This window comes from Hydra vulgaris, chromosome 07, assembly GCF_038396675.1.
Source record: "Hydra vulgaris chromosome 07, alternate assembly HydraT2T_AEP".
NCBI lineage: Eukaryota > Metazoa > Cnidaria > Hydrozoa > Anthoathecata > Hydridae > Hydra > Hydra vulgaris.
In genome coordinates this window covers 29,923,570-30,060,000 of record NC_088926.1, presented here as the reverse complement: position 1 = coordinate 30,060,000, position 136,431 = coordinate 29,923,570, and the positions used below count along the sequence as shown (strand labels likewise).

At 27.5% G+C, this 136,431-nt stretch overlaps 1 protein-coding gene across 1 annotated transcript; it reads right to left on the bottom strand.

Annotated features, from left to right (window-relative positions):
- Window positions 1–14,980: 14,980 nt before the first annotated feature.
- Window positions 14,981–80,287, bottom strand: LOC136082684 (fibulin-1-like). Its single transcript, XM_065802102.1, has 4 exons — window positions 80,216–80,287; window positions 40,021–40,075; window positions 33,760–33,888; window positions 14,981–15,144 (listed from the first exon to the last, which is right to left on the bottom strand). Exons 1-4 carry the CDS (start codon window positions 80,231–80,233, stop codon window positions 14,981–14,983), a joined length of 366 nt encoding a protein of 121 aa, XP_065658174.1. The 5' UTR covers window positions 80,234–80,287.
- Window positions 80,288–136,431: the final 56,144 nt, after the last annotated feature.

The window sequence follows — 136,431 nt, the reverse complement described above, 5'->3', positions numbered from 1 at the left end:
ACGATAAAAAAAAATATATATATATATACAATACTGCTCAAAAATTTAGCACACATTAGATTTAAGCTGCTTTTTTTCTTTAAAAATGAAATAAAAGTAAAAAATAAGAAACTCATGGTTTTTTAAAAAACGGAATATTTATTTGACTTTTTTAATTTATTAAGAGAAAAACAATTAAAAAAACAAATGTCTGCCACTAAATATCTTTAATTATAGTTAGTATATAAAAAAAAAGTTAAAAAAAAGCTGCTCATAAGTTTAGCACTCATGGATTTAAGTTTGCTTTAATAGCAAGATCAATTAGGGATATGTCCACCTTTGTTCTTTATGCATAGTTCACATCTTGTTTTAATTGAATCAAAAAGTTTTCGGCAATAATCAGTTGATAAGCTGTCGAACGACTCTTTTAAACTTTCCCTAAGATGTTCAGCTGATGTTATGGGAGCTTTAGTGAGTTCGCGGTCCAGTACAGTTCATATATTTTCAATTGAATTAAGGTCAGGTGATCTAGTTGGCCGCTGAAGTACCTTAATGTTGTTTTCTTGAAACCAAATAGTCACCGTTTGCGCCTTGTGACAAGGAGCGTTGTCTTGTTGAAACTGCCACTCCGACTCATTGCTAAAAAAAGATGTCTCTAGTCGGGATTAAATGATTTTCAAGTGTTTCTATATATTTATGTTGATCCATACGACCATCGTATAAGTAGCAGAGACCTGGGCCGTCATCAGTGATGCAACCCCATATGTCTACAGAACCTCCACCACTTTGTAGTCGCGGCACAATGAAGCGACTACAAAACTTCTCATTATATTGTTTTCGGATAATCACTCCGTTCATCAACTTCTCATTATATTGTTTTCGGATAATCACAAAATTTGCTACGTTTTAACCGATCAATTGGTTTAAGCAGTGGTTTTTAGCAGCGACGTAGCAACAAAGTTTTCGATCAATCAATCTTCTATTTACAGTTTGTCTTGAGATATGATTTTTTAGAGCCAAATTTACTTCTTGTGCAATCTCTTTCGCTGAGTATTTAGGGTTTTTTCTTGCAATTCTATAGATACTATTATCATCGGTGATAATAGATCGGATTTTTCTGCAGTAGTGCCAGTTTTTTCAAATTTTTGAATTGTTTTGAGTACGCATGAACGAGATACAGACTTAAGAGTTCGAGCAATTTCAGAACTGTTGAAACCACCAAGTTGTAGTCCTACAATACGCTGTTTTGTTTCAGAGCTAATTGATTTTTTTCCCATCTTATTGGTCAAATTATAGACAAAATTTAAACGAAAAATACCAAGTTTATTTCAAATGAGATAATACATACTATGTATATCTTAGAACCTTTTTTTCAGTTAAAATGTAAAAATGGATAGTTAAATTTACTTTTTAGTAAAAATTTGACGTCAAAAAGTGAAGAGCGGCAGTTAAAAGACAATAGAAGTGCAAGTGTGCTAAACTTATGAGCAGCTTTTTTACACCGCTTTAATTAGCGGTCTCTGTTTAACTTAAAAATAGATGGTTAAATTAACGTAATTTATTTTTCTTTCTTTTTTTCTATATAAGATATATTTTAATTAACCGTAAAAAAAAAAAACTAAAATGGCACAAGAAGTTTACCGCCTAAAAATTCAATTAAATGAAGAAAAATGAAACTTAAATCTTATGTGTGCTAAATTTTTGAGCAGCATTGTATTTATATATATATATATATATATATATATATATATATATATATATATATATATATATATATATATATATATATATATATATATATTTATATGTATAAGAAGTTTACCGCCTAAAAATTCAATTAAAAGAAGAAAAATGAAACTTAAATCTTATGTGTGCTAAATTTTTGAGCAGAATTGTATTTATATATATATATATATATATATATATATATATATATATATATATATATATATATATATATATTCTTATATATATATATATTCTTATATATATATATATATATTCTTATATATATATATATATATATATATATATATATAATATATATATATATATATATATATATAATATATATATAAATTTTGCTGTTATTAATTTAGCGTTTGTCAAACCAAATGGATTTAATAATCTATTTTGGTTGGTTTAGTTGTGGCTACTCATTTTAGATGTTGAAATGCTGTTTTTATTAAGGCGTAATGAGTGTCACAAGAAATAAAATTCACATATTTATTTTACTTAACAGTCTGTCAATAAATGAAAAGAAGACAGTTACTTGTATACTATATACGAAAGTAGACGATTTTATTAAAGAACAAGATTTGGAGTTTCAAAGCAAAAAGTTTGGGAGTCAATATCGTTTATTCATTTTTATTATGGTCATAGATGGATTCAAAGTAAACTAATCGGTGCAAAGTTTATTAGAAAGAATCCAACTTGGCTTGAAAATGATTTTAGTACCACATTAATGAAGGTTAGTAAAAATAAACAACTCAGCAGACCTAAATTATCATTTCAAAAATCGTCATCGAAAACAAAAAAAAGAAAAGTTGCAACTTTGTCAGTTGCAAATTCTTGTAAGTTATTGTTTGCTTAGCTTTTACTACTTGAAGCATACATGGTCAAAGATTTTTGGTGATTGTGAATGCATGGTAACAGTATGAACATACAAATTTTAAGAACTCTGTAGACGCTCGTAAAATCTGCTAATTAGAAAACTAAATAATGAAGCTAGAATATTTTTTTTTTTTACAGGAGAACAAGTTTATCTTGCAACGTGTAATAGCATGTGTAACTAGTTAATCATATTAAAGTTAAATTAGTTTTTCTATTCACGAGCAAGGATCTCCTAATAAAATACGTACTAAAACTCATGTACATAGCGCAAGTAAATCATATGCAACTATTAAAAGTTAGTTGTTGCTAAGCAAAATTAGGTATCCAAAGCAACTAAATAAAAAATATAACCACTTATTTAAAAAGCGCGACCTCATATTGGTATTTATTTAAAATATGGTAAACATTGCACTCGTAAAAATATCTGCAAATACCAAAACTAGATTTTCGCTATCCGAAATTTAGTATCCATAGCAACAAATTAAAAATGTAACACCTTCAAAGGAAGCTCAGACATCATATTATTACTCATCCTAATTTTAGTCAATATAGCCCTAATATAAACTTTTTATGAATTTTGTCCAGTAAAAGTGAATTCTGGGCCACTGTGGACTGGTTGCTTGGAAGTCCTTTCTTGAAGTTGAATTTGCGCTTTGTGGCATGTTTTCTAGCATAATTAAGGAACTGCTATTTTCCAAAACCTACCCCTAACTTTGCTCTATTGCTGGCATAATTGATAAGCTTTTCTTCCAGAGCAAAAGGTAGGGTGGGTTTTCTTCCAGGCTTAGCTCCAATAACAACATTTCCAGAGAGTCTGTCTCTCAGTTATGTACGTGGCATATTGTGCAGCTTTGCTGCTTTACGCACTAAAAACTATGGCTCCGATCTGGCATGCTTAACTGCACTCATCATATTTTCTTTAATCCACTTCAGGAATTTGACTTGTTTCTTAACAGTGACTGATTGATCAATAAAATGATTTGAACCATTGTCACGAGTTAAAGAAACATTAATTGTTCCTAGCAGTTTCATTTGACAAATGTCAAGAGTACTACTACCAGATGTTGAAGGATTTATATTATCATGAAGATGGTTGAATTATAACGTGTTGTAGCCTCTGTTACAGAAACAATCTTTCAACCAACATCCGGTGAAATCTTGGTGATCTACACCCTTACCTATTGTTTTAAACATGTTTTTTTTCAATACAATACCTATATAAATTAAATTTTAGTTTAAATGTCATATTAATTTGATAAAGTGGTCAAAATTTACAAGAACTATAAACATTAACACGTGGTGAAAACCATATATATGTTAGTATTTATAACCTAATCCCAATACTCTACGCAGGGTCATAGTACTGTAATTAGCAATTTATTTTTATCCTTAATTAGTTTACTTAATAACAATACACAGAGGAAGCATATTGTTATCATCATTTATGGATATCATCAATTTTTGTCAAAGTAATTATCAAGAAAATTGAATTTTATCCATTTTTTGTTTTTTATACTTTTTTTCATAATTTTATTTAACTTATTTCTATCTCTCTATGTACTGCAAAAATTTTACTAGTCCATCTTTCTTTCCTTATTTTTTGCCATAAAGTAAATTTAAACTATAATTGTTTAAAACTTAAACATTGGCAAATCTCGAAATGAAATTATTGGACTAGTAATGTTATTCTTTTTACCGATTCAATTTAGGGTTCAATTTTACGCAAATGCCAAGTATGTTGATTTAAGGGTAATTATTTTATAAAATAATTTCCTCAATAATATATACAACAAAAATACATATAAAATATACTTCTTTGTAAGCATTATGTTTCTAATATGAATCCTTACTAAATTTTATGATTTTGAATTTCAATTATTTTTTAAATATGTCATCCCAATTTAATCAAAAAATAATGAAGGTACGGCTAAACGTATTTTTGTTAAAATTTCTGGTAGCGTAAGTCCTAATTTAACATGCTGCATCTATTCTTGCCCACCTTGGTGAGATGAAATGCATTGGGCGACAATAATGTTATTTTGTGGATGAGATTGAGTTAACTTTGTAGGTTGAGCAGAAAACAATTTTATACATATTCTACCATTTCAAACAATTGTAAATGTTATTAATATCAGAGATTAAACAGTTGAAAACAAAATTAAATTATAATCTGAAATGCGCAATAAAAAATTAACTGAGTAGAGTTGCATTTGCTGGTTTGATTTTGGCAAATTAAGTAGCAAAGATATTACCTAAAACCAACAAATTTTCTTTGAGAGACACTTCTTTATTTACGATACTTTTGAGGTCAAAGTTGTTTTGATGTTAAAAAGGCTGGTTCGCTGCTCTAAATGAACGTCTTTTTGATGGTTCAGCATACGAGTTAACTGAGAAATAAGCAATTAAAGATGGTGGGCGAAATTAACGGATGAACGAAAGTTTGAAGTTAGCCTAATTTTAATGTCATTGTCAAAAAACAGGCTTTAAATATCGACGACCTATAAATATCGATTTGTTGAAAATGAGCTTTTGAATTAATTCTAACCATAGTACAAAATTTATATCAGCATATTATATCCTATTATTTAAATTATGATAAAGCGGGTGTTAGAATATGCACATTTGACCGCAACTCAAGCTAGAATTAAATAGTTTTATGCGTATTTTGTAAAAAACTTTAGTTTGAATTTATAAATTGAAATTTTTTTATTAAAAAAGCTTATATTGTTACATGGCATTAGATTGAAAATTTTTGCTAACTGACCCAGATAAATAAAGTTTAAAAAAAAAACAGTTCCCACCCCCTCTTTTTATTGAACATTTCCCCCCCCCCTCCCTTTAATTAACCTTAAGCAAAATTCCTCCCTTACCTTTTATTTCCCCCGCCCTCCTGTATTAAGGACTCGAGAGAACAACCAATAAAATGAAGAAGCCACCTAATTTTTGGATTTATTAAGGATGTGCTCATCAGGTTTATTTCTAGATTATCCAAATTGTCAAAAAATGTTTGTGTATTATTGTCATCCAACCAAATCTCTTGATAGCTTCGCAAAATAATATAGTTTGTCTTTAGCCATGACTTAAACCCAGGCCAAAAAAAACTTAAAATCTTTACAAACATTAAATAATCCCAATAAAAAAGTGAAGCTCTGAAGGTGGGTTCTAGGTTCAACTAAGGTTTTTAGAGGCTCATGAAGGTGTAGAGTTCTTGGAGAAATACAACTTTTGAACTCTTTTTTTTGCTTATATTTGCAACTATCAGCAACTTGTTTTTTGCGGCTAGATTCTATGGAACCAAACGTTCTTTTCACACCGCCTTCAATTAAGCATTCTTTTATTAAGTTAAACCCCTCATTTTTAGTCACTGGATAGAGCAAAAAAGAATAAGAAATCGTCAGTTCTTAAATACATTTAGAAGAAGTCATTTTACTTATGGGTAGACTTTGTATTGTTTTGTAATAGGTGTTAAATATGTAAAAAACAGCCATACTGAGATAGTGGCTCAACTATAGCTGAGATAGCGTTACAATTAGATTTAAAAACATAAGTTGTAATTCGTGCGAATGGTTTGATTTTAATAGTTCCTTCTATTCCTTTATATGAATTTTTTGCATAGTTAAGTTTTTTGTTGAAGAAGTAATTGAAGAATGGCATTTTAAAGTTCTTAATAAGTTGCTGATTTTGTTCCTGTTTATGTTAATTTTATTGAATTGTTAATATTTTGCGTTATGATTTTTGAACTTTATGTACTTTTTTTGAGCACGTTTTTAATTGTATTTAACTTCAGAACTTCATTAAATCTAAACCTAAGAATACTAGGTTTAGATTTATGTTTAAATTGAATATCTGGTCATGACGAATTAGAGTTATGTTACATGATTTAAAGATTTGAACCTTTAAAGTTTATAGATTCATTGATATTATCACAATTTTTAAAATGAAACTCTCAGTTAATGTTTAAAATATCTAAAAAATTTCAATATCACTGAAATTCTTTAAAGATCGTTTAGTAGTTATGAATTTATCCATTTAATAGGAGTACTGAGAATTCAAACTGTGTAATGTAATTTGAAACTGAAATTGCAAGTTTTTTGGAAAATCAATTAGGAGATTCTTAGTTGATGAAATTATAAAAGTCCGATAATGTTTCAAATAAAATATTCTTAATTATGCAGTCACTATTTTCAGCCATAAGGTCTTTTACACAGAAGTTATACAAAAATTTGTTAATTAAGTTGCATTTAGCATGTACCCAAAAAGAACTACATAACAACATAAAATGTCTCTTTGATTATAAACTTAACTGCAGAAATTGCAATAGTACATAAAAATATAAGTTATAAATTCAAGATATAAAACAATAATTTATAAAAATAAAGGAAAATCAATAACAAATAAATGCATAAAATTAAATTATAATAATATATAAATTGTATAGTATTATAAATATATGTAAATATATATAAAAATTATAAGAAAAAGTTTATCCATAGGCCTGGTGAATAAAAAAGAGCAGTTGCTTTTACTCAGTAATTGGTTTGCTCTACGGATAATTTTTTAACATGATTTTTATAATATTTAAAAACAACAAGTTTTTTGATTATTTTTAAAATCTGTTTATATACGATAGTCGCAATATAATTACCTTTTACAGTGGCGATATATATTTTTTCGAAACATTTCACTGTCGACTAAACTTGAACTCGGTTGAACACGGTCGGTTATACTTTGCTGAATTAACACAATGTTTCCCGCTTCCTAGCGTCAAAGTTTAATTATATACACGATTATAAATCAAAGGAGCTAGTGAAAAAAGCTACTTATCTTAAATTACTTTTTTCATTAATTGCTTACTTATGTTTAATAGTGTTATTATTTGTGTTTATATCACTGGCGTTTACTTAATAAAAGTTTTAAAATAATGTCAAAAACGTCATAAAGCATAAGAATATAGCTGGAATGCATTGATTGTAGCTGTGTTTTTAATAACAACTTCAAATTAAAACATCAACGTGTAGTTCATAATTGAAAACAAATAAAGACGAAACATTTTGGAGCCCCAAGAAATCCGTTTGATGTTGTCAAAAAGTTGAGAGCTCCAACAACCAGCTTTATAAGTATCTGTTTTTTTTTTTCTTAATTTGCACGGTACTGTATAAATAAATACTGTATAAATCTTGGTGTTAGATCTAAATTGCTCACTCTAAGACCATTTATTAAAAAAGGTCTTAGAGTGAGCAATTTAATATTAATATATGACATTAATAAAATACTATATATTACATTAATATTTTAATATTTACATGTATGACAATATCTTAGTATTTTCCTGATTTTTATTTTGTTGATATCAATGCTCTATTACCAACATCAATAAAATAGAAACAAAGCCAATCTTTAGGTCTCTGAGCTATATAAAATATTTAATAATTTTTAAATAACATCAGTAGTTTATACTTTTTATCGTCAAATCACTACTATAATTAGCAGTTATATTATGCAGAACCATCGAATAACAGAGATCTATGTTTTCTCGAGATAACCATATACTTAGGTTATATATTATTTTACAGGAGTCACTTGCAGAAACCAATCTTTTATTGAACTCTGAAACGGAAGTAACATGTTCAAATATAAATGATGTAGCTCAAAACTATACAAGTAAATTTTTACGAGTCTAGATGATAAAAGGTTGATTTTAAATGAGTTTTGATTGTTTTGATGTTCATTTTCTAGATTTGTTAACTTTATCATTTATCTTTAGTAATGCAGAATTTAAAACCAAAAAATCCAATTGGTTTTAAACTTTTGTGGAAAAAATTAATTAATCAACAAATTGCATTAAACAAAATAGATCGAGAAAAGTTAAAAGGTATTTTTCATTTGTTGAATAATTATTGACATATTATTTTTATTATCTAGTTATAGAGATATTCAGTTGTGTTCGAAGAATGCAAAAAATGGTTTGACTGTTTGTATAGTTTTAAACTTTTATTTGTATATTATTAAACTTTCATTTTTAATTTCTAGTTGAAGTTAAAAAAAGAAGCTAACTAGTTAATGAAAAACAAATTATTGATGATGCGGAGACAAAAAAACATCTATGGATATCTTTTATTGGACAATTACAAGCCATAAGTCAAGTGTTTGAGCAATGTAATGAAATTTTAAACATATTTAAGAATTCAAAGTTTCCAAACCCTGTACTCTTTTTGATCAATAGTATAGACTACATATCAAGTATTAGAAATGGTATTTGTAGTTACATAAGTTACGCCACAAAAGCATAAGATGACTTTATGATTGGAAATGAACATGGCAACATTAGTGCAAAAGATAGTTTTGTGGAACATGATCCAGGTAAACGTATTTACAATTTAACAATATTACAACGGCGATTTTTAATATCATTAGGACCCCATCAACCTAAATTGGCCAGATATCCTAAAGACAACGACATTCTATTAAATAAATAACAACACTTTACTCCTATATGGTTTAATGAATTTCCTATGCTGGAGTAAAGCATTATAGCTGATTCTGTATTTTGTTTTGTCTGTTCATTATTTTCTCATATAAATGAAAACAATGCTTGGATTAATAGTGGTGTAAGGCAATGGCAGAAAATGAAAAGCAGAGAAAAATTAAAAAAGGGAAAATTGAGTCAACATTTTTCATCTACATCTCTTAAAAGAGCTATGTTAGATTATTGTGAATTTACTAGCCAATCAAGTGGTGTTGATTATATTTTTAATAAGTCTGCTTGAGAACTGGCAATACGTGAAAACTATGAACAAGAGTTTAATAGAAAAGCAGTCAGAATTTTGATTGATGTGGCCCGCACTTTAGGAAGACTGGGGTTGGCTTTTTGCAGCCACAAAGAAAAAGAAAATGAGTCTCAAGATGGCAACTTTTATCAAATAGTTCTTTTACTTTCTAGACACAATGCAATCATAAAAAGATGGTGATAAAAATATGCGTACTCACCATGTTACATATCTTGGATGTCAATCCCAAAATGAATTTATAAATCTTCTTGCTGCAGAAACTTGAAAAACTATTATTCAAGAACTTTCCAAATTAAAACTATTTTCTGTTATGGCTGATACCACACCAGATAAATCTAACAAAGATCAACTGGCTGTATGTATAAGATATGTTGATTCAAACGACAAAGCTAATGAGCGATTGCTTGATGTTGTTGAATCAACGACAAAAACTGGATGTGAAGTTGCTGAATATATTTATGGCTGTCTGATGAGACATAAAATCAACATATGATAATATAGCGTTTCAATCGTATGATTTTGCTAGCAGTATGAGCGGACATATTAAAGGAGCTCAGCATTGCTTTACTGAATTTGTCGGCCACGCTGTTCCATATATACCATGTCAAGCACATCGATTAAATACCTTTCTTGAGCATAGTTGTGATGCTACTCCTGTAATTGGAGAATTTATAAATGTACTTAAAAATATTTATGTACTTTTTCATCAAGTACAAAAAGGTTTAAAGATTTAACAGACCGTATGATAGAAATTGAAGAAAGGTTACAGCTAAGAAATCTATCCAAAACAAGATGGACTGCTCGAGCAAAAAGTATAAAATCTGTGTGAACATCGCTAAATCTAATTGTTGATACATTAAAAGACATAACAACTTCAGATAAATTTAACAGTTAAACAAAAACTAAAGCTCTAGGATTAAAAAAAAAGTTATTAAGTTTTAATTTCATTGTATTGTTAATGTTCATGAAAAACATCATGTACAAAGTTAACTATTTAACCAAACATTTAGAAACAAAAGAATTGAATATATATGTTGAATAAAAGAATTGTGATGCAATAGTACTAATAAAAAGTACTGTTTCTTCCTTAACAAATATAAGATCAGATTCTGATAATATGAATAACTTAATTGAAAGCTCAATAAAAACTGCTCTATTGTATGGAGTTGATCTAGATGTAGATTATAAACGATATCACAGAGTTAGAAGCATGCCAAAAAAATTGATGATAATTCTGATAATTCTGCAAACATTGATTTGTTAACATTTTATCAAAAACAATTTAATCAAGTCTTTAAAAACTCTTTTAAGTTTGTCAAATCAAAATCTTAAAGTCTTTATTGAGAAAATCAAGCCGATTTTTAGTATCTTACATTTTCCGCCAAAGTTTACAGCTACTTCACCAGAATATTTAGAAAAATCATTTTCACTTTTTCCTCCTAAGAGTCAAGCTGGCTATTTATTAGACTTTTATGCAGTTGCAGCTGAATGGGAGATATTATGTCATCAATGTGCAAGTTTAGCAACAATAATGGAAGTAATTAAGAAATCTCACGAGTTGAAGAATTTTTTTACCTTGGGCAAATCAGTTATGTCGCCTAGCTTTAATAGCTCCAATATCTACAGCATCAAATGAAAGTACGTTTAGCAAATTAAAGTTGCTTAAAAATAGTTTGCGCTCTACTATGAATAGTGAAAGATTAAGTTCACTAATGATGTTAAGTTGTGAAAAAGATATTACTGACAAAATTGGTATTGATTGTGTTGTTAAGAAATGGTCTTCGGCTAAGCAAAGAAGAATAAAAGTTTGAAAAAATCAAACTCTAGATCTTTAATTTTTTGTATTATTATATGAATATTATAATGTAATTTTAATTTTTTTTCGAAAAAATCTTTTAAACATTATTAGGTACCCTAAGAATATTTAAATAACTGTCAACCTAAATTTAGCCTGGTAAGTTAACTTTTTTTTAAAAACTAAATTTTTTGCACTTAACCCAAACCGGTTACTCGACGAGTGTACATTTTGCTGCGAAATTCAAATTTTAAAATATTTAGTCGACTAGAAAGGTTCGCTAGTGAGATTTTATCCGCCTATTGTCTTAATGTGTCATTCCAAAAATATGTGCTTACTAATAATGGATACAGAGAAAAAACAAATTCTCAAAATGTCACGTGACGGATTTTTGAGTCACAGAACACAAAAATATTGAGTAAAAGCAATTGTTTTTTTTGTTCATCCAACCTAATGGTAAACAATATAATACCAGATAAAATATGTATAATAAACAAATAATAAAAAAAATACAACATCTAAAAAAATATTGAACGGAAAAATATTTACAATGTTAACAAAAAAGTAAGAGAAAGTTAGTAAAATAAAATAAGAAAAAAAAAAAAATTTAATAAAGTTTTTAACTTTTTAAAACTTAATAATAATAATAATAATAATAATAATAATAATAATAATAATAATAATAATAACAATAATAATAATAATAACAATAATAATAATAATAATAATAATAATAATAATAATAACAATAATAACAAAAATAGTAATAATAAAATAATAATAATAACACAAGCTGTCAAGACCCGCACGGGTCACGGTAAGTCTGCTCCACACGCGGCATTTCTAAACTTGTTCTTAATTTGGCTCCTTTACTTTAATGAATTTTATTTAACAAAAAAAACTTAATCGATTAAAGCATTATTAATCGATAATTTTTATTAAATAATTTTTTTATCCCTCTCATTTAAATTTATTTAAAAAAGCATCAGAGAACACAGAAAACGGGTCACGGATCCTAGTTATGTCAAATAAGTTAGCTCATTCGGTTTAAAAATTTTTTCAGAAACTTTTCTGTAAAGAACTCTAAACAAAAGTTAGGAAGAGTTCAAGAGTTGTGAAGGTTAAAAGTTAAGAAGTGAAGGTTAAAAGTTAAAAAGTGAAGGTTAAAAGTAAAGAAGAGAAAGTTAAAAGTTAAGAAGTGAAGGTTAAAAGTTAAGAAGTAAAGGGTAAAAGTTAAGAAGTGAGGGTTAAAAGTTAAGAAGTGAAGGTTAAAAGCTAAGAAGTGAAGTGTAAAAGTTAAGAAGTGAAGGTTAAAAGTTAAGAAGTGAAGGTTAAAATTTAAGAAATGAAGATTAAAAGTTAAGAAGACTTAAAGCATTCAAGAAGAGAAACAAGAATTCTGTAAAGAACTCTTAACAAACTCTTTCAAATGGTTTTAGATACTGATTTTGGCAATTAAACTATTATTATATATGTTGCTTGTGCCAAAATTAGATACTTAATGCAAATGGAAATCATCTAAATTGTAATCTATTGAAATGATAAAGGTATAAGCAATTTTTATTTACTTATAAAAATATAACGGAAACATACAAAAACAAACCAAAAATGGTCAATATATCTCTACAATTAATAATTCCAAAGAGAAAAAATATAAAAATTTAGGGGAGAAACAAAGAACATATTTTTCTTTAAATAAAACAAAAACTTTTTTGTTAAAAAAAAAATTGCAAATAAGTATATTTAATAGCTAATTTATATCAATTATTATAAATTATAATTAATATCAATTAAGAGCATCGCGAAGCTTAACTATCATTCTATAGGCTAACAATTTTTTTTTAAAGCAAACTTAAAAAATCAAACTTTGTAATACTTAATAAACTGAAACTATAATAAAATATTTGTAAAAAAATTATAAGTTTAAGGTTTTTTTGATCTTGAGTGAGCTATGCAATAATTTAAAAACTTTGATAAAATTGTCCATAATTTTACATAACACACAAAACAACATCACGTCATAAAATAATCAATACGAAGTCCTTAGCAGCTATGTTACGTAAAACACGTTTTAATGAAATTCGAGTTGTTCCGCCAAATTATTATTGTCACTTTACAAGAATAGCCTGCGTCAACTAGAACTTAGTTTAAATAACATAAAATTTAGTTTTTATTCTTAAATGGTTATTTATTTCTGTTTTTGATATATCTATTGTTAAAATATTGTAAGAACTCTTCTGTTTAAAGTACTTTTTAAAACAGAATCAAACCTAACGGGTGAGGCGGAAGTTATCGGACAAATCCTAATTTCATTATTTGAGCATAATAATTAGTTTTTGTGGTTTTATGCGTAGGCATAAACGTTCTATAAAATATAAACTTTATTAATTGAAACACAATTATTTAAAATGAGGTTAAATGCAGCTGAACGAGAATCTTTTCGAAAGGGACTAAAAATATTTTTGGTAAATAAACCTTATTCGTAAATCATTTTGAAAAGGAAGGATTTGCTCGAAGTACAATATATGATAACCTAAAAAGACTTGAAACTGTTCAATCGTTTTCTGATAGAAAGCACCCTGGTCGTCCAACATCCTGGACTAGAGAAAAGAAAGCTGAATTAACGAGAATTGTCAACAATCGAAAAGGAGTCAGTCAGAGAAAAATAGGTATTAAATTCGGTGTAAATCAATCGACAATTGGTCGTCAGTTAAAAAAAATGAATATTAATTATGGAAAACGTGAAAAGACTCCAAAATACACTATAGAACAACAAATAAAGGCAAAGAAAAGAAGCAGGAAACTAGTTAACCAACTCTATAACACAAAATCGCTTCGCAAAAATACTTTTGTTTTGCAGGGGACAACATGCCTGGAAATTCTGGATACTACACAAACAACAAAAAGACATGCCCAGAAAGTGTTCGTTTTATAGGAAAAGAGAAATTTCCAAAACAATTATTAATGTGGATAGCCATATCTGACCGTGATATGTCCGAGCCATTGTTTCGCACTTCCAAGGCTGTAGCGATCAATTCATCAATCTATATTAATGAATGTTTAGAAAAACGACTTCTTCCATTTATTCACAAGTATTATGGAGACTTTAACTATTTATTTTGGCCAGATTTAGCAAGTTCTCATTATTCTAAAGATTCTCTAAATTGGATGGAACAATATGTCTATTACGTTGACAAAGAATCCAATCCCCCAAATGTGCCTCAAGCACGACCAATTGAAAATTTTTGGGGACATTTGGCATAGAAGGTTTACGAGGGAGATTGGCAAGCTTCAACAGAGCAAGTTTTGATTGATCGCATTAAACTAAAACTACAAGAAATTGATTTAAAATTTTTACAGTCGCATATGATAGGCGTCAGAGCAAAATTGAGATCAATTGTAGATGGTGGTGTTTTTTCATATAAAAAATAATATATCTTTATTAAAAGATAAATGCTTTATTTAAAAAAAATATAATAGTAGTTTGTTTTTTTAATTATAAATAAGTTATTGACGTTTTAATTTGTCCGATAACTTCCGCATCACCCGTTATTGATTTTAATTCATCAACTTACAGAAAAATTGTTTACAAAACTACAACAATTTTATCAGTTTATCGTTTTCGTTAAACATATTTTTTTTAAAGATTAGTGTATAAAATGTTGTGTATTGTATCATTATAGTAATATAATAAAAAATAACTTTTTAAAAAAATTGTTTTTTTATAAATTATTGTATTAAAATAGTATATAAAAATTATCAATTCAAAAAGATGTTAATTTTTATATATTACTGTAGTATTGTATTAAGTTAATAATTGAATAAAAAATAACTTACGAACACAGCTTGCGTTATCACCACCCATCGTGAAACCTATATTACATAAGCATATATAACTTCCTGGAGTATTTTTGCAATATAAAAACTCCCCACATGGATTTCTTTCATTTATCTTGCATTCATTTATATCTAAAATATTTTAAAAAAGTTCCAAATTATGAAACTATATTATAAGACTTAAGGCCTTAAGGCTTAGGGCTCAAACGCCAGTGTGTAATTGATTAAAAAAAATATATTACTCAAAAATTTCAATGTTGAAATATTTGAGTAATATTTTTTATCTTGCTACTTCTTTATTAAAGTTCTCTCCTTTACTTTCTTAGTTCTAAAATTAAATAATTGCTGTTAGTTCAGATCAATTTTAAAAATTTGAAACTTTCACGACAAAGCATAACATTTGTTAATAATTAATTTGAGCCTAAAATTAAAAAATTAGTTTCTTGGTCATATTTAACGGAGCTCTTGTAAAAAATTTTGTTTTCAGTGATAAAGAAAATAACTTACCCAATCACACAAATGTTTATCTAAAAGGTATCCTAGAAAACTTTCTATAGCGGAATTTTAGTGGTCAAATATAGGCATTTTGAGCGGATTGCTGTAGTTTTGCTCATCGTTTACTTAGTGGACAACTAGTGCACAGTGGCCAAAATTCACTTTTACTGGTCAAAATTCATATCTAATTAAATATTAGGGCTACATTGACTAAAATTAGGATGAGAAACAATATGTCTGCACATCTTATGAAGGTGTTATTTATTTAATTCGTTGCTATGGATACTAAATTTCGGATAGCAAAAATCTAGTTTTGGTATTTGCAGATATTTTTACAAGTTTACCAAATTTTACAAGTACCAATTTGAGATCGCGCTTTTTGAAACGGTGAATGTATTTTTTATTTAGTTGCTATGGATACCTAATTTTGCTTAGCAGCAACTAGCATTATTAGTTGCATAAGTTTTATAAATTGTTTTAAATTGTTGCATAAGTTTTGAAAATGACTCTCAAACTTTTCGCTTTGAAACTCCAAATCTTGTACTTTAATAAAGCCGTATACAAGTATACTCTAATCTTTTTTATTTATTGGCAGACTGTTGAGTTAAATAAATAAGTTTTTTTTCTTGTGACCTTCATTAGGCCTAAATAAAAACAGCATTTCAACATCTAAAATGAGTCGCCACAACAAAACCAACCAAAATACATTATTAAACCCATTTGGTTTGACAAACGCTAAATTAATAATAACAAAATTTAAAATAGGGTACATATATATATATATATATATATATATATATATATATATATATATATATATATATATATATATATATATATATATATATATATATATATATATATATACATAATTGTTCAGAAATACGTTTAGTATTAGTAAGACCGTATTATATGTTTTCCAAGTTTTTTATAATTTTGTGCAATTAAAGGGAAACCAAAGTGGGGCCTAGTGGCATCCATATTTATGAAATTATTAAAGCAAACATATATAAGCTTTAAAGTATCTGAGTATAAAAGTAAGATGTAGCAATAGAAAAAATATTTTGTCAATTAAAAGCTAAAGTTAGACATTAAATTATAACATATTAAGCATAATTAAAATTGCTATAAGTATGTTACTTACTAATTTTAGTATAACATTTTTTAAAATCTAGGTAATATATAGAGTTATAATATAATATTTTAAAAAGCGAAATATTTTATGTAAATGTTATTTCCATCGTATTTTTAAACAAAAATTTTCTCTTTACAACTTTTTTTTTCCAATTTACATTCGCATATACTTTTACCACAGTATTAGTATATTCATTAAAACTTTAAATGTATAGAAACGTTTTTAAATTGTTTTATAATATCTTTATAATGGGTTGGAACCATTTAGTCACTGGCCCACTGTGTAGTGGCAGCCGCCAAAAGTGGCTAACCGATGATTAGCTTCTATTAAATAGTAGGAAAAAATAATTTAGCTCTCAGCTGAACTTACGTAAGAATCATAATGTAATTATAATCCGATATTGGCAAACAATAAATAACTAAAAAAGTTAAATCATACTTTTCAATACAAACTCAAAATGAAAATTTATTTTGTCGGACAAAAAGAGATATTTACCCACAACTAAAAACTTTCGAATGTTTTTTTTTCATTTTTAATTGTATATCTAATTTTTTATATAAAGAACAGTTGAGTAAAGTTTTGAGATTCATTAAGTTTGGTAGATTATATAGAGACCCATCAAAAAACTCAAAATAGAATTGTTTTAAAAATTTTGACAAACAAAACTCAATTTCATTATAAGCGTTCTTTTGACTAAACGATAAATTAAGATTTATTGCAAAAAAAGTAGGTTTCCTTAACTATTAAATTGTAAAAATGTAAAAATAAGCATTAAAATAAACTTTATCTGATTATGGTACAGATCTATTTAAACTATTCAACCTTGAATTTATTTGTTTGTTAAAACTTTGGACTAAAATTCTTATATTAGTTGACAGAAAATATTATTCAAAGCCAAAACATTATTGAACTTGCTTATAAAAGTTGGTTTAAATAAAACGAATGAGTTTATCTCTCAGCACCCAGTAACTTAGAAAAAAATAATTGTAAAAAATTTAGCATTCAAATTAACAGAAAAAAATTATAAGCAAATGATGCTTTATAAGATTGATGAGGATTTTAATCGCACCAAAACAAGACGTTTTTATGTAATGCAACTATTTAACAACACTATCGCAAAAATGCAATGGCAACTGTTATTTTTTTGATTTTTTCATTGAGTTTGGTAATTTGGTATGCTATATTGAATGATGTAAATATCATAAGCAAGATTTTTCAATATTCCAATTTGGATATCACCATAGCAAGTACACATTTAAAAGGACTTTTAGAACTTTTTGAAAAACACCGTGAAACGGGATTCAACTTTTTCCGCTCTTTTGAAATTGCTGAAGAAGTACAAGTGATGCCTGAATTTAAGATTCAAAGAACTGTAAGAAATTTTTCATCGAGTGAAGAATATTTTAGAATTGAAGACTTTTTTGTCGTTGTTGATAATGCGATTAATTCATTCACGAGAAGATTTAAACCTTATAAAGAACATGAAATATTGTATGGTTTTTTATATAGTTTGGATAACATTAAAAACATGAGTGAAGATGAACTTCAAAAAGATTGTAAAGGTTTATATATGACAATGCAAAATGATGTCGTCGAGTTTTGCCTTTCAACTTTAGAATATTACAAATACTGCTATATTTGTTAAAAAGTAATCTATTTGAGCTATATCCAAATTTCGTTACTGCTCCTAAAGTTATAGTAACTTTACCAATTACATTCGCTTCAGCAGAGAGATCTTTTTCAAGAAGAAAGTTAATAAAAACTTATTTGAGTTCTACCATAAGCCATAAGATTTACTTCATTAGCAATTTTGTCTATAGAATCAGAAAAAGCCAAAAAACTAAGTTACGATAGTATCATCTCCGAATTGGCAATAATGCACGCAAGGAGATAAATTTGGAATTCTTTGTGTTAAATATACCTATATTTTTTCAATATAATTCTATTTTTGTTATTTGATTTATTAAAGAAGACTTTGATAACTGAAATGTTAGTTTATTTATTTATAATATTTTTAGTGACTTAAAATTATACTATTTTTAGTACTATTTTTGTTCAACGTGTACTAAAATATAGTCCACATACAACTAATATGTGTAAAAATTCATATATGTGTTCATATTTGTAAAACAAATAATCATTTTTATTTTAAAAGTGTTTATCAGATTGATTTAAAAACTATTTTTAAAGATAATCTTCACATTTTGATTGAATGCTATTTCAATGCTATCTCTTGAATTAGAGAAAACTGTCTCATTACAGAGGGTAGCTGTTTCAAGTTTTACTTATTGTTCTACTGTTTGGTATGACTGACAAATTTTTCAAAAGTAACGCTTAGTCGCGAAACTGATTCGTACTTTGACCAAATCTCAATATCCGTGACTCAACAAAAAAGGTTTTACGTAGAGCATAATTTTTTTTTTAGACAATAATGTTGGCGTAGTTAGTAGGAACAAAAATATTTAGTCCTAATTAACTTTCTTTATAAGACAAATCTTCCTGTTTTTATAACTATTATAGTCGTTCTCTAATATAAAGTTTTTTATTGGTTTTAATAATTTTAGCAAAACGTCCTGCAGGAATTTTACCACTTCAAGTACATGTTCTAGTCTTGTTCTATTTGTTAAGTATTTAATTTCAATTATCTAGAATCATACAAGGACACAAAATACGAGGACTAGCATAGCCAGATAATAAACCAAATTATTTTATGAAGACTGGACTTTTAATTTTCAATGACGATTTTATTTTAGTCAGACGATACATTATTAAGTCAGTTTCTTTTATTCTAACTAACATTTAAAAGGATAATGGTTTGTATAAACAAAACAAATAATTAGCCTAAGCATTTTTTACAAAAAATAAATTATTTGGTTGAGCAATTTTACTCCTCACCACTGCTCATATAAAAGTAATATAAAGAATAGAACATACTTACAATATTGGTTTCTCTTTTGAAAATCTCTGTTGGGTTTTCAATGCTCAAATACAGTCGTAGGTATATAATTTTAGTATAGATACAAAACAAACCCGAAGCTTCTGTATAAATACCTAAACAGCCAACAACTAATCAAAGAATCAATCAGAGCATTAAAAACAGCTATTGGTGATCTAACTCAAGAACCTAGAGAGATAGCTAATCTACTCAATAAATGTTTCCAAGATGTTTTTGTAATTGAAGAAGAAGGGGAACTTCCACATCTCACAGTTGAATTTAACGAGAATCATTCAAAGTTTGTTGATCTAGATCCAAATGATATCAGCTAAGAAATGATATTAGATAAACTTAAAAATCTTAATCAAAATAAAGCATGTGGTCCTGATAACATACATCCATTTCTTCTAAAAAACTGTGCAGAAGCATTTGCTATTCCTCTAACATTTATTATTAGGGCATCTTTAACTAATAGTCAGCTTCCAGTTTAATTAAAATCAGCGTAACACCTCTATTCAAAAAAGGTGATAAGACTCTTACCAGCAACTATCGTCCAGTTTCATTGACTTCTATTCCATGTAAAACTATGGAAAGTATAATTAGAGCTAAAATGGAAGAGTACCTGTATAAAAATAATCTACTAGCAAAAGCGCAACATGGTTTCGTTAGAAACAAATCATGTACCACCAACCTTTTAGAAAGCATTGACTACATTTCATCAAGCTTAGATGTTAGTATTCCAGTTGATGTAATTTTGTTAGATTTTGCTAAAGCCTTTGACACCGTTCCACACAAAAGACTGTTAGTCAAATTAAGAGTGTAATATTAATTCTATGTTTGTTTTTCTCACACGCTTTGTAAATGTCTTTACTCAATATATATACATTTGCAAATACCCCCGAGGGTATAATAAACATTATAATTGTTATATACAATGTAATAAATGACACATCCACAACGTTCCTTCTGTCGCAACACAACGATAGTTTATATATAATACAGTTATTTACACTAATTACAACACCCCTTGATCTCTAGATCACAAAGTCCGCATACTTATTCGGAAACCTCCGCACTCGCGTCGATCTTCGGAAATTTAGGTTATCTGCGATGGGTTCTTCCGATTCTCTGATAGACAAGTCAGCTACAATGGGAGCAGGACGGACGTCCGACATGTGTCTCGGCAATCCATTGATTTCTACCGAAACTCCTCGTCCTTCATCTGAGACTCTTTCGCTGTTCCATTCGCTCGTGCATTTTGAGTCAGGTGGTTTTACAAATACTTCTTGTCCTTGTGTATAGTTGTGGAGAACTTCCACGTTAGTTTTGGCAGAATTTGTGTGTGGTTTCCACTCGTAGAAAAATATAGCTTTGTAGGGGAGCGATGTTTCCTCGCCATTTTTTCTGGGAGCTATGATATACCAATATACCATTTTTAACGGGTCTTTGCTACTTCTGGCTGCCATGCGCTTGATTGTGCGATGATGACGTTCAACAAATCCATTTCCAGATGGCCTGTAAGCGCAACGAAACAAGATGGACACTCCCCAATCTGCGCATAATTCACCAACAAGTTTTGAGCGAAAATACTTGCTGTTGTCAAGTAGAACTTGCCACGGAGGTCCTCTTTCTCGGAATATTTCTTCTAAATGGAAGCACACTGTTGTTTCTTTCTCGTTCTGTAGCCTCCTCCAAATTGCAAACTTGCTCCTTTTTCCACAGTCAATAATAGACAAATAAATCTCTGATTTGTAGTGGGTTATGTCAATAGCAAAAAGATGCCAACTCTTTCCAACTTCAAGATTTCCTTCTTCCCTTCTAATCGGCGCAGGATCCACCGATAAACATCTTTTGCAACTTTTCACGACTGATTCAACGTCTTTTCTGCAAACTTTCTCCTTTGGATATGTCTGTTTCATCAAATAAAGTGTTCGGTTGACTCCAAAGTGATGAAGATTATGAAACGACTTCACATCAGGCGGTACAATGTTTGCTGTCATTGCAGAATGGTTTGAATGCAGCCAGTTCTGTGGTACCCTCGTAAGAGCATCGGCTTCGTTTTCTGCTGACTTTATCAGGAAAAGTTTTAATTTTATATTGCACTCCTTCACAAGGTCTTCAATTAACGATAACCGGCGACGGGCAAGTGGTTCTCCAAGACCGTGTACTCGAACGGGTTTGTCACCAATAATTAAGGAGCTCAACCAACCGACAACAGTAGCCGAATCACATTTTATGTTAATACATTCGAATCCCCATTTTGTTGCTAGATTAATTCCTTTTATCACGGCTTCTAACTCTGCAAGATTAATGTGAGCCGTATCACCTTGTTTCCTCAGCCACGAACAGCCTTCTACTATTTCCCCAGCCACTTCCAAAACTATGCCAACAGCTAAATTGCTTGCATCGCACCACATTGTTGATTCAGAAATGTTTTTGACGTTCCATGACCCATGAACGGGATCTTCCTTTGTAAGTCTTTCATTCAAACTGCTTACTAATTTAACAACTCGTTCTTTCACCAAAGAGTCCCATCCACAACTACTCGAAACTCTTTTTAGATAGCTGCACGAAGGGCGCAGCCAATTTGCTATTGGAAAATGTCCGGTCAGCTGTCCGCAACAAGAAAAGATTTGCCGATGTGTCATTTTTCCTTCCGGAACTTTGGGTATGTTGTCACGTTTCCAACGGAATTGGTTGCATTGTTTGTACACTCGCAATCCAAGCACACGACCACCGACAAGTTTTTCTGGCAACTTAGAATCCAAGCCATATTTTTTCAAGAGTTCTTGAACTCTGCAACTTGACACTATATTATTATTGACAATGATATCATCAATAAATGAATCCGTCCCAGACTCGACAAATTTATCTAAGGATAATACCTTTTTTAAGATTTTAATCATTATTCTGGGCTTCACATTTAAACCAAAACCCAATCTTGTTAGACAGTAACGCTGCCTTTCATATTCCACAACTTGATATTTCCGTAATGCTTCGTCGACACGAATTTGCAGGTACGCTTTTTTTAAGTCGATTATCTCAAGATTTTCACCCAACTTTCTCCAGTTGCGAAGTTTGGTACTGCAAACATCGCCATCTGCAGTATGACTGGATACAAATTGATTCAACTCCCGGTAGTCCATCACCGGACGTATTTTTAACTTATTTCGTTGAGTTACTGCCATCAATGGAATGATGCCATTACATCTCCTTTCAAATGGTTTCTGCCATCCCTGTGCTATCCATTCACTTATTTCCATCGCGTACTCACTTTTAACGTCCTCAGAGATATGATAGTTTGAAATTTTGTTAGTTAAAGTTGGTGGTTCCATCAGCCATTTCCAAGTCACGCTCTAACTGCCATTTTTGAATTCTGCTACGAAGTCCTTATCAATCAGGTTTAGAATAGTAGACGAGGATACTTCACTCGTTTTTTCTTGAGAAACAGCAGTAGCATCGATAGTAAGTTGATCCACATTGAAGTTTTTGGTTTCGCCGTCTCTCCCGACTTGGACACCTCCAAGCAGTCGTATTGCGTCCATACCAAGTAGCATTTGATATTCTGGAACAATGTCTGCCACCAGGCATTCCAAATCGATGGTGGTATCATTTATAGAAAGATTAACAACAATCTGGTGTTTTATTTCAATTGAGTTTCCATTCATCATAACAACCTTTTCTCTTGCGAGTTTGACATTTTTTGCGTTTACAATTTCCCGACATAAAATGGATTTGGAGCATCCAGTATCCAACAATGCTTTTATTTTTCTTCCATTAACATATACGCAGAGAGTTGGCGGTTTTAAATATTGTGGGAAGCCGCTCGCACAAAAACGAGTGGCTTCCCTTCCATGTTTTTTGAGTTCGTACACTTTTTATAGCAATGCAGGGCCAGGTGATTGTCCATTCCACACACAAAGCACCTCTTCTTGTCAATTTCTTCGCTACAATTTTGACTTATATTTCCATCCTCGCCGCAACGGTACCAAGTTATGGTCTTTTTTCCGCGTCCTTGAGGAACCTACCTTGGACTGATGGCGACAGGATTCACGCAACTAACAAAACATGATTCTTTACGACGTAAAATTACCAAACTTCTTGATTTTTCAGCGATCTGGTACAGCGACATTGTTGATATTGAGCATGTGGTTTGCAGCTGTTTTCTTGCTTCGTCAGGTAACCCGAAAATGAATGCGCACCTTATCCACTCTTCGCTTACGTGAGATGATATTAGCTTGCTCAGCCTCGTTAATTCTGCGAGATATACGTCAACAGGCTCTTTCTCTTTAAGACGGCGATTTTCGAATTCTTCGTATGCTGTTAGCGAAGAAGCAGAGAAGGCAGTAGTCAGTGAATTTTTCACTTCTTTGTGGTCTTTTTTTTTTTCATCACTAAGACCTTGATAAACGGCAAACGCTCCGCCAGAGAGAAATAAGGGAAGCACCACATGCAACTCGTCAACTTTTTGAAGTTTTGCAACCAGTTCCAATTTCTGTATACATTCTGAAAATTCACCCGAACCATCTTATTGCGATACCAAATCTGCAAACTTTATCGCAATACTCATTGCCGAAATAGATTGTAATATTAATTCTATATTTGTTTTTCTCACACGCTTTGTAAATATCTTTACTCAATATATATACATTTGCAAATACCTCCGAGGGTATAATAAACATTATAAACGTTATATACAATGTAATAAATGACACACCCACAACGTTCCTTCTGTCGCAAAACAACAATAGTTTATATATAATACAGTTATTTACACTAATTACAAAAAGCATATGCTTTGATGGTCTGATACTTAAATGGATCAAAGCCTTTTTAGAAAACAGAAGACAAAGAGTTGTTCAAGGTGAAATCATTTCTGACTGGGTTAATATTTTCAGCGGTGTACCGTCAGGGTCTGTAATTGCAGCACTTTTATTTGCTTTATACATTAGCGATCTTCCTAAAAAATTACATAGTGTAACCAAACTATATGCCGATGATACAAAAATGCTTTCTCAATTATCTTCAGAACAATGCGCTACTAATCTTCAAAATGATCTAGATATTGTCTACAAATGGTCTCAAACTTGACTTCTTTTATTTAACATATCAAAATGTGTAGTTAAGCATTATGGTCATAATAACAAAAAATATTTATTTAATTTAAACAGTATTCAACTGAAATAGTCAGATACAGAAAGAGATCTTGGAGTGCTTTTTAATGCAAATTTAAAATGGAAAAATCAAGTGATTAATGCTTCTAACAAAGCAAATCAAATGCTTGGTCGTATCAAATAGTCATTTGCCTGTTTCGATTATAAATTACTTCGTTTGGTTTATATTACTTATATTCGCCCATTACTAGAGTTTGCAGTTCCGGTATGGTCTCCATATTATAAATCTGATTGTGACTATATTGAAAAAATCCAGCACAAAGCTACTAAACTAGTATCATCAATCAGAAATCTTTCATATATAAAAAGACTTGAAAAATTAAACCTAACTACTCTAGTGGAAAGTAGACAAAGAGAAGATCTAATACAAATGTATAAAATTATGAATAATATTGACAAATTAGAAAAAGACAATCGTTTTTCAATAGTTAATAATCATACGAGAGGTCACTGCTTTAAATATTTCAAGGAAATGACAAAACATAAGCACAGAGAAAACTTCTTTTTTAATCGAGTAGCGAATGTATGGAACTCTCTGCCAGAAGAAGTTATTAAATCGCCTTCAGTCAACAGCTTTAAAGCAGCAATTGATTGCTGGATGAGCAGCAATCGATCAATTCGGCTGTCAAAGTGTGTCTGATAACCCACTCACAGGCTCTGCCAGTTACAGCGTTTTCTACTAACTAACTAACTATTTATACATATATATATATATATATATATTTATATATATATATATATATATATATATATATATATACTAATATTGTTATTGTTATATAACTTTAATTGTTATGTATGTTATTCAAGATAATGATATTGTAATTGTATATTTTATGACAATAAAAGATGTATGGTCTAATACTAAGAAAAAGCATTCTAAAAGATTAACATCTATATATATATATATATATATATATATATATATATATATATATATATATATATATATATATATATATATATATGTATATATATATATATATATATATATATATATATATATATATATATATATATATATATTTAGATTCAACAGATAGAATTGCTAACCTATTAAGACATCCACACCTCTCATTCCCTGCCTCAAACAAGAATTGAGCCTTTTTAATATTAAAAAAGTTCTCTCGGGTGAACAATTGGACGTTGAGCAGCATATATGTATCCTTAATGATTTATCTACTTATAGTAAATATAGCATTAAGAATAGTTATATTGCTTTTGATCATTTTACAAATATCTACTTCAGTTTTAGGCCTTATGTTTTTAATAAGGTCATTAAATAACTTCTAAATTGTATATACACTGGTTAGCAAATAAAGTCGAAAAATTATTTTTTATTATTTGCAAAGAAAAGTAAAATAGCACTATTTTTATCTTTCTAGTTTAGAATCTATTATATCAATAATTGCATTACATGTCTTTTTCCTTAAAGATTCTTGAATTTTAAAATTTATTTCTCCTTCTCTTTTTTCATTTGCAGTTAATTTTCTTTTTCTTTTGCGTATTTTTTGATGTGTTTTGTGTCCCAATTTATTAATTGCTCTCTCTCTCTTTATAGATATCAAACATACAAATCAGATCTAATACAAATCGAATTAATGATTTGTATAAACTCACAACTGTTTCTAAATCATTCTCAACTGACTGCAATTGTTGGCTATTTTTGTTGAATTTTTCTAGTATATCACCTCTTAATATGGCCATTATAATCGTTTCAAGATTTGTCCATTAGCTACTGATCATAACTTTTTCATTTCAATTTTTTCCTTAACTAATTTTTGCATCAGATCTAGCTGACCACCTGGTATCCTATATCTTTTAAGTGATACATTTTCTGTTTATGTTAAACTGTTCTGAAGTGTTTTTTATCCGAAATAAAGGCACTGAAAAAGTTATAGATTTTTTGAAGCCAAATAAAAATTTCTGAAACATTTCTACAACAGTCCACAGCGTATCCACCAACAAGATTTAAAGTGTGCCAAGCAAATGTAGCTAAAGGATTAACTTCTTTAATGCGAGCTTGAAGTCTTTTGTACCAACCAGACATGTTAGACGCATTGTAATCGTAACCACGACTATTGTTTATACCAAATCCATGCAATTCTAAAACTGAAAGTATAGCATCTGCTAATTCTTCAGATTTATGACCAGAGTTGGGTATAAACCTTTAAAATTCTTCTACCGGACAGCCATTCTTTTGAACATACCGAACAATGAACACAGTAAATCTGCACGGCTAATACCTGAAGTTGAATCAATACTAATGGAAAAATATTTAGCTTTTTTAATTTTTTTTACTATTTGTTGTATAAAAAATTTGCCATTATACTTATGACCTTGATATATATAACGAAAGAGTGGTTTGATCATCTAAAAAAGAAAAGGACCCTCAAAAAAGGATCAAACTGAGCAACGTGACTTTTTTTACCAATACGAAGTTTTCACAAGAATAGTTCGCACATAGTTATTTATAATTTCCAAGTGGACTTATATCGCCTTTTGAATGATACTTTCTTTTCCCAACCATACACAGTTTTGATTTTTATAAAGATGAATTTCCAATGGAAATACTCTTGTTTAAAAAAATATGGGTCCGTATACTTGTTGAAAGAAAAGCAATTTACTTGTTGTATACTTGTTGGAAGTATAGTTGTTGGAAGAAAATAATTGAACTTTTTGCCTCAAAAAACTTGGATATATATAGTAACTCTTTCAGTCAATCTATGATTTGGACAAAATAATAATATAAAAATTTTTGTGGAAATAATATGAAATTACTATTTAACGACTATGATTTTACAATTCTAATGGCTAGCGCCCTCTCAAAACTTGACGCCTGTGGCTATTTCCCCCTCCGGCCTCGCGTAAAAAGGTCTTTGTATATGTGTATATATATATATATATATATATATATATATATATATATATATATATATATATATATATATATACATATATATATATATATATATATATATATATATATATATATATATATATATATATATATATATGTATTAATATATATATATATATACATATATACATATATATATATATATATATATATATATATATCAGTACTTTTAAAAACTTGAAAAATAAGGGTCACTTAGTTGCCCACAATATATTGTGACTCTATATGCTTTTTAAATTTGGTTCAATATTTAATCATGCTTTAAATTTATTTTAATAATTTTTAAAACTATTTAAATAGATCTTTCCGAAACTAATAACAAGTATTTTAAGTTAAATTTTTGTTATGGACGTTTTTAAGTTTGTTTACTTTTTGGCAATTAAATTAAAAAAGCAAAGTTTCTTTACATTGTTTTTAAATTTAATTATTTATTTTTGATTTTCTACAACATGCACTATGATTGACAGACAATTTTGTGAAAAATATTATTTCTTTAGATACTATTGCTGATGACAAAATTGGTTATGATGCAAGCAACATTGAGGGTGCCATTAGCAATATATTAAAACGGGCCAATAAATAATGCCTTTGCTAGATTGTATTTTATATATTAATTTTGTCAAATATGCTACTCTTTTTATTTTTTTGTAATAATTTGTCTCAATACTGGGATTTAATTTTTTATGCAATAGCTTTATTATTATTTTAATGAGAGTTGCCACACGTGTAGAACCCCTAATCACGTGTATTAAAAATTTAGGCCTTGTGGGAAAAAAAAAGATTTCATTTCTTATATCAAGACTCCATTTTTTATTGTTGTTAGAAATGGAGTCAGCAAGAGAATAATTTGAACAAAATTTGGAGATCCAATTGCGTCTATTGTTGACCTCCAAACAGACTGTTTTGGAAGTCCTTGGACGTACTTTAGAGGTCCGAAATGGACGGACGAAAGTTGTTTCATTTGGTAAGTCTAACGAACATCCATTTTGGACGTTTGAACAAATCTTTTCATACGTCCTTTGACGTACTATGGACGTCCGTGTGACCGGTTGGCAGTTTTATACAACTTTAACTCTCTTTGCAAAGAGTTTTCTATAAATTCATTTTCATTAACATCCAGGCAAAGTATTCATAGTTAATGATAATATAATTTTCTTGTATAACACTTTGTAACAATTTTTTAAGTAGGAGTTATTCTATTTGAAAAAAAAAAATTAGCTATTTTTATTAACTATCATAATTTATTATCAAAGGGTTCTGGTTGGAAACTCACTATCCAATCCAACCAGCACCCTTTGTAGAGTTCCATAAGGTAGCGTTTTGGGTCCTACGTTATTCTTGTTTTATATTGATGATCTACGATAGTAAAAGGTCTTAATTGCTCTCTAATGTTATATGCTGACGATATCAAGCTATATAGTTCATTTAAAGATCCCAATCAGAGTCACGATCTTGCTGTTACCATTTATAAAGTTTATCTCTGGTCAAAAAAGTATTAGTTAAAAGTAGCCAATAATAAGTTTTTTACTCATAGAATAGCTCCAACTTCATTTTGTAAAGATATAAATTACAACTATCAATTAGGAGATCATAATTCAACTTGATCTACAAACCCAAAAGATCTTGAAGTGACCATGAATTATTACTTAAATTATAATAGTCATATTTTTAATATCGTCAGCGCATCACACATTCGAGGGTTTTTAATTCTTAAGTGTTTTGAAAGTCCTAATCCACGTGTTATCGTTGAATCCTACACTACCTACGTAAGACTAATCTTAGAATATTTCTCTGCGGATTGGTCGCCAAACCGCACTAACAAGAACAAAGCATTGAAAGACGTTTTATTAAGAGAATCGCTAACCTAAAAATTTTTTTATATTTTAATAGACTTAGAGTGCGTGGTTTGGAACTACAAGAAATTCGTCGCCTTAAGCAAAACATGATTACCTGTTACAAAATTTTAAACAATTTATTTTGCCTTGATAAATCAAGTTTCATTTTAATTAAAAACTATATTTACACTCGAGGTCACAAATTCGAATTACGCAAACTAATGTGTAAACTCAATGTCTGTAAAAACTCTTTTTTACTCAGGGTTGTTAATATTTTGAATAACCCACCGCCTGACGCCGTTAATGCCAAAAATATCAAGAGCTTCAAAATTAAAATTAACTCTATCGACTTTGAAAATACAACTCCAGCCAACTAGTTTTATAACTGTGGTCTTATAAATAGTTGTAGAATATATATATATATTTATATATATATATATATATATATATATATATATATATATATATATATATATATATATATATAAATTAGTAAAAGCACTTATCTAATTTTTACTTTTACATAGTTTTCAAATCATCGACCATTTTGGAAAGTCTGTTCCAAACGTTGTAAAAATCTTCTTACTTCAATTTTCTGAAATGTTTAAAATCCAAACTCAGTTTTTGAAATTTGACGCGTAAGAATGGGAAAGTCAATCTGGCTATCTGCCAGCCACTAAATTTATTTGAAACGTCAACGTTTTCATGTTTGAAATATCTTTATTTGTATTTTATTCATTGCTACCTAAATTATGCACAAGTTGCTTGGTATAGCACTACGCAGTGGGCCAGAATTTTTTTTCCGTGGCACAAAGTCAAATCTTATAAACTTACTTATTAGTTTATTATTGAAACATAGGTGCTTTACTCTACTCAAAAATGTATCCGTTTAGTTACTAGAGATGAAGGCAAGCTTGCTAGAACCATTCGTAATGGCTTTAAAATTGTCAAATTTTCCCAAATTTTTTTTTCAAAAGTACTTATCCTCAAAATCTACATAACTTTTTCCAATTATAAAAGCATTGGACTATTTCTATTTTAAATAAACATATTAACTTAGTGCTTATAAAAAGTATATGTTTTAGTTATATATTTGTATTTAAATTATTCATAATATGTCTTAGAATTGTTGGTATTTTAAAGGTGTTTTTTTAAACTTCCTTATCTTCCTTTTTCTAAATGCCACTCGAAGGATGTTTAATTTTCTGATTTTTGCATTTACTAAACGGCAGTTATTGTTCAAAAAAAACCCAGCTGCAACCATGTATTCTTTATGATATATTTTAAAATAAATAAACTGCTTAGCAAACAAAAGCATGCTAATATATGTAAGAATAATTGGAAATGTAGATTGCTTCTCGCACACTAAATTTCTATTATTAAGTTTAATATTTTAAACGTACTTCAAATTAACCTTTATCATATTGTTGTTCTTATATATTCAAAGTTGATAAAAAAGCGGCACCCATCATACTTTATTTTAATTTTCGGAAAAAGAAATCATCTATACCCAACAAGTTTTTTTAGTAAACAACTGCAATTAACCTAAAATCTGCTATTCTGCTACCAAGTTTTCAATTGCAAATAGAGTTCCTAAACTAAGAAGCACGCTTTTGAATATTGAGTTAAAAACTATTTCAACATTTAATCAATTTAAAAATAGATTTAAGCAATAACTTTTAGTAAATGACAAATAATTATATTTCTTCTAAAGGTTTAATTAGGAGTAATCACGTATTTTTGTATTCAATTTATTTGTATATTTATCTCAATATACTCAACTTTTTTAAAAAGTTAAAACAAATTTAAACAAATTAAAACAAATCTTTTGTTCAATTATTTTAAAAATTTAAATATGAAAAAGTATAAAAATAAAAAAAAGAATTAAAATTTTATATTTGTATTTGTATATACTTTTGGATATTTTACACTGTTATACAGCGTATTATGTCATGCAATTTAACAAAGTTACGATGTTTTTGTTATTTTATGATTTAAATTTTTTTTGAAGGGGCTTGGCAATAAGACCAAATTTGTCTTTTTCTTGCCCCAGCTATGTGTTTATATATTTTTATTTTTATAACTTTTTTTTTTCCTTTATTGACAAAATGCATAATAATAATAGTTACAATAATAATAGTATTAATAATAATAATAACCGGCATTCTAACCATAAGCGAATAACAGAAACAGTATGCATTGCAGATGGTCAAGCAGCACCAACTCAAACATCCAAGTGGTTTGAAAAAGAGTTTACTATTTCTGAACAGTTTTTCATAATGCATGAAAAACACTGTTTTTTAATACTTTATCTATATTGTTTCATACAGATAGTAAATAAATTTCACCGTTTCATTTTCTATATTTTTTATAAAACAGTTTCATTTATAGTATATAAAAACTAGCTTGTAAAATTATTGAAAAAATTTTAATTTCCATATAGCATGCGCCACGGCTAAAAAATATTTAGTCAGTCTAAAAAGAGTTCCCTAAGGGTTTCTTATCGAAGTCAACGGATAACAAGCGATAAAATTTTAAGTATTTTAAATGTATTTTAGAGGACCATTTTAATATATATATAGTTTATTAAATTTTATGGCAAAATAGACTGTTTTTGTTTTAAAAAGCTCTTTCGATAATTTGTTTTGTTGGAGTATTTTAAAATAAATAATATATTAGTAATATTTTTAAAAACACCTTTCCGACAAAAACTAAAATCATATTTTCCCAATGTAAGTGCCTTAAAGTACGTCAAAATACTCGCAAAATTAATTCTTCATAAATCGATTTCCAAATTTTCCAGATAATCCTTAATCGTATGGAAGAATGAAGACCAAAAATAAAGCTTTCTGCACGTGAAGAACATTAATAGTTCATCCTGTAAGAAATTCAATGAAGAGTATAAGACTCTCCAAAGATGAGTTGAACCTTAAAGTTTTGGTGGTGACATTACATAATACTCTGAAAACACATTAATTTATTCTGGTAAGACCTGCAGAAGATCCCGTTTAATTTTCCACTTAAAACTTTGGTGAATGCAGCATAAAAGTTTGAGGAGCCTAATAATTTGACAGCTATATAATTGTAAAATTGTCTCTGTGTAAATACATATATATATATATATATATATATATATATATATATATATATATATATATATATATATATATATATATATATATATGTATTTACACAGAGACGATTTTACAATTATATAGCTGTCAAATTATTAGGCTCCTCAAACTTTTATGCTGCATTCACCAAAGTTTTAAGTGGAAAATTAAAGGGGATCTTCTGCAGGTCTTACCAGAATAAATTAATGTGTTTTCAGAGTATTATGTAATGTCACCGCCAAAACTTTAAGGTTCAACTCTTCTTTGGAGAGTCTTATACTTCTCATTGAATTTCTTGTAAATAAAAATACATATATAAATGTAAATACACACACACATATACATATATATATATATATATATATATATATATATATATATATATATATATATATATATATATATATATATATATGTAAAAAAAAAATTAAAATACACACACATATATAAATATATTTCTATATATATATATATAAATATATATATATATATATATATATATTTATATATGTAAAAAAAAATTAAAATACACACACATATATATATATATTTCTATATATATATATATATATATATATATATATATATATATATATATATATATATATATATATATATATATACATATATATATATATTTATATATACATGAATATATATATATATATATATATATATATATATATAAATATATATATATATATATATATATATATATATAAATATATATATATATATATATAAATATATATATATATATATATAAATATATACATATATATATATATATATATAATATATATATATATATATATATATATATATATATATATATATATATATATATATATATATATATATATATTCATACAGAGGCAATTTTACTTAGAAAATAATAGGGGAGAGGGGTAAATCCAATCCAATCAAAATTAGTATCAACTGGTTCTCGAAGAAAAAAAAATCCTTAAAACTAAATTTCACCCCGCTAAACTGTATCAAATACCTGACAGGCTGACAATATTTCTTAAAAAACCGACTATAACTTGATAATCACCTTCTTAGAGGAAAGTGTGGGGTTGGGGTCTCACATAACCGTAAAATACCTTTTGTATTCATATGCATTCGTATAAAACGACTTACCAACACAATAATGAATATCAGGATCCATCTCCCATCCACTTTTACACTGACACGAATAAGTGTCATTTTTATTTTGACATACTTCATTAATCCGACATGGAATGCCCAATTTACTACACTCGTCAATGTCTAAGCAAATAAGTCTATTTTTAATAATATTATTAATTTAATTATTACAATATTTACTTTTTATTTTAAATAATCTTAATACTTTAAAAGCTTTCACGTACATTGTATGTAAGTATATACAACATGTTGTAATCTAAATATTAATGCGCTAATGAATATTATTAGTGCGCATAGTTACGCATAGTTTCGCTTATTGTTCGTATTGTTACTAACGGTTATGTATTCTGTATAATACACTATTTCTTAGTTTTCAAGTAGTTTCTAATCTTTTTTTATGCGCGGTTACATTTTCCATGCGGCTTTTCGAGTAGAGTCAGCTAGCGAATTAGAGCTGATGTACTTTTATTGTCAAGAAGAATAGATATTGTTTATTGTTTAAAATAAAAATTTAAATAATAGTTTGTTTGTTGTTGGTTGTTTTTATTTTTCTAATTTTTATAGCCTGTTTTCATTTTTTAGAAAAAGTTAGAAATAAAATGTCTGGTAAAATAGTTTTTTTAGTACTATCTAAACATGAATACTGTAATTTATCAAATCTTCTAAATATGAATACTGTAATTTAATAGTGTTAGTGTCGTTTCACTTTCTTTTTTAATAAAGAACTTTCTAGGCTTTTCTAAATGCGTTTCTTTACACCACGCGGTCTTTCAAGCAAGGTCATCCAGCCGATTAGAGCTGATAAATTTTTAGTTTCAAGTGGAATTGATGTTGTTCATTGCTTAAAAACTAAAATTTATTTGTTGTTCGTTGTTTTTATTTTTCTGTTTTTTTTTTAGAAGAGGTTAAAACTAAAATGACTGGTAAAATAGTTTTTTTTTAGTACAATGTTTCTTTTTTAGTAAAGTGTTTCAGTTTTGTCTTTTTAGATCATTTTAGTCAAGTATTTTTTCATTTTTTAAAGCAGTTAAAAGGAGCTGAAGGCCTTTTTAGTAAATATATAGGGTATAGTAGTTTATTTATAGTTTATATTCGTAACATAGTTATATTAGTTTATTTATAGTTTTTATTAGTTTATATAGTAAATGGTAGTTTATTTATAGTTTATATTAGTAAGTTTATTTATAGTTTATATTAGTTCAAGTTTATTTATGGTTTATATTAGTAAGTTTATTTATAGATTTTAGATTAGGATTAATAAGAATACAAATTTTTTTTACACAGGCAAGCTGACAGCGAGTTAAGTAAGTTTTATCATTTAGATTTTATTTGAGTACGAATGTAGCATTAGCAATTTTATTGTATGTAACTTTATCTCAATTTTTATTTTTAGACAGACAGATAGAACTCAGTAAGGACTTTGATTTTGTAGATTTAAAAACTTTTTTTAAACATTCTTTTAAAGCATTGAATATGTTTTATATATTTTGATAAATTTTGTCATTTAGGTGCGGCAGCATCATCAGTTGGTGCAACTAGTAATGTCTTTAATTTTATTTTAAAAAGAATCAATAAATATTGTTTATTTAAACATAATCATCGGGATAAAATAGATAAGATAGATAAAATAGCTTTTTTATTTAATATTTTTTTAATTAGTTATAACTTCAGTAGCACCAGCCACAACAGTTAACTTAGTACATTTATTTTAATATACTTGAATTACATTTGTTACTTAACTTTTCAAGCAATAAATATTGTTTATTTCAACATTATCGCCAAGATTATATAAATAAACTTTTTATTTGATAGTTTATTTTAGTTGCTTCTGGATCAACTTTAAATAATGGTAACTCATTAATTCATATTTTATTATAGATAAATGTAGATAGAAAAGAGTAAGCTGGAAATTTTTGTAGATTTAAAAGCAGTAAGCTTTTTTCTAAAGGTTCTTTCTATTTTTGGATTAAATCCACTATCACTACATTTGTTCTATTTTTATATAAAGTACTTTAATAATTTTTGTTATTTTGGGGTTTGTTACTTTTCTGTTTTTTATTTAGTAAAAAACAAGCAATAAATAGCATTTTCATTTAGCTTCATCGACTTCTTTATCCAATAACTGAATGATTTTCTTTTGGTATTTTTTCACTTAGGTAAAACACTTTCAAAACAATAAAATAGCGTCCTAATTGTTTTAAGATAGCAATGAAGTAATAAGTTAGTTTGATTTTATAATCTAGATTTTCTTTTTTCACTATTTTTTTTAAATTAAATTAAAAATGTTTTTTGTATTTTAAATTTGAAGCAACAGCTTGATAAGCAAGAATATATTGTATATATAAATTATGTTAGTGTGTCAATGTTCCTCAAGAACAGAGCAACAAATTGGTAAAAACACTTATCTAATTTTTTCTTTTTTCTACACAGTGTTTCACCATCAGTAGGTTCATCAGGAAGAATTCTTCCTGATAAAACTACTGTTGGTGAAACACTGTGTAGAAGTAAGAAAAAATTAGATAAGTGTTTATACTAATATATATATATATATATATATATATATATATATATATATATATATATATATAAATTGTTGGTTAAGTTTCTTTTTTAATTTTTATTTTGTTTATTTTTTTTTTTTTTTAGTTCTCCTTCAAAGGCAAGTTGATGAGTTAGATTACTGTTCTTAATTTAGTTTGTAATTTAGTATAAACTAATAATATTTTGATAAAGTCTTTTTTAACTATTTTTTTAAATTTTTCTTATGTAAATGTACTTATGTTATGTACATATATGTACATGTACATATGTAAAAAAAATATTCAAATCTACATATATTTACTATTTTTTTCCATCTAGATGAATTGTCAAATGGCAAAGGTAAATTTTCATTTCAAATGTTTTATGTACGTGTTTTTATTTATCTTTTAGCAAGCAAGAAGAACATTCAAGTCTAGTTTTTTTTTTAGATAAAACACTAAACGGTAGTTATAAGTTCTCAATTGCTATAATATTTGCTTCCTTATAAGTAATACATTTTTCAATTATAATTTTGCTCCATCATTTAAATTTAAAATTTTAAAATTCAGTTTAAAAAAATATATCAGTTTTTATTTTCAGAACTTACGTATGAAGATTACAAAGTCTTTCGGACAAAGAAGCCTGGACCTTTGACCCGTCGGTCATTTCAGAGGTGGGTTCAGTATGGGGGGACTGACCACTCATCATTTAGATGGGGAGGTCAACACTCCTCATACAAGGGTCGAAGGTCCGGCGGGATAACTGAAAACTTTTATGTCTACAATTAAAAAATATTATATGTAGACATGTAATATTTTGTGCATATATGTATATATTTGTTTTTTGAAAATTTTGTTTTTTTCTTTTGTGTACAGTATGTATGTGTGTGTATATATATATATATATATATATATATATATATATATATATATATATATATATATATATATATATATATATATATATACACATACATACATTTATATATACATAACTACATATATATATGTATATTTATATATATATATATATACACATACATACATATATATATACATAACTACATATATATATATATATATATATATATATATATATATATATATATATATATATAAATATATATATATATATATGTATATATATATATATACATATATATATATATATATATATATATATATATATATATATATATATATATATATATATATATATATTTATGTATATATATACATACACATAAAAATTTTATTTTTTGGAAATAACTTTTGCTCTCCTACACTAAGTGTAGGGTAGATTATGATGAGCATCTAAGGTGGAAATTGGAATGTTTTCATATATAATTATGCTAGATCCAAAGTTTTTGCGAATAATCATACTTTAGGGATCTCTATTCATGGTTCACTTAGATATTTGTACACCAGAAATTTTTTATTAAAAACACAGAGGTTTTAAAAAAGTAGCAAAAGTGCTCATATTACCCACACCACTTGGTAATATGGGCACTTCAAATTAGATCAAAAAATAACATTAATTAAATTAAAAAAATATCTGACAATTAGAATAAAATTTTTTTATCAAAAACATTGTCTTATTTTTGGCATAAACTTAAATTTAAAAAAAAAGTGCCTAATATCTCCTACTTCTTTTTTTTAAATATATTTTGCTTTTAATAATTTATGGACTATCCCTTACTCTTATATATTTAATGTCTGTTTTCTGGCCTTTTTTAGTTATAAGTATATAGAAAACATGTCTGTTAATATTTAACAAACATCTTAAGCTATTTGCTAATGCTTTGCGTTATTGTTGTGATGTTAATGTTGTAATGTTTTGTATTTGTAGGCAGCTTGGCTTACCTTCCTGTTGGTGTCTAACGTTAAAAATGATTACAGGTAGTTTCACTAACTGCTTTTAATCATTCACTAAAATCCAAGATAATAATTGATATTACTACAGTACAATTTTTAAACCTCATATTAATTTTTTTTATCTTTAGTGTTATTAATTATTTTCCTCTTTGAATGAGGTTAGTTAAATGAGTTGGCTTTTAATTAAAAGATTTTGGTTTCAAAACTGAACAGCATTGTCAAAATGCTCTGGGTTATGTAGTTTTTAAAAATCCGGTTTCTATTTTGTTCTTTTTTAATTTTTACTAACTTACTTTTCTATAATTTCCTGCTAATACGGAATCACGTAAATTTTTAAATATGTTTAATCATAGTCCCTATCGGTAATAACTATTTTTAATTATTTTAATATGGTTTTCTTTACAATAGGCTATCTTACAATAGACTTCTTTACAATAGCCTCGGTCCTGTAGATGGCGGCTGATATGACTGATTTTGAAAAGTGCCTTCAATGTTAATCAATTGCTTTTAAAGAAAAATTTGTTTTATGAAGGGTTTTTATTATATGTATATATATATTTTTGTTACACATTTAATTACACATCATGCAAATAAATTTTTTAAAATAAAAAGAAACACAAGTTTAAATATACTTTTTACAATTGTTTTATATGATTTTAACATCTGTTTATAATTTTTTCAGCTCATGCTAGGTTGAATAAAAAATTAACTCTTTTTAATCAGCGCTTTTAGACTAATTGCTCACCTTTATGTGAATACATTTATCGATTTTGCTTAAATTTGTATTCACGTAAAGCGTAACAATTACTTCAAAAATATAAAAGCAATAGCGTTCTTGAATTAAAGAATTTCTTTTCATACAAGTTGACAAGTTTTATTAATGAGTTATATTAACATACAAGTTAATGAATAATTTTTGTAATTATTTATTTTTTAAGCTTCACTCATCACTCTTTGAAAAATAATTAACAGTTTGAAAAGAATTAGAAACTACTCAGTTAAAAGTAAAATTAAAAGAGGGAAAATTTATTCCGGATACTTTACCTAAAAAATTTTCCGCAACTTTAAAATAAGACTTGGATAATCTATGCACATAATTCAAGTCATATTTTAACATAACGATTTTGTTGTTATTTGCGCCTATAATGTTCGCACGTTCGAATTTAACTTAACCGTAATCTGTATCTTTAATGAAGCTTACAATTTAGTTAAACTAGGAAGCCAAGAAAAAAATATGTAAGCGGAACTAGAAAAACATTAATAAATTTATAATTTGTTAGAGAAAACAAATAAAAATTAAATTGTTATTAATTATTTATTTACTAAAAACCCGTATTACGGGTTGCCTACTGTTTGTACCTATTAATACAATAACACGAAATTCACTGTCTATAGCTGTTTGTTTTAAAAACTGATCTATATTTGATACAAATAGAATATAAACATTTAATACAGTTATATTTTAGTAATTATATATAAAATATATAAAAAATTTAGTCATAATATTATTGTTTCAAAATTACTGATGTAAATTAAAATAAAATAAGCACAAAGTGCATTAATATATAGATAATCTGGTATCAGGATAGTGAGAACTAGCAACTTTATGAGAAAAAAATAAAGATCGATGTAGGAAATTAGTAGAGAGTGGGTTAAAAACGACAATACTGACATCAAAAACTTATACTGCTCAAGTTAAAGTTTAAAATTTTATGTAATGGAGAAATGGCATCAAAAAAATGTTCATTAACTAAAACAAAAATTAAGTTCAAATGCACAAATAAAATACTATATATTTTATAATTAGTATAATTAAAATATATAATTATTATAATTAAAACAAAAAAAAAATTGATTATACCTTCAGCTGACATACACCAAATTTGAATTATCCAAAGAATTATTTTGAAGTGTATCTTAAAACAGAATATAGAACTTTTCATAAGTTGGGTCACTGTTTTTATTGTATTTTTAAAGTTTATAAATCATAACAATGCAACAAGTTTGTTGTAGTGTGTAGTCTTGCCTTTTATTATTTATTTTTTTGCAAGATTTTCTTATAGAATATGGTTGATAATTTTATTATTAAATATTTTCATATTCTAATTTCCGAAGCTTAAGAATTATAATTTTTGGGGCTGACTGTTATGGAAATTTCCCCCCAAAAAAATTTTTTTAAGTCTCTTTAAATCGATTTTCTCAGACTTCCCTTGCCCTTTCAAAATGCATAGTACTTACAAATTGGTTATTTTAAACTTTTAATAAATGTTTACTGTGTACAGCAGAGGCGTAGAAAGAATTTTTTGGTGTTCCAGATAGGTAACTTCCAGACATGGAGCAAACTCCAAACATTTATATGTTTATACTTATGTCAAATAATGAGTGTTTGCAAAAAAATGCGATGATTGGAGGCTGGGAACAAAAATGCCCCAAAATTTTCGCCCCCCCCCTGCCCCAAACGTGAGAGCAACAAGTCGATGAAGTATTTTTTGTATTATTCTTAACTAGACTTATATTCATCGATAAATTTTAGATTTCGTTTAAAAATATTTTAGCGTTCAAAAATTATGACCATATAAAGTTTAAACCCCCCTTAATTTGAGGGGGTTACACATTTTATATAGTAATAATTTTTAAACGCTTATAGATAATACCATGAAACTTAAAATTTATCGATGAATATAAGTCTAGTTAAGAATAGTACAAAAAATACTTCATCAACTTGTTGCTCTAACGTTTGGGGCAGGGGAGGGGGCGAAAATTTTAGGGCTTTTTTGTTCCCAGCCTCCAATCATCGCAATTTTTTGCAAACCCTCATTATTTGACATAAGTATAAACATATAAATGTTTGGAGTTTGCTCCATGTCTGGAAGTTACCTATCTCGAACACCTAAAAATTCTTTCTACGCCTCTGGTGTACAGCTTTCTATAATCCATGTTTATTGTTTACAGCTAGAAATATTCTGCGCAAAAATGTTCTTCGTCATCTCTTTTAAACATATGGATTGAAATAAGTTTATACTTCTTGCTTTTAAGGTAGCAATACTCTTAAAAGCATTGGCATAGTTCGCATTTCTAGCTATTTTGTTTTCAATTTCAATTGTAGCCAAACAATATAAGCGTTCTCTTACACAGAAGGTTGTAAACATAATTTATTAACTTAAGTATTTTAACATTTTTTAATAATTTAGGTTTACTGAAATTTCTTTCACTTAGTGATGGATCTTTTACTTACTTATTTTTTACTCACACGAGTAAGTTAATATTTATCAAAAAGTAAACGACATAAGTGATTTTAAACGTTTTATGTAAATTTATATTTCCGTTTAAGTAATTAATTTTTATGAAATAACTTTAACTTTATAATGTAAGTTTTTTTACTTTGAAAAGTAAGTTATGTAAAAAAAGATTACATCAAAAAGTAATTTACTTTCACATGTAAAAGTGAGTCACATGAAAGAGCAAATTAGTTTTACATTTAAAAGTTTTACATTTAATTACTTTTGAAAATTACATTACATAATATAAAGTTCCTCAAACTGAAATATATATATATATATATATATATATATATATATATATATATATATATATATATATATATATATATATATATATATATATATATATATATATATATATATATATATATATATATATATATATATATATATATATTAAAAACTAACTCGCAGAGTTTAAAAATTATATTAAAAAGTAACAAGAGGAGGCTCTTTTTTTGTAAAGATTTTTTGCCACTTTGATGCGATAAAAGTCCACCTGTTCAAAAATATCCTTAAACTCTAAAAGTCTTGGTTTTAAAAACTAGGGTACGTTTATATGGGTATGAAAAATTTAGAACTTTTTACGTAAATAACTTTATCTGCGTCTAATATCAGTGGCCTAACTGCCGCAAGGCCAGTATAAGCAAAACTTACGGTCCCATAAGCAACTGAACCTAGAGCCGCAAGTTTAGGAGCCCTAAGATATATTTATAAAGTTTTTTTTTAGAGAAGTTATTATTCCAGAGAAACAGAAATTAGGCACCATGGCCACGTATTTCCACTAAATAAAAATACTTTTCTACTCCACTGTGTAATATACCTAAAATCCGAGCTGTATTGTAAAAACAATTTATAAGTAGATTAAGAAAAAAAAATTGTGGTGATTGGAGCCTGGATACAAAAATATTTTAAAACATTTAACTCTCCTCCAAACGTGAGGGCAGAGATTAGAAATTTTTTTTTTTTTTTTCTAACACTAAATTTACATTGACAGGTTTAAAATTCAAAATTCAAAGGTTATGATTATATAAAGTCTACACCCAAACCAAATAAGGTAGTTGTTCTAACATTTTCCTAAACACTCTAATGTGATATAAACAAGAACATACTTAATTTCGGTACTTTAGTATGTTTTATTTACTAAAAGTATATTTATTAACCAAAATCATTGATTTTCATAATTATATTAATAATAGGCCGGGTAAATAAAAATAAAAAATTGGTTTTACTCATTAATTGGTTAGTTTTACGTGAATAAATTATTATTGGTTATCATAAATTCTTTAAATGAGTTTAATATGGTCTTTAACATTACGATAAAAGACCTCATTTATACGTAACTATTAATAATGTTACTAGTTAAAGATGTTGTTGATTAAATAATTCTAATTGGTTTGGTGATAAAAGGAATCGCCGCGTTTTCAAATTATGAAACCTTTTTATGTTGCTTTTGACGTGGTATAATACCACGCAATACATGTTAAATCAACTTATAATTAACTCTTGTATTTTGTTTAATTTAAATTTTCATGGATAAAATTTTTTAATCCATTTTATTTATATGTTGAAAAAATAAAACTATTCGATTTTCTGTTATTTATGCAATATTTTTTCCGTTTTAGTATGTTATTTTTAGAAAAAAGCTTCTCTTTTTCTAAAATAACATACTAAAACATGAGAATTTGTTATTTCAGCTACATATATATTTTTTAGATATATTCCCAAAAAATATAAAACTATAATTGTCAATTTAAATAAACTTATTAAACTCAAACTTGAGAAAAACACATGCACATCAATTTTTACTAATAAGTTTACAATGACTCTATCATGTATGGATATTTAGGGGCTTGGCAACAAAACTATTTTTGTCTTCCTTTTCTTGCTCCCGCCAGTCGTATATTTTACAAAAGAAAAGTAATAACTTGCAACGGCAAGTTTAGAAAGATGTCCTTATGCAATAAAAAAAAATTAAAAAAAATCATTGACGAAATTAAATTTGAAAATAAAATTAATTTGATAATTATCAAGTTAAAAATAATAAAAATAAGAATAATTTCAACAATGTTATAATATTGTTTGAAAAATACAAATAATTTTGTAGACTAAAGTCACTTATAAAAACTTAATATTCTTCGCTATTCTTAGACAAACCTTAGGTCCACGTAATTTGATTATTTTTTCACGAAAAAAGAGTTAAATTAACTTTCGCTCTGAACTTTTGAATGAGGGCCAGAACTTGATTGTCAGACAAACTTATGACATAATTAAAGATAATGTTTTAAACCCCCTAAATAGTTGGGGAGGTTGCTCAAAATTTATATGGTCATAGTTTTTGAATACTAAGAGATTATTGCATGACATTAGAGACTTGTTAATGAACTTAAATTTAGTATAAAAAGTTAAAAAAATGCATATGTCTAAATGTTATAAACTCATTGCTCTCACACTAATGGCATGCAAGGGAAGTTAACATTTTAAGGGTTTTATTGTTAACAGACTGCGATTATTGCAATACTTTTGAAAAGCTTTACATAAACATGAATATATAAATGTTCGGAGTTTGCTCCATGTCCTTATATAAAGTTAAGTTTTCAAACAAAAACAAAAAGCTTGCAAAGGGCCTAATTTTAAACATGTGATAAGAATTGGAGCTTGATTTTAAATGTGTAATTTACTGAAAAAAAAGAACTTGATTTTATTTCATCTGTATGATAAAATAACATCAAGTCACTTTTCTTCACAGTCGATCATATAATTTTAAATTTGAAAGTGTGTTTTTTGAACCATTCTACTGAATTCTCTATATTCTACTAAGTTCTCTATAAGTTAAAATAAGCGGTTGTTGTGGTTTTGAAAAGTTATAAATTTTTTTAAAATTAATTTGTTTTACTTTTACTTTTTTAACTTTAATTTTTTTTTTAATTAATCTTGATATTATTTACATCAGTTATTTAAAAGTCTTTTTTAAAAGAATGTCTGATTTATTGTTCTTGCTTTGGAAATGGCTCTGCATTTTGCAATTTTATTCTAAGCTTTGTATTTGAGCTTCTCTTGTTTAGCATGGCTGTTGTTAAAAACCAATCTTACCAAAATGAAAGTTATTTCTAGAAATGACTAACTAGAACAATTGTTAGGTAATAGAATAATAAAGGAATAATTGTTGTCTGGAATAGACTTATTGAAATTAGTTCATTCCAAACAACTGCTTTATGAGTAGCTATTATTTAATAAACAGATAAAATTAATTTTCATTTTTGTTATAGTGGTTGTTACGACCTGGGCTGACCAGGGCCGTCCCGAACGGGGGGTGAAGGGGGTATCCCCCACCTCCACGCTGTTATATATGCATTTGAGTTAGCACATTTGTACATTTAGCATTTCATTTGTCAAGTTTTGAAGATTAGTTGGCAAATGTCAAATATCGGCAACACTTTTTTTGTGTGTCTCTCTAGTTGGCAAAAAACACATACAAACCCCCCTCCCCCATGAGAGACCTCTTCGGAACGGCCCTGACAACAACCACGCTTAATAAGAGAAGCGAAAAGCAGCAGCATAGCTACAAATATACCCGGCTCCTTTACGGTAAATTTTTATTTTTTTTATTTTGATATTTATCTTATTATTTAGGTGCCCCAAGAAGTCTTTACGGTCTTGTCACAGAGCACCGCGGAAGTGCATTTAACTTGGAAGTTCTCGCCTCCTTCTTTACCGTGACGCGAATATATGCCCAGAGTTCGTTTTGAACATTGATCTCCTGCTTCTAAAGCAAGCGCTTTAACAACTGCGCCACAGCCACACCAATCAGGGCCACTAACCTATTTCCATCCGACAAATTAACATTAAAACAAACCAATCATCTTTTCAAAACCATTATGCAAAAAATCTTTCTAAAAAGTTACCTAAACTTTAAAGAAAAACAAAATTTTAGAAAAAAAAATAAGGTAAAAATAAAAATAATAAATTTAAAACAATGGAGTTTTCTAGTTGACTCTGAAAACAATTTCGAGATGTACTTTTATTAAAATTACAAAAATGCTAAAAGTTTCAGAGCTCTAGATAGTCTGGAAGGTAGTGAAAAATTGCAAGATTTCGGGACAACTGCTAACCGACATACATCTTGTAAAGTCAAACTAAAGTTTGAAAAAAAATTAAAAGTTAATTCTAAATCTCTACTTTAATTAAATAAGATTTTATCTTTTAATTATCCTTGTGCGGGTTTGAAACCAACGCAACAAAAAGCAGGTTATAAGGGTGCCCACAACCTTTAATAAAAGATTGAACAGCTTTCCTTACCATCTTTTTTTAAATAGATTTAACGTGATAAAACGCAATGATAAGATTATATATAATAAACACTCCTTTAATTATATAAATTATACCAGATAGTTTAAATGACGTATAATTTTTTGAAAACTGTTTTAGCAGTCGATGTCCTTGCGGATACCAAAAATGTTATATTGCGTCATATTACCATAACAAAATACTTGATTGAAAAGGCAAATATAAAGAATAAAAACTGGGGAAAAAGCGTGCTCTAACGAACAGTGACTTGGTTTGCACATGTATGAATTACCCATAGCTTAGAAATTATCCCCCTTCCTTCCTTCCATCCGCAAAAGTTTCATTATGGCCACTAACCTATTTCTGCTCAACAAAAAAAAGAAATTAAAATTCAAAGATTATTTAACAGCCCCTATTAACACTCATGCGGCAGGGAGCCCGTCTCTTCACTACTGGTATACCCGCATGTTGACTATATTCGCACCTAATTATAATAGAACTACCCTAAATAATATACGTGAAAAAAAAATCTTTTCCCGATGCCCCACCACAAACACTGCCCACATACATCAGAGTATTACCTGAAGTATTACCCAGATGTGCCCTCAAACAGGCAATGTATTTAAATACGCTACCTATCTCAAAATTTATGTTAATTCAACGTGAAATGACTGTTTTTTGAGAAAGTAAATAATATAATTTACATTTTGCTTACTTACTTAGAAAAGCATGAAATTTCAAAGAAAAAAAATTATTTTATTTGTAAAAGTAAGTAACAATTTTTTTCAAATTACTTTTATGTAGGCTGTTATTGCTTACTATTTACTTTTTCACGTAAAAGTATTTTGTTGGTATGATGTAGTTTTATTTTACTTTGTGAAGTAAGTGTTATGTCTTATAAATATTATATTTACGTAAGTTTACTTCCTAAATAACTTTATTTACTTGTAAAAAGTAAATTACATTTCGATGTAAATTTTTTGCATAATTATAATCAAAATTTCTTTTTAAAGTAATTTACTTTAGTCGACTTACCATTTAAAGTAGGTTACAGTTTCAAGTAAAAGAAAAAATGCAAATAACTTTTACTTTTACAAGTAACAGATACTCATTTAAAAAACTTAACTTAAATAATAAAGTTAACACGTTATATAGTTAATGTAAAAAAAAACGAATTACTTTTTAATTTAAGTAAATTATATATTTTTATATGAGTTATGTAAAGTAAAACACGCTTAAATGTAATTCGCGATTTTTTTATATCTAAATAAGTAAAAGTGCCATCCCTACTTTCACTTGCGGAGACTGCCAATGGATTTTTATAAGAAGGGGTGAATCGTTAAAAAGAACCAACTGGCTTCGTAAAAAAAAAAAAAGTTCTCAAAAATTAAAATTTACCCGACTAGCCGACTAAATTCGTAAAAAAACCGACCATAACTTGAAAATCACCTTCTTAGGAGGAGGGTAGGGGGGAAACACCCCCCTTCCTTTTTCCCCCGTAAAATCGCCTCTGGGTTTGAATCTCTTTTGCATTTCAATTAAAATATTATAAGACTCGTGCATTGTAAGCCTTGTTCTGGCGTAATGAAAACTCTATTGCTATCTATTTCATCAAACACTTTCTATAAACTTTTGTTTTCGTTCGGTTGGAAAGTCTTTGTTTATTTTATTTATTTTTTATATTTATTTGATTTAGTTATGGTTATCATTCATCTAACCCTAAGATACTAAATAGGTAAGATAAACGCCCACTTTTTTAATGCTGTATCAATTGATATACTTTTAGCATGCACCGGACATTTCTCTGTTAATCAATGTAATAAATTTATTCCAATAAAATTCAATAAACAAAGAAGTTAAAAATAGAACAAGTTGAATAACTCTTTTGCATCAACACCAGTTTCGTGGTTAAAGGATACATTTGTTATTGTGTAATTAATAGCGTGGTATACCTAAAGAGCTTAATTATGAAATAAAAGAACTGCATCCTTTTTTAATGAGTTTTGTAATAACCCTGTAATTACATTTAAAGTTTTTTCATTAGATTTTCTCATGCAAACTGATGTATATTAGAGGAAAAGGTGAAGATTTTTTAATGCAGTTATAGAGATTTATTTTAAAAATTCAATCTTTAGCAGCATGCGCACTAATAATTTTAAGAGTATGAACTGGACATGTAAAAATGATACTAATTCATTGATGTTATTAATTTAAGCTTTAAACACCATAGTATTTTCTTAACATATTTGATCGATTGTTATATTCTAGGCTTTATTTAATAGGTTATCACTCGTTCTTAGATTTAATCAACGTTGTCATTCCTAGTTTTCTTTATATTTCTCCAAAAATTTATTTTCAACAAAGTGCATAGAATCATTGTTAAGAACATCTCTTGAAACTTTATTTAGTTATTCCAATCAGATATGTGTATTCAAAGCAATTTTGGTTTGCAAAAGAGTTTTTGCTTTAACTTTTTGTCCTACAAACGTAACAATTTTATTTTGATGTTTCGATGGAAAGTATAAAACTTGGGCTATTTCGACTTTATTGCTACTCTGATTAAAAAATGTCATAATTGAAGACATAAGTGGATGAAGGCGTTATGTCGCAAAAATACAAAATTCCACTTTTTTACACAAATAAAGGTATTAAGAAACGCTCTTTCACATGAACATAATGACACCGCACAAAAATGTGCGGTGTCATTATATAAACATATCTTTGCTATGTAAAAATATCTAGAACAATATGTGTTCAAAACTTTAACTCCTGATATCTCAGTTCCATATTGGTGTAACATAACACCTTCATCCACTTATGTCTTCAATTAGTTGTCAACGTTGTATAAAAAAATTCCATATTTATGTACTTTTCCAAATATAGTGCTATAGTGTCAACAACATTTTGAAGAATGTTCCTCAACTTTTTTGCTTCTTGACTGATTGACATCTGATAAACGCAAACTAAATTTTGATCTACTTTTGACTTTTTTCTCTTTTGTTATTTTTATTTTTTTAATACTTGCTTTGCTCTTGACTGTTTTTAGGTTCAGCAATATTGGGAACAAGTTTTTTTTAAGTGACGAAAACCTTTTGAAAGATGAGAAAATTTATTACTTTCATTTATTAATTGGTTCAAAGTGTATCTTAAAACCAAAATTAATATTTACTTTATTATTTATTTTCTATAATAACAAAGGATTAAGACCGTTTGTCAATATATTTATTAGTCTGAATATATCTGCTTAATCAGATTTAAAACATCAAAGAATTTATTGTATTTCCTGATACTTTGACCGAATCAATTAAACAGTCAGTGTAATATATTAATAAAAAAAAAATAAAAGCCAATTAAAAGCATATTATTAATTTTATCCTTGTTTAAAAAAAAACTAAAATAAAAAAAGAAGGTATCAGGAAATAAATTATTTCTTATCTAAGCTTGTTGTTACAAAAAATCTCATTTTTGTAGATGATGTAACAACTCATGGTGGAAATGGTCATTAAGATGATGTATCAACTCATGGTGGAAATGGTCATCGCAAGTTGTACTTGCGCAAGTTCACCTTCTGTAAGGCATTGTACAAAAAAAAATATATATATATATTTATTCCGTAATAACCCTTTACGAAAAGAAACTTGCGAAACAAATCATTTCGAAAGAATACTTGCAAAACAGTTCCTTACGGAAGGAGCGTTTCGGAATGTGCGCTTACAGGATAGACTCGAAAGCATTCATTAAATTGTTATACAAAAAAATGTTATTATTTATTACTTAAAGAAAATAATGTTGTTAAATAATTTTTCAATAGTTTTTACATGTCTATATATATATATATATATATATATATATATATATATACATATATATATATACATATATATATATACATATATATATATATATATATATATATATATGTATATATATATTATATATATATATATACATATATATATATATGTATATATATATATATATATATATATATATATATATATATATATATATATATATACAGTATCGGACAAAACATGGTGGACAAACTCAAATTTAGAACAAAAGTTGATCAAAAACTAAAAAAAACTAGTAAAACAATTGAACATATTATTTTTTATGTAGTTTATTATGTTGTTAACAAAACTTAAAAGTTTTGAATCATACTAAAAATCACTAAAAAAGTTTTAAAACACATTTTCCCTAACAAACTACATTTTTCTTTGGACAAAACAAGGTGGACATTCAAAAAATCGACTGAAAATTCAAAAAAATTCAAAAATTAACTTATTATTTTTCAAAAAACTTCAAAAGTTAACTTAATATTTGGTAGGACCTCCTTTACTTTTAATTACTTCTTTCATTCGTCGGGGCATAGAAGCAATTAATGAGTCAACAATTCTCATATCAATCTCTCGCCAGGCCTTCTCGATTTGTTCAAATAATTCCTGACTGGTCTTCACATTTGCACGCTCAATCTTATTGTCAATTATTTCCCACAAATTTTCTATGGGATTCAAGTCAGGGCTTTGTGCAGGCCACTCCATTATGGTGATGTTCTTGTCCTTGAACCATTGTTTTACAACTTTTGACGTATGTTTGGGATCATTATCCTGTTGAAAAATCCATTTTAGGGGCGTCTCCCATTCAGCATGTGGTAACATAACATCTTCCATTATATCTTTGTAAACAAAGCGGTCCATAATTCCATTAGTTTTGTGAATAGGACCAGTTCCTAGGCTGAGAAACAACCCCAAACTATAGCAGACGTTCCATGCTTAACACTCTTCTTGGTATATTTAGTATTGAATCTGGTGTTCTTTGGTCTCCAGACTCACTTCTTGCCGTCGCTTCCAAAAAGGTTATATTTTGATTCATCACTAAAAAGTATGTTTTTCCACTGGTCTACAGTCCAACTTTGGTGTGCTTTGGCAAACGCAAGTCTTAGCTTTCTATTTTTAAAGGAAGTTAGCGGTTTCTTGGCAGGCATTCGAGAAAACAATTTTGCTTCGTTAGCTCTTCGTCGCACAGTGCGATTAGAGATTTGCAGTTCAAGTTTTTTGGTTAATTTTGTGGATGACATAAATGGATCTTTTTTAAGCTCTTTAACAATTATTCGATCTAGTCTTTGTGTTGTTTTTCTTGGACGTCCGCCACGATGGTTTGTTTTATAGCAGTCACGAGATCCAAATGATTTGACAGTTTTGCTTACAGTCGATTTAGCTATATTATATTTTCTACAAATTTCAGCTTGACGTTTTCCGCTTTTAAAATCATTAATAATATTTTCACGTAAAACGCTTCCTAATTTGTCGTAAGCCATTTTAAGTTGCAATTTACTCCATATATCACGAGTTAAATCTATTTTTAGTTTAATTGAAAAAATAATTGGCCAGACGTTCCAAAATCTATTTTATTATTTTAGAGTAATGTTAGGATAAAAGTGAAAACAAAAGAATGCGGTAAATTGAATAAAGACAATGAAATCTTATAAAAAAAGCTTCGTTTTGATTTGTCCACCTTGTTTTGTCCAAGGAAAAATGTAGTTTGTTGAAAAAAATGTGTTATAAATTTTTTTTGTGATTCTTAGTATGATTCAAACGTTTTAAATTTTGTTAAGAACATAATAAACTATTTAAAAATTAATATGTACAATTGTTTTACTAGTTCTTTTTAGTTTTTGATTAACTTTTGTTCTAAATTTGAGTTTGTCCACCATGTTTTGTCCAATACTGTATATATATATATATATATATATATATATATATATATATATATATATATATATATATATATATATATATATATATATATACATACATATATATATATATATATATATATATATATATATATATATATATATATATATATATATATATATATATATATATATATATATATATGCAGTGACCTAGAAAGGTTAAGAAAGTGAGGAAGGAGGAGGGGGTGCTGAAACAGAAAGTAAGGGAGCCTAACGCAGCAAAAATTTAAATAGAAAAAACTGCAACTTTGAGTTAGTTTTCAGGGAAAGGAAAACGCTCCCTCCGCAACATGTCCATATGCTAGCGTTTATATATATTTATATTAATCAAGTACCGACTTTAGTTTACTTCCGACTTTCGGTTGTTTATTGTTTTTGGCTTCGCAGAAATGGAGGTTTACTATTTATCTTCTCATATATAAAAACTTAGTAAAATATTTGATTCCATTACAAATTTTAATTGAACTTTAAGTGTTGTTTGGCCGTTGTCATTTTTTACTGAATCTTGCAATTAATTTGTCACCACCTTTCAGACTTACTACTGCTTTAAAACTTTCAACGCTTATATAGCCCTGGTGACCTTCTATGTTAAAATTGTTTCCAGGGACAAAGACCCGGGGAAGGGCTGCATTATACGGGCCTACTTTTTTTGTGCAAAACCTTGCAACTAAATTTTTACTGCTGTCCAAAATAGCTAGAGATTTAAAACTTTCAGCAATTGTATAGTCCCAATAACGGGACTATAGTCCCAATAACGATACAAGGGGCAATAAATACCCTTTCCACCCTGACTTTTTTTTTTTATAAAGAAAAACATTTTAGAAAAAATCATTGAAAAGAATGTCTTTAAATTTTTTTTTAATTTACTTGTTGTTATTGAGGTAATATTAGCAAAAGCGCATATAACAGAGCATCTCAAAAATAAAAAAAATTGAAACTGACTTAACATAAAGTTTTTCTATTTGGAAACGAGTGAGAGCTATTTTTAAGCATTTAATTACATAATTAAGGTTTAGCATTTATCATTTAAATTAGGTCTTTTTTTGATTTCAACATAGGCGTTGTTTCCCGATTACGCAATTGCATTCGTATGTTCAAGTTGTCTTCTTTATTTAATTCTTATTCATTAAATGATTTTCTAAAAAGTATATTTTATGAAAGTCTTGATTTTTTTAAAAGTTTAAAACTGAAACTTATTAACATCACATAAAAAATTAGTATTTTAATTACTTGGTTATTTTTACGCCTTTGATTCATAAAACGTAATTAAATATATTTATTACGCCGCGTTTCGTAAGTTTTTTTCTATAAAGAACTGTTTCGCTGGTTGCGGTTCGAAAGAGTTTCGTTTCAAAAGAAATTTGGCTTTTTATCATTATTTTTAAAAATTAAACCTTAAAATGTTCATATGTTGCAATACTGAAAATAAAATTTTACTATAAACATTTTGGTATAAAAAAGTTTTATTTTTTACAATAATATCCGTTTGGCCAACAAAATTTTTTTATAGACTTCAATACGTCGTTTAGCGAAATATTTCGTAATTTCGTATATAGCAAAATAGTTTTATTTCGTAATTCAACTTGCGAAAGGCTACATTTCGTAAGTAGCATTTGCGAAATGAACATCGACGAATTTTTTTGTTTCGTAAAATTAGGTACGAAAAAATATAATTCCTGATTCTCAATATCCTTCCGAAAGAATTTTATTATTCCGGAATTGTACGAAATCTTCCGGCTAACAAATCTAGTAATTTCCTACTTATTGAGGAGATATTTGGTCCCGAATTTTAGCCAAACATTAGAAGTTATATGTCCATAAAGTGCAATCGCTACTTTGAGGGGCAATTTTAGCAACGTGAGTTTGAAACGCACATTATTTTTTTTTTTCCCTTCTTACTTTGGGCAGATTTCTAAGGTAAAAATAAAAATTCACTATGGTTAAAAATTTCAAAACCTCTGAACTTGAAACTTTACACGTATTTTAAGCATTAATATCTCCTTAATTGCTTTTGAAAGTTACCTTGACATAAATTTATTTGATACAAAAAATGATATGAAATCTATAAACTTTTTGGTTTCCTTAGACATAAATCTACCAACACATTAAAAAAATCCTTTTGCTCAAGCGGTAAAAAGTCTAGAAAAGTCCTGGAAGTAGTCATATTTTGCCACATTTTGAACATAAAAAATACCTTACCAACGGTGTTGATATGCTTAGCGACGGCTAAAGAATATCGCAAATAATTAGTACTCTAATTAAAATTAGGATAAAATACATTTTGATAAAAAAACTTTACAAGAGTGCTTGATAAAATTTATTTTCTAAACTGTAACAATAGGTTCAAATAATGCAACGACAAAAGTGTCAAATCAAAATGAGAAAAAAAGTCTTTATTTTAATGCTGACAATAGATCTGAGCAAGCCCTTTTTAATATACTCTGCCTCGTTGATGTTGTTTCGGTTAAAGTTAAAAATGATTTTCCTTGTTTAAAAAATCTTTATGCTGAGTCAAATAATGCATTGTCTTAAGTTTCCTATTTCACATTATGATGAAATTTCCTTCTTCATAGTGGAAATTTTTTATAATGGTAAGTGGATTTAAAATACTGGAATTGTTGTAGTCAAAATAGACTCCAAAACCTCTGTTTTACAGGACCTAATTTGAGTCCCAACAATAGCAGCTATCATTTTTTCCCTGATCAAATGTCAACATGCAGATACTTCCAAATTAATAAAGATAAAAACTTAAATATTTAAATACGTAAAAAAATAATTTTTTTATATTTAAAAGAAAAAAATTTAAGAGCATTTAGACTTAGATTTAAATTCTTTTTTTTTAATTTTTTAAAAACATAATTAAAACAAACAAAAAAAACAATAAAAGCATATCATAAAATATTGTTTGAAGAGCCATTATCTATTTTGCATATTTTTCTCAGATGTTGGCTCTTAATAGAGGTGTTAACATTCTCAAGTTTTTTTTCACACTTTGGTTGTACTGAATCATTATTTTATAACGAATCATTAGAAGAAAATGTACTATCAGAAAACTACAATTTTCAATCTGATATAAACAAGATGAAAATGTTGAACTAATATTGTTTTCGTTATCTGCTTTGATATCATTCTGTCATTAAAAAAGGGATTGAAAACTTCACAAACATCACTAGCTGGTCATTACGAAGAGGAAATTTGTTTAGATATTCATCAAAGCAAAAACATTAACTTTTTTATTTACTAATAACAAAGTATGCATGCATATAAAATATATAAAAGGTGACTTTATTCTTTTCTTGGGACTAAAAATAAGTATTTTAAAATTTCCTTCATGCTTTGAGTATAATTTTTTAGATGGAGAAAATAAAAAAGAGCAGAATATCTGGTAACCATTTTTTGTGAAGAGGGTAATCAAACTGATGATGGGATTAATGCAATTGATGATGTAAGATATGCAACTTAAAATAACGATGATGATTTAAACTACAATACTCAGCTGATAGCAAAGAAGCTAGCTGCTGATTTTAAAGTTGGTTATTATTACAGATAATACGCAATTATATCCTGAAATATTTCAAAAGGTAGGACGTTGTAACACTATAATTCTATAATTTTATCTTTTACTAAGATTGATAATTATAAACTTATAAATTACATTAGTTAAATGTAAGAAATATTCAGGAGGCAACAATGATTAAAAATTTTTTCATTTTTTACGCAACCTTTAAGTCAAATACAATGATATTTATGTTTCTCAAATATTCTATTGCAATACACCTGGAAAGAACTGTTTCAAGTAGCCAAATAAGGAAAATTCCTCTGATATTTAGCTTTTTACTTTGTTTGTAGGATTGATGCATCAATACTAACTAATCAAAGAGGGGACAATTCTCTCTCTAAAGACAACATTGAAACGTGGAAATTCAGTTTGGTAATTAACAAACTTTATTTTTTTTAAATCTTAAAAGAGCGTAATTCTTATCAGTTTTCAATTGAAAAAAAAGCGTTTGTTTAAAATTTAAATGATTATTTTAACAATGAAATAAACACGTTTAGATGCTAGATGTTTGTTTTTTTATCTTATTGAAAAAACTTTAAAAACTAATTTTATTAACCACTTTTGTAAAGTTCGTTATAAAAATGTCTTTATTTTATTTTTAATTAGAGTTCTAATTATTTGCAATCTAATTTTGTTGTTGCTAAGCATATCTATACCGTTGCTAGGTTATTTTACATGTTCAAAATGTGGCAAAATTAGACTACTTCTAGGACTTCTTTAGGTCTTTTATCGCATGAGTACATGGATTTTTTTTAGATATTGAAAGATTTATGCGTAAGAAAACGACATAACTTACACATTTCATTGGAGACTTAAAGCAAAGGTTCTTATGCGTACAAACATGCGAATAAACCTTCGTTTTAAAATCCATTTTCAGCAGTTTTCTTCTTCCCCAGGCTTGCATCCACATGATTTTTTTAAATAAAATCAATGTATCTTACAATGGCTTTCAATAACAATTAAGGAATTTATGAGCAAGTTATGGAAAAAGGAGACCTCTAAGTACGTGTAAAATATCAAACATAGCGGTTTTAAACCATTTCTTAACAATAAAAACTGCAAACAAATTGAATTTTTATTTTTAATGTAGAAATCTACTTGGAGTAGCAAAAATATAAAAAAGAAAACATCTGAACATGGATTTACACATCTCTAATAACTGCTGTGATGCATTTTCCACTGATTAGAAAACACTTTTCTTTGAAAGTAAGAGTCTGGATTTAGGTTTAGGGTTAATTATTAACTTAAAACTTGTTACCTCGATCCGGTTTTGTTTCTTACGGTTACATTAATGATCTTCCTGACATCTTTACATCAAAAGTATATCTGTTTGGTGATGACTCAACTTTATACTCCTGTCTTGAAAAAATATCTTCTCTTTTCAATAGCTTAGAACAGACAGCCGATCTTGAATTTGATCTCACTTCTGTAATTTACCCACCAAGCAAGCTTGTAATGATCCAATTTACAGTTTTTAAGAGTTATTTGTAGTTTTCGGTATGACAAGACTATGAAGGCCTTTGCTGCTGACATTATAAATAAAAGGGTCTCTGAGACTAATACAGTTTCCAGATCAACTCTTAAAAATTATCTATGTGGTAAGACCAAAAATATGCAGACGCGTGGTTGAACTGCTATTTCTGCTGAATAAGAGCTTTTCATCATTCAAAATTGAGCGATGAGAAAACATTTCACCAGGTTGAAGAGCTTTACGATATGGCTGCGTTAAAACACTTCATCACAAACAAAAGTGTATGTGTATCCATCACAAATAAAGCCAAACTTCTCTGGGCAATAATAGGCTTACAGATTTTTGAAAAGGCACAACAACCTAGTTTTAGCAAGAATAGGTGAAATACATTTTAAAGAGCCGTGCAGCTGTAAATGAATAACAGCTTTGTTGTTTATTTCCATCAATCTGCACAACCTGATCAAGGATATTGTCCTTCTAATGTAATAAACTATGATAAGACTAACTTCAGTAAAAACTCTGGCTCCAAAAAAATTATTTACAGAAAGGCCACAAGACATCCCGACACCATTATAAAAATTAAAATGCCTTTGCAACTTGTTAGGAATTTTTGATTTTAATTGTATATTCATTTGTATTTTGAACCATGTTTTAAAAATCTAGCTTAAGGATTTGAAAAATACTTCTTTCAATTTCATAAACATGTATGTTACATAAATTAGGTTTTTTTGTTAAGTGGCCTAACTACATAATATTTTGATATTTCAAAAAGGATTTTCATTTATAAAAGTTAAAGTTTTAAAGCCATATTGCTGATTTTAACATATAGCGTGCATCTTGTATGAGTGATTCTTGAATAAAGTTGGCAAATTTATGGCTCTTATTAATTTTTTTGTACTTTGTTTGATAATCTAGTTTTGTGATTTGCTACTTTCATTCATTTCTTAAACATGTATTACAATGTTTTGTTTTTTAAATAGGTTTATTTGTTAATTGGCCAAATCACCCCATTTTCGGATTTTTCAAATATAATTTTCACTAGTAAGTTGTAGTTAAAGTTTTAAAGCTACATTGCTGATTTTCACTTATGTTATGCATCTTGTAGATGTAATTCTTACGTAAAATCTACAAGTTTAAAACTCCTGTATTTAATAAATGATTGAAAAAAGAACAGTCAAAATGTGGCCATATCTGACAGTATAACTTTATTCTTAATTTTATTTCTGAAGTTTTTTAAAAATTTTTATTTTAATTAAATTAAATTTTAGGAATAGTGCTACAAAATTTCAAAGTATTTCTAAACAGAAATGCAATACCTAATGCAGTACCTCAACATAACAATTATGATACTTTGTTTGAAGACAAAAACCTTTGTCTTGATTGCATACAAGAACTAACCGAATTTGATGAAACGTTGAAAGAAAGTAACACTTTCAAGTTATTAATATGTCATTTGCATAATTTTTATACTAGACTTATTTTAATGTTGTTTGTATTAAATGGTGTTATATTCTTAAAGATTAACTTAAATTAAATAAAATTTGAAAAATACAAAATTTAATTAGCAATGAAACGAAGTTTTGAAATGTTTTTTGGTTTTGGTTTTTAGAGTCCCGTTTTTATATCTATATTGTTCTAAAACTAGCAATAACTAGAAATAAAAAAATGATATAAAGGTTAATTAAGGTTTGTCATGTTAAATGTATCGAATGATTTTAATCAAGGTTAATCTAACGAGGTTAATCTTGCTCAAATCGGAGAAAATAATATTTTAGATACAACACGCAGGTTGTTGAGAACAATTTTCTCAAAAAGACTGATTTCTGCAGTTAAGCTTTACTGGCCCGAGTGGAAAGGTTGGAATCGGCAACTTAAAAATAACTTTTCTTATTGCCAGCAAATCATACCAATCATAATTCCACTAGGTATTTAACAACTGTGATTATTGTTTTGTTCATAAAAAAATATTATATACAAATATACAACCAAGGAAGTAAAGTCGCCATTCGACATATATATATATATATATATATATATATATATATATATATATATATATATATATATATATATATATATATATATATACATATATATATATATAATATTAATAATATATATATATATATATATATATATATATATATATTATACAATATTAATAATATATATATGTATATATGTATATATATATATATATATTTATATAATATTGATAATATATAAATATATATATATATATATATATATATATATATATATATATATATATACAATATTAATAATATATATATGTATATATATATATATATATATAAATATAAATATTTATATAATATTAATAATATATATATATATATATATATATATATATATATATATATATATATATATATATATATATATATATATATATATATATACATACATATACATATATATATAATATTAATAATATATAATCAAGTAATTAACTTAGAAAATGAGCTAGTAAAATATTATTTAACAGTAAAGAGATTGAGTATAATTTATTGTAGAATAATTAGAAAATATTTTAATCAAATAATTAGTGTATTAAATTAATTAAGTTAAAATATAACTTTTAGCAGTATATAGAAAAATACAAATAAGGATTTATTTTTACTTTTTTTCTTAGATGTTGTAACATAGAACAATCTATTAAGCGACGTAACCACTTCATGCACTAAACAATTTTAAAGATTTGGCTAAGACAGTCCTGTGACCGCGAAGATTACTTTATTTTGATGTTGATAAGGTTTTTCGGATACTCGATAAACATATTTCAAGCGTTGGATAAACGTATCATTACAACATTGGCTAAACGTTGTTTTTAGTATTGGTCAATGAGCATTAGTCGGATCTTGCGCCAATGATCACTTCAGTGTTGGCCCAATGCATTATGCCAACATTGTGACAATGTGAGTCAATGCATTGGGCAAACATTAACCCTATTATTTCTTGCCAGTTGGGTATTGGAGCTTACAGTGGCTTGTGAATTTTAACTCTGAAAAAATTCAGTTATTTACTGTAAACAACTATCGCAAAACTAAGCCCAAAAAAACTACTTTCGCAGTTTGTTAATCTTCTAATTGAAAATGCAGTTTGGTATTTTTTGTATAAATATTGTAACACATATATTTCTTTTTATATTTTTTTGTTTTTGTATATATTTTGTAATTGTAAATAACAAAAATTTGTTTTGTTAAATGACGTTTTGTTTTGAAACAATATTTTTTGTTCTTTTTTATAAAAAGAATTTGTTTCGTATTGTTTTGTTTTGTTTGTTAGGTCATGACTTGCCCTCCCCGTAAAGAAGCCCTTACCGTGGTTTTTGAAAAAATAAGTCAATTTTTTAAGTTTTTTTAATTTTTTTTTTAATTTTTTATACAAAACTTACTTGTTTCAGTAATAATATATTTTTTTAAAAATTTATTTTTATAAAAGCTTTTCTAAGAAAATCTTTAACAGCGAAAAAAAATTATCTGTTTTTTAATGGCTAAAAGTTAGAATATTTTTTTGCTAAAAGCGTAAAGCAGTTGTAAAAACATAATATTTTAAATTTTATCAAAAAATAGTAATATTTTTTGTATAACATTGTTTAACCCTTGACACAATCGGTGATTACAAAAATTATAGTAGTTAGCTCTCACCCTTTATTACTTTTATTTTTTTTATTTATTTATATTTCGTTTATTTTTTTATTTATTTATATTTTGTTTATTTTTTTATCTAAAAACCATTTAGGTTAATTACCAAGTAAAGGTAACCCTAGGCAATATTCAATTGATATGCTTTTTATAATTTACTCAGGATATGACATGAATTATAATAATAAGATTCAATATTTGAAAAAGAGAAGAAAATTCAATAAAAGCGATAAAAATTAAGTTATTATATAAATTCCGACGAACATTAGCGGGAGTATTTACAGTGAAAAATTACGGCGAAGTTTTAAACGACAAAAAAAAAACGCATTAAAAAAAGATACTTAAGAAGAAACAAAGTTCTAATTCAGAGAAAATCTTATTGATTAAGTTTTATAAAACTAAAAAACCAATAATTCTTTTATTTATCATATTAAATATATTTAATATGATATATTATCATATTAACTTTATCATACTATCATTATCAAAATTAACACTATCATATTAAATTTATGCATTTTTTTGTTAAGGTAAATAAATTAAAATCAAAACACAGGCAGGTTCGCCTTAAAAACACAAACACCTTAAAATCTCCTAAGTCATAATTGATGTTCTCCTCAAGCACAATTTGAGCTTAAGCGCATAATATCCTTTGTTTTAGGACTTTATATAAATACTCTTTTAAAAAAATACAAGTTAGACAATTTTCATTTTCAATAAATGTGATATAAACAATTTAAAATTGAAAAAATTTTAAATTTAAAAATAAAAACCACACTTTTGGCATGAGTAAGCATTGATTTAAAAATAAGTTCGCATTTCGTTGGCTTTTAGATATCTACATTGTTGCTACAAATAAAAACAAATAAACTTTTTACAATATTCGTTTTAGGTTTACGGAATGAGCTTTTTACAAACAGTAGAGATGTTCGTAGTTTTTAATAGGTTCTAAAGTTAACACAAACATTGAAACACAAATTCTAAATTTCATTTCGGAATCAGTAAGTTACATTTCAAAACAACACAAAACATTTCCCTTATCGATGTTATTGCTTTCCTTTTAAATTGCCTTTATATTTAGCATTACTTTTGGTTGATGTTGCTAGATTAATCATTATAGGCTTCATTCGATTAACTCTGCGAGATAATTTGCTGCATACTGATTTTTTTATTTTGTGGCAGAGTGAACATTTTTTAAAACACTTTACTGTACAAATGTCATTGCAAACGCAATGAGATTTGTACAGTAAAGGGTTTTTTTTAATTTACATTTATAAAATTGTTCTTTTTCTTTATCTTTTTCTTGCTTTTTCTTCTGCTTTTGATTCCTTTTTTTTATTTTTTCCAACTTCAATCAACTCAACCTGTTCAATGATGTTTTGGGCACCAAAAACATCATTGAACAGGTTGAGTTGAACCATGAATGTTTGTGACACTTATATTGTTTTGTTTATGTCTTTTGGCTTTACATTGTTTACTGTAAGCAAACCTGGTATGTCTTCTAGATTTAAACCTTTCTCATAACTTTCTTTCATAATCATTTGTGACTGCTCGAATATGACTTTACAATAGTTTTCTGATCAATATCAATGCTGTGTTTTTGATAATTTGGACAATGAATTTGGTGTAACTGGAGTTAACAAGACATTTGCTGATGAACGTGTGCACATTTTCTTTGATGTACTTAGAAAAAGACTGCCTGAAGACTCTTGCTCCCGATTTTTAGCCATACAGTTTGCAGCATGTTCAAATTTATCTTTTAAGTTTTGATTAAACCGTTTCTGAAATATCCTTGCCACAGTCAAGCAAAGTTACTTAAATATTGATATCTCATCAAGTAACGTTTTAATAAAAAATTATAGAAATTCTATTTATAACAACAGTTATATTTGTCTTGAGCCTTTTTATCCATTAAATATTGCATTATAGACAATGATTAAATATTAGATGCAACTTTATTCATAAAAACCAGTTTCATAAATTGATAACCCCTCCCTGTTCTACGCATTCTCCATACCCTTTCATACGCAAAACATTCAACTACTAATGTCAAACCTATTTGTTTCTAATCTTTTTTTTATGCTCAGAGCCATTTAAACCACAACTTGTACATTACAACTTCAGTTTAAAAGCATTTCCTAACTTCTGATCTATTGAATGGATACATGTGCACATTCTGTTTACATTAGAATGTTAATTGGTTCATTACTTTGTCTTTTTAGTAATAAATCGTGGTGGTCTGTTTTCCATCTCTGCCAAAACGACTTACAAAGCCTATAATAAATTTTAAAAAATGTGTTTAGAATACAACTTTTAAAAATTAATAACCGCGGTTATATAGGAATTATATGGAATAGTGTTAAAAAACAAATAACTAGTGTACAACATTTTATAAACAAACTTTTTTCATTATAATTTACTTTGTAACTAAGCAATAACAGTCTGCTTACTTTCCTGTCTTTACAACACGTTTTGAATTATCAGATAGTTTGACAAATTTGCGACAACCTTGATTCTTGGTATTGCAAGTCTGTATTTTTTAAAACATCAATAATTAGACAAATAACTTGCTTTATTAATACTCCTTGAAAACACCTGCTTTTATTTTTAATGAACTCTACAATAGAGTGTTCTTCCTCTGACTTCAAAACTCATAAATACTGCTCTTTGATGTTAGCAGTTCTTATAATCTAATTTCTGACCAAACGGTGCTTAGATCTTTATTAAAACATAGTCGTTTTTAGCAAAGCAGCATAGCCGCTTTTGTTATACTCTTTGCACCAAGTCACGACTTGTTGAATCTAAACTTGTTTTTTATTTTTTTTTTCTTCTGGACTTTTGACTTTGCCTTTAAACTTGGTTTTCCAACAAAAGGTACTTTTCCCACTTTTATAGTAAACTTTGGTTTCAGCATTGCAAAATTTTTTATAATACTTTTATCAACAAAATATATATGGTAAAAACAATTGTGTGCATAAAAACACATTCATAATACCTCTGCTAAATAAAAGTATAATATCTTAGTGCCTTTTATGTTAAATTACCAAGAAATTTTATTTAATAAAGGTCTCCCTAAATTAATAATGTTAGACTTCACCATAGAAGTTGTCGTTTGTAAGGTGTTTTTTTTGTTGTTTTTAAGGGTTTTTTGAGGTTGTTCATATCTTTTCGTATATAACAAGTTTGCAATAATACTATGGCCCAAAAACAAAATGTTTACAAAATTTTGAGTGAATCTGAAAAACGACTTGCGGTACTTAAGGAGTAAGAATCAAAAAAAGCAACTTTTATTTGATTCACAAAACTTTACTAAAAACGGTAGATTGAAGAATATGGCCAAGGAAGACAATTATATTAATATGTTTTTAAGTACAGAAAGTACAGCACTTTAGAAGTTTCCTTTATTCAGGTAAGGCGTACCTACTTGTATACGGTTTTTTCATTCATGGTAGATGAAGAATCAATACGGTAGGTGGTGCTACATCACGGTAGGTGAAGAAACGTATTAGGTCTTACAAAAAATTAAAAATTACATTAAAAAACAATTTTTATTAAAATTGAATAATTTAAATTAGTTAATAAGTTAGTATAAATTATGAATTCGAAAAACCTATATTTATATCTGTTATGGTTTTGGGGTTATGAAGCTTCAAAAATAAAAGTTTTCTTAATGTCACGGTAGTGAAAGACATGACCCTAAATAAAATTTTTTGACAAGATATATTTTTCTTTTTTTTCTTAACAACTCATCCTTTTTTCAATAAGTTTTTTTAATAAGATCATATTTTTACAACTTTTTAAAAGAAATTGATGTTTTGCTAATTAAAATTAAAAATATGCACTTATATTAGTAAATACATACTTTTATTTTGAACTTTATTATTTTTGTAAAAGCTCCTTTTGATTTAAAATCTCATTAAAATAACTTTTCTCACATGTCGAAAAAAATATATTTTCTTACATGCCTATTAAATATAAGGATTGGGGTTTTTGATCGGAAAGTCGAAATTTTATTCTAGCTGTAAATTTCAAAAAACCCTGAACAAATTCCACATAATTGTCATAAGAGATGCTAATGTAATTAACGTATTTATTTAATCATTTTGGTAAATCTGCGCATCTAACGTATTTAAGAGACAATTTTCTTTCCTATAGAAGGAAAATATTGGCATTTAATCTTTTCTTTCTAAATAAATAAAGAGGGTGAGGTTTCTATTAAACTGAAAAGTGAAAACTAAAATTACTATGCGTACTTTTTCCCCGCATTATTATAAAAAGTTTTTAAGTATGTATGCCGCAATTTATTATAAGAGGTTTTGTATGAAACCTTTCTTTCATACAAAATTTTTTATAGAATAACTTTGTTACCGTTTACTAAAAACATTGAGGTTATGAGACCATATAAAGAATAAGTATAGAAATGTTCTGTGTTGAGCAAACTTACCTTGACCTGTATTTTACGGGTCCGGAAGAATATCGGAAAGCTAGTAAGAGATAACTATGATATCAAATCGCAGATTGAACCTGAGCTTTAAGAATCCTATAATGCCGTGACATTGATAAATTAGAAATCAATAAGAAAATAAATCTAGAAATTATTGATGAAAAAGGGAGAAAAATAATTATTACCTAGACTTAAAATAAAGTAGAAAATGATTTCGGTAAAATTGATGACATCACTCTTAAAGAATTGTTTGAAAGATAAGAAGAATATTAACTTCTAAAATAAAAAACTGTATTATCTGTATGGTAATAAAAAAAACTTTTCTTACCAAGTCAAGATGATGAACTTTTGAAATACTTTTTAGCTGATTTGAAAACGTTTGTAAATTACATTTTCTGCTAAAGAAAGTCTTACACTATACAAAATGATTAATAGAAAAAAGTTCATAATTCTTTATTCTACAAATAGTTGGTTGAATCAATAAAAAGTTCGAAATGATCTACTACTACTTTATCATTTTCTGTTTTGTTCCAAATCATGGTGATAATTATTTCTCTCCCTTTATCATTGATAGTTTATAGATGTAGCTTGATAGTTAGATTGCGAAGTCGAGCAAAATGTCCACTTAATTTGGCTCAGCTTTTGCAAAAGTGTTTCTTTTTTCAAAAATCTTTAAGCGTGACACTTATACTAGTATCTAAAATAGATACTACTATAAGTGTATAATAGGATCTAAAATAAATACTACTATAAGTGTAATGTAGTATCTAAAAGAGGTACTACTATAAGTGTACAGTAGTATCTAAAATAAATACTTCTATAAAATGACTATTTTGAAATAGAAATTTTTTCAACCAATAGCTGTTCCGTTATCAGAACAACTATTCTACGGAACAGGCAGTTATTGAACTAGTCAACCAAATGGAGCGCCTCAAGGATCAATTCTAGGCCTGCTCTTATTTTTAATTTGTGTAAGTGGTTTCGATAATGCATCTGTAAAACTAAATTCTATCATGTCTGTAGACAATATATCTAAGAAAGCCTAACAAGACAAAGATATCGAAGAAAGCCTAACAGTTACTCAAGACATCCAAGAAAAAAAGGTATGCGAATTAGAAAAGAAAATTAAAAACAAAAACAGTATAGGTGAAGAGGAAAAGAACAGATTACGACAGCTTGAAGATAGACTTAGAAGGAATAATCTTTGCATCAACGGGCTTCCGGAAAACGATCTAGAAACCTGGGATGATACTGAAAAAAAATTATTAATTTTATTTGAAAACGAATAAAATATTAAGAACGTTGATATCGAGAGGGCTCACAGAGTTAGAAAAAAAGAAGAAAATAAAACTACAACAATTATTGTTAAAATTCTATATTACAAGGACAAATTAAAAGTACTACATTCATATAATCTACTTAAAGGATCAGGGATATACATCAACGAAGACTTCTCTTTTGAAACAATGGTCATAAGGAAAAAACTCGTAGAAGGAATGAAGATCCATAGAAAAAATGGTAAATATTCTTCTATAAAATATGATAAACTTATAGTTAGAGAATTTACGAAAAATAAAGCGAGTTTTTAATTAATTCATCATTTATAACTAAAATTTTTTTTTTTTATTAATATTATTATTATTATAATTTTTTTTTTTTTCTTTCCATCGTATTTTTCGGCAAAATACGATTTAACAGTTTATAAAAAATACCCTACTTATGAATGAAGATAATGTTACACTTAATTCAGAATTTAATTCATTACAAAAAAAAATATAAGATACTTCTAGATAGGCATTCTGACCCGGATATTAATTTTTTAATAATAACAAAGTGTTTCAAAATATTATTACTTTATATTATGACCCTAAAACTGAAAACATAATGCAAGGACTAGATGCAAATTCACTTCAATTTTGCATTTAAATACAAGGATTTTTTCAAAAATTTTTTAATTATTTAAACAATTTTTATGCGAGGTTAAATTTAATTTTAAAACTGTTAGTCTCAGCGAGACATGGTGTACTGATGAATATATTGAGACAAATACAAGTTTTCAGCTACCAAATTAAAAAGTGATTCATCAATTTAGAGGATCTGGAAAGAAAGGAGGGGGTTTGTGTGTATTTATAAGTAATTCTTTGTCATATAAGCTAAAAGAAGATTTTTGCTCAACCACTAATGATTGTGAATCACTATGTGTAGAAATAATAAATAAAACTACAAAAAACATTATCATCCACGTTTTATACAAACCACCTTCCGGCTCAATTAAACAATTCAAAAATCATATTAAAAACTTAATTAAAATCATATTAAAAATAAATTAAGCAAAAATAAAAGCATTTATTTTGTAGGTGATTTTAACCTTGACCTGAACATGCGTCGTTTAAATACAAATATAAATCATTTCTTTAACGTCATATATCAGAAAGGCTATATTCCACTAATTAATAAACCCACAAGAATAACTAGAGAAAGCGCAACAATTATTGATCAAATAATCACCAATGAATTCAAATAAAAACAGGAATATTTAAATGCGACATTTCAGACCACTTCCCTGTATTTCTTATCTCACAAAAATGTGATAACATTTATGCACAAAAAGTTCCACTTTAGCGTTGAAAATAGAAACTACTGAAGTAAACTTTGAGTCATATTTTACTCCTATTAAAACCTCTGATATAGATAATTATGAAATTACTGAAAAGGAACTCTTTGATGCAGGATATCTTTTAAAACTAAAAAAAGTTTGGTGTATGATAATATTAGTAGTAACGTAATTAAAAAATCAATAAAATACTTAACAATCCCGCTTTTACATATTTTTAATCTAACTTTAAAATTAGGTATTTATCCGGATAAACTTAAAATTGCGAGGGTCATACCTATTTTCAAATCTCGAAAATCTTAGAGCGAATTATGTATAACCGAATTTTAACTTTTCTTAATATAAATAATATTCTATATAATAAACAGTTTGGATTTCAGCCAGGGTATTCAACTGACCATGCCATTATTAATTTTGTTTACGATATATTTAAAGCATTTGACGAAAGGAAGTTTACTCTCGGAGTTTTTATAGATCTTAGCAAAGCCTTTGATACAGTAGACCATAGCATTCTTATAAAAAAAACTTGAAAGTTATGGAATTAAAAGCACATATTTAGAATGGCTCAAAAGTTATCTAAGCAATACCCAGTGGGCACGGAACCTTAAAAAGACGTCTTTTGAATGTTCAAAAGACGTCCAAAACGTTCAAAACACGTTTAAAAGACGTCTTATTTTTGTCCGGTGCCCACTGGGTAGAAACAATAGGGGAGATGGGGGCGCATTGATCGCCGTAGCAGTGTTTTGAAAATTGCGCAGAACCTGAAAGAGATGTAAAAACTTATTAACTACGAAACACATGTAGAACTATCTGGCTTTTGGAATATATAAATATTTTGATTTAAAAAAATGATAAACATGAATAATTTTAACTTTTAAACAATCCTCTCAAAAGATCAATGTACCCCAAACTATGGGGTACTATGATCTCCAACTTGGAGCACATTGATCTTATATGCGTAATATTATCTAAACGTTTAACACTTCTATAACTAAATCTTGTAAATAATTTAGTCAAAGGGTAATATTGTATAACATATAATACATCTAAATTTTTTAATTATTTTTTAAATATAGCAGTTAAACCCACTAGTCTAATTTTTAATTAAAAAATGTATAAATCACAGCAGCTATAAGCTACCCGCTTTATATACGTTTAAAACTTTACAACAACTTGAAATTTATAAGAACTGAAATATAAAGACTGAAATAAGAATACAACTTTTAAGTTTACAAAACTTGTTAAAAGTACAATATTTTGATTAAGAATATTTCATCATTTGTGAAAGTCAAGTTGTGAAGCAGCTTTTGGTTTACATTGTTTTTTATTCCTAAGCAAGTAATTCTTAGTTTCTTTCTTATCTTTTGTGGAGACTTTTTGTTGATTTTCGGTTTGCTTCAAAATTTTCTTTTCTTTTGACAAACGAATTTCATTTCTGACAGGAGTATCAGTCAAGATCCTTGTTTTTAACTGCCTACTTTTAACTTTTTTTTTTCTGGCAGATGCTTTTGGGTAAGGTTTTAAAACCTCAGGTGAGATTATAGAAGCAACACTTGTTGACACTTTGTTTAAAATACTTGTTTCAATATTTACTATAGTTATTTCAGACTCTATGTGATTAACATGTGCTGGTATCATTTCAGATTCCATGTTGTTGACAGGAGTGATAGTAACTGTATCTGGAGCAGCTCTATCTGTAACTGATGATGGTAAATATTCGTCATCTTTGAAAATTTCAGAATTGAATGGCTCAATGCCAGCTACTCTAAATCCTGTCTGTATATTAGATGGTGAGAAAGCTTTTGTATACGGTTCTCGAACTATTGAAACAATATCATAAATGGTCATTGTTCTTGGGTTTGAAACCATCCAATTATCACATGCAGAATTGTAAAACCTTTTCAATGGTCCAAAAACAGTTCTATCTAATGGCTGCAATTTATGACTGCAATGGGGAGGAAAACTTATCATTGTAATTCCGTGTTGAATTGCAAGCTCCAAGCCTTTAACAGAAATATGACTTTCATGACTGTCGAGAAGTAACAAAACTGCAGATTCCTGAGAACAGTTTGAATATTTAACAAAATGTTTAATCCATTCTATGAAAATTTCTGAGTTCATCCAACCAGAAGGATTTGCAAATACCACACATCCAGGAGGTCCTTCCTTAATCATGTAATCATGAAACTTTACCCTAGGATAAATAAATAATGGAAGAATGGAATTTCCAATAGCATTAGAGGCACAACATGCAGTTACCAATGTTCCTCGTTCTGCAGATGTGATTCTTCCAACTTGTTTGCTTCCTCTACCAGCTAAAACCTTTACCGGCTTTTGAACGGTTGTTAAACCAGTTTCATCAACATTATATATACAGTTAGGATTATATTTATAACGATTTCTTACCGTTTTAAGATTTTGAAAAAACTCTCTTACAGTGTGTTTGTTAAAAGCTGTTGATCGAGCAAAGCTCATTGCTTCAGGTGTTCGTAGAGACAACTCTGGTTGTCTTTTCATAAAACCTTGCAACCAATCAATGCCTGCAATTTTATTTTTGATCCATGATGATGGGAATATCTTATTGTTTTTTAAAGCAAATTCATATGCCAATAATCGCGTTGACCTAGTTGAAAGGCCATAGTTCATTTATGATGCAATTAGTAAATAACTTGATAAACTTTTTTCATCTTCTGCTGTAAAAACTTGTCTATTGTTGTAGTTAGGCTTGAAAGCTTCATTTGGATTAAGCCTCTTTTTACGACAAAATCTTTTTAAAGTCATTCTATCTATGTTAAACTGACGTGCTACAACATTCGGTTGTGTTCCTTCTAAAACTTTATTAACAGCTACTTTCATTGTTTCACTTGGTATAGCAACTTTTTTTATTTTTTTAATTCTATTTCTAACCATTTTAAGATCTGTAAAAATATATATCAATAAAAACATATGTTTTTAATAAATGCTAATATTTAACATAATAATATTATGTCAAATATTTTTTAATTATTATGTTAAATATTATTCTTTTGATATTATAAAATAATAGTATTATTATTACTAGCTTATAACATAAGTAGATTTAAAAAATGAAATGCTAAAAGCTATTGTTTGTTTATATATAGTTTTTTTTTAAACTATAAATACAATTCCATTCGTTTAACTGTATTGCTTATAAACAAAAACATGGGGCACTTCGTCTTCTATGGGGCACTTTGATCCTCCGATCAATGGGCCCCGCATAGTCAAAGATCAATGTACCCCAATAGGTATAGGTAACATGTTGATAGCAATATCTACTGTATAAATTGCAGCCAAATAAAAATTATATATTATATTATACACCTAACACTTACAAATTTAAAATAAAATTGTTGTTAACCCATACAGACATCTAAATAAAAATATATTTGAATTATAGTACGATTTAAAAAAATCACTTTTTATGACGAAAAACAATATTTTCTTTATTTTTTTTGACGCTGATAACCTTATGAAAAAATATTACGAATAATCAATTAGGGAAGCATAATGGTTAATTAAATTGCAACCTCACTTCTAGTAAGGCAAAAATGAACGAGTAAAAGCCAAAAGATCATACTGCCCCGGCGATCAATGCGCCCCCATCTCCCCTACATAGCACACGAAGAAGGAAAAACTGATTACTTGACTATAACTTGCGGTGTTCCCCAAGGCTTAATTCTGTATTTATGTAAACAACTTTTATAAGTTTTCAAATATTTTAAATTCAGTTTTATTTGCAGGTGACACCTATTTATTTTATTCTAATGGAGATGTCAATCTTTTATTTAAAATAGTTAACAAGAAATTTTTAAATCTAGCGGAATGGTTTAAGGCAAACAAATTGTCATTAAATTCAAATAAAACTAAGTATACTTTTTTGATCTTAATATTGGTAACTCTAAAATAATTAGAGAGTTATAATTAAAGTTTTTAGGAATGATACTTGACGAAAACTTGACATGGGGAGAACACAAAAGAACCTTAGAAGATAAAATTTCAAAAAATATTGGGATTCTTTACAAAGCTAAGCAATTATTAAACCAAAACTGTTTAAAAATCTTATATTTCTCCCTCATACACTGTTATATAAACATTTAAAATATTGCATGGTGCAGCTCTAATGTAAGTAAAGTTAAAAATCTGCTTAGCAGACAAAAACACGCTGTCAGAATTATTTCAGGTGCAGGTCGTTTTACACATTCTAAAGAACTATTTAAAAATCATCACATACTAAATGTTTTTCAGTTGAACCTTTATCAAATTCTTATATTTATGTACAAATTTCATAATAAATTAACTCCTATAATATTCAATACACTTTTCAATAAAATTAACCACGAGTACCCTATAAGATTTTCAAATTTCAATTATGAGCAACGTAAAATGCACTACTTGGTTACTAAATTTTCTATTGCCATCAGATGTCTTGAATTATGGAACACTTTGTTAAATAACCAACTGAAAAATTGTTCTTCGCTTTCTCTATTTAAACAAAAACAAAAACAAAAGCTTCCTAAAGATGTTAATAAATTAAATTCTTTTTAATTCTTCTTTACTTCGTCTTCTTTTTTTTTTTTTTTTTTTTTTGTAACACCTATCTTATTAACTGGTCTTTAATTTAATTTTCCTTAAATTCTTCTATTAATTTTTATTAAATTTTAGGTAATTATATTTATTATTTTTTAATGTTTTTTTTTTTACAATTTTCTTTTGATTATTGATTAGTTACTGATCTTAACATACTTGTAAAATTTGTATTTATTTTTTATATCGTACAAAGTAATTTTATGTTTACCTTTTGATGATTGTACACGCTTGCTAATGAAAGCTTGTCGGGGCGTAGTAATTAGGCAAATATTGTCTTCTTTTAGCCGCGGTCATGTAAATTTTATTTATATAAAACAGCATTGTATTCTTTTTTTAATGACGAAATAAAATAATAAAAAGAATTAAAAAAAAGTTAAAAAATATAAGTCTATTACTACAGTAAAATAAATTATCTATAAGCAGGAATAAATATTGAAAAACACATAATAGTATTTTTCATATATGATATATATTATCCAAAAATAAAAAACAAATGCACAGATTAGTTAACTAATACATACTCTTATCAGAAAAATAATTTATATATGTTAAAAAACCATTATAGCAGTTTCAGTTTTAAACTAAGGAATACATTAAAATTTTTCCAACTGATTATCATAATGTTTTTCAATTTGAATTTATATCTACTTTATATATTATATCATGATTGAAATCTACTATATTTATTTGTGACTATTTTAATTTAATTAAAGTTTACAACTCTAATACATAATTACTTGATGAAATTTGAACTTTTTTTATGATGATCTGTAGGGTCTCTATGAAAAGATTAGGTTGATGTTATGCCTTATATATGAGGCGTTGCGAACGAAAGAGGCACACCAACCAATTTTTGAAAATCCGTTTACTTTAACCATTTTTTACTTTAGTCTGTCATCTACAATATAACACAAGATCAAAGTGTCAGTGGGCCTCTTTCTGACTGAAAATCTATGTTGTTGATTGTCTGTTAAAGTGGGCCTCATTCTGACTGATGATCTATGTTGTTGATTGTCTGTTAAAGATCTGATAACGTATATCAATATTTTGGTGTCCTCTGCATACAGTTTCTTTACGTTTAACCAGGCAAGTCATTTATAAATGACATAAATAATTATTGATCCTTAAGACAAAACACAGCTGATTTCTGCCCAAAAAGTATAACTTTATTTTCACTGCTCATTGTTTTCAATCTTTTAAAAAGGCTTTAATTTATGGATTTGTGAGACTTTATCTTCTACAAACTGTTTTGTGACACTGTGTCTATCGCTCTTACAAAATAGACAAAGCAACATTAACAGGTTTACAACTTTCTACCGTAATTAAAATAAAATCTGTTTTATGTGTTATTTATTGTTTTTTCATTTATTTTTAAAAAAACGTCTAAATGTCTTTATTATTTTACATGCGATTGAAGTGAGTGATACCTGTGGGTAGTTTCTTAATGAGATTTTTTTTTTTTTGAAAAAAAAAATCAAATTTAATTATTTTTAAGCGTGTTTTCTTTATATAGGGAAACCTGTTGAACCTCGGCGTTATGTGTATCTAGGTCACTGGGCACGTTTCAAATATTCGCGCAATATTAAATTTTACTGTCTATGGTATTCGGTACATCACTACCAACTATTCAATGTGAAGATAGTCAAATACCGACATAACCCATTTGTTTGCTATTATCTACCTAAAAACTTTTTTTGGCATAAAAGTAAGTATATTAATACATTTTAAAGTCTGATAGTTTTAAACGTTTTATAGTAGTACATTACTTTTAAATACTATGGGTTCTTTTATTTAACAAGAGTCCAAACAATAAAAAACTTACGAGATAAGTAACCTTAAAACTATTTAAAATCCACCGTTTTGTTGAAGTTAGAGTAGTGCTGTGCCTCGCTCACTGTCGATCAGTTTTTCCTTAATCAGTGGCCAAGGTACCTGGATGTTGTACTTTAACCTATAATAATATTTTTAAAATTATTTCACACTCCTTTATATATTTTAATACTGAACGATTTTTTATTAGTTTTATTATTGTCCCTACGTCCGTTTTTTGACACGGACATTTCTAGAAAAGTCCTTAGTGAGAAAATATCACTGAAAAGAAATTAGATCGTAGAAATAGATTTTTTTAAAATTATTTTCTTACATAGAAAACTTTTGTTTTAATATTTACTAACCCCTAACTCTTTATAATTAGAGACTTTTTAAAGAGAACTTTTTGTTTTTTACTTTGCATTTTGTAACTGTGTTGTGATGTTTGTTTAAATGTTATTTTTGTTATATCTGTTATCTTGCTGAGATACAGGACTTATAAATAGACAATTGTTAAATACACGATAATTTATTCTTTATACACTTATTCTTTGTGACATGTTTTTATTTTTCCTCTACGTTTCTTTATTTAACGTATTTTTTTGTATGTTTTTTTGCATCAAACGTGTTTATAATAAATTGCAATAAATAAATATTTATAAATATAAGTTAATATTAGGTAAAAAGTACAGTAAATTTTTATTTTCGAAAGCTAATTTTATTATTGGTTGTTGTTTTAAAGTTGTTGTTTTAATGTTGTTGATATTGTATTTTTTTTTATTCTTGCTTTTAAGTTCTGCGTAGTATTTGAGCAGCATATTAATTTTTTTTACAAATTCAGTGGTAGCATATTTAGTAAAAAATAGTGGTAGCCCATTAGATAGTAGTGGCATTTTGCTAAAACTTTACCTATAAATAGGCATTATTATAATTTATTTTTAAAGTAGCATAGTAGCATATTTTATATTCTTTCCGCAACACTTTTTCAACAAAAGCAAGATCCAAAATTTTGACCGATACACCAGAAAAGTAAGAAATTGAAACTATAAAGGCTGAAAAACATTATTCAAATAGGTTAATGAATAAAAAAAGACTTAATAATGCAAAAAGATAAAAAGAAAAATTTAATTTGAGATAGAAACTAGTAAAGATTCTAACAACTATTCAACGAGTGACACATCTGAAAGTGCTTCCGACAATAACATCGAAGATGAGAACCTACTTGTGGAACATGTCAATAAAGAAAATTACAACATTGGAGACTATGTTACATTTTTATTTGAAGGTTTTTATTTTTACGGAAAAGTAGAATTAATATTTGAGGAATGTGTATTGCTTAAATCAATGCAAAAATCACTTAAAAACTGGAAATACCATAAAAAAGACGATTTGAATCTGTACCCGATATGTGATGCTATAAAAAAAATTTAAACCCTGCTAGTATAACAAGAGCAAAGAAATTTATTATATTCCTAATATTATTAAATAATATAATAACATTTTTAAAATAATATTGTTAAATTTAAAAACTATTACATTATTTATAAGTTAACAAGAACAGAGAAATTTATTATATTCCAGAGATACCGAAGTACTTGGACTTCGCTAAATTCAAAAGGCTAAATAATATAGATTGACCTTAGTGACTTTGCTGATGATACTAAATTACTCATTATCAACGAATCTCTAAAAAAAATTAACGAATACATTAATCATTATCTTGCTAATTTAATTCAGTGGCTTCGCTTAAATAAGCTTTCCCTCAACTGTAACAAAACTGAACTGGTCATATTCAAATCTAAAAAAAAAAAATCAATAAAAATTTAAACTTTAGATTAAGTGGTCAGAAAATCATTCTTGTAAACTCAATCAAATATCTAGAAATTATAATTGATTACAACCTATCGTTTGTATACCAGCTCAAAGTCTTAGCCATAAAATTGAGCAGACTAAATGGAATGCTGGCTAAAGTTCGTCATTATGTCAATCTAAAAACATTATTAAATAAATATCATGCTATTTTTGGCTTGCATATACAATATGCTTGTCAATTATGGGGCAATCTTAACAGCAAGAGGTTTTAAGGATATCTCATCTTCAAAACAAAGCTTTAAAAATAATTCATTTTCACAATTACAAATCCAAGCCTAATGTGCTTTATCTTACTTCTAAGATCCTTAAGCTATGTGACCTTGTTCAATTCTTGAATATTCAATTTGTCTGGAACCATCAACACAAAAACCAACCTCTTACCTTCATTAATTTCATCTTAAAAAATGTAAATAACCGATACTATCTTCGATCAACTGAAAATCTAAATCATGCAGTCTTAAATCATCGTTGTGCTACTTATGGATACAAGTCCATAAAAAACCAAAGAATAAAATCTTGGAATAACCTTCCCTATGACCTAAAAGCTCTCCATTCAATCTATGTTTTTAAGAGTAACCTATTCCATTCCTTCCTAATCAAATACATTTTATAAATCCAAAGATATGTGTATCTATGTATAAGTGTTTGTGATTAGCACATGCGAATAAGTGTGAGTGTATATGTATACATGGATGTGTATGTGTCTATGTGTATGTTTGTATATATTTATATGTCTATATATATATATATATATATATATATATATATATATATATATATATATATATATATATATATATATATATATATATATATATATGTGTGTGTGTGCGTGTGTGACCTCAAACACTTTCAGGTCGACAGTTGGGTAGGCATTGCAGAATGAAAACCCTAATTCCGAGGGTTGAGATGTATATATGTATGCGTATATGTGTGTATGTGTATGTAATGTATATATATATAATACACTTGTATAACTTTATTAAATGTGTGTATATGTATTTATGCTTGTATATGTGTATGTATGTATGTGTTTATGTATGTGTGTATGTATATGCACGTGTGTGTATATACGTATATTTGTGTATAGTATATATGAATCTACATTCATGTGTGTATCCTATGGATGAATACAATTACTCTATACATAACTATTGAATACAGGGAGATATAAGTATATGTGTTTATATGTATTCGTGAACGTAAGTGTGTATGAATGTTTGTATGTGTGTATTTGTATGTGTCTATATATGTGTGTATGTAACATAATGTGTATAATGTAACACAATATGAGGGTAATGTATGTAACATAATGTGTGTATGTAACATAATGTGTGTATGAAAATAATTTTGTTTTCTTATATTTTTATAATTACTGTCGTGTAAGGTTTTTCTATAACTGACGTTATTAATATATTTCATTATTTATTTGAGTTTATAAATCACAGTATAGTATAAATCACATTAATAAAATATGATAATAATATAAATCATATTATTAAATTATGTATTTGTGTGACTAATACTAAATTACTATTAATAATATAATAATCCATTTTTTTAACCATAAAATATGAAAATTTACAATAATGTTTATAAACTCACATAAATAACGTCAGGTGTCACTCATATAGTTAAAAACTAGTGAATGGAGTGACACCTGAAAAAAAACAAAAAAAAAACAACAAATAAAACACAGAAAGAATTATAAATAAGAAAAAAAAAAAAAAATAGAAAGAAAGGAAAATAAAGCACTAATAAATAAAGATGATATTAATAATTGCAATAACAATATAATAAAAATAATAATATTAATAATAATGTGAATAAAAAAACAAATAGTAACTATATCATGATAACTATACTAAAAGTTATAACTAATGGTTAAAATAATTATAGTAAAGTTTATAACTACGACAGAAATTAATAAAATAAACATAACAATTGCAAAAATTAGGACAATAATCATAAAAACTATTACTACAATTGAATCACTAGCATTGAATCACTATCATTGAATCACTATCATTGAATCACTACCATTGAATCACTATCATTGAATCACTATCATTGAATCACTATCATTGAATCACTATCATTGAATCACTATCATTGAATCACTATCATTGAATCACTATCATTATAAATAATATTAATAAGATTTAAAAATCACAGATAAATTAACGATAATAGTAATATTAGTAGAGTTAAAAAAGATAGTATAATATTAAAAGTAATAATAGTTTTATAAATACAGTAATATAAAAAAAACAATAATAATAAAAGATAAAATTAATATTCATTAAATATATACTCAAATATAAATTTATTAATTTGGTTTCGATTGAGATGAAGAATGCTAGTAATAAAAGGGTATTTAGTAAAAATCTTTTTTTTTCATAAATGGTGTTATTTGGTTCCAGTGAGAAATACATTGATTTTTAATAGAGAGCTTGTCATATTTGATAGTGCTGAAAAAGGAAGTTAGCAAGTAAAAATTTTCAGTATTTCGAGTGTAAAATTTGTGTGTGTCACTTGTTTTAATAAAAAAATTATTGAACGAATTTGGTAGCTTATTTTGAAGAAAATCAATCACAAAGAGACAATTATAAAGCTTTACAAGATCTTGAAATTTTTGAATTTTTGATTCAGAAAACCTATTTTTGATATTAGATTGTAAGGGAGAAAATGTCATAATTCTTAAGGAAGTGCGTTGTAAACTGTTAATACGATGTAATAGAAAACTACTTTTTTGACCCCAAACAGTGCAACAATAACTTAGATGTGAGAAGAACAAAGAATAGTAAATTGATATTAAAACATTTTGGGGAACATAGTGTCGTATTAATGACAGCATACTATTTGCACGTGAGAGTTTTTTATTTAATTGAATTAGTTGATAATTCCATGATTGGTTTTTGTCAACAAATATCCCACTATTATTCTTTTTATGATTATTGTAACTATTTTTATTTTTGTCATTTTATTTTTATTAATAAGATTATACACTTATCATTGTATTGTTATTACTATTACTACAACCACTCTTATTATTATCATTATTAGTACTTTACTCCTTTAACTTTTAATGTTCGTTTTAGCTTTTATTTACAAGGTTTTTACTTAAGATTAGTATATGTACTATTTGTAAACTTCCGTGAATGTAACCACTATTACAGAATATATGAATTGATTCATTGTAGGCAACAGCAAAATTAAAATTTGTAAATTTTAAACTACAAAGTCTTAAAAAATATAAGAAAAAATTTTGTTTAGTTCAAAAAAGTATATTTTTATATAAAAAATTTTTTTTTTTAATATAAAATGTTTTAAGCGAACTAGGCTCTGTAAAAATTTTGCTAACCTACTCCTAAAAGTATTTTATTTAATAAACAAACTATATATCCTGAAAAACGGCAACTATGGAAAAAAAAACTGTCTGGAGTTAATCAGTTGTATCTAAAATCTTTACAATAGTTTTATTTTTTTAAATGACTATTTTCCTTGTCACGTAAAACGGAAGCAATGTTCCTAAAGTAACGTTTTTGTCCGAAAAACACATAAACTTAAATACCTCCTATGCACTTGCGCGAATCCAAAAATACTAAAGTGAAGGATGAAACGGTCAATTAGGAAGGTTTAACGTAATTTTTGGCGCTATCTGATAAATTTTTTTGTCAACTTACCCCTGCCGCCAACTAACCCCGGTCTTCCCGACTTTTAAATTTGTTTATCAATGACATTTATTTACACATCCATTGATCTAAAATAGTTTTTAGATAAGTGTCTAATGAATTTTTGAACATTTTAAAATAGTTTGCTCACTGCATTTTGTTGTTTCGCAGTTAATTTTTGGCACTATCTGATAAATACTTTTTGTCAACTTACCTCTGCCGCCAACTAAGCCCGGTCTTTCCGACTTTTAAATTTGTTAATTAATGACATTTATTTACACAACCTTGATCTAAAATAGTTTTTAGATGAGCGTCTAATGAATTTTTGAACATTTTAAAATAGTTTGCTCACTGCATTTGGTTGTTTCGCAGTTCAATTGATTTAAAACACGAACATAGCAGCAAATATAAACAAGCTGATCATTAGCCAATTAAGCAATATATTTTAAAAACTGTTTTTAAAAATTATTATAAAAAAATTGTTATAAAAAACCTAAAATTTTAAAAAATAAGCATTTTTTAAAAAAAATTCTATATATCTCCAGGTAAAATAATTTATTTTTATACATTTTTTGAAAGACAAAATTTGCTATGATCATTAAAAAACACAGCTATAAAGACGTGTTACAAGGTCTTATTTCATGTTCCTATGCACCGTGTATATTCAATGTCCTATCACTTTGGGATTTTCGCTAAAAAAAGTTTATTTTAACGCTAATAATGACTATTTCTGTAAATTTTTAATACAGTCAATAACTTATTACAGGCCTTATTAAATAGAAACGAACAAGGTTTTGTATTATCAGAGTATTAATCAAAATGTAAATTGCAAACTGAAAACTTTATCACCTTTGATAATCCTCCCAATCATAAACCAGCTACTTCGAGGCATATATACTTTAGTCAAATTAGAACTTTAAAAAACTTATGTTATACAATAACAGGTTGAATAACAAAATCTCAAGAACGAATAAAATAAAGAAATTTAAATTTAAAACAATTACTTACTCGAATATTGAGTAACATCTTCTTGTATTCTTGAAAAAGAATACAAGAAAACAATTCCTGCCGAAATATATACAATCTAAAATCAAATTTAAAAACTTTGTTTTAATGCCAAAAAAAATTTGTTGTAATATTCTAAACTGTTTTAAATATTGTCCTTCTAACAATTATAGCAAAAATCAAAAGCGACATGGTTGCTTTGCATAAATACTGAGCATTTTTATAAGTTTTTTCCATTATTGCTTATAGTCTTATTTGAGAATATTTTTTAACAAAATCATACAATTTATTTTAAAATCATTTCCTTGTTCTGTTAGAACCAATTAAAAAATAGAATTATTCGTAATCTTCATTAAAATTTTCTTTCTCCTTTGTTGACATAAAAATTTTTAAACAAATTGACTTTTTAACAGCGTTTGGCTATTATAGTTGCTGGAAAGTTGTGTGTTTTCTTTAAGTTAAATAGACACAGGCTGTTATGGGCTGCTTTTATGGAAGAAATAAAAGTAAAAACTATTGAGAATTAATGCAGAATAATTTTGTAACCTTTATTCATAAATATATATGCTAAATAAAGTAAAGAGCATACCTGCCAAAAAAGTCAGTATGATTGCTAATCAACGAGTGTTTTATATTTTGAAATTTTTAATTCACAAAACTTTAATATTACTTACGCAAATAGTGATAAACGGACTTTTAAATTAGAAATTGTTTTAGTTAATCTGCTGCTTTTTATAATACGTTTGATTAAAAACCTTTATTAAAACTAATGTTTACTCAATAATCGTTTAAGATTAAGCCTATATATTATATTAGTTAAACGTATAACTAAACTTTTTGTCAGTTAATCTTATAATCTGACACACCTTAAAACAACTATAGGCTATTTTGAGCAGCCGTAGCGCAGTGGTCAGCGTCCTTGTCTCAGAAGCTGATTCGTTTTACAACATAGGTAAGGAAGTGTGAACTTCCTATCAAATGAATTTCCACGGTGCTCTGTGATAAGACTGTAAATTCAAATTAATTCAAATTCAAATTAAATGTATTCTGAAATAGATTTTACATTTCATGGAATATTTACATATAGTACAAGTACTAATTTTAAGTAAACACCATAATAAGAAACTAAAACACCAAACTAAAAAACAAAAAACACAAAAAAACACAAAAAACACACACACACACACAAAAAAAAAAACAGCACAATACTTAAACGAAAAACTTTTGGAATAATAATTAAGTAAGAAGTTTGATAATTTAGGACATAATTTAAATTTCTTTTATACATCTATCTAGAATAAAGACTTTTATATACCTAAAGACTACTTGTGGCACCTAAAAAAAAAACTACAAAAATAAAATATTTCAAAAATTTCTTTAATAAATAATCAACACTTTAAGTAGTTTAATCCCTTAGTTTTGATCTTTTTGTTCTAGCTGTCTCAAGCAATAAATATAATTTTCGTAATGCAACAGCGTGTGTCCACAATTGTTCTTAATGTATCAACAACTATAAAGACCTGCGACAATTATATTAATAAATGTCATTATATTAAAATCACAAATGTCTATAAAACAAATCATAACTTTATTGTAAAAACTGCGTTTTACCTTGTAAATCAGACTAGTTTAAGCTCCTTCCTAAAACGCAAGAGTTTATAAACAACTATAAACTATAATTATCTCATTTTTGATAGAAATATTTTTTTAAGAATTTTAATAGCTGATAAACAGCTGCAACAAGTTTTAAGCATCTTACAGTCAACCTTTTTTACTAGTTTCTTATTTTATTATTTTGTCTCAAAATTCTCAAAATTCAATGTAATTCTCCAAATTCTCAAAATTCAAATGTCTCAAAATTCAATGTAAACAAATATAATTCAAATATTACCTAGTTTTTGTTGAGTTATGGACTTTATTAAAGTTTAAATCCATTTTTACTTATAACTTTCAGGATTCTTTTTTTCAAGCAGGATAATTTGTTAACAATATGCTTATGTTGAGCAATAAGTTTTCTAATGACTAAATATATATATATATATATATATATATATATATATATATATATATATATATATATATATATATATATATATATATATATATCAATGAATAATCTACTGACTAAAAAACATATCCCATGACTAAAATAAAACTGTAAAAATTAAACTAAATAGCATAGTAGAAAAATACTCATTCCTTACTTAACAAAAAATTTACTTAAAAAAAATGATATATTTTCGAATTTTCACCAAGTAATGTCAATGGTTTCGAGAAGGAATTAGTAAAACTAAGTAAACTTTGTGGTTTTTAATTTTAATATATATATATATATATATATATATATATATATATATATATATATATATATATATATATATATATTATATATATATATATATATATATATATATATATATTAGTATCATATTAGTATCAAATATGGTATACCCGATAATCGTTTTTTAAAAGTTTCTTTTAACTTATCCTGTGTTTTGTGCATATTATTTATTGAAGGTTTATTTGGAGTAAATATATCAATGATGCGGTATAATAGTTGTCTCCAAACTCTTGATTATTAGGAAGGAACTTAAACTAGTCTTTTATACAATTTAAAGGGCATTTACATTTACATTTAGGGATTGTCCACAAGTTACAAATTACAAAAATAACATCTTAAACAAATTTAATGAAACGAATTCTTTGTAAAGGCGAATTGCTCAGAATTTCACTTTATTATTTAACGTTAATTACTCTTAAGTAAAGTTTAATATTTTTTGTTATCCTTGAAATCCTTTTTATTATACTTTCAAATTTTATTTGGAAACTATTTTTGTTCATTGTTAGAATACATATCCTAATTAAAACGATATAATCAATGCAGTATAAACAATACGATCTAATTCAGTAATATCATTTAATCTAAGTATATATTTTGAATCTTAATTCATATATATAACAAATACGTCTTCAATGCAAAATTACGATATTATATTGTAAACATATTTGCGTCATCATGAAATGTTAAGTCGTATCAATAATGTAAAGATTATTTTTTTATAAGCACAAAAAGATTTTTCGCAAAAGATTTATAGTATAGCTGTACTCCAAACCAGATTAAGCCTATAGAAAACACCAAACCTAATATTTTTATCAAGCTTCTTATCCGCATAATCAGAAATAGTTCTAAACTTCGATCTCTCCGCGTCTTAATTTCATTTTTTAAAACCTGACTATTCGCTAATAATTTTCAAAAGGCATTTTGCAGGAGCTGCAGATTTTGTAGATACCATTCAATTTAATTGTTTCCTGGCCATTTAATAAAGTGCATTTGGTTTGCAAGTGCTTTTTTGTTTGCAAAGTTTGCGGCACATTAAAAAAATTGGATAAATTGATTAGTCATTCACTTTTGAAAGCAGCTTTCGTTAAAAACTACAACCTCTTCAAAGTAATATATGGTGGGGCTGCAAATTTTTGCATATTATTACTATTGTTTGTTGAAACTATACTCATTGTCAACATTTTTTAGACATGGCTTATAATTTTATAGTATATTTTAATATAATAGTAAAGACATTAGATGATAACTTATGATCTTATTAATCTAAACAAAAATTTAAATACAAAAAAATTTATAATTAAACTTAAAACTTTCATTATACACATAATAATGTAATATAAACGCACGAAAAACGTTAACAAGATTTTGTTTTGTATATCTATTCGGTGTTTATTTTAATACGATATAAAAGATAAAACAAAGCGATGTTGTATTTCTTTATACCTTATTTAAAAAAACAATAACAATAAGATAAGTATTATAAAAAAATAATTTCAATAGAATATGCTCAGTAGATCGTTAATAAAATTAATTGGGCTGGAACGGAATAGGGCTGACCCGGTAAACAAGGGTGACTAAAAAAATAATAGCATAAAAAAAAGAATTTATTTTTATTAGAGTATTAATTTAAACTTGAATAACACATTTTTTATTTTTGCTTAATTGGTTGTTTTAAATTGGGAATGTTTTGGATTGGATAAAAGAATTAGCGCGCATTAACGAAAAATTTATTTTTATTAAAGATTCTTAATTAAGAAACGGTTTGTTTGATATAGCACAGGAAAACGTTTTGAGATCTTACTTTCGATATATTTAATATGGAATTTTCAAGATCCTTTTTCATCTCAGCGCACTTATTATGATATTGATTATAAGATTGGGAAATTTAAGGGGAATATTATCGGCATTACTTGGTTAGTAGGATATTCTTCGTTAAATATTTTACAAAGAACTGTAATATTTTTGTGAAAATTGTTTTGGATTGTTTTCTGTTGAAAAATAAATGACGTTATAAGTCCTACTTTGTGGGCACTTTCTTCCAGGTTATTTTTCAGAAAGTTTAAATACGCATTTCGATCCATATTTCCATCAATGAAAATACAAGTTTTCCACACCTGAAGCACTTATACACAGCACTTATAAACACTAAAACACTTCTTCAACGATGCTTCACCGTTGGACACAAGTTCTTTTTTAAATGCTTTATTAGGTTTTCTCCGTACTTAAACTCTTCTATCTGATGAAAACTCATCAAATTTTGACTCACCGGTTAAATGTACCGATTACCAGAATGTTTGCGGTTTATTACTATGAAGCTTTGCAAAGTGTAGTTGTTTGGGCTTTGTTGATTTACTGATTCAGAGTTTTTTCAATAGTACTTTAGCGTTGTATATTTTTTAAGATTATTTTAACAGTTTCACGATCCATTTTTAAATTGTAATCATTTTGCGGCATTCCAACGAGTTTTGGAGCACTTATCTTAAGATTCTGGATAATTGTTCTCAAAATAGTTTGTCGATGCAATACCTGAACTTTCTTTACGTGGCTTATCAGGAGTTTTTTTAGTGGTTTGGTATTTCCTGATTATGGACTGCACAGTTGCACGTGATTCTTTTACTATTTCTCCGATATTTCGCTGCGATTTTCCCTCCTTCCAAAGTCTAACAATAAGCGATCTAATTCCCTTTGCAACTCTCGTTTATATATACATATATTTATATTGAAAGAATAATATCAACTTTGTTACGGTGGATTGTGATAATAAGATTCTTTTAGAAGAATTTTTTTTTTTAGGTAATCTTGATTTTTTATAAAAGCTTTACTTTATTTAAAAAAAAAAAGCTTGGCATAGTGACATTGAAACTATATTTTAATGTTTATCTTATTGTTAATCTTATTGTTATGGTTAATCCAGACAACACGAATTATTTACCTTCTCTACTCGACTTATGTCTTGTTTCTGATCTTTATGTTTTGTTTCGGCTCAGTTTCTCCACATTTACCCTGAAATGCTTCTGATCACAGTTTGATCTCTCTAAAACTATCATCTCATTCTTCTTCATCATCTGAATCCCTTATCATTGTACCTCTTACAACTATTTTAAAGTTGACTGGGACTCTTTGCGTGATTTTCTTCGTGATCGCCCTTGGGTAGAAATCTTTCACCTTCCTGTTGACAAATGTGCTTCTTATTTAACTACGCGGATTCAGGCTGGGATGCAATATTTGAATCCCTCTCGACGATTCCAGGTCAATCCTCACTCTTCTCCATGGTTTTCCTCACATTGTGGTGCTGCAATTGCCAATCGAAACAAGTACTTCTACATCTATCAGCAAAACAATTCTCCAAAAAACAGACGTCTCTTTATTACTGCAAGAAATCATTGTAAAAAAGGTTTTGTCTAACGCCAAAAGTAGCTATTCTCAGGTCATGAAATATCGTATTTCATCTCAAAAATTAGGCTCTCGTGACTTCTGGATATTCCTTAATAGTGTCAATTTTAAGGGAAAATCTTTTATTCTACCTCTCTTGTATGATTCAGACTTTTCCAACTTACATAAATACAAAGCTGAAATGTTTACTAAGAACTTTTCATCAATGTTGTTTCTTGATTTCACTAGTTGCGTTCTACCTAATATAGTTGTCAAACATTTTTATCCATTGCTTCACATTCGTATCATTCCAGCTTCTGTATCAAAAGTGATTTCCTGCTTAGATTCTTCTAGAGCTTGTGGTCTGGAAAACACGCCTGTTACAGTCTTGAAGAAGTTTTCTTCGGAGCTGTCATCTTTACTTTCTAAACTATTTGACAAATGCTTATCAGAGTCTTTCTTTCCAGCCTGCTGGAACGCGGCATCTATTATCCCTATTTTCAAAAATTCTGGAGAGCAATCCCATTCGCCTAACTACCATCCCATTAGTCTTCTTCCTATCATAAGCAAAGCTTTTAATTCTTTAATTACCAAACACATAATCTCTTATCTTGAATCTAATAACTTACTTTCTGATCATCAATATGGATTTCGATCTTCTTGTTCTACAGCTGATTTGCTAACAGGAATAACCGATAGTTTTTATCATGCATTAGATAAAGGTGGAGAGGTTAAGGCCATCGCTCTTGACATTTCTAAAGCTATTGATAAAGCTTGGCATGCTGGTCTTCTCCATATACTTTCTTCTTAAGGTGTATCTGGTAACATCCTTAAGATTATAAAATCCTTCCTTTCCAATTTAAGTATAAAAGTTGTCCTCGATGGACAGCACTCTTGATCTTATTCTGTATTTTCAGGGGCTCCTCAAGGTTCAGTCTTTGGCCCTATTCTCTTTTTAATATACATTAACAATCATCCAGATATTCTCACATCTAAGGTGGCATTGTTCGCTGATGATACTACCATTTATTCTTGTTATGATAAGAAGCCAACACTCTCTAATTGCTTGGAGGGGGTATTTGAGCTTGAAAAGGATCTCACTTCTGCTACAGCATGGGGCACACAGTGGCTGGTGAAATTAAATTCATATAAAATTTTTTTCAGCCAATCGTTATCGCAATAATTTAGATCTTCCTATATTTATGAATGGTAACGTACTCGATGAGTAATCTATCCTTCATCATCTAGGATTACCTCTTACTTTCGATCTTTCTATAAAACCTTTAAACCCATTGCAAAATTAGCATCTGCTAAGGTTGCATCTCTTTATCGAGCTTGAAACTTAACACTTCCTTACTCCGGATTCTATTCTCTATCTCTATAAATCTCAAATCCGGCCTTGAAAGGAATACTGTTGCAAAAACGCATGATAAACATAGTTGGACCTGCTTTTTCAGCCAACCTCCAACCATTATCACATCGTCGTAATGTTGCTTCTTCTTCTCTTTTCTACAAATACTATTATGGGCACTGCTCTAAAGAGCTAGCGTCTCTTGTGCTATCTGCTAAAATTCATTTTCGTGTTTCTTGTCATTTAATTAAGTCTCATTCTTTTTCTGTGAGTGTTCCTAATTGCTTTAAAAACTCTTATTTGTCAAGTTTATTTCCTCGAACATCAGTCCTTTGGATTTCGATTCCTTCATCTTGCTTTGCTGATTCATATAATTTGTGGCTCGGTGATTAGACTAAATTTATCGTTCTTTTTGCCCCGGTCATGTAATTATTTTTTATAAGTTACGACTGCAAATTTTTATTATTATTATTATTATTATTTTGTTTAGGTTCTGACAATAAAGTTTCTTTTTTAAAACTTAAACTATTGTCGGATCCTTTAAGTTTTTGATATTGTAAAAATAAACGTTTAAATTTAAAAATACATTTGGTTTTCATTTCAAATTTTTTTTACACAATAGAGCCTAAACATTATATTAAATAAGAGAAATATTTATTTAAATAAAAACCTTTTGGAACTTTATTTATAAATTTGAAAAAAATCCTCCACCTGTAGACAGTAATTGTCTACAGGTAGAAGATTTTTTTAGGGCTGACAACAGGGGTTTTGAAGTGGGGGGCACAATCGTCAATACCTGAAATAATATGTTGAGGAGCAGGTGTAACAATTAATAAAGGATATTTATCGGCAACTTCATACTCTAATAATCTTTTTTTTAATATACCCAAATGTACTTAAATATTGGTTCCTCTGACTGAAACACAATAACCATACGTTTCACTTTTTTAAATCGATAATCATAGTAATAATAGTGACGCAGCTTTCTTATCAAAATGTAGGATAAAGGATTGTTGAATAAACAAAAACTGCTTTAAATTTAACCACGGTTGTGATGTGTAACTTTTTACCAACTCTGGAAATGGCAAACTGGTTTGGAGTACTTTTATCGTGATTTTCCATATCCCAATATAAAATTAATTTGGAGAATTTTCATGTTGATACCACACAATTAAAATATCTTAATGAACGAATTACCCGAGCTTATTTAAAAGTTGAGATACCAGCTTTTGCGCACGTAATGATAGTTGACGTTGCTTTAAACAAAAATTTAAGCAAATACGTTTGAAAAAATTTTATTTTGAGAAGTACTATTATTTACTTTTAGTTTATAATTTTTTATTGGTGGCTTGAAAAACGGCTGAAAATAGTATGTCATAATCATTTTTAGAGCTTGATTATGAGCTTGATCAGGATTAGAACTTGATACATTTTAAAGTTGTTAAAAGTTGTTAAAAGTTGTTAAAAGTTGTTAAAAGTTGTTAAAAGTTGTTAAAAGTTGTTAAAAGTTGTTAAAAGTTGTTAAAAGTTGTTAAAAGTTGTTAAAAGTAGTTAAAAGTAGTTAAAAGTTGTTAAAAGTTGTTAAAAGTTGTTAAAAGTTGTTAAAAGTTGTTAAAAGTTGTTAAAAGTTGTTAAAAGTTGTTAAAAGTTGTTAAAAGTTGTTAAAAGTTGTTAAAAGTTGTTAAAAGTTGTTAAAAGTTGTTAAAAGTTGTTAAAAGTTGATAAAAGTTGTTAAAAGTTGTTAAAAGTTGTTAAAAGTTGTTAAAAGTTGTTAAAAGTTGTTAAAAGTTGTTAAAAGTTGTTAAAAGTTGTTAAAAGTTGTTAAAAGTTGTTAAAAGTTGTTAAAAGTTGTTAAAAGTTGTTAAAAGTTGTTAAAAGTTGTTAAAAGTTGTTAAAAGTTGTTAAATTTGTTATGCGGTAGTGGTGTTGTGGTAAAGCGCTCGCTTCATAAGCGAGAGGTTCCGAGTTCGATCCCCATCACGTCCATGGTGGTACCGCGCTCAACTTGTTTCTCCGCGCAGCGGCCTTGATCGTCAAGGTTTGTGTTTCGGAGTTATAGAGTTGAGAGAGGGTTATACCCACTATTAAGTAGCCTCCTCATCTGCAGTGGCCCTCTCGGCCTTGAGGAGGTGAATGACAAAAAAAAAAAAAAAAAAAAAAGGTAATCCTCTGCGGTGATCTGTGATAAGACCGCTTGGTCTTAATGGAGCACCTTAATAACTTAAAAAAGAAACCAGTTCCTAAAATATAGAAAAACAAACAGATATTGTAAACATTTTGCTTTAGAAAAGGCTTATAAATATAAGTTTTGATAAATATTGACTTTACATATTAAATGATAAATATTGATAAATATTAAATATGATAAATATTGATAAATACATATTAATTATGATAAATATTGACTTTACATATTATGACATTTTTATATGCACCAGCTGTATTTAATTTAGCTTAAGGTCATTTAAAGAAAAAGTCCACGGTTTTAAAGCGCTGACTTTTTATATGGTCTTATTAAAATTGTTTTTTTATACCCTTTTTATATACCGTAGTTGTTTAATCTGCTCTTTCGAGACAGTTTGGCTCTAAGAATGGTTTTTATATAAAAAAATCACAATTGCATTTGCTACAGCAAATGCAACTTACTCGGCCCAATTTATCCTGAGCCAGGCAAATGGTTTTAGTTGCTAATATGATCACGGATGGCTAGAGCTATTTATTGATATAAGCTGGCTGGATACACAATGGCCGGAGCCTTTTATTGATACTAGCTGAATAGGAAAGAAATGCCCAAAATGAACTTTGAATTACTGAATCTTGCAATATTTTTTATAGAAATTGTCGAACAAAAGTAAATTTACTTACTGTAAAAATAAAGGTTAATTTTAATTCTAACTAAAAGTTATTTAAAATTCAAAACTACGTTATCTTAAACATTTTTATATTTTGTATACTTTTTTAAACATTTCATTTTACATGTAAAATAAAACATATCTATTTATAGAAAAACTAATCTTACTAAGAAGTTTTATTTACATTCGTATAATTTTGCATAATTCATAATAAGGTAAGATTTTTTTAATGATAAAAGTATTTATTACCTTTTACGTTAAAAAATACATTGAATCAAATATATTTTTATGTAAAAGGAAAATACTTTCTGAAAAAAAAACTATATTAAGTTACGAGGTTTTAAAAATGTAATTAACGTAATATGTAAAACTTAAACTTGAAATGTAAAAAAAAATAACTTCTAATGAAATCTACATTTACATAACTTTTCATTATAAGTAAGTTTACTTGTAAGTTAATTTTATTTTGTAAAAGTAAATTACTTTCATGTAATTTTAGTATAAAAGTATACAGGGCTGACGACGCCGAGGCAAGGATGAGAGGGAGTAAAATGTCCTCCCCATTGCCCTCCACCTTTCTTCCTCATCCCCCTCTTCCCTCCCCAACTTTTTTTTATAGGACCTTCTTTTTTTATTTTTTTTAGAAAATTCTAAATATATTGGATTTTTTTTAGAAATTGACAATTGTGCCCCTCCACTTCGAAACCCGTGTCGTCGGCTTTGGTATACAAGTAAATGCGTAAGTTACTTTTTTTATCTAAGCATTTATTCAAAAAAGTTTAAGATGATAACCTAATTGTTAAAATTAGTTTAAAAAATAGTAACTATTATATCAAATTGGTTTTGCTAAAAACTGTATTATATCTCTTATGCAATAATATAAAAACTAATTTTATATAATCGTTATTATAATTTAAACTAATTTTTAAGAAACATTTTAAACATTTTTTGAAACCAACACAAACAAAACAACTTTTATGTCAAGCAAAGAATAATTTGTTATTTTAAATTTAATATGAATGGATTTAGTTATCGAAAAAGCGGCTATTAAATAGAAATTTGCAGTATATTTATGGCATGATTTTATGTTTTTACATCAACGGACCTCAGCAAACCTAAAAAGTATTTGCTTTGCTGTTTTTGAATTTTCTGTTAACAAAGTTATAAGTACTCTCTTCAAAGGATATACTTTGGTAGATTGATTTTTCTGATAATGTTTGACCAAGAAATGCTTTTGAGAGTTTTTATTATCCAGAAGCTTTTGCTCACTTTTTAAATATTCTTTGAAATCTTTTTAATCTTCTTTAAAGTAGAATCCTTCTTTTCTCAATTATTAGTGTTTTATTTTTAAGAAACTGCTTTAAATCGATGAAGAGATTTGTTTTAGGAGAAGTTAGAGCACGTTCTGTATCAATTCGTCCTCCACATTTGCTTTGAGAAACATTTGGAAAGTGTACAACATACATACATTAAGATCAGTATTACGAGATAAAAAATTTAATAATAAACTTTATGCGATAAAAAGAATATTGATGGATCATTTGAGTTGTATTAGCAGTTAATTAAACTAAAACAATGATCATCTCTACAATTACATTTTTTAGTAGTTCTCTATTGAGCAGTCTCTATTTGATAAATTTGAAACATAAGGTAATAAAAATTTGTCGTCGAAAAGTATATTTTTTGTCATAGAGCAAAGTACGAGTGCATGAAAAAGTTTTGTTAATAAAAGTTATATTTTTATAACCATAAAAGTATAAGTTTTATGACTATAAAACTTGTATTTTTTTTAAATTATCCAACAATAAAATTTATGGGATGTCATAAATCCCGACAATTTTACCTTGGTACCTTATGAATTCAGGTCATTACTTTAAAAATGCTTAAGCTGTCTATTTACATTTTTGTCTTTTTAGGTTGAAATCTTTTTAATGTGTGCGTCGGAATGTAATGTAACAAATCTAATTTACTTTCCAATAACTTAACCTATATAGACCAATTTCAAGTGACGTATAAGCAAAATGTAAACAATAAGCGAGCAGATACTGGCAGGCAAAACAAAACTTAAATAGCGGTTTAACTATAGTCAACATTGACTTTTACTTGATAAACATAACTATTTAAAAAATAAAAATCAGTTATCAATAAGTAAAAAACGAATATTTCAAACCCAATAAAAGTAAATTCAGAAAATTTTAATGAAAGTGTTTGGAAAAAAGAAATTACAAAGTTGCCTGACATTACTTGGAGAAACGTTTTAATTTTTCTCATAGACACTCCTAGTGAGTTTACAAAAGAAAATAACAAAGCATATATATCATTATTGGTATGCTCCCAGCATCAGCGAAGATTATTGTTTTATAAAAACTAAGGTTATATTTTATTTTGTTATTTATTACTTTGTTTGAGACAACAGGTACAAGGTCCATAGTTGAAATAAACATAATCAGTTATCAATTCTGTCTGCATACACATGTCTGCAATAAATTTACTGCACACACAGCTGCATTTTTATATACATATACATATATGAATATGTAGGTATATATGTTATATGTTGGTTTTAAACTAATTTGTTTGCTCTTAATTTTAGTATATTAGTAGCAAAGCGATTTTTGTTCACTATCACTGTCAAATAACTTAGTTACGCTATATAGAGTATGAGAAATTAAATAAACATTTCATTAAATCCAACTTTTTTATAATTCAAAAAATAAATCTTAAAATTTGAGACCTACATTTTAGAATATAGCAAAGTTGACAAAATTTTGATTATATAGAAAAAACTTTTCATATTTTACTACAAATAGGTGTTATCTTTATTTAGGTTCTTCCAAGCCAGCGAGTCAGCATAAAAAGTTCCATGTATGATGTATGGGTTTGTCTTCACAAAGATGGTGCGTTAAAAAAAGCAGCTGCACTTGTCCAGTGGGACTAGCTTCAGCTTGCTCACATATTGCAGCTCTACATTTTAAACTTGAGGCTGTTGTGCACCACCGTTTAAATAGAGAAGATGCGTCAACAAGTCAGCTTTGTTCATGGAATGCCTCAAAGCAAAGTGTTAATGCAGCACCATTAAGTGTTATGAATTTTAGAAAAAATAAAAAAAGAAGACAGTTACCCTCAATTAATGAGCTTGTATTAAAAAAAAAAAGAAAAGTATAAGAGCATCAACTATGTTTAAATTAAATGGGAATTATTCATATACTGACCCATCATTTTGCATATCGGTCAGCGACTTAAACACCTTACGCCAATCCAATCCTAAATCTGTTATATTTACCAGCTTAGATGGTAATAGCCATCATAAATCAAGTGATACTGAGTCAGGTTCTAAAGATGAGATGAATTGTTTACCAGCACCTATAACTAGCTTGTTTGATCGTACTTGCAAAGATCTATCTCAGTTTGAGCTTTTAAAACACTCTAAACAACTTTATGAAGACTTTAGTCAAACTTATTTTAAAAAACAATACGATCAACTTGCCAAAGGAACATATCAACAAAATCTATCATCAGCTTGGCAGGTTCATCGGGCAGGAAGAACTACAGCTTTAATATGTTTTAATGTATTTCACACAAATAAATTTGTTCTCAGTGAATCTCTTATCCAAGAAATCATGCAATATAAATACGGTAAGATAATGGAAAATTGTGCCAAAAATACATTTTATGAGGTCCAGTTAAAGAAGAACAGCAATTTTTTGTTTATTAACTCTGGTTTTTATGTTATGGCTGATATGCCTTTTTTGATATATAGCTGATATATAAGTGATATAACTGATATATAAGTGGGATCTTTGCTTTTCATGATAAATAATTTTTCTGCAGAACAACAAAGATTCTCAGAAAAGTATTGTAAAGAAGGTAAGGCTTGATCAGCCGTATTTGTTCTTCTTCTTGTCTAACAGCTCTCCGCTTTCTCAGTGTAAGTAGCTCTCTGCTTTCTCTGTAAAACCCGCTCTCAACTTTTTATCTCTCCTCTTTCTTGCAAAACTAAAAAAAAAAACAAGAATTGTATACTCGCTTTTAGAACCAATAAAAGTATGCTGAACCCAATTGGTTCCCACAACTACGGAGTACGCTAAAATTCAAATTTTTAAAAAAGGATCACCATGGTTATATGGTTTACTTGGTGCTGCTTTTTTCTTCTAGATTGTAATCTAACAATTGTAGTTTTGAAAAAATTAAAAAATTAAAAAATATAAAAACGGAATGCAGATAAAGCACTTTCAGTCAGGAATCAGTACATAATACACCAAGCAGCAATTTTTACAGATATTTTTTGTTTAACTTTGAATGTAATTTGCTGTAATGTCAATTAAGGTCGTCCACAAATTAAGACACGTGATAGAGGCAGAGAGTTTTGTAATTTTGTGACAATTTGTTACAGGAAAAAGGGAGAGGGAGAGAAAGTTATTTCAACGCAACATTTGAAACTAAACCGCCAAATTATCTCTTTACTAATCTAGTAAATAAAATTAAATTTTTAATAAAAATTGAATATCTTTTGTTATTTAGTGACTGCTAATTTAAGCGAACCGTCATAAGTACAAATCAGTGGCAAAAACTGGCATAAGTGCAAACTGGCGTAAGTGTACTAAAATAATTAGCAAACATTGACATAAGTTTGGATTGTCATAAATGCAAAGCAGTTTCAAAAACTGGAACAACTGCGAATCAGCATAAGTGCGAACTGGCATAAGTGACCCATAAGAATTTGTAAACATTGGCATAAATGCAAATTAGCATAAGGGCATATTGGCTTTAGTGCAAAATATCACGTTGCATTTATGTTAATATTTGCCAGTTTGACTTATGCAAATGTTTTAAAATTCTTTTGGCACACTTTATGCCAATTTTCACTAATGCCAGTTAGCACTTATGTCAGTTTTGCAACTGTTTTGCACTTAAGCCAGTTTGCACTAATGAAATTTGCCCCCGACAAATAATGCATAATATTAAAAAAAGTAATTGTGTTCTAACTGCTGTTTAATTTTTTTTTTATTCTTTAGCTGTGTTGCCGATTGTTGTTAATTTCCTTTTTCCAAAAGTATTGGTATAACTTTTGTACAAGTAAACCTTGTAAAATACTATTGCTTGTAATTAAGTTTTTACTTGTTCCGAAATCTATTGTTAGGGTAGCCAGGCCAATCTGAAACTCCGGTTTTCATATGTGCAACAGTCTTCGTAGAATAATCAAACGCGCAAAGAGGTATTATAGACATATAGGTATATTTATTTGGTACGCTGTAATGGGTGAAAAACTTTTAGAAAATTAATTTAGGCCGTATTTAGAACAAACTGATAATAAATAATGGTAATATTATTATTTGTTGTCATAAGTATGTTTAAAAATTAATTACTCAAAATATCACTACAAATAAACTTTATTTTGTAAAGGATAAAGAAATAGAAACCCAAAAAACTTTGCAGGATTTGTCTACGAATTTGCACGTTGTTCTTGCGCAGGCATTAAAAAATCTAATATAACATAACAAATTACTAGTACGGGTTATGCATAACAGGATGAGATTGGTTTGTCTAACCCACGTAGTGTAACTTTTTTTCTTATTAAGTTTTGAACCGTTATTAAATTTTCTTTTTCTTTTAGGTGCCCAAAGAAGTCCTAACGGTCTTATCACACGGCACCGCGTAAAAGCATTTTACAGGAAGTTCACGCCTTCTTCCCATTCAATGTCGCAAAACTCGACCAGAGGTGGGGTTTGAAACACGGATCTTACGTTTCTGATGCAAGGGCGCTACCTTTGCGCCACGGCAGCTCTAAACCGTTATCATCTTATCAAACTTGATTGAAAATGTTGTTAATTGTAATACTATTCCGATTAGTTACAAACATTTTTTTAATTCTTTCAAAACTCATTTTACAAAACTTTTTTTAATTTTTTCATTCGTTCGTCTGTACAAACTACAACCAATGTTTCTTGAACTTTATTAAAAGTGCTATCCTTGCGATTTTTAAAAAAAAAGAGTTTACGCCAATATACCATCAAAGATTTTTTTGGTAAACTATATCTTATCTTTTTTTCTCAAAGACTACTTCTTCTTACCTATATATTGTTACATAAACGTATCTTATATGTAGTTAAGTAAACGTATCCTATATGTAGTTGTATAAACGTATACAAATGTAGTTGTATAAACAAAGCTAAGTGAAATTAAAGTTCAGTAAAATTATTTAATGTATGTTTATTTATTTGAGGAAAATATGCTTCAACATTATAGAACAAGTTTTTTGTTTGTTTGTTTTTGTTGTTTTCTTAATTTTTGATACTGATACTAAAACGTTTCCTTTGAAAATTTATAATTAAAACATCGGTACAAAAAATTAAAACGCATATAAAAATTTACACAGTAACTTAATTGAAACCACACAAATTTGTAGTTATTAGTTCAGTTAACTTAATTTAATGTTTAACTAAAGTAAATAAACTTAATACACGCTTCAAAGAGTTCCATAATTTTAATTCCATTCTATGGTTGTTCAGTGCCCGCTGGGTAGGCATCTTCTTTGTTAGTTTCAAATAGAACACTTTCACTTGTAGTGCTGTCTCTCGGGAGCATCATTTCAGAAGATGACGTTTTACGTATTGTGTAGGAAGTAGTTGTTTTACCCACATGGTTCATAATAATAAACTTCGAGACAAAAAAAGTACACAGTGCAGCAATGATTGCAGAATACAAAACATAAGTGGCAGCACTAGACAATTCAAAAGTGCCTTTTATGGAAATTTACGACCAAAATGGCATATTTAGTGAGTTCACTAAAGTATACAAGTGCTGACGTGTGTTAATCTGAACATATTTAAGCGAAGCCGAGTTATGCAGATATTTTTTTTTGGAAAGTTAGCCGTATAGTAATATTGAGAAGTTGGCAATACTTGATAAAAACACAACTAATGCAAAGAAACGTATAGCAATCACTGAGTCATGATCTCCTTTTGAAGCAAAATGTGAAAGTATGTTAGCAGCAATCGGACAAAGAAAACAAAGTACAAGAAACAATTTCTGAATATAGCTTATGATTGAGTTTACATGTTTTAACAAATGAAGAACAGTGTGGTTAATGTATCAGCTGATACAAAACTAAACTTTCCAAGAAACGTCATAAAGCCCAATTTCATGTAGTTTAATGCAAAATTGAGAGTATTTTTATTAACATTTATTTTATCTGGAAATTCTTCGACAGTAATATCGAGTATAAGAATACAGGCAACAATAGCAAAAACAGCATTGCTCATAACTTCAACGCGTTCTTTGGATACATTTGCTTTTGAAAAATGAAATAAAAACGATTATTTTTTCTGTTTCTTCAAATTTGTTCATTCACCGACGAATAAACCAATAAACTTTACCGATTGTTGGCACAAACGTAAATTTAGCAATAAAAACCTAGGATGCACTGTAGTGAACTTAGCACAACACTCCAGCAATTCAATATATAAATAAACTAATTATTGGCCTGAAAAACATTACTAACGTCAGCTCTCGAAGATCAGAATTTACCCAGTCTTTTAAATCAATATGTAGCATTTTAGGGGAATGCGTGGCATATAATATGATTACAATATCAATTACTTGATGAACGCCTAAAACGGAGCAAGTTATTACTATTGCAACCTTTTCATGCGGATAATGTTCTTAAAGTGCCAGCGAATAGGGAAGGATAGTAGTTATAACAAGGCCTCGAATATTTATATTTTCCCATATAGTAAGTACAATTAGAAATCCAATTATAAACACAATAAACTCTTTGTGAATTGATTGGACATCAATTCATAAAAATGTCAAACAGCGGTTGATTTTCTTTTAGATCTTCTAAATTTTTTAAAGCAAATACAAGAAAAGTTGCGCAAGTAGCCATAATAGCGTCAGAATATGCTAGCATTCGATTAGATGACACTATATCGCCACGATGAAGATTACCTGGTAAAATTTAATTGAGATGGTCATCGTAGTGTTTCTCCGGATGTTTATGCTTTGTTATACTCCTAATTAGCTAACACCTGAGCAATATAACATAAAAATTAAACATGTATGTATGTATATATGTATATATGTATGTATGTATGTATGTATGTATGTATGTATGTATGTATGTATGTATGTATGTATGTATGTATGTATGTATGTATGTATGTATGTATGTATGTATGTATGTATGTATGTATGTATGTATGTATGTATGTATGTATGTATGTATGTATGTATGTATGTATGTATGTATGTATGTATGTATGTATGTATGTATGTATGTATGTATGTATGTATCTGTGTGTTTATATATGTATCTATACTTGTATGTATATATCTTTAAAGTTGCATCGTATATTGATATGATCAAGTAATTATCTATTTTTTATTTTTTATCTACTAAGTATGTTAAATATTTTTGACTTACAAAAGTTGTTGAAAAAAGTTCTCTCAATGATTTATATACTTATCAGATTCTGTTAAATAAACTTATTGTTTATGATTTAAAAAGAAATTATTACAATTGAATTTGCATCTTAGAACAATATTGTATGCCATATTATATGCCTGAACAATATAGCATTTACATGTTATGTAACCAAAGTTAGAAAAAACTCAATTGAAAACAGATTATTTTATTTTGAAGCAATATATTTATTTATTTTCAAAATGATACAACTCATATTTGCAGTTTTTTTTAATGATTTAGGTAATTATTTATACTTAATACAGTATAATTAAATAATATCATACAATTTTCCTCGTAATACTTCAATTTACAACTTCCGTAGACAACTTTTGTTGATCAGCTCGTATCAAATTTTTTTTCGCGTTATTACTTTTTTTTTTTTTTCAAAAAAAGCAAATATCTTGTGCTGGTAAATGTTTAGCATAATAGGGTATTCGGAACAAGTAGATTTAGCTATATATAAATAGATATAATGATCAAATTATACGTTCAAAAAATTAGGCTTTATTTCATAATTTAAATATACTTCAATTTTGTCAATTAATGCTAACAAACGGATGTAAAGAAATTTAGATTAATTTGTATAATTATAATTATTGTTTCGTATAACTCCTTTTTATACCATATCTAAGCAGTAAGTAAACATTAAGCTTAACAAATGTATATTATAGTTACGTATATTAAAAATTAATTTACTTTTTAACTTACTTTAATATAACGAGATTATTATTATAAATGTTTTTTTAAATCGGTTTTTAATTTTTCAAACAACATCAAAAACATTTTGTTTTTGCGTTTGTTTGAAAAATTAAAGGCTGATTTAAAAACCATGTAATCCAAAAAAATTGACATAAGTCTGCTTTCATGGCAGACACCTGAATGATACATTTGAGAAAAATCTCAGCTTCAAATGCAAAAGGAATTAATAGGTTTTTACAGACGTCAAAAGGTCTTTACGGAGGTCAGAAGATCTCTACAGAGTTCAAAAGGTCTTTAGAGAAAATCTTAACAGAGGTCAAAAGGCCTTTACAGAGGTCAGAAGATCTCTACAGAGTTCAAAAGGTCTTTAGAGAAAATCTTAACAGAGGTCAAAAGGCCTTTACAGAGATCAGTAGGTCTTAACAGAGAAAAGTTCAGACGATGAGAACTAAAACAATTTATAAAAATATTCTGATCATGTTTTTTAAAACAAGAAAAAGTACAAATACAAACATGCTTGTCGGAAAGAACGACATGCTTGTTAGACAGATAGGTCTTGGGAACCGCATTTGCTGTCCAAATTTTGCAATAAAAGTTTTGAAAGTAAGTTAAAAATTTTTTTTTTGTCTTTTATTTTGTAGAACTTTAATGGCTTAGAAATGTGTAGTTTATTTTAATAAGTTTGAATGGACAAAGTTTGAATGGACAAATGTCTTTTATTTTGTAGAACTTTAATGGCTTAGAAATGTGTAGTTTATTTTAATAAGTTTGAATGGACAAAGTTTGAATGGACAAATGTCTTTTATTTTGTAGAACTTTAATGGCTTAGAAATGTGTAGTTTATTCTAATAAGTTTGAATGGACAAAGTTTCCATAACATACAACATATGTTAATATTATATAAGTATTATGACCGAGGAGAACATAGGAGTATACATAAAGGAGCATCTTCAGCAACGTTCCCAGCAATGTTCCCAGCAACGTTTACAGCAATCAAAAACGTCCGTAGGACGTCTATTCGACACTCGTGGAACGTCTAATTGACTTCTTTTGGACGTCACAAGTCTGTAGAATGTCTTTAAAACGTACAACAGACGTTTTGTGTCCGCTAAGTTGTTATTAAAGATGGGGGTTGGTTATCAAAAAAAATTTTGTCAAATTTTTTTTATTTAAGTTTTTTTCATCAAAACTGGGGGCTACTTAATAAAAGTGATTAGCAGTACACCTGCAAACCTAGAAATGCCTTTTAAGAGATAATGTTCTGTTTTTATCTATTCCAAATGCAATTATTGTTATTTTTCAGAACTTAGCGAGAAAAATCAGGTTATATAGTGTTATTCTTCCGGAATGTTTTTAATGTCTATAAAGTGCATCCGAATCGGATCTAAAAGGACTTCATTATTTAATAAAGTCCTTTTAAATCTGATTCGGATGCACTTATATTTTTTTAGTTTCTCTGGATGTTTTTATTTTCAATTTTTAGCAATTGTAACATGATTAGTCAATTTTTTTTTCTTTGGCTGTAATGGAAAAGAATATTTTTGATTTTTTAAATCATTATTTACATATTAAAAACAGTTATGGCGAATGAAATTAAGAAAAACTTTAATCTAAGCAATTTGAAGTTATCTTTATCAGCAATTGACCTCTAATGTAACTCGTTGAAAGGGCCGTTCTTATCAATTTAAGCTCCGTGCGCTATAAACCAATAAGCGACGTAGGGTTATAATCCAATTTTTCTTTCAATTGAAAGGAAATATTAAAAAATAACTTTCTTTCTCTCTTTTGTTTGAGCAAATTTATTGATTATTGAATTGACATAGAAAATTGTTTAAATTAATTAATTTTACTCGTAGATCTAAGATTTACCAAGAATGTTTCCTAGAGCAATCAGTACAGGGATTGTCAAAAAATATTTTTTACGCAGTAGTCAAATTTGAAAAAGTTGACTCGGTATTCAAATTTATAACTGCTTTTAATGAAAGCTTATGATTATTAGAAACTGTAACTGGATATTGTTCATTTATTAGATTTATATGAAATTAATATCAGCAATAGTATCTAAAGAAATAATATTTTTTACAAAAATGTCTGGGTTCATAGAGCATTCTGTAGAAAATTGAAAATAAATAATTAAATTCAAACGCAAACTAGAGAAACTTTGCTTTTTAATTTAATTGCCTAAAAGTCAACAAACTAATTACATCCACAATAAAAAATTTATATTAAAATACTTGTTTTTAGTTTTGGAAAGTCATACATAAAAAAACTAAATTAAAATAGAAAACGATCGCAAATATATATGCAAATAATGAATAGGAGAAAATGAGCAATGTACTACTGTTTCACGTTGTGCTATTTACCATTAACAAAAATAATTCAGAATTATATAAGATGCAATAGCTACTTGCATTCAATGCTCACTTTTTATGCATTTATGAGTGCCGGTAAATTTACTTTTTCATTTTCTTCCATCTCGCCAAATAATTTCGGTATTCTATGATAGCATTCAAAAAATTTCAATTGTTTTCCGTGGAGTTAGTCCTCCCACTCCTCTCATTTGAGTAACTTTAAAAATTATTAAAATAAGCTAAAAGCATGATCAAATCTTGAACCAAATTTAAATACCATATAAAATCACAACATATTGTGAGCAAACTAATCACCTTTCATACAAGTTTTTATAAGCAAATCAGCTTTAAAACAAGAAGATTGAAATCCGTATTGACGAGTCAGATTGCTCTCCAGAATTTTTTAAAATAGGGATAACAGATGCCGCTTTCAAGCATGCCGGAAAACAAGAATCTGATAAGCACTTGTTGAATATATAGTTTTGAAAGTATAGATGAAAGCACCGGATAACACTTCTGCAAGACTATAACAAGTATGTTGTCCAGACCACAAACTGTTAAAGAGTCTAAGCAGGAAATTACTTTAGATACAGAAGCTGTAGCGATACGAATGTGATGTCAAGCAATGGATCAACCTGTTTGACGGCTATATCAGGTAGAACGCAACTAGTGGAATCAAGAAATGATATTGAAGTAAAGTTCTTAGCAAATAGTTTGGCTTTGTCTTTAGGTGAGGTTACAAAGTCTGTACCATACAAGAAAGGTGGAATAAAAGGTTTTCCCTTATTATTGACGCTGTTAAAGATTCTCCAGAAGTCACTAAAGCCTAATTTTTGAGACAAAATATGAGTTTTTATGACCTGAGAATAGCGAGCTTGGGCGTTAGACAAAACCTTTTTACAATGGTTTCTAGAAATATAAAAAGACGTCTGTTTTATGGAGAATTTTTTTGCTGATAGATATGGAAGTAACGGTTTCAATCGGAAATTGCAGCAGCACAATGTGAAGAAAACCATGGAGAAGAGTGAGGCTTGTCCTGAAACCGTCGAGAGAAAATAAAAGATTTCATGCTAGTCTGAAACCACGAAGTTATGTAGGAAGCACATTTATCAGTAGAAAGACGAAAGATTTTTACTCAAGGGCCATCACAAAGAAAATTACGGAACGAGTCTTAGTCAGCTTTAAGGTTGTTATAAGAGCTATGGTGATAGGAAGATTCTGATGATGAAGAAGAATAAGATAATAGTTTTAGTGAGATCAAATCGTGATCAGAAACACCTAAGGGTAAATGTAGAGAAACTGAGAACTGATTAGGATCAGAAGCAAGATGTAGGTCAAAAAGAGAAGGTAAATGATTCGGGTTACATGGAAAGCGAGTTGGAAAGTTAACTATTTGTGTTAGAGATTGAGGAAGACAAAATTTTAGTGCCTTGACGCCAGTATAGCCAAGCCATTCAATGTGATAAGTATTAAAGTCACCAACAACAACGATATTGGCCGAAGGATAAATAGAAATCAAATGGTTTATTTGATCAGAAATAACTTCAAAAAGAGTGCAGTCTTGAGATAAAGGAGAGCGATATAGAACAAAGAGAAAGGCGATAGAGTGAAGTAGTGCTAAACGAAATCACATCAAAGAGTAGTCCGAAGATTTAAAACTATTTTACCGACACATGGGTGAATTCTTAAGAATGTAACTGGCCAGGCCAAGCATGTGACTATTGGAGTATGTGTTAACTCCTGCTTACACTGGAAAAGTTACATATTATAACCTTAAAAAAATGTTCATAAACTTATTTTGGCATAAATCAAATGTCTTAGCAAGTTTTAACTTGGTGCAGATATCACAGCAGGAGGGTTGATGTTTTTACAATCTTTGTTTGAATAATGTATTATAATATTACTTATGAAATTTAAGTATTACTTATATATTAAAATAATTTTGTAAATAAAGTTTAGTTACCACAAATAGTATGACTTGCAAAATAAGTATAGCTAGTTTTGTAATTTGCAAAATGAGAACTGCATGTGCAAAATTAGTTCTGTATGTGATGTGACTTGCAAAACTGGTATCGCAAGTGGTGTGATTTAAAATTATTTTGATAGATGACTTTGGCTTACATTCTTGTTGTGTCTGTTGTTGACAAGGATTATTATTTCGATTCATTAATGAAATTGCAAAGTTTAATCGTTTACTAAAAACCAAGACATATTCATTACTTTTTGTTTATTATAATAATTTTTTTTAAACAATTTTTTTTTATTAAGATAAAAGGGAGGGGGGGGGGCGCATGAGTTTAAATGCCAAAGAGTAAAGGGCATGGTAAATATTTTAATTATATATTTAGTAAACTTTATGTAATTTTCTTTCTTTGTAAATAGATACGTTCAAAATATTTTGTTTGTTTGTTTGTTTTAAGTTTTAGGATGAGGAAGGAGGGAGCATATACCCTTGCCCCTTTCTCTAAATAAAAGTTACTTAAATGGATCTTATGTTGAAGTAAAGTATGTTTTTATAACAAACTCTCGATGTAAATAATTGCATTTAAAATCTTTTTTTTTTGTGTGTGTTATAGATTTGAGGAAGAAGGTAGGGGAGGGGGGTGGATAAGGGGGGTGGAAACACAACATTTCCCTGAAATATTTTTTCTGAATATTTAGTAACTTGGATGCGTCTTGTAACCTGGTAAATGTTTTTATATCTCTCTCTAATTTTATAATCATTTTTTTTAAATATTCACATTTTTTTACTAACCAATTTTTTTTTCTAGGTTGGAAGAGGGGAGAGGGGTGGTCTAATGTTATTTATAAACTTAATTTATAAACTTGTAATTTATAAATATTTATAATATATATTTTATAAATTACGTTAAGTTTTTGCATGTAATAGTTTCCACTTTCACAAAAAAAACGCTCTTCTAAGGAAGAAATACGCATTTTTGGGGTGTTAAAGATAGTGGTTCGGCACCCCTTTAGAGTGCCGAACCACTATCTTTATCACCCCAAAAACCTTAAAAACTTATATATATATATATATATATATATATATATATATATATATATATACATATATATATATATATATATATATATACATACATATATACATATATATATATATATATATATATCCACTATCACCCCAAAAACTTATATATATATATATATACATATATATATATATATATATATATATATATATATATATATATATATATATATATATATATATATATATATACATACATATATACATATATATATATATATATATATATATATATATATACATACATATATACATATATATATATATATATATATATATATATACATACATACATATATATATATATATATATATATATATATATATATACATAAAAATATATATATATATATATATTTTTTTTTATTTTTTATTTATTATATTTCCATAATATAGTTTACATAGCTTACATTTTTATCTTTATAACTTGTTTGTGGTGAAAATGTTTACTTTCAGAACTTGTGTGTCTTTAGCTAGAAATTTGTTTTTCGAGTTTTTATATCCGGTAATTTTGTACAAATTCACAATTATTTTTAGTTGTTACACATCCATATCTTCAGTTTTTTAAGAAATTTAATAATCTTTTTTCCTTTCATCGTAATGTTCGTTTTTCAGTTTTAATAAAATAACACTTAATTTTTTTTTTTTTTCTTTTTTTTTTCTTTTTCTTCTTCTTCTTCTTCTTTTTCTTCTTCTTCTTCTTCTTCTTCTTCTTCTTCTTCTTCTTCTTCTTCTTCTTCTTCTTCTTCTTCTTCTTCTTCTTCTTCTTCTTCTTCTTCTTCTTCTTCTTCTTCTTTCTCTTCTTCTTCTTCTTTTAAATCGTCTCAAGTTCTTGACAATCAATAAAGACGTAAATACTAAGAAATTGCTGTTTTGAACAGTGTGATAAATTTTTTTTATTTTTTATTTTTTATTTTATTGTTTGTATGTAAACACATACATAAATAAACACACTTACACACATACATATATATACACACATACATACATACATACATACATACATTTTTATGCATATATTGTCCTCTTTTTTAAAATAAATTTTTACGTTTACAAATATTGGAATTTTTATACTTTTAATAAATTGTAATAGAGAATATAATCACCACATCAATAAGATTAAAAAATAAAATAACAAAAAAAAAAAAAGTTTAAATAAAAACATGGTATCTGATAGAAGATCTAATGAAAAAATCTTGTCGCCAGAACCATAAATCGTAATAATAAAATATAACTTAGGCTATTAAAAAATATAAACAAATAAAAATGACAAAATACAAAAACAAAGAGCGTATTTATATAAATTACTTATTTTTAAAAGTAGTTCAAAATATTGTCATTAAAAAGAATGAATTTTTTTAATTTCTTTTAAAAGACTGGGAAGGTAATTGTTAAATCAAAGTTAGGTAAAATGATTTTGTTTCAGAGATTTGGTGCACGATAAGCTATACAGAACTGATTGAATTTTGTTCGACAAAAGGGTTCATAGAGTGAGTTATCATTTCGTAGTCTATACATATTTTTTGTTTTTAAAGTAATAAAATCTTTAAAAATGTGTAATGACGGATTGATTTTAAATTGAAACATAAAACATAATATTTTATATACATTCACTTCATAAATATTAAGTACTTTTATATTTTTAAATAAAAACCTTGAATGCGTAAGTCGATTTTCAAAACAAACTAAGCGTATTTCATGTTTCTGACGATGACAAAGAGTACGCAACTTACTTTTACTGGTACTTCCTCAAGCAATATTTGCATAATTAATATAACTATATATAAATGAGTAATAGAGTTGGATTAAAATGGTTTTGTTTAAATAAATTCTTGACTTATAGAGGACTCCTATATTTTTAGAAACTTTAGTGCAAATGTAGTCAATATGCGGTTTCCATGTTACATTCTCATTAAGATAAATGCCAAGAAAACTAGTAAAAGTTTCCCTTTTTATTTCAAGTTCATCAATAAGAATTATTGGCATGGTTGTTGGTAAAAAACGTTTTTTAGATATAGGGTAAAACAGAATGTATTTTGTTTTATCAAGGTTTAAGGTTAATTTGTTACATTTAAACCACTCATATACGCATTTAAGTTCTTTATTCATATCAGAAAACAGCTCATTAATATTAATGTTTGATAAGAACAAATTTGTATCATCTGCAAACGTAATACTCCGAAGATTAGCTGCTTTACTTAAATCATTAACATAAATTAAAAACATAAGAGGACCTAGAATAGAAACTTGTGGAACACCACAGGTTATTTAATATAGTCACTTTGGAGGCCATCATTATAGGTAACAAATTGCTTTTTATTTGATAAGTAACTATAAACCATTCTAGCAATTGTTATTAATTCCATAATATTCGAGCTTTTTAAGCGATATTTTATGGTCAACGGTATCGAAAGCCTTCGAAAGATTAATAAAGACTCCTAGGGTATATTGTTTTTTTTCGAAAGAGTCTGAGATTTCCTTAACAAATTGAATAATTGAATGCTCAGTTGAAATATTTTTTTAAAGCCAAACTGTTTGGTATATAGTATATTATTTTGGTCAACACATTCAAGTATTCTATTATATATTATTCTTTCTTATAATTTTGAAAAAGTTGATAGAACCGAAATTGGGCGATAGTTGTTAATATTTATTTTGTCGCCTTGTTTGTAAATTGGTATAACTTTCGCAATTTTCAATTGGTCCGGGAAAACTTTAAACGTTAAACTTTAACGTTTTAAAGATGCATTAAATACTTTATAAAAAATATCTTTCAGACTTTCATAACAATCTATGACTATGTTACCACTTACTTCATCAGCACCAATACTTTTATTTCTTTTTAGAGATTTAAAGGCTCTATCAAGCTCGTCCTGGGATAATTCAGAAGTACACTCAATGTTATAATAAGATTTATTTATAGGGCACAAGTAGTCTTCAAACGAACTCTCGGTCGTATGAATTTTTTTAGAGAGATTGGCTCCAATTTCAGTAAAAAATTTGTTAAAAATGTATGCAATTTTGCTCGGTTCACTTATATTTACGCCTTCAAATTTTATAGTTAGTGGCAAAGAACTTAAGTGATTTTTTGATTTTCCTGTTATTTCTTTCATTATTTTCCAGGTGCGCCTTGAGTTATTTTTAAATTTATTGATCAAATTAGAATAATATTTTTTTTTTAGATTTTTACGAATTTTTTGAAATAAATTTTTATAATTTTTATATATTTTTTTATTTGCGGATAATTTATTCTTTAAATATTTTATATACAACTTTTGCTTTATTTTTGAAGATTTTTTTAAGCCTTTTGTAATCCAAGGACTGTTAAAAGTTTTATGACTTATTAATTTTTCACATACTGGAAAGTTTGCGTCATATACTAAGTAGAATGTTTCGAAGAATTTATTATAAATAGTACTTGCATCTTCATTAAAATTGATATGCCCCCAATGAAGTAATGATAGTTGATGTTTAATATCATTTATTTTTTTGTCGTTGTAAATACGTTTTTTTACAGTTCTATTTTGTTTAATTTTATTAGATAATGTTGTGTTAAAGGTTAGGAAAATAGGGAAGTGGTCCGATAAATCAGATTTTATGAAGTTTTTTCGTTTTTGAATGGATTTATTAAAGATGTCTGTAGTAAAAATATTGTAAATGAGGGTAGCAGAATTCTTAGTTACTCCAGTTGGATGATTGATTAGGGGAACTGCGCCTGCTAAAAAAATTTCGTCATAGAAACTTCTCACTTTTTAGTCGTCGTTATAAATAAAACAGTTCATATTAAAATCCCCAATTATAAAGTTTTTTTTTCTTTCGTTGTTACCAGCGTGAACTATATTACGTTATTAACTATATACGTGAACGTTATTGTATAACGTTAATATATAACATTATTATATACGTTATATATACGTATATATCCGTATATAATATACGTATATATACGTATATAATATATAACGTTATAAAATATAGGTATAAATATATAAACTATACGCATATAAAATATAGGTATAAATATATAATATACGTATAAATAAAATGTACGTATATAAATAAAATATACGTTATAAAATATACATATAAATATATACACGTATAAATATATACGTATAAGATATATACGTCTATTTATATACATATATAATATAGTATATATACGTATATTTATATACATATATGCGTAATATATATACGTAATATATATACGCATATTTATATTATATAAATATACGTATCTTTTACGTATATTATATTATATATTATATAAATTATATACGTAATATATATACATATATAATATAATATATATACGTATAATATACGTATAAATATATAATATACGTATAAATAAAATATACGTATATAAATAAATTATACGTTATAAAATATACGTATAAATATATAAAATATATAACGTTATAAAATATACGTTTATATACGTATATAATATATAACGTTTTTATATACGCTAATATTATTAACTATATACGTGAACTACATTACGTTTATATATATATATATATATATACACACTAAAAATTAAAGGTAGAAGTTTTTAGTTAAGGTAGGATATGTGATATACCCTTAGTAAGGTATAGTTTTCTACCTTATAAGGTAGAAAATCATACCTTTAAGTTAGAAAATTGTATGAGAAATAATTGTTTTTAATATAATTTTCTACCCTAAAAGGTAGAAAATTATACCTTACTAAGGGTATATCACATATCCTACCCTAAGGTAAAAATTTTACCTTTTTTTTTAGTGTGTATATATATATATATATATATATATGTATATATATATATATATATATATATATATATATATTTAGGTGGGCTGAAAATATTGTCTTCAAAACTAGGAAACGGCAAGGCGTGAAATAGTTGCTCCATGATCTATTAGTTATTGTGCAAAATATTTTGAAATTCGGAAGTCATCTTGTGGTGCCCTCGAGTGTCCCAATTTTATGACTTCCATATGGTCTAATTTGGTTTTAAAATGGTATAGCTTCCAATGATATACTACCAAAAGCAACCATAATTATAATTAAGGGCAGTGAAACAGAGTCAGATAGTTATGTAATGCAACAGACTGTTTCAAATATTCTATGCTTTCTAAATTATCACTCATTCATTACGAAAATAAAGTAAATACTATACAATTAACTTCATGAACTTTTCAGCAAAACAAAGAATGTCGGAAGTTATTATGACACCCAGTAGCAAACCAAAGAATCTGACTAATGCTCAGTTAAGCAGTACGACTATATTTATTACATTATGGCATTACTACATAACCGTAACGTTATTATTATTATGTGACAGAACTTAGCAAATTATGCTAACTTGAGAAGATTTAGGGTTAAAATTGCAGTTGATGTTGGGGTAAGGGTTTAGATTTACATGCATCGGCCGCTTCTCAGCAATAACTGAGTTCGTGTTGTTTATGTTTTCAGCAAACGGAAAAGTGCAATGATAAACCCCGCAGCGCATTGAAGAAGCCGACAAGAAAGTCCCAATGCTGTCCGGTTTTCGGTTATCCGTCCAGAGCCAAAGAGACCCAGCTGCCAACAAAGTCGGATACAATGCGAACCTTTTTGCAGACACGACGAGAGATAAAAGTAACAGACAGTGCTCCGGATCCTGCAGTGTCCACAGTCGCAGAAAGAACAGCGCAACATATCAAGCTAATATGGATCAAAGCGTCAATCCCGGTAATATCACACAAGAGAATTGTAGAGAAAATCATAATGCTCCACAGCAATCCCAGAAATTTGCTAAAACCATATAAATCCAGAAATTGTGATCTGGTAAACACAGAGCGACTTAAAGGATTTGCTACCGAAACAGATCTGCAAGTATGTAATACTGCAATTTGCAAATATATCGATTTTCCAAGTTGCAGATGCAGAAGGTGCCGTCTGTTGAGAGAAGCTTCTTGACGGACCAACGAAATCAACGAAAACTGATGATCGACGGCGTTGATGTAAGAACCACAAAGAAACTCGTGCTACGACAAAAACGCCAAAAACGAGTTGATGATTTTATGGAAAAACATTGCAAATGTATCAAAATTGATGAACAAGTTAACGATGTAAATGTTTCGGCAACGTCAGATGAAGACGACTCAAGAATGGATGCAATGGATCTGGATTTCAATGTTACCACTGACACTACTAACAGTAAAGTATTAAATATTGATAACAAGCAGCGCAAGAACCAAATGCGACTAGAACTACCAAATGTAGCTAAGATGTGCGACAGATATAAAGTTCCAGGTCGTTGTGCAGCAGCTATTGTCAGTGCAACATTGCAAGATGTGGGTCTTATACACAAGGGGGACACATCAATGGTAATAGATAAGAATAAATAAAGGTAAGAATAAGTTGGTAAAAATAAATAAAGAGAACGGTGAAAAGTCAGAAAGAGATTACAAACCCAGGCATTCTAGCAAAACCTGAATGGACTCTATTTCGATGGCCGCAAAGATAAGACCAAAGTGCAAACTAGAAAAAATAACAAAAACCATGGACGGAATATGGTAGAAGAACATGTGTGTCTAGTTCGCGAGCCAAATTCATAGTACCTAGGCCACATTATACCTTCAAGTGTAGGAGCCAAGAGCATAACTACAGGTGTCTGGGACTTTCTAAAGGAGAATAAAGTCAAAACAGAGAATCTAATGGCTATTGGGTGCGATTCCACTAATATCAATACCGGCACACACCGAGGTGTGATCCGTTTGCTCAAAAAGCGCCTTGGTAGACAGCTTCAGTGATTCGTCTGCTTATTAGTTACGAGTGGTTTAAAATTATTTTCTGGACCCATTGGAAGTTTACTGCCGACATGTGAAGAAATGCCCGTTGTACCATTTGTGGCTATAAAGTTTGACAACTGTCCTCCTGTAGATTGTGCTGGCTTGAGCACGGATCGAAAATATTTGTTCAACATGTGTAAAGCAGTAGAGACAGGGCAATGTCTTGAATATCTTGCGTTTTTAAAACCCGGGCCGGTGGTACATTCAAGATGGTTTACTACCGCTAACAGGCTGCTTCGGTTATATGTAGCAACAGCTATTCCTTCCGAGAATCTTGTGGAACTTGTCACGTTGGCGTGCACGGACAGATCGCGACATATGTGGAGATTAATACAGTTTTCCAGATACATGAAACCGGAACTCAAAGTGATCGCCGATCCTGTAATTGCCAGAAACGGTTATTTTTGCCATTCTGAGACCATCTTGTTGGCAATGCTAGCTGATGAAGAAGACCACATCAGAGAGCTAGGCTGCAGACGGACACTTGCTGCACGGAAGGAAAACACATCAGAAGCACTGCGACAGTTTTGAGTTCTAAGTTTAAACTTCAATGCTAGAGATTACATTGACCTGGTAAACCGGAACAACGAAGACCGCTGCGAACCTCCGATGACGAAAAACCTGGCTGAAGCAGAGCTACAAGACTGCGTTAAGAACAAAAACAACCAGCTTTTTAGGAGCGTGCCACAATTTCCCTGCCACACCCAAGCCACCGAGTGACATATTTGTCAAGTGATTGAGGCATCAGCGGCAGTTTGCACTGAACAACAAGACCAATTTATCCGTTCTGGTATTGAATCCAGAAAGAAAATGAAAACGTTTGACAGCAAAGCACAATACAGACTTTAACTTTTTATTTACATGTGTAGTGTGTACTTGTGTAACTGTGTAGTGCAAGTATTTTAAGTAAATAAATTAAACATTGCTTAGTTTTATGTAAAATGTCAGAAAATTACGAAATTGCATAAAATTAATGATATTTCAAGAGTGCTGGGGCACCCCAAGACCAACAAATTTATGAGCTCTACTTTTTGTTTTCACTAATGCTACTATGGAGCAACTATTCCACCCCCTGCCATATATAGATTTGCAAATTTTTATTTTTTTTTAAATACTTTCAACCCACCTTAATATATATATATATATATATATATATATATATATATATATATATATATATATATATATATATATATATATATATATATATATATATATATATATATATGTATGTATATATATATATATATATTTATATATATATATATATATATATAGATATATATATATATACATATATATATACATATACATATACATATACCTATACATATATATATATATATATATATATATATATATATATATATATATATATATATATATATATATATATATATATATATATATATATATATATATATATATATATATATATATATATATATATATATATATATATATATATATATATATATATATATATATATATATATATATATATATATATATATATATATATATATATATATATATATGTATGTATGTACGCAAGAAATATATGTCTATTAAATCTTTATTAGACACGGTGCATAGTAACATAATCTTAGACCTTGCAACACACCCGCAGCAATTTCTGATTATCATTAGAAAACATTTCAACATTCTAAATATGTAAACGACAATTTATTTTAGTGGGGGCCTGGGGAGAAATCACATATTTTAGGGGAGTGAATTTTGTTGTTCAAGATAGGCAACTTAGAGTCATGGGGTATACTCAAATTTCTAGTATATTAATACTGGTGTCGAATAAGGATGATTTGCAAAAAAATAGGGTAATTGGAGCTAAACCAACCCCGCTTCAACCCCTATTTGCCCCCTTTCTAGAAATACGTCTCCTTTAAACGTATAAGTTTTTTTTTGTTCTATAATAAACTAGATCAAAATTCACCGACAGATTTCAAATTTCGTAAAAAAATCTCATTTCGTTTAAGATTTATAACCATGCAAAGCTTAAAACTACCCCCTGAAATAACTTTAAACAGTCTCAACTTTCAAACGAAAAATTTTTTTTTGATGTAATTTGAAATTTGTCGATAAATTTTAATCTAGTTTAATATAAAACAAGCAAAAAATTGAAAAGTGTTTTGAGGAACCATACCTAGGAGGGATTCGGGGGATCGTTTTGAACACTACAAAACCATGTCCGTACCCCAGTATTTAGATTTTCAGAAATGTTTGTGACAGGTTTATCAATTTTTTTTTTAGTTTTTAAAAATTTTTGTTAACATTGAAATTAGAGACGGATAAGTAATTTTCATTACTTTTTATTTTCATTTTTATTGAAATAAAAACAAAGCAAAGCAACCTTTAATTATTAACAGTTAGTAAAAGCTAGCAGTTACTAATTGTTAACAGTTGCATAATAACTCCTTGCACGGGTTAATATACGAACTGATAGCATGTTTATAGCCATTATATTGACATTTGATTGATATGACCGATATATCGTGCCAATATTATCAATCGATATCAGAAGTTTTTATTTGAAGCATTCATTAAAAATGCCTAAACATGCAAAAAAACATAGTAATTTTGTTAAAAAATTTTGTATTTGCTGCTTCAGGAAAGGCAAGGATTTAAGGAAACTAAGGAAAATTAAGGATAATTAAGGAAAAAAAAGGAAAAAGAGGATTTAAGGATTTCAGGAAAGGCAAGGATTTAACAACTTATTTAAATCTAAATAAAAAGAAAAATGAATTCTCGAACCTTATCAAAACTATATGCTGGAAAAGTTATCTATTGGATAACCCTGACCTTCCTACCATGCCTTGCTCAAAATGTTGAAAAAGGCTAGCAGGGACTGATCCTTACTTCACTATGCGGCCGTGTTATAAAGGTTATTATAAATATATTAATGTTTAATTTACTTCAGTTAAAATTTAGTTTCGCTATTTTAGTTATTATAGTTGCTATACATATGCTATAAAATTTAGACCTGAATACCAGAGTTATTAGAGGGAGAAAATGTTAATGTTTTATTTGTGAAAATGGGCGCAAATCAAAAATGGAAAAAAGATATTGACCCCTATGGTTGAATCTGTGTAGGTAAAACTTGATTATCAAGGCGCTAAAGGTGTATCAAATAAACCTGCAGAAAGACTAATTTTTCAAGATTGCTATGCCCAAGTGGGACAAGGAATTCCACATCCCTGTACGAATTTAGAAAGACAAAAGAATTTGATTGCCATTGTAAAATCAACATCCCTAACAACGCAAAGAAAATTCAGTCCAGCTCTATCGAGGATTTCAGCACAAATGACTCAGGGAACACCTTAGCTTTGAAAACTTTTGGTCCAAAGCAACTCACTGTCTCTTTCGAAAAGACTGAGGTTAAGAAACCTTCCATTTTTTTAGATTAATTGAACAAACTTCAATTAAAAATAAATTCAAAGTAAGTTTTTTTGCTTAAAAAATACTTTTAAAAATAAGTTTGTAATGAGTTTAAAGCCTATTTTTGTAATAACTTTATTATGATTTCTAAGTAATCGCAACATGATTGAAGTTGCATGATTTCTGAGAAGTACGGCAGAAGCGAAAAAGGTGGAATCTGGTTTCAATATTATTATTTACAATATTAATGATTGAGAAGAGGTTTCAATATTACTAGTTATATTATTAATGATTGCGAACAACAAAATGATTGGAAAATTATTCAATTGTGATAAACTCCTATTGCTATTAGAATTAAATGAAAGCAAAGAGGTAAGTAAACTATTACCAAAACAAATTTTTTATAGCCAGATTGCAATTTGTATCATTCATTTTGATCTTTTATAAATATATAGTTGGTAGAAAAAGATACTCCTATTGTGTATTGCAATGACATTGAAGAGCTTGTAGTAATGGTACTTTATGGCAGAAGTCAAGGAACAAGTGATGTTGATATCAAATTAGGTGTAGATGAAGGGCAGGGATTCCTAAAAGTTACACTGTCAATAACCCTAAAACCGGAGTTAAAAAATAATAAAATTCCAGAGAAACTGAGCAAGTGTGACGGATATGCGTGCAAAGATTTTAAAGATTCAAGCGTGCACAAAACTATTATATTGGCCATTTTGCCTCCATTGAAAAAAAAATACCATAATTTGCGGTTAATTTTGGATAAATTAAACATTTTATCCTTAGATTACACAGTATCTGAAGATCTAAAGGTTTTGCTTCAAATGGTTGGAAAACAAGCAGCAACATGAAAGCACCCTTGTCCGTATTGCATGACGTGATCTCCTAACTTTCAAAAAGCTGATCATTATACTCTAAAGTCTTTGTGTAGATTGTACAACCAATGGATGTCTGATGGTGCAAATTAAAAAAAAACAAAAAAGTACAAAAATTTTTTTAACAGGTGACAAAAACAAAAAAATACAAGAACTTGTAAATATTCCTGGTCTACATATACTGGTAGGTATAGTAGGCAACACTTTAAAAGAGATTGAAAAAAATTTATTTGAAAACAAGGAGTGTGGGTTACAGTTTGTTAACCAATATCTGTCTAAGATAAACATCTGCAGAGTGTCTTACCAAGGGCAGCATCGTTTGGAAGGCAAGGCTTGTAATAAATTGCTTCAAAACATTGACAGCTTTGAACTGTTTTTTCAAGAGTTAGTCTTGGAGTTTCCGCTGCCAAATATATTAAGGTACTTCAAGATTTTGAAAATATAGTCCATGGTTGTTTTAGAAAATCGTTGAGCTCCACATATATTAAAGATTTAGAGGAGTTCTCTACGAGCTATAGAAATCTAAGGGCTACAATTCCTTTGAAGGTACACATAGTTGAGCAATATGTTTTCGAACTTATCGACATGAAAGGTGATGTGGTATGATAAATAACTTTGAAAAAAAAACATGAAAGGTGATATGGTATGAAAAATAACTTCGGTATGATAAATAACTTTTAAATTTGATAAAAAAAATTTTATAATCTTAGTAATTAAATACTCTTTTTCAACAGATGAATCGTAAAATTTGCATAATTTACGACGAATATTTATTTAATAAACTTACATTTCTTTTGTATTTCTACTATTCTATAGTCTTAGGTTACTGGACCGAACAAGCTCTGGAATCCATTCATCACGATATCAATCAGTTTTTGGCGAATTAGAACAGTTGGAGAGCACAGCCCAAACTATATAAAGGCGCTAAAAAACGAGGTTGTTGCTTACAAATACAAGCATTTTTAAAGTAGTTTCTATTTGCAGGAATGTAGTTTTTAAAAAGTAAAATATTAAACCTGCTATGAACAAACCTTTAGTATGACTTTGAAATGTAAAATATTAATCATATTCTAACCATATAAACCAAATTTTATTTTTTTTTACCGTAATAAATAATTGTAGCAAACCCTTCTCGACCTCTAATAGCCCTCCCCAGGGTATGGTTTCTAAAAACACTTTTCAAATTTTTGCTTGTTTTATATTAAACTAGATCAAAATTCATTGACAGATTTCAAATTGCATAAAAAAAAATATTTTCTTTTAAAAGTTAAGACCATTTAATGTTATTTGATTTCAATTTCAAGTTCGAGTTTATTGAATTCAATTTTAAGATAGATAAAGACTCATGGTGATGAGCTTACAAATTAAACTTTTTGAAGGAAAAATATTTTGCCTATTTGATTACCGTTTATAGTCCATATAATTGTATTTATTAATCTCAATAAAAAGATATTATTATAGAGCTATATAGTTAAACTATAATTTAATATTCGATAACTATAACTTAATAGTTATATTTATCAAATAAGTTGAAAAATTGACAACTTTCAAACAATATTTTTTAACCATTTTGAAGATACTTTATATTCACGCATGCGTAAAAGTAATGGACGTCCGAGAACAACTATTTCAAAAACGTTCAAAATAGTACGTCTTTGTACGTCCAATGAACGTTCAAAGACGTACCATTTTGGAACTGGACGAATGGACCTAAGCGGTACGTATGGACGTCCAACGACATCCTGTGTCCATTGGGAGAAATTTACATATATTTATTTAATTAATTTAAATATATATATATATATATATATATATATATATATATATATATATATATATATATATATATATATATTTATATATATATATATATATATATTTTTTTGTTTTTTTTTTGTTTTTTTTTGTTTTTTGTTATTCACATCCACAAGGCCGAGAAGGACACTACAGCTGAGGTGGCTACTTAATAGTGGTTATAACCCTCTCTCTCCTCTATAACTCAGAAACACGATCCTTGACGTTCAAGGCCGCTGCGCGGAGAAACAAGTTGAGTATTTATATATTTAGTATATATGGTATAGTGTTTATATATATATATATATATATATATATATATATATATATATATATATATATATATATATATATATATATATATATATATATATATATACACTATACCATATATACTAAATATAAATATATATCAAGTTTTTATTATTACATTATATTTTGAGTATTGTTTACATGGAACAGTGAGCTGGCGTACTCAATACAGAACTATAGTTTTAACTATAGTATATACTTTTTAATGGTGTTAAATAGATTTAAATAAATTGAATCTATTTATTTCTTTACTTGTAAAATATTTTGAAGAACTTTAAAATGTAATTTAGTAAAAAGAATGCATCTCATATGCATCTAATATGGATCTAAAAACTGGTCCAAGAGATTATTTATGGTTATAAGATATCTCTAGATTTTTTAGATTTCCATTTGTAGACATAATTTGTATAAAATATAATGCTTTTAAAATACATCTTTGGATGTATGTCTTTTAGAAGCATTATGTTCCATACAAAATATGTCTTCAAAAGGACATTTAAAAAATGCATTGTTTTAGATAAATGGTGTGAAATATACGTCTTATGTATATTCGATATATAAAAAAGCTATTTAAAAGCTAAATAAATTGTCTATCAAACATCTCTTTTAAACGCGCTTATGTATATTTCACAACTTTATGCATTTAAGGCATTAATTTGTGTGGAATAAAAAGAAGGGCGTTAAGAAGCTTAAAAAACTTAAAGATGATGAATTTTGAAGTATTCTTAAACCTCTATATTTCAATTTAAAAATTCAGGAAAAAGATGAGTACCTTGAGTGAGAGCGCTGAGTGAGGTAGCATTCGAGGCTCGCGCTCGCACGCTTTTCACGAATAGCTTAGCTCGTGTTAAAGTGCCCGATATCTATAGAATATATGAAAAGAAGTAAACTTCTATAAATAGTACTCATGCAAATTGTTACTCATGCAGAATTGATTTCATTTTTTGTAGTTTTAAGTCAGTTTTTAAAGTGGAAATTAAACTAGTGAATGTTATAAACTTAAACGATTTTTAACTTTAATTGAGAATGTTGGATATAAAAGTGAAGAACTGAAAAATAGTATTATTAATATTTTTCAAGAATATTCTTTGGGTATAGAAGACTGTAGAGGACTTTCTTACGATAACGCGTCTAATATGGGAGGAATATATAGTTAACTTTAAGCGCGTTTAAAAGAAGAAATTTACCTTGCTTTTTACATTTCATGTGCAATGCATTCCTTAAGTTTGATTGGCGAATCAGCGCAAATTGTTGTTTTGAAGCCACAAAACTGTTCCACCTTGTAAAAAAATATATATAATTTTTTTCAGCATCAAAAGGATAATAGACAATTTTATAAGGTCATTTAAAATTACCACTAGAAAAAGTTCCATAATTTTCAGATATAAGACACGCTGGTCGAGTGAAGCTGTGAATACCTTGGTTAACAGCTACGATTATTTATTATAAGACTCTTTTCAAAAATCATTCATAAAATTAGAAGAAGAAAATCTAAAAAAACAAAGGAGACTGTTTTAATGTTCGGAATGATGTTTTACAAACTAATAATAGTACAATTAGTACAATTTTTGCTCTATATAATTCACTATCAATATATTTAGAAAATTAAAGAGCTGTAGATAATTAAAATTGAAAGAGCATTGAGTTATCACGAAATTAAATTTAAAAGTTTTATACTTTTAAACTTAATTTCGTGATTGAGTTATCACGAAATTAAATTTAAAAGTATAAGAAACATTAAAAGATAAAAAGTTTTTTGTGATTTGCCGGCACATGATGCTAATTTTAATAAAGGTGATGATTTTTGGATAAATACAATTTATAACATAATTCTTTTATTCTTTTATTTGAAGTCAGCAAAAGAGAATATGTGCGTATGAGAACATATTTAATATATATTTAAAAATACAGAATACGTTCTTATACGAAAAAAAGTTAGGTTATTATAAATACGTATACACATGATTTAATTAATATAATCAAGGAATGTTTTCATGACAAATTTGGTTATGATGAAAACAACATTGTCCAATGCTATTAGCGACATATTAAAACGAGCCAAAAAATAATGTTAGATTGTATTTGTATATTATTATTGTCAAAAATATTATTCTTTTTATTTTTTTGTTATGGTTTTTGTCGACAGAGGGATTTAATTATTTATAAAGTAACCTTGTTATTATTGTAATGAGGGTTGCCACTCGTGTTTTGACCATCCAACTATTCGAGCTTTTCAACTATTCGAATATCAAATAGAAAAATCTGAAAATATTCGAGTAATCGAATACTCGAATAATTTATCAAAAAGTTAAAAGACATATTAAAAAAATAAAAAATAATAATAATCTAGTTAAAAAAGTCATATATATTTTATTTTGAGCGATTTTATTATTTTATATATGTATTATTTTTTTTCTAAAAACATATATTTTAAAAATAAAAGAGAATTGAATGTTTCGAAATTTAGACTTGTTCTTCTTTTCGTTTTAATTGCGTCTGCTGTTGAGAATACTCTTTCAGAAGCTGATGAGGTAGGGTGTATTGTTATTAAAGCGTTATACAAAACGTCCAGCGTTGTCGACCGTTTTTTAAAAGAATCCAATTGAAGAAATTCTTTCTTCAATTCAATATATTTATCAAGTTCGCTGCGATTGCTAACATGACAGTTTTTTTGTTTTGTAATAGAACTTATTGCATTCTGGAGTTCTTTTTGCAATCCGACTGTAACTGGTGATGTTAATTCTATTAAATCATCTGCATCAGATGAGGTAGTATCATTATTAACTTGCTCTCCTTCAAACATTTGTGGATATATTTGTTTCATAACTTTAACAGCGAATAATATTGCTGCAGTTTTTGATGAATATTTAAAATGAGCGTTAGAACTTGGTATATTTCCACTCTGCAGATAAATGATCAATGTCATTAAAACTGGATCTCTTCTTTCATCCATCCCTATTTTGATCGCATGTATCAGTTTTTTTGCTATATTAGTTTGCATTGGTTGCAACTTTTCAAACAAAAATTTGTAAACTCCTTCAGCAGTTATGAGATTTGCATCATTTTTACTTAATTCAGTAACAGCAGTTTCAACTGGTGCCAGAACATCAACAAGGTTTTGCAGCGCAAAATTATCATTTTCTGGAATTGGATCAATATTCAATTCGACTAAAGATTTGTTAACACATTCTGATAGAATTAAAAATCGTCGAATCATTACACTCAAAGAATTCCATCGTGTTTTTATGTCTAATTTTAATTTGAGTTTTTTCTCCATTTTTGAGCTATATTTTGTTGCAAAATAGAATGCTTTGTAGCCGATTTTTTAAACATTCTTATAACACCTCTTAACTTGTTAATAGTTTGATCAAAATCTAACGTCATATCATATTCATCTTCCTCAATAAACACCAAATTGTAATCAGAGCACTGATCTTCTGTGGAATCTTCTCCTACATCTTCATCAACAAAATCTTCGGTATCGTCAAACACTTCATTGCGAATAGAATTTTTTGGTATATAAATCCATCACGGCTAAATGAAGTATATATATCCATCACGGCTAAATGAAGCGCGTGATTATGGCAAAGTTGATTTAAAACACCTAATATAATGCCATATTTTTTCATCACGGCTGCTGCATCGTTAGTAGATGCAATAACATCATTTTTTAAGAAAATCCTAAAGTCTGCTAACTTAGCTTCAACCAAATGTTTAATTGTTTCTGCATTTGCCTGCTTAATTATTTCCGTTAAACCCAGAACATAGCATTCAATTGTATTTGAGTCTATTCCAATCACATGAGCTGTTACGTTTACATAACGTAAAATAGTACAATCTGTCCATTCATGCACAGTAATAACAAATTTACGATTTGCTGTTTTAATTTTTCAAATTTTTCCCGCTGTTCAACACATTTTTCTTTATAAAGCTATTGATGCATTTTGAAATAGTTGTCGGACTTTTCGGCATTTTATAACCTTTTTGTTGCACGTAACCAGCTATAACTTGGGATTTACTCATTGCTGTGATAGCCATTCCATCTAAAGCTACGACTTTTGACAATGTTTCATTTAAAGATTCTTTTTTTACAAATGGCCAAATATTACTTATTTCAGTATTTTGTTTTTTCTTAGGAATATTATTTTCTCCATCATTGTCATTTGATACTGATTTAGATATCAATATGTTGTGTCGTAGCTTCAAATGATTAATCATAGCAGTAGCTGAACTTCTCCATCCTGTGTTCGTGTTGCACCTACCACATTTGCCTTCACCAATATTTTTTTTGTCTTTCTTAAAAAACTCCCATACCTTGGATTTTTTTGACATGGCTAAAAAAACCAGAGATGAATTATCTAAGAAAATCTAAAAAAATTTAACTTACTACTTTAAATTATGCAACCACAAATTGTATATTTTATTATATTTATTTAATTGTATATTATATTTATTTATTCACAAAATATTAAAAATTATTATTATTAAGATTATTATTAAGATTTTTTTTTTTATGGAACAAATATGTATTTATATTTTTAAGCAATCTAAATAAACGACTGTTTTCTAAAAGCAAACAAAAATAATGTCACACAAAATAAAAACCATACAAAAATGCAATTTAAGTTTTCCATTACAAGGTTATATAAAAATTCTAAGAACTTTTTCCGTTTGCAAAAAGAGAAATATTTTTTTCGTTTGTAAAAAGAGAAATTAACAGTACTTTTTTAAAAGCTTACTCTGCCTTTACATTTTTGAAATTAATCGAATATTGGAGAAAATATTCGAATATCAAGTAGTAAAAAAACACGCAAATTTATTCGAATATCAAGTATTCGAATATACAAATTGGATGGTCTACTCGTGTTGAATCCCAAAAACAAGTGTATATTAAATTTAGGCTTTGAGGGAAAAAAAAAAGATCTAATTTCTTATATCAAGACTCCATTTTTTATAGTTGCTTGAAATGGAACCGGCATGAGAATGAGCTGAATAAAATTAAACGCTGAATAAACGGACAGAATTTAGACATCCGTAAGACGTTAAAAAGCGTCTGTTGTGGACCTCCGAACGTACTGTTTTAGGCGTCCCTGGACGTACTTTATAGGTCCAAAATAATAATATATTATATAACTAGATGTCTAACTTAGATCCAAAAAGTGAAGCATCTTTTTGCCGTTTTTACAAATGGCGTATTAAATTTGTAAAACAATATTTATAACTTTTCTTTTCTTAAATGAAGTAAATGTATTTTAAATTGAAATACTATTTATGTAAAAGTGTTAAGCGGAAATTAGAATACTTGTAAAATAATAGTTTATGATTCGTTAAATTATTTTCGATTGAAAAGGTATTAAAGTTTGAACTAAAAAGTAAAACGACTGACGCTTTTAAAGCATTATTATTAATTATAATACTTTTTAATAAAAATAGGCTCATAAAAAAACTTTTATAATTATTAAAACTTGTTTTTGAATTGTTTTTATTTTATGGTGAGCTTTTGACTTGCATTTTTAACTTTTATTTCACACTTTTAAAAATTTTAACGGAGTTTTTTTTTTTAAATTTTATTTTATATAATTTTATTTTATTATAATTATAACTTTTTTTCTCTATGAAAAGATTGTGGTGACTGGTCATCCATATCTTCTTTGAGCCCCTGTCTGTTGATATAAATATATATATATATATATATAATATATATATATATATATATATATATATATATATATTTATAGAATAATTTTTTTATATTGTTGTATGAACAGCAAAAAAAAAAAAAAAAAAAAAAAAACTTTGGCTTCAGCTTTTGCTCTTTTTACAATTGGCGGACTGTCGTTATAAACAAAAACAAGCGGCTACATTTTTTTCCAATAAAATCCCGCAAGTTAGACATTTAGTTTATATAATATATCATTGTCTAAAATGGACGGACCAAAATCGTTGCATTTGGTATGACCACTGGACGTCAGAACGGACCATTTTGAACGTCGTTGGACGTACTATGGACGTCCTTGTGCCCATTGGGCTCGGCTTGCTACAAAATTGAAAAAAGTATCAAAGATATAAGTTATGACTGGTATAAAGTTAACTGATTTAACTATTTTTTCCTATCATGGTCAAAACATTTTTTGTTCAAACAATGTCGGATTAAACCTGGTACTTGGGCGGATTTACGATCGGACTCAAAAATTGGGGACCCAGGCGTGATATTTTCAAAGATGTATGTCACACCGGATGTGATTCTGCAACTCAGCTTTGCTGCATTTTTTTTTTTAAATATTTTTGAAAGAATGAGGTGCAAAACTTTTGCACCCGGCTTTCAAGACTTTCTGTCCGGCCTATTGTTTACAAGCCTCGGTTAATATACAATTATATATTTTAAATAACTATAATACATAATTAAATGTGTTAATGTAAATTTTATTGTGTTTATATGTAAATAAATATGACTTATTAATGAAGCATGTAAATGTTTTGGGGTTTTTTATTACATATTAGTTTAACTTTGGTTATGAAACAAATGCCTGTGTAATGAATAAATAAAGCATCTTTTACACTATTTACCATCACTACACACATTTCTTTTCTGGTTACGAGCTGGATCATTTCTCAGAACACCTGTTAAAGGAATTTTCCAAGTCAGTTAAAAATCCGCGATTATGTTCACATTAATCTGTCAAAATTAAAATATCTAAAAATACTTAACATTATTTTAATTTGATATAACTTAAGCAAGATGGAGAAAAATACTAGAATGGTACAAAAACAAGCAGAAGATTACATATTTAATATAGGTATTAATGATGTGTATATTATTAACTTTTTAACTCTTAATACATTTAATTTATTTACTTGGATTTCAAGACATATCAATTTCACGAATTCGTTTATTGATTTAACTTATACTGTTGATGATTTGATAATAAAATGATAAGTATTTTTACAATAAACTGACATGTATTTAAATATGTGAGTAGAAGTGCCGTATATTTGAATATATGAAATAAACTATTATATATTTGTATATATGAAATGTGAAAAAAACTGACAATGATGTTAATGTGGCGTATAATTGCATAATTCAAACTTAAATCCCTACAGTAAATTATTCGTAAAGTTTATCGAGTTTCCATACAAGTTAAAATAAAATAAAATGTTGTTTGCTCTATTTTTATCAAATTTCTAATAAATGATGAAATCATTTTCATTACCTTTCCATGATCGTAAAAACATGCTCTCTTGGCTTCCTGTCACTATCTTTATCAAATAACCTAGTTAAAAATAGTGTTATAAAAAAGTAATATTTACAACTGACCTACTTAAATATATCTTTACACTTCACCTATTACATATACTTTTCATTAAAAATGCAACATCAAATAACCCATATGATAACTTTTTTGTAATTAAAAAATACAGATCATACCAATTTATCAAATTCTATTTTGTCATTTTATTTATTATCAAGTGCAACCACTTGATCCGCTGTTTCCAGGATTCAGCAGTTTCACCCGGTTGTATGAAACCTTTGTTTCACTATCTCCTTTAAAATGGCTTTAATTTCAGCTAGTGGTGCGTCTATAAATAACTGTGTACATGTGAAAAAAGGTAGTTGCTTTGTACTCAATATTTAGACCGAACAAATAATTAGCATAAAATCCTATTACTTGTAAGATTTAGAGTTAGTTTATGTACCTACACCAACGTGTTATTAAAGCAACTGGTGTAAATGAATGATAATTATTTCGAAAAAATAACATTTTTTGACATTTGCTCTCAGTAGTTGCATCAATATTTTTGAAAAATTATTTTTTATATCATCAATAACTTCTTGTGTGGAATCTGTGCAACATCTGTGAATCCAGGCACCTTCTTCACCTCTGCCAATATATGTCGGGAAATTGACACAACTCAGTCGGTTAAATTTTTGTTTTGAGGACCGCTTTTTTTCCAAGAAGCCAGTCGGTAAATTTTGAGAACTCACCGCCCCCCCTTATATTTTTTTCGTTGAATCGCCTCAGTATATATATATATATATATATATATATATATATATATATATATATATATATATATATATATATATATATATATATATATATATATATATATATATATATATATATGTGTATATATATATATATATATATATATATATATATATATATATATATATATATATATGTATATATATATATATATTAACAGAAAAAATATTGGAGAGTTTGGTAGTTCACATATTGGTAAAAGTTGTAACGTTTAAACCACTGCGTCCAAAACAAAAATACATAATTATCAGCATGTTAGCAATTCTTACTGTTGTTAAAGTTGTATAGTGTTTTATTTTACTTTAAACTTGGTTTTTGATGGTAGTAAAAGTGTCGTTTAAAGTAAAATTCTATCGATGAAAAAAGTATATATTTTAAGTATATATCAATGTAAAAAAGTATATTTTTTAACCCCTAATAACATTTTATACATTTACATAAATAAATATATTTTATTTACATACATAACTTTGAGTAGGTAAAGTAAAGTAAAATCCGAATCCAAAAATAACAGTAAAAACTTTATTGAGCGTTGTGGTGGACGGATGCGTTTTTCTTTGGAGCGACAAAAAATAAAAGAAAGGTTTTGTGGATATTACCTTTACGAAATATTTTTTATCTAATAGCTAAATCGGATGAATTTGTTTCCATTATTATTATTAGGAAAATGCTAAATCTACAAAAAGAAACAATTTTATCTTTTTTTCGTGAAGCTATTTCAAGCATGAATCAAAAGTTTGATAATTTTCAAACAATTTTTCATGTTGCTCGTCGCGAACTAGAAGATAAAAAATCAGGATTGAATTTTGTTGGTGGCGTATGAGAAGACAAAGTTAAAGCAGTAGGAGAAAAAATAAAAAAGATTTGTAAAGATTTAACAAAATATCAGAAAAATGCAGGGAAAGATATCTTCGGACAATACCGAACTAAAACTAAAGAGTGTAGATAATGAAGATAGAAACAGGCGAAATAACTTACGAACTGATGGGGTAGTTGAAACAAACAAAGAAAAAGATTGGGATATAACAAAAGAAAAAATAAAGAAACTTTTTAACGTGCAACTTGGAATAGAGAAAGATATTAAGATTGAACAAGCCCATCGAGTGGGACTAGCTAAAGTAGAACAAGCTCGAACAATTGTTCTAAAGCTTTGTGATTATGAATATAAAATGGTTATCTTAGAAAAAGCAACCAAATTAAAAGGGAGCAATGTCTTTTTAAATGAAGATTATAGTTTCACGACTCGAAAAATACGAAAAGAACTTTTTGAGCAGGCCAAGCTTCATTGACAAAATGGTCATTACGCTAAAGTTGTGTACAATAAACTTATTGTTCAGGAATTTAAAGAAAATATCCACAAATTGATTGTTAATTCGACGCACGGAAATGAAGAAATTGACCACAGCGCAGCTGGTTGTTTGACGCAGAGAAACGAGTTAATTTAAAGTTTTGATTTAATTCATTGTTTATATTTATGGATATTTTATTTGATCTCTTTAATTATTCGTTAAAGATGGCTGCACATTTTGAAAATATAAAATCTTTCGAGGGTAACTTTTAAAATAACCTGTCTGAAGAAAATACAAATATTTTTCAAGAAACCCAAATGAACTTAATTGGCACACCATATATTAATCCTTTTGATTTAAAAAAAATAAACAATCATTGTTCTTTTTCAGTTTTGCATATAAACATAAGAAGCATGCTGTAAAATTTTGAGAAACTACAAGAATTTTTAAATATTATAAATTACACGTTCGACGTCATAGCTCTTTCAGAGACTTGGCATGATTTTGAAAATTCTCATAAATTAAATTCTTCTTTTAATTTGCCATCTTATAAACTTATTAGTCAAACAAAAGGAAGCGGAAAAAAAGCTAGAGGGTTAGGGCTTTATGTCTCAAAAAAACATGATTTTAAGGTTAAAAACATACTACGCATCTCAAACGATAATTATGAAAGCCTTTTAATTGAAATTATAAATAAAAAATTTCGAAATATTTTAATTGGATGCGTTTATGGTCCACCAAGTGGTAAAATCAAATCATTTCAAACTTTTATCAAAAATACGATTGAAAAAATAAATAAATAAAATAAAACTTTTTACGTTATTGGAGACATGAACCTTGATGCTATAACTTATTCAAAGTCTCCGAAAACAAAATCCTTTTTTGATATGCTTCTTAAATTTAATGTCTTGTCATCAATAAATAAGCTAACACAAGTGTCAAAAACCTCAGCAACTGTGATAGACAATATTTTAATTAATAATTACCTGAAAATGGAATTTGAAACCGGGATATTTATGACTGATATAAGCGATCACTTTCCGATATTTATAAAAGTAAGAAATTTAAAAGCCATGTCTGATTGTGAACCAAAAGTTATAAATTTGAAAAAACACAATCTTAAAACAAGTAATACTAATGAATTGTCAGTTAGACTAAAACAAGAAACGTGGTCCAACGTGTATAGATGTCATGACACTAACGACCCAGTAAACACGCTTTAGTTGGTCCAACTGACTATTAGCTATAGTTGGCTAACTGTTGGCATTCCGTGCCAACCATCAACCGACTGTATACCGCATGTTTTTGAATCGTAAAAGTTTCCCGTAAGTTTAAAAATTATATTTTATGTAAATGTTTAGTCGCGTTAGTATAATATGAAGCAATTTATAAATTTTTTACTTTCAAACGCTTTTATACCTTTTAATTAAACTTTTAAACTCAAACTTTTCTTCACCTTTTAATATAACCATTTTGCTGATAAGTACAAATATTTTACTTTTATTCATTAGTTACACATTCAGATATAAATTTTGACATTTGTTAGAATTTTTAATATAACTTTATGATGATTTTATTATGTATTAGACATTTTAGCTCTATTTTAACTATTAATAAGTGTTAAAATACAGCTAAAATGTAGATGTGCGTATAAAGTAGTATGTTTACGTGTGCATATATATATATATATATATATATATATATATATATATTTATATATATATATATATATATATATATATATATATATATATATATATATATTTTGGTGCAATATTTTGACTTGGTTTTAACAAAACATTTATAATCAAATAACTGGCTGTTCTGCACTGTTCTGCAATTTTTCGTAAAGCATTACTTTGAAGTAAAGCAGTATTGCTTTGTTTGTTTACTTTTTTCAGAAATTTTGTTTCCTTGTTCAACCGTTTCGCAACAAACTCATTATAGTGGTACTCCCCTTTCTAAAGTCATATTCAATAAAGAGTTAATCTTGTGGCGACTAATAATTTCCTTCAATCAGTCAAAGCTGCCGTTCGTTGAAAGTTACTCCGGTTTTAGTTTTTTGTTGTTGTTCATTAATAACTTTTGTTAGTTCTGCTTAAATACCCTTAATTTTATTTATATATTACTCCATAGTATATAAATTGTCTATATTATATGTATATATTTTGTATTGCATGTATGTTTTATGTCTATATATATATATGTGCATATTTATGTATAGATGTATATATATACATGTATATGTATGTATGTATATATATATATATATATATATATATATATATGTGTGTATGTATATATGTACATATTTATATGTGTATATATACATACACACAAATAGTTTTATCTTGTCATATATACCTTATTTTATTACTTATATTTATCTTATTTTATAACTTATATTTATACTAAAGCAGTGTAGTTATATTATAAATCTTATTTATATTTAAAACTTATATACTTATATTTATGCCAATACTATATACTCTATTATCTTAAGATTATTTATACTTATTATTTAAATATAAAGATTATTTATACAGTATCATAATACTTATATAGTATTTATAATATATCTATCATATTATACATTATTATCTGATTCTTATAAGTAACTATATTTTAGACTACAAATATTTAATACATTATCTCTACTAGCATTTATAAACTTCAAAAGAAATACATTCTTTACTTTTAAATTTTGTTACATTCTTACTTTTCATCGAAATACTCACATACAGTAATGCATAGTGTTCACTAGTATACAAAATATAATATATAGACTAAAATTTGAAACCAAAAATACAATAAAAATAATAAAATAAAAATATAAAAGTTAGAAAATAGAAATAAAAATATAAAACTCTTAAAATAAGAATAAAAATATAAAACTCATAAATTAAAAATAAAAATAAAAACCTAATAAATATACAAATATAAGTTTAGTTCAACCAAATACCCTTTTCTCATCTTCATTATCCTAAATGCTGAAGTGAATAATAAGGTTGTTAAGTCTCCTTGTGGTGTTTGTTATAAGATCGAAACATATAATCAAAAAAGCTATACAGTGCGATTCTTGCAATAAGTGGATTCACATTAGGTGTAATAATGTTGATAAAAAATTCTACAACTCTTAAATGACTGAAACTGGCTATTGGTACTGTTTTAAATGCTTGGAAAACACTCTACCATACTCTTCTCTGACAGATAAGGATTTTAAGGTCACTATAAATGGTGCAAATACTTTTACTCATAATTTATTTTATTACACTTCATCTAACCTTAATAATCTTTGTCAAAATAAAATTGACAATGATAATATTAATTGTAAATACTATGATACAACGGAGTATAACAAAGCTATTAGTAATGATTCAAAAACCTATTTACATGTTAATATATCATCCTTGGAATATTACCTTGATGATCTAAAACTTCTGCGTTTCCTTACGAATAATAAACCCAGTATCATTGCTTTATCTGAAACTCGCTTAAATCACAACAAAACACTTATAACTGATATCACTTTAAATGGCTTTGAACGTACTGATTCTCATTTTAATAAAGGAGGAACTATTATATATGTATAAAATCTGAATTAAATTATAACTTGAGATCAGACCTCAAAATTAAGGAAAAAAAAGAACTAGAATCAACCTTTATTGAAATTTTACTGCCATTAGAAAAAAATATTATTTTAGGTTGCATTTTTCGCCACCCATGTATGAGCACTAGTGAGTTCAATATCACTTATATACAAATCCTACTCGACAAGTTATCACTAGAGAATAAAAACATAGTACTTTTAGGAAACTTCAAAATTAATATTTTAAAATATGACTCCTGCAATGATGTTTCTAACTTTCTAAATCTTATGTGCTCTTTCTCTCTCTTCCCATTTAATTACTCAACCAACCAGAATTATTCCAAAATCAAAGACACTTATAGATATTATATTTGTAAACTTTCACACCCAAAATACTTAATCAGGCAACCTAACAGTATGCCTTGCTGACCAACTTATTCAGTTCATATCCTTTCCATGCAAGAACTTAAAACAGTCTCATCCCAAACTATATCGAAGATGTTTTAAAAATTTTGATGAAAAAAGTTTTTTTAAAGACCTTAAAGAAACTGATTGGCTTTCAATAAACCAATAAGGGAACTATTGTGCTAATCACTCTACTTCTAAGTTTTTTGATGCACTTTAAAGATTACTTGATAATCATGCCCCTTTCAAAATATCTACCAAAAAGCTAATGAATCTTTATCAAAGCCATGGATTACTAATGGAATCATTACTTCAATACAAATTAAAAATAAGTTGCACAAGAAGTTTATAAAATGTAAAAATGAGAATTAAAATACTTTCAAAAATTCGAATATTATAGAAATTAAATTAGTAACCTACTGCGATACTCAAAAAAAACATATTGTTCAACCTACTTTAATGAAAATCTAAATAACCTTAAAAACACCTGGGATGAAATAAGGAGTATAATTTATATTAAATCAAAGAACAACAATAATATAGATAGTTTAAATATTAATAATAAAACTATAACAAACAAGAAAACAATAGCAAACACATTTAATGGTTACTTCTCTTCAATTGCAGATAATTTTGCTAAAGAAATTAAACCTCCTAGATTTCACTTCAGCCACTATCTAAAAAACCAATATCCTGATACTTTTTTTATATCTCCAGTTACTTCTCAAGAAGTAAATGTCTATATCTCTCTCTTGAATCCAAAAAAAAGCACCGGACCCAATAGCATTCCTTCAAAAATAATGACCTTAGCATCTCAAGAATTGAGCTTCCCCTTAAGTATAATAGTAAATCAATCTTTTCAATCAGGGATATTCCCTGACTTATTTAAAGTTGCAGAAGTTGTTTCAACTTTTAAAAGCAGCTGTAAACAAGATCTTTTTAACTATCGGCCTATATCCTTACTCTCAAATGTAGATAAACTAATTGCAAAGCTTATGTATAACAGGCTACTTAGTTTTTTAAATCTATCAGATAGCTTATATAGTCTGCAATTTGGATTCCGAAAGAAGCACTCTACTAACCAAGCACTCATAGATATAACTGAAACCATACGCGAGGCTTTGGATCAAAAACAATTTGATGGTGGAGTATTTGTTGATCTGCAAAAAGCTTTTGATACTGTCAACCATAAAATTCTATTATCAAAGCTGTATCATTATGGTGTAAGGGGAATTGCTCTGAACTGGTTTAAGTCATATCTAAATCATCGTCCACAAAGTGTTACTATTGGTAATATCTCATCCACTACTAAGTTTACATCTATAGGTGTTCCTCAGGGTTCAACTCTGGGTCCCCTTCTTTTCCTTAACTACATAAATGATTTACCCACTTGTATTAAATACTCAAAGGTGTACCATTTTGCTGATGACACTAACCTTCTGATTGTAGATAAGTCTTTAAAAAAGCTAAATAAGTACCTAAATTATGACCTGACATCACTGGTTCAATGGTTGCGATCAAACAAAATATCTTTGAATGTCAAAAAAACTGAATAACTTCTATTTAAACCTCAAGGCAAAAATATTACCAAAAAACTTAATTTTAGAATTAGTGGTCAAAAACTAAATATTGTAGATAAAATATAAAATCTGGGCATAATATTAGATGAAAATCTTTTGTTCATTCAACAAATTAAATCCATATCAAACAAACTAAGTCGAGCAAATGGAATGCTTACCAAAATAAGTCATTTTGTGAACTACAAAACCCTTGTGAATATTTGACATGCTATTTTTAACTCCCATCTACGCTATGGCTGTCAGATATGGGGACAAAGTTTATCCATTTATAAAATAAACCTTATAAATCTCCAGAATAAATCTTTAAGAATAATTCACTTTTAACCTAACAGTTTTAGTTCTGACATACTATATAATCTTTCTAAAATTTTAAAGCTTGACGAACTTATTTACTTATCAAACTGTGTTCTTGTATGGGACATTGTCCACAATAATACGCCCAGCTGTTTCACAAGCTACTTTAAATTCACAAATGATATTCATAGTTATAAACTTAGGTCTGTTTCTTAATGTATTTTCTCTATGCCTTTTAAACAAACACATAAGTATGGTATAAAGTCAATCAAGTATCAATCAATTCACAGTTGGAACTCTCTTCCTGTTGAAACTAAAAACATTTTCTCCAAAATGACAAATAGAAATGCCTTCATAACCCATGTAAAAAAGTTTATCCTCAATAAAAATAATCAATGAACTATCAGTTATGCAATCACCCCAAGCTATTCTCTATAACTAAATTTTTAATATACTAAAAGTATAAAACTCATAAATAAAAATAAAAAATAAAAATAAAAATATAAAACCAAAAAATAGAAATAAAAATATAAAACTCATAAAAATAAAATAAAAATATAAAACCCAAAAAATAAAAATATAAAACCCAATAAAAACAAAGCATAAAAATATATAAATGTTCATTTAGTCACAACCAAATACCCTCATTTTCTTCATCCTGTAAAGTTTATATGGCTCTAAAATTTGTGGCATTGTTACTAAACCATGTAACATGTAATAAATAAACAATAAACTATTTTCTATGCAATCGCCCTGCTTAATTCTTTATAACAATTTTTTTTTTTTAATTATTTTTATTATACTTTATTGCATATTCAATATTTCTATTTCCTTATAAAATACTATGCTTAAAAAATTCTGGTACATAACAAAACTCTCCTACGACTTCTCCTTTTTTGACTTTTCTTTCCAAGTCGTTAAACTTCTTTCCATTTTCTTTCCCTCTTTTTACCTGTTATAGTTTTTGTTATTGATATTATTATGATTTTTATACTTTTTATTTTGCATTATTATTAATGGTTATCACTATTATATATATAGATAAATATATAGTAAATATATATCTGTATATAGTAAAATATATATATATAGATTATACTTTTTTATATTACTGGATTTAATATTATTATTACTATTTATTACTATTATTGTTATTATTATTACTTATTATTATTATCATTATTATTATGCTATAATTTATACCATCATAGGTCTTTACACGTCATTAAATGCATGCAAAAAGGTATGCAAAAATTGTAAAATTTGTTCTTGTAAAATCTGTCGTTTTTAATTACTATTTTCATTTATCCTGAAATTATAATACAATATTTACTCATTTTTCTGTAATGAAACGGTTGTAATTTGAATTTGAATTTGAATAATTTAAAAGTTATTTGTAAATTATATTATAATTTTGTAAATTGTAGTTTGTTTTTTGTTTTTAAATACCTTTTTAAAGATTAATCGAAATTGTCTATATATATATGTGGACATATATATAGTCAATTTATTATTATTATTTTTTTTTTAATTTATTTATTATTTATTGTTTTTAACTATTTTAATGTGAGTGTGTATTGTCTATATTGTTAAATGTGTTGATTTTAATTAGTTTATTCTTGTTAAAACTATTGTAACCATCAACAAAAAATAAAGTTTTTAAATTAAATTAAATTAAATCAGTTTATAACTGTTTGTAAATGTCCCGCACGATTGTAAATATATGCAGTTATTATTAAAGCGAAAATATATTGATTTGATTTGATTGATTATATATATATATATATATATATATATATATATATATATATATATATATATATATTTTCTGTATATATATATATATATATATATATATATATATATATATATATATATATATATATATATATTTTCTGTATATATATATATATATATATATATATATATATATATATTTTCTGTATATATATATATATATATATATATATATATATATATATATATATTTTCTGTATATATATATATATATATATATTTTCTGTATATATATATATATATATATATATATATATATATATATATATATATATATATATATATATATATATATATATATACATATGTATTTAAACAACTTTAAGATGTATTCTTCACAAGAGTGATCAATGTTCTTAAAAGAACAGAGCGATTATATATTAGTAGAAAATCACTTAACAAAAGTTTTTTTTTATTTTACACTGTGTTTCATCAACAAAGATTCATCAGATTTTCTGATGAATCTTTGTTGATGAAACACAGTGTAAAACGAAAAAAAACTTTTGTTAAGTGATTTTCTACTAATATATATATATATATATATATATATATATATATATATATATATATATACATATATATATATATATATATATATATATATATATATATATATATATATATATATATATATGCATATATATATATATATATATATATATGTATATATATATATATATATATATATATATATATATATATATATATATATATATATATATATATATGTGTTATTATATAATAATTTATATGTATGCATTTTTTGTTTCAGAATGACTGAGTCTATAAATGTAGGTATAGCTTATATGGTATTATTTTTAGCACTTCCTTAAACAACTACTTCTATGCCCTTATTGCTATTGGCAATAATCTATCAATGCATTGATTTTCGATTCATATATGATGTCTTTTTCTTTGTGTTTACTAATTCGTTACATTTTTTTATTTCATATTTATCATATGATGGATTTATGCGATATAGAAGAACAAAGTATTGTAAATTTGTATGAATTTTTTAAACACATCTACTAATAGTTAGTCCAGTTGACGTCTAAACTTCAATGTTACATATGTCATTTTTAAGTTGTTTATAGGCTTTTCCAAATGTATTTCTTATTCACACGGTTTTACAAGCAAGGTCTGCAAGCAAATTTGAGCTGAAAGTTTTTTTTTAGCCGTTAAGGAGAATTGATGTTGTTCTTTGTTCAATTTAATTTGTTTAAACATAGTAGTTTTAATAAATAAATGTTTGTTTGTTCTTGGTTTATTACTTATTTGTTTTCAGATTCTTAAGAACTAGGCAACTTAGCTAAGCAAGTTTTGTTCTATTTTTTAGTCCCATTGGAAAGAGCTGAAAGCTATTTTTTAGTGCAATCGGAAAGAACTGAAGTGTTTTTTAGTCACTTCACACAGTATAACTGGTCCTGATTTGAGTAAGTTTTTACTTTTTAATTTATTTTATATTGGATTTATTTTATATTAGATATATCATTTATGTATTTAACATGGAAAACTGACTGTTATTTGTTG

Coding starts and splice junctions, on each gene's coding strand:
- LOC136082684 (XM_065802102.1), bottom strand. Junction 33,889..40,020: donor TTGGTGTATGTCAGCTGAAG/GTATAATCAATT, acceptor TTATTTGCTTAG/ACATTGACGAGTGTAGTAAA. Junction 15,145..33,759: donor TGATATTCATTATTGTGTTG/GTAAGTCGTTTT, acceptor AAAATATTTTAG/ATATAAATGAATGCAAGATA.